The sequence below is a fragment of the Schistosoma haematobium genome, chromosome ZW (genome assembly GCF_000699445.3).
Source record: "Schistosoma haematobium chromosome ZW, whole genome shotgun sequence".
Taxonomy (NCBI): domain Eukaryota; kingdom Metazoa; phylum Platyhelminthes; class Trematoda; order Strigeidida; family Schistosomatidae; genus Schistosoma; species Schistosoma haematobium.
Genome location: NC_067195.1, coordinates 65,546,551 through 65,686,531, shown reverse-complemented (window position 1 = coordinate 65,686,531; position 139,981 = coordinate 65,546,551). Strand labels below are relative to the sequence as shown.

General features: G+C 35.6%; 2 protein-coding genes across 5 annotated transcripts; one reads left to right on the top strand and one right to left on the bottom strand.

The window, feature by feature from the left end:
* The first annotated feature begins 31,987 nt into the window (after positions 1-31,987).
* Positions 31,988-78,788, top strand: MS3_00004169 (uncharacterized protein). Of its 2 annotated transcripts, none has more exons than XM_051212068.1 (8): positions 31,988-32,189; positions 33,243-33,581; positions 38,352-38,470; positions 50,685-51,035; positions 52,355-52,534; positions 71,530-71,624; positions 75,776-76,177; positions 77,988-78,788. In XM_051212068.1, exons 2-8 carry the CDS (start codon positions 33,346-33,348, stop codon positions 78,486-78,488), a joined length of 1,884 nt encoding a protein of 627 aa, XP_051072207.1. In that variant the 5' UTR covers positions 31,988-32,189; positions 33,243-33,345; the 3' UTR covers positions 78,489-78,788. The 2 variants fall into 2 exon arrangements, with proteins under 2 accessions (XP_051072207.1, XP_051072208.1); XM_051212069.1 differs by having other exon boundaries at positions 75,938-76,177; positions 77,988-78,777.
* NXF1_3 (Nuclear RNA export factor) lies at positions 78,781-93,821 on the bottom strand. Of its 3 annotated transcripts, XM_051212067.1 has the most exons (10): positions 93,742-93,821; positions 90,826-90,965; positions 89,910-90,128; positions 89,059-89,388; positions 87,512-87,750; positions 86,823-86,859; positions 85,175-85,326; positions 84,251-84,614; positions 81,430-81,633; positions 78,781-79,758 (listed from the first exon to the last, which is right to left on the bottom strand). In XM_051212067.1, exons 1-10 carry the CDS (start codon positions 93,791-93,793, stop codon positions 79,498-79,500), a joined length of 1,998 nt encoding a protein of 665 aa, XP_051072204.1. In that variant the 5' UTR covers positions 93,794-93,821; the 3' UTR covers positions 78,781-79,497. The 3 variants fall into 3 exon arrangements, with proteins under 3 accessions (XP_051072204.1, XP_051072206.1, XP_051072205.1); XM_051212066.1 differs by having other exon boundaries at positions 86,823-87,750; positions 93,742-93,820; XM_051212065.1 differs by having other exon boundaries at positions 84,251-85,326; positions 87,512-90,128; positions 93,217-93,820.
* Positions 93,822-139,981: the final 46,160 nt, after the last annotated feature.

Genomic DNA, 139,981 nt, shown 5'->3' with positions numbered 1-139,981 from the left:
TTTAGATTTTGATGCTTTTGAGGATTATATGGAAGGTTCAAAATCTGGACTATGACCAAAGGAGTTGTTGAAGATGTTAATATTGCGGCTCATTTCCTCACATTCATCGGAAAAAAACCATACAGTTCATACATACAATTGATTGAGGAGTTGCGAAGTAGATCACGAAGATGGGCACAAATCTGATCAATGTTTGTCCTGTGTTAATTTTCACTCATTTAATTCATGTGTATTTTGTAATTCTAAATGCTTAACGTGTAGTCAGATTGGATGCATTCAGTCAATTTGTAATTTTACTGTTCATTTCGCTTCAACTATTACTGAACTTTGTAATCCTACTCCTATTAGGTTGAATGATTCTGATGATCATTTATTTTTATCCACGACTTCAAAAATTGGTATAAAGTCACATAGCAGTCCGGAATTAAATAAAACTCAGGATCATTGTGAGGCGAAATTTTCGAATCAAACAATTTCTTATCGGATTTCTCATGTTATTGTACTAGATGATGGTTTGGCCTAATGATTCACATATTTTTGATGGAACTTCCCACAGGTCTGAGGAAAATATGTTAAGTGAATAAGATTATGACCAAGAACCTGATGCAGTTTCGATGAATGCTGATTTTTCTAATGATCCATTATTCTCCAATGACATTCTTAATAAATTTGAAGAAAATATTTCGGAATCGAATTCTGATGTCATATCAAATGTCATTTGTCCTGACAGTAGATTAATCTCTAGAGATATCCTTAACAAATGTGACATGTGTTCTGAGTTAGCCGAATTCTAGTCACATTTCTGATGTCACTGCATCGGATGTTAGGTATTCTCATAACCAATGTATGTTGAGTAGAATCTATAGTTAGTGGTATGATGAATCAGAGGAAATAGCAAGTTCTAAAGTATTCAGAGAACCAGTTTCTCCAGATATGAAGTTTGCGCAGGCAGAAAATCTAAATCGAGTCCAAGATTGTCCTAATGAATATGAGGCAGATGTATATTTTCCACTTGATTTCTTTGCAAGTGAACCGAGCCTAGATGAATCACATGTGTTAATTACACATATCAATGCATATTTATCTGTGTATTCTAGTATGAAAAGCAAGATGATTATGTATCTTATTTTTTATGCAAGTCGAATTTATATGATGAAAGGCCTCAAGTTATATGTCAATGTGTATCCCCAAACACTCACATATGATAATCATTGCGTGAGATATGAGATAACGCAGATTGGAAATGTCAAATGTGTCATAACATTGCGACGTGAGGACCCTACATTATTTCGTGGGGAAGATAGTATCAGAAAGTCTATGATTCAAATTCTAGATATCAGTGTTTTCAGTACCCAACAGACTTGGTGACTGTGTACAATTCCAGGACCCAGGTGAGTCCGTTCCAGTTTCATTTGTTAGTGCTAATATTAATGAGTATATTGTAGATCATACAAAGTCTACATTCAACCTGAGGAGATGAGGTACAATCGGTTACAGAAATTTGGATTCTCGATATCGCAGCCCACACGCAAATAATGAACTCTCTATATCTATGGAAACTACTTTTCTCGCTTCGAATAACAATCAAATGATTATTATTGCTATTATTATTATTATTATTTTCCCCATTATTCACCCTCTTTTATACTTATACAGCGGCTCGTTTTTGGTGGAAATTCGACTGTATCTAAACGTTCTCGAGTCACTGTTCGGTTGAAAATTGTACGTTACCACTGAATATGAGTACTGAAGCAGTTTTTCTGAAACCACGTGCGCCATTCAAACTGGCTGCCTTCAACGTTCGCACACTTATGCAGGTTGGACAACAGATAGGGCTGGCTATGTCTTTGAAAAGTCTTGATATCGATGTCTGCTGTCCATCCGAGACCCGTATTCAAGACTCTGGTGAAGTACTACAAATCCGCTCTCCATCTGTCACTTCAAAAAGCTTGTCTTACCTGCGCTTATCCGGGGACCCTGTGGCATCTTCGTTTGGTCTTGCTAGCGTTGGTGTCGCACTAAGCGCTAGAGCTGAGGCACCACTAATCGATTGGATCTCCATTAACAGTCGGTTATGTGCTGTTAGATTAGAAAGTTCCATCAAAGTGAGAAGAAATCGGCGTGAGAAACGATGTCTTTTCGTCATCTCCGCCTATGCCCCGACAGATTGCAGCTCGGATGCAATCAAGGATGAGTTTTACCACCAGTTATCTGTTCTCCAGAAAGTGCGTTATTGTGCGATATTGTAGTAATAGCCGGAGACTTGAATGTTCAGGTCGGGCGTCTAGGCACAGAAGAGAGTCGTTTAGGTGGCCGATGGGGACTCGTTGGTCGCAGGTCAGATAACGGAGACCGTCTACTGCAACTGTGCACAGACCACAACCTGTTTCTGGCTAGCATTAACTTTCGGCACAGTCATCGCCGATGTGCCACCTGGCGTCCTCCCTCTGCATCCCAAGCCTGGACTCAGATTGATCACATCGCGATCAGCTACCGCTGGCATGGTTGTGTGCAAGACTGCCGCTCCTTTTGGAGTACCTATCTGGACTCTGATCATGCCATGGTCTTCGCTAATCTTACCTTACTTTTCAGTGGCCAACGAAGTGACCGCCACCAACGGATTGATGTTAGCAAGCTGGTTGCAACTTCTACTTCCGATTGCGTCCAAGCTATTGGCTCCCGTCATACTTCGTAGACTGTTCAAAACCCGAAAAAGATTGACTCGCGAGGAGCAGGCTGGGTTTCGTTCTATTCGAGGATGTATTGATCATATCTTCACCCTCCACCAAATGTTAGAACACCGTCATAGTTATCAAAGGCCAACAATCGTAGTGTTTCTTGACATCAGGGCTGCCTTCGATTCGTTGGATAGGACTGTTCTCTGGGATTGTCTATTGAAGAAGGGTGTGCCTAAGAAGTTTATTAACATCCTAAAAGCCCTATACACAAACACCTCAGGCAGAGTGAGGGCATACAACCACCTCTCTCCATTGTTCTATTCGAGCAGTGGGGTTAGACAGGGTTGCCCAATCTCACCATTCCTCTTCAACTTTGCCATCGATGACATTCTGGAAACAGCTGTGATGGATGTAAGTAGTGGCGGTGTAGATCTGTTGCCTGGAAAACAACTCGACCTTGAGCATGTTAGTTTTAGTAATGCAGAGGTTCGACATCGTGTGTTCGGGCACAGAGATGATAATGCAATTGATGTCACCATCTTGAAACACCGACTTCGGTGGTTTGGACATGTTCTACGAATGTTGTCCCAGAGAATTCCACGTCGTGCATTATTTGCCAACGCTGGGACTGGTTGGAAGAAGCGGAGAGGTGGTCAGTGTATGACGTGGTGTCGTGGTATGAAAGAAAGCTGCAAAGGACTGGCTTCTGTCGGTCTTTCACGATTTCCTGGTTGGGGTCCGAGAGATGGTGCAACACAGTGGCTAGAGACGTTATCATATATGGCTTAGAATATAAGCCAGTGGTGATCCTGCTGTAACCTTCTTTTACTTTCTTCACAAAAAAAGTGGTTGTATCTTCCTTAACTGAAAGATTTCTTCTGATTGTACCTTTCCGTTTCCTCATTATTACTATTGTTATTACTACACTACCTTCCACCAACCTCTTCGTTATTGTTCCTTTTTTTCACGCTCCTTATCTTTTTTTCCTTTCTCTTCAAATTCTCATTGTTTTGTGTAGCGCATATATATTGGCGCTCTCGTGTACCAATATTTATGTGTTCAAATAAATAAATAAAATATAAGCTGTGGCGGATGGGGTGTCTGTATGAACTAATGATTCCTTTGTGCTTCATGACTGATTGGTTTCGAGTTTTAAATACTATACGTTCACTCGTGCTCATTTAATACTTCTTCGTCAAATTGTATTGTTTCATGGATTCTTATTTTGCACTATAATTCAAATACTCATTACTATCACATGCTCCTAACAACTAGTATATCCCCAATGTATGAACGTCCTGGAACTGATTGCTCACACGTTTTTGTAGTGTTTACGCCACAACACACTTTAGGCCAAATGGCGTCCACAAGAAATTAAGTGGCTCAATGGCCTTGTAATAACTTTTTAAGGAATATATTCTTCGCTGTTATAAATATGGTCATGCATTGTAGACTGTTTACAAAGTGTTGGGTACATGGTTAAGAGAACATTTCAGCCGTCATTTGCTGCTCAGAAACTTCGTGATCTACTCACACCAGCCAGTCTCTGGCAATCTTCCGTGAGATCATAAGTAGAAGGGATCCATACTGTCTATCAGAGGGATGGATTATGACGAGATATAGAATGTAGTTGAATCCTGTTGTGGGGATTATACGTTTATCAGGAGCTAACATCCCTGATCTTTCAAATAAAGTAATATCTTTAGTTCTAAATTTATTCAATACAACTGGCTTATTTATGGTAGGCTTCACCTTATATTGTTACAAATTCGTATTAAAAATCCAACAAAATACCTAAAAAGCCTTCAATCGGTGTTTTATTTGGGGATTCAAGTGACAAAAACAGATCTTACTGACAACTGATTAAAGTGCAGTCATTTTTAATAGTAACCTTCTTTTCAATCGATGTTTTCTGACACACCTACATGTTTAAATGGATTTAGTGCATTAACATAAGTTCGTTGCAGCTGGTAAGAGTTTGTGTGGATTAGGTTTTGTTTGAAATAAGAGGGATTCTGAATTAAAGTATATGGTTAATAATTCTCGCACAAACTAGCTTCTCAGACTATAGTGGAAAAGTTATTTCTTTCAACTACAATGTTGAAGTCTGACTGTAATCCGAATGTTAATACTTTAGGGAACTGTAAGTGAAATCTATAAACAAATTGCTTTGTTCACAGCAATCATTCTTCTCAATAATATCGATTACTCAGGAAATTAGGGTTTTCTGGGAAGTTATTGGCAAAGGTTGGAAGTGTTCGGGAGAAAAGTAAATAACTCGTATGAAAATATGACGATTTGTTATGCAGTTGTGCTATGAAATGTTTATGCATAAAGTATACTACGTTGTGCAAAATGAGGTAAAAAGTAGACTATTTGGTGTCGATTTAGGCCAAGGTTAGGGCGTTCGTTTTGGGGGATTTCCCAACTGTTTAAATTCAGGACGAATTCTCACAATAATAAGATCTCTCTGGGGATGATCTTAGCCTACAAACTAAAGCAGTTTGCCTTCCTTTGGAGTGTGGTTGGCATCACAAACTCAGCACCAGAATATTGAATAAAAGATTGCAACAAATCCCATTAATAACCACGACCAGTATAGGTAGATACTTCATCCAATGACCGTATATTCGTTCAGATATATAGCTTTCAAGCTAAAGCCGATTGGATAAGGAGTAACTGCTGAAGTTAGATATGAGGCATATGTCATTGTCCAGTCGAAATCTAAAACAAAATGCTTAGGTAAAGAACGGTTCTAAAAAACATTACCACTCAGTTATCCGACATATGACTGGTCAATGAATAATCAAATCAAGCTGGAAAAATAAACAATCCTATTAATACAGGGATGCTATCTATCTTCTCTGGATAAATCACGTGCAGAATTTTCGAAAAGTAATAGTTAACTTACAACTCTGAGTATTTCCAATGATATAAATGAGCTTCAATTCATAGCCGAAAATGATTAATTCTGGCCAGTTCAAGAAATCTAATGAAAGGGGGAATGAATAAACATGGCAGCCACCATAAACTGACCTCAAGTAAAACAACGTAGATGTGACCTGTGAAAGGCATAGAAATCCAGTGGAGACATAAAAGACAAAAGCACCGCAAAACTTTCATATCGTCAAAACTATAAGCAAAACTCAAAAGGATGCGCAGCTGAAACGATCAATCAGAATAAATGAATAAATTGTGCATGTAGAGGAATTTTCATTATTAACCATAAAATACTCCCAAAAACGATCTCAAGCGAGTGCCATTTTTATAATTCAGTTGTTTGCATGACGTCTAATTTCTTCTGATTGGTAGCAACTGCTTTTAGATTACTAAATGTTTGCATGCTTAAAAGTCATGTTTGCTGTGCGAATTTGTTATGTTAAGCCTGTTTTGCTTCGAATATCAGGTTTTTCTCTGGTCCATCTCCTTATGTTGGCGGCCAAGTGCTGTAGCGCTGTGTGCTAGTCACCATTATTAATTTGTGCGCTGGGACTGGTTGAATTAAGGCGACTTAATCGCGTATCATCCTACGATTAATAAGTGGTAGTATTGGTCCTAGCAACACAATCTTTAAAGCTGAACCTGAAACAGCAGAGAAAATAGATATTCAACGTGTAACACGGAGAAAATACCAACAATAGTGAACGCCGGTAAATTCATCCGCGAACCAATCCGATGACATGGATCAGCCTTGCAGGCGTGGTTATTCTTGTGTAACTTATCCCTTTTATTCATAATAAATATATTGTTCTATCTCTAGCCTAATTATCTTCTTTTGAAACGCCAAATATATTGCTAATAGTTACGATACGAGTCGGTGGTGAAAATGATGGGATTTCCACGTAAGATCTGATAGATTAGGTAGTCACATCATGACATACCTACAATATTGCGATTAGGTTTATTATTATAACAGTAATAATAACGAACTAGACCATAATTCTACAAACATAGTCCCCCCACATCATCCCAAATACCAAGACATGATATAAGACCCGACACAATTACGAAAATGTTCAGTCTTAATATTAATTTGGAAGTATTATCATTTTTGTCTAGTCGTGTCCATTTAGATGCAATGTAAGTAGACGCTGATGTTACTACTGTTCAAGTTACTCAGTTCGAATACATGAATTGACATTCAGAAATATTTTTGTTCTATTTCGTGTTCAGTTCATTCATCATGAATCATCGAGTTAAAGGAAATGAGTTCAGTAGTTCCAAATATTCAAAGTTACTCTCACTCCATCTCTTAAGACTGAGGGTGATATTGTGATGACAGTTCATTTCTTTCAGGTTCTTTATGATTGAGGACGAAGCAATCATACAGTTTTACTGAGGTTGTTGTCCTACTCTGGCTACTCAGGCTTATATTTCCAGTTTTATATCGTGTTCGCTATTCTACTAAGATAGCCTATAAAATTCCCACCCAGGCTTTTGTGTAGTGACCTAACGACTGGGACTGAATGAAGAAAGTGAGGATAATAAAAAATGAAATGATAAAATAACATGGGTAATGGCGTTTATTTACTCTTAGCTATCTTTTGATGCGCCTTCGATTTTGCTGAACTGCCTCTCTGATTCTAATTTCTGCTCTCCCTTCATCATTTGAACTCAATCTACCTTTTTACATATCGCAACTCATTGTTCTTTATTACTTTATTCCCTTATCTGAAAACTCTTTAACCCCACTTCATTCAAGTAGTAGCAACTAGGGCGAGTTTTGTATACTAATTTACTATGTCTTCGTCTGTTCCAATACAATCCACTGAGCATCGCTGAGAGTTTATATTCAAATGCCTTCCTGTTCATTTGTCTCTCCATTCTTTTAGAATCACAGAAATCCGGCGATACGACTGTTGAGCTTGGACCTTTCGTGCGTTTCTGAAGGTCACAAGGTGAACGCTAGGCCATTTTTGAAACAGATCGCAAAGCCTGTGCTCACAGTGCAGTACTTACGTGTAAACCTAAATATTAGCATGCTGGTACATCTGCACAAATATATTGCTGCTTATTCTCTTTGATTTTATCTATTTAACAACCCCACTTGGGAAGCATCTTATATGTAAGCCAGTGTTGTAAATTATTTATCATGACCGTAAAAATGGCATCTGCTCTGTCAGAAATACACCATTATTACTAGTTCATAATGATTAAGGGCTAAATTAGTGTATCCACAACTTGTATTCTCATTCGTAGACACACGGAATAACTCAAAACAAATACACTAGCCAGTGAACGACCGAATGCATACAACAGGATGTTTTCATTCGTTCACAGTGCCCATAAGCAAATAAAGCAGGGAACTATTAGAATTTCAGAAATGATTATAGAAGCAAACAAACAACGCCACTACAACATGAACAAAACATCAATGCAAATAATCCCAATTTCATACGGCGATGTTTCGATTGTAGTCTTCGAATTAGCCGCATAGAAGATAGGTTCACTCAAATTGGATGGTGTTCAGGCAAACTCCTACTTTACATTAAAACCACATCTAGTGATTGTGATCTAACCTGAATAACCCTTCAATGAGAACTAGATAACGTGTCTAATTTGATAAATATATAGAAGATAGAGACTTTCCAAGGTAGTTTTACTCATAAAACTGAATAAATTAATAAACTGTACGGGCACACTGCTGCGTTGAACATATCACAGATTGCAGTTGACTATATCGTGTTTCACACCATGACAATGTAGCGGTAAATAAATCCCCAAAATAAATAGCACTAAGTTTTCGACATTGGATGCTGACCATATGTTTTAGTGGACTCATCTAGCTGAAGGCGCTCGGTCAGGCATCTGCACCAGATCACGTGTGGTAACGCCGTGCTCAACATCAGCCGCAATCGCTAGCCAGATTAGATCAGAGAATTCCGATATATTGGTCATCGCCAAATATACTCTTCCGATCTCCTCGACTCTGTCTTTTGATTTCTCTTGGTGGGAACGAAATATATTAGAAGGTGTTACTGGTAGAAGCGTTGTCAAACACTGAATACCTGTGACATCATCATTGGTGAACCCAACGTGATCTGGTACACCTAATTGTAACTGTGAGTCTGTTCCTTTTTGGGATTTTTTATATATCATTGCCTTATTTTTTATTTTTTTTTTAAACATTGTGATTTTTTTTCGTGTTTTTTCTTGGATATATATATTTTTTCCCCTCGTTCATTATCGTACTTCATACTTCATCATGACTGAACAGACACCTAAAGTACTCAAGCTTAAGACTTTGTCCCCACCTTCGTTTCAACTGATGCCTTTCTGGCCCGACAACATCGAAGCCTGGTTTTGCTACGCAGAAGCCGACTTCCACGAGCACGGCGTGATCGACACACGTGCACAATTCCTCGCAGTAGTCAAGGCACTACCGCGCGAATTCAACAGGTACGTAACACCTAGTATGTTTACTAGTGATGTTTCCGATCCTTACGAAATCTTAAAACGCTCGATTCTTAAACGAGGAGATCTAACCGATCGACAAAGGTTAGATCAACTCTTCAATAACATCGACCTGCAACACGGTTCTGCGACGGACATGTTGCAACGGATGAGAGAGGTTATAGGCCTAAGAACTTTCGACGAAGGTCTATTCAAACAACTCTTCTTGTCAAAACTTCCCCAACAGGTGCAAGCAGTTCTGGTCTCGTTCCAGAACAACGGCTTAGACGAGCTAGCTGCATCTGCCGACCGCATTCTAGAAATTACGAAACCTACTACCGAGGTATTTTCAGTCAAAGAAAAGCCTCACACGACTCAGAATGATATAGCCGACTTATGTCACACACTCACGCGTTATCTTAGTCTTCGTACCGACCGTAAGAGATCGCGCACACCACGTAGAAGCATTTCTCGTAAGCGATCTGTCTCTAGACCACGAGAGACAGATAACCCCGACTGGTGCTGGTATCATAACCAGTATGGAAAGCTTTTCAGAAATTGCAGAAAACCCTGCAATTTTCCCAACACGAAACCGACTGATTCGAAAAACAATTCGGGAAACTTCCAAGCCGGCACGCGTTAACGGCAACCGTAGCCGGCGAACAAAGCCGTCTGTTATTCGTCACAGATGTGACAACGAGAGTTCGCTACCTCGTCGACACTGGCGCAGAAGTTAGCGTTCTCCCAGCAAATCCTAACGACCGACTACACGAATCGACCCTAAACTTACAGGCGGCAAACGGAAAACCGATCGCTACATATGGCAAAAGGTACGTTTACCTTAACGTGGGTTTACGCAAACCCATACACTGGATTTTCGTTGTTGCAGATGTTTCTATGCCAATCATTGGTATGGACCTTCTACAACACCACAATCTGATCATCGATACGCGCAAACGGAGGCTAGTAGACGGGAACACTAATTTGTCCGTTTGCGTAACTTCTTTTACTGGTTGTAGAGTATCCCCAGTCACAGTTAAACATATGATAGACCCACTCTATCAACCACTACTCGATAAGTACCCTGGGATACAACAAACTCAACCGAAACTACCGTGTGTAACCAGCAACGTTACACATCACATCACGACTACAGGACCACCTGTATTCTCTAAAGCACGACGACTAGCTCCTGAAAAGCTAAGGTTAGCGAAAAACGAATTCGATCACATGATGGACTTAGGAATCATACGACCGTCAAGTAGCCCATATGCATCTCCGTTGCACATGGTCCCTAAAAAAGACAGCAACGATTGGCGTCCAACTGGTGACTATCGGCGATTGAATGCGAAAACCATTCCCGATCGTTACCCGTTGCCTCACATTCACGATTTGACAGCTACCTTGAAAGGTACAACTGTCTTTTCGAAAATCGACTTGGTTAAAGCGTATAACCAAATCCCTATGGCTACTGACGACATACCGAAAACAGCTATCATAACCCCTTTCGGACTCTATGAATTTTTGCGAATGCCTTTCGGTCTAAGGAATGCTGCTCAAACATTCCAAAGATTCATAGACGACGTTTTTCGAGGTCTCAACTTCGTACACGCGTATGTTGATGACTGTCTAATTGCAAGTCCGGACAGAGAAACACATCTCAAGCATCTGGATCTTGTTTTCGAACGACTTCAAAAACATGGCATTACTGTAAACGTTCAGAAATGCCAATTCGGAACCGACTCGTTAGACTTTCTGGGACACACTATCGATGCTCAAGGTATCCGACCCCTTAGAACCAAAGTGGCGGCCATTCTGGATTACCCAGAACCGACCACCGTCAAGCAATTACGCACGTTCAACGGCCTGGTAAGTTTCTATAGACGTTTCATACCCAAATGCGCATTACTTATGAAACCTCTGACCGACCAACTTCGTGGAAATGCGAAATCCATTAATTTGGACGACACCGCACGAAAAGCATTCTCCACAGTTAAGGAACTGATTGCTAAAGCAACAATGCTCGCACATCAGGACACCCGAGCACCCATTAGCATCGCAGTAGACGCATCCGACTCAGCAATCGGAGGAGTCTTACAACAATGGGTTAACAACTCCTGGCAACCCTTGGCATTTTTCTCTAGAAGGTTGCTAGACACCGAATCTAGGTACAGCACATTCGGTAGGGAACTCCTAGCTATGTATTGTGCTGTACGGCATTTCCAACACTATATCGAAGACCGTGAATTCACTCTTTTCACGGACCATAAACCGCTCACTTTCTCGTTAAGCTCTCCTTCTGACAAGTACTCTCCTCGTGAGTCTCGACAACTGGACTACATTTCGCAGTTTACTTCAGATATTCAACACATCTCTGGAGCAAACAATGTAGTTGCAGACGCTTTATCTCGTATAACTTCCTTGAACAGTTTCCAAGGAATTGACCTTCTTAAACTCGCCGAGCTTCAAAAAGAAGACAGTGATCTTCAGCACGAGTTATCGTCCACAACACTTAAACTACGCATCAAACAGATGGGAACAGGTAAAGAAACCTTACTTTGTGACACATCGACAGGTAGGGATCGCCCAATCGTGCCGAAACATTATCGACGCAATGTCTTCAACACATTGCACAAACTTTCGCATCCAGGTGTTCGTGCAACCATCAAGCTTATAGCAGAAAGGTTTTGCTGGCCTGGAATGAATAAAGACGTGAGGGAGTGGGCACGCTCCTGTGTAAGCTGCCAAAAATCTAAGGTTATCAGACACAATAAATGTCCCTTAGGCTCGTTTAAAACTCCCGATGCCCGTTTCGACCATGTTCATCTGGATTTGGTAGGACCTTTACCAGATTCAAATGGATATTCTTATCTCTTAACCTGCGTTGACCGTTTCACTCGATGGCCAGAAGCAGTACCTATTAAGGACATCACTGCTGAAACAGTGGCCCGCACCTTCGTCGAACGATGGGTAGCAAACTTCGGTTGCCCTTCAACCATCACTACAGACCGCGGACGTCAGTTTGAATCTGATCTTTTCCGACGTCTGACCACACTTTTAGGAATCACTCGCTTCCGAACGACCGCCTACCACCCACAAGCAAACGGGTTGGTAGAACGTTTTCACCGACAACTGAAAGCTTCGCTATCAGCTGCAAACGTTTCACAATGGACCGACGCTCTTCCACTCGTCTTACTAGGTATCCGCAATGCAGTGAAAGCTGACATTGGATACACTGCGTCTCAACTCGTTTATGGAACGACACTTCGACTTCCAGGAGAATTCGTGGATCCTTCATCCTCTTCAATGAACATGGATCTAACCTCCTACACGAACAGGCTTACAAACGCAATCCGTTCAGTTAAACCTGCTTTCACTCGACCTCAATCAACTGATGTTTTCGTTCAACCTGGCTTACGATATAGAACACACGTTTTCATTCGTCGAGACTCGCATCGACGACCATTCGAATCAGCATACGAAGGACCCTTCAAAGTTCTTCAACGTGAATCTAAGTACTATATAGTCGATAAGAACGGAACAAACGATAGCATCAGCATCGATCGCTTAAAAGCAGCGTATTTAGAAGGAAATCCTATCCACGTCGATTTTCCTTCGGTACAATCGAACGACACGACTCCGACACTTATAATACCTCATCTGACAACCAACACACACGATGATACTTCGACAGTATCCGAAAATAAACTTGAAAAGACGCGTTCTGGAAGAAGGGTGAGATTTCCAGAACATTTAAACGACTATTGCACGTAAGGCACTTCTCGAAATTATATATTTTTTTTTAAAAAAAAAACAATTTTAATATGCTTATATATTTTTATTTCTATTTAAAAAAAACAAAACAAAAAAAAACAATTTTTTTTAACGCTATTACGTGTTCATGAGTTTATTTTCCATTTTTTTTTTCCGCCGACATTGTTATTTTACGCACATACGAGTGTATTTTCGACATGCACTTACATTTTCTTTTTTCTTTTCCAGGACGGCTGGAAAAGAACGATGACGTTTATGAGGATCCGAAATTTTCATTGTACATTTTCTTTTTTTACTATGTTGTACCTCCGTCCCATATAGTAAGGAAAGACGACCAGACGCTGCTAAATTTAGTAAGCTATCAGAAGAGTGTTTACCAACGACAAACTCGTTGGGTTTAAACTTCTGGCTGGCCACGTCTTAGGGTCGTCACTGCCCCACTAGGGGGGGAGTGATCTGTAGCGGTAAATAAATCCCCAAAATAAATAGCACTAAGTTTTCGACATTGGATGCTGACCATATGTTTTAGTGGACTCATCTAGCTGAAGGCGCTCGGTCAGGCATCTGCACCAGATCACGTGTGGTAACGCCGTGCTCAACATCAGCCGCAATCGCTAGCCAGATTAGATCAGAGAATTCCGATATATTGGTCATCGCCAAATATACTCTTCCGATCTCCTCGACTCTGTCTTTTGATTTCTCTTGGTGGGAACGAAATATATTAGAAGGTGTTACTGGTAGAAGCGTTGTCAAACACTGAATACCTGTGACATCATCAACAATATTCAGCAAATATAGAACGCTTAAAGCCCTTTCGTCCGACGTAGAAGATACAAAAGTTCGATGAACAATTTTGCTAGAATTTAGAGACAGACTATGTCAGAAAATTCATTCAGTCACCAGCTAGTGTAATATTGCATTACGCCCTCATGAACTCGATTTCAGTGCACAACGAGTACGACCACATAAATCCAAAGGAGGTGGATTAGCCAGAAACAAGGCCCGATTTATCTCATACTGAGTCATCAAGTCACGATTATATTGCTCTTGGTCCTTATTTATGGAATGCATGCCATGTATAGAACGACGATTATTTTGATAATCAAATTCTAAAACAGTATAAAGTATAACGATCAGTCAGTATAAATCAAGTTCTGTAAACAAACTAATAATAACAGGCTTAGACTATGTGGGGAATCAATTGATTTATTACAGTTCAGTAATACCAACCAATTATCGAACGTAGTCGTTTTCAGAAATGTGGGGATTTATTCGGTGTCAATAGAACCTGTTGTAACAGGTCATTATCGCCAAAATAATTACAAGATAAATTATAAACTCTATGATGATCCATTACACCGTTTTTCGTAAACGTGAATAATTTGTATGTTGTTGAATATTTACAGAACTCAGCAAAAACTCCTTATGATGTAAACAAATTTCTTGACTGAAGCACACTTCCATGTGTTACACTACGTGACAAAGAAAATATTTGGGTAGTAGTATAATGTTCGTCAGCTTCATAATACTATGGTTTTCATAAGTACCCCTAAGGATGTAGCTGATTTTAAATAAATTTGTCATTACTCCAGAACTAGGTAGATAGATTAGCTAGTTAAAACGGCGTCATAACTGTCATTTTAAGCTGCAAACTTAAATTACTACTTATTAAATATTTCGCAACTGGCCGTTTTAAACACTTGAAGAATGTAATGATTGTATAAATAAATGTGGATTAGAGGAGAGCAGAGTAACAATTAACACTTCTAGCTCTACTTTTCAATGACGCTTATGGAGTTTCGTAAGTTCCCTACTCAAATTTCGCCATATAAAGGCTTAAATAGTACTGTGATTCAATCTAACTGGAAATTTCCTATATTTATAGGAATTCCATCAGTTTAAAGATGAAAAGATCATTCAGAATCAGTTGATAGGTATATTATTGTCGCGACTCAAAAGGTAGGTCGCTATCAATGTTTTAGAACAGATACTAACACATATGGAGAACTCCACTATTGATGTAATCAGTAAGAAAACCGATCGTCCGTCAGCTATAGAGTGTAGCCGTGAACTGTACTATTAAAAGATTTTTAAATAAGAGTAAAGGTGAACAACACACAAACACTGTGATTTTCGTCAACTGACGTCTGTTAAGTACATCCTATATATCACACAATGTGAAGTGGCAATCTTACGTTGATTATCATATGTAAATGCATGAGTAGCCATTATCCACATAAACGTGTAACATTTACTACAGTAAAAAACTTTTCGGAAAGACTATTATACATATCGAAGCACAATTACTAACAATAAGAATACTTTTTCAACCAATCAGTCAATACGAGATGTAACAAGATCTCTAAACTAGCTAAGTCAAAAACAATCATCAAATCTCACGAACATAACTAGTGTAAAGTTTTGCTGTGTATACTAATATTTTCGAACTTAAAACAAGTTGGGGATATGATCAAACATCTTCGTATATGGACCTTGATTTACTTGACCTTTTTGGGCTGTTGTCTCACAGGTTGTAGTCATGGGTTTCCTAAATACTACTGATTTTTGGAAGGTAGACATAATAACCACCACACCACCGTCACGGCAGTCAAGACGATGTAGAACAGTTTTGTGACAAACTGAAGTTCATCTCATAAAAATGTCCAGGAAAACACCTGATCATCCTGATGAGGGATCTACATACCAAGGTAAGGATAGATAACAGCGGGTACGGTCGTATAATGAGGCAACATGGACTGGGAGAAAGAAATGAGAATGGTGAGATTATATATCTATGTTTTTAACAGCATGATCATAGGTGGTATTATTCCAAACACACCCACAAAGTTGCAAGTTTCGCTGGACCACGCCACAAAGAACCAGATCGATAAAGTTTGCATAGGTAAAAGATTTAGGAAGTCTCTTGAACACGTCAGAACAAAGCAACTGATGTAGCTTTGGATCATCAACTTATGGTGGATAAACTTAAGCTGAGACTAAAGAAGCATTGGGTACAGACGTCCTTCAAGATCTTAGCAAGTCCGGTGAGTCCAAAATACTTTTCAGCAACAAGTCTTGCGAGATCTATCCAAGAGAGGAAACCGCTATTGAAAAATGGAAAAGGGTTGAAGACGCAATAGCCTCAACATACGAAGTGCTGAAACTCAAGAAGCACCACCATAAACAACGGATTTTTATTGATGCCCTGACCAAGATTCAAGAAGGCGAGAATAAAAAGACAGTAATCAACAATAGCCGAATAAAAGCAGAGGAAGGAAACAGACAGGTTCAATATACAGCGGCAAACAAAGGAGTGAAGAGCATTAGAGCTGACAAGAGGAAATATGTGGAAGACCTAGCAATCACAGCGGAAAAAGCTACAACAGAAGGAAATATGAAACAACTATGCGATACAATGAAGAAGATAGCAGGGAAATATAGCAGACCAAAGCATGTAGTTAGAAATAACCAGTAACAAAGAAAATCAAGAGAAGCGAGAGAATTATGAAGAGCTCGTGAGTAGGCCAGCCTCACTGATCCCACTGAAAATCCAAACAACGCACACAAATCTCTTTATAGATGTCACCCCACCAGCAATATAGATAAACAAGATAATCAGACAAATCAAGAATGGCAAGATAGTAGGACCATATGTCGAACCAGACGAAGCACTGAAGTCAGTTGTAGAGGTAACTGCCGAGACATTCCACATCCTCTCCAGAAAGATTTGGGAGGAAGGATAAGTACCAACAGAAGAGAAAGAAGAACACCTCATTAAGGTAACGAAGAAAAATCTTAGTAGCTGTGAGAACGGCATAAACATCACACTATTACTAATACCAGGAAAGGTTATTAACGGTGTTGTCAAACCGAATGAAGGATTCAGTAGAAGCCCAGCTCCGAGATCAACAGGCTGGATTCTATAAGGACCGATCGTGTGCCAAATACATCGCGACACTAAGGATCATTGTTGAACAATCGGCTAAATGGAACTCATTATCATAAATGAACTTCCCTGATTACAAGAAAGTATTTGACATCATGCATGGGAGAACTTTTTGGAATCTTCTTTGACACTACAGAGTACCTGAAATCACCATCATATGGAATTCCTATAAGGGACTGCATCGCAGCTCAACCGTTCATTTCACATGAAGGCTGATGTCAGACAAGGCTGCTTATTCTACTTCCACTGTTGACTTGATTGTGAAGATTCTCACATCATAGGAGAATCATGGAGTACGATCGTCAGCTTGGATACAGCTGGACGATTTGTACTTTTCAGATGACCTATTCATGTTATCACACACACAACAACAAATACAGGCGAAGACGACCAGTATAGCAGCTGCTTTGCAGGGGTAGGCCTCAACATTAGCCAGGAAAGACAAGATACTGAAGTAAAATCACAGTGAATACGGACCTGTGCGCACTTGGTTGTTAAGCCATCACCAAAGTCAGAACTTTCAACACGAACGTTATAACAATCATATTGTACCGAGATGAAACGTAAGGAACTACTAAAGCTCTAACGACCGAACTGCCAGTATTCGGTTTGAACGCAGGACTGACGAACCAAAATTTATTCGAATAGACCATACTACGTTCTTCTGTGTAGCGCACGAAGCGTTTTTGAGATACTCGTATTATATTATATCAAAACACAAACTGTGTGCTAAATTTAAACGGTTCTAGTTCAGGAAATAGAAAAAATTATATCAAAAATACAAAAACCTCAAACGGTACAGCCTGTGCTATACAGTCAGAAGTCTCTCTACCGTAAAGTGGCACGCTAGACAATAAAAGAAATAGCCAATACCTGAGAATCAATAAAAGTATTCCCTACAAGATGGGATAAAAATCCTATCTGCAGGGATTCCGGCAATCTTCCCAAGCAGACAGTCAAAAGTTTAACAGCCACACACTGAATCACGCCGTGATCTTGTGCTTAGTTTAAAACACGACCTTACTTTCAATGGTCCGGCTACGTGCAGTAGAAAACTAGGTTTCAAGGGATAAGTCTATAATAAAAATCACATAATAAAAGGTCAGACGAGGAAAACTGAAGAACAAAATGTGTGATTAAACGAGATCTGGTTAAAATATACGACAGGGAGAAGAAACAAATAAATGACAGTACTGTCTAAAAAAAGCTGGGGAAGGGTTTTCTTCGTCCTCTTTCCGTTACAAAAACCATGATAAAAAAATAGCAGGTATTTATAAACAATGGTCCATACAATATACCTCTGGTCTGTTGGCCGGATATCGTCAGCAACATCCCACTTTGACAGAGAACAAACGAACTTTCGGTTAAAGAGTGAATCCGGAAACGACGTTGGTATTGTATAAGTCACAGTTTGTGGAAATCACTGGACTGCATCATGAAGCAATCTTAAATCGGTATCCTGAAGAGAATTGAGTGGGATGATAACGAAAAAACACATTGATCAGGGAATTTGATGAAGAAATCACTGGGAATGATCAGCTTTTTGAAACAACTAAAACGAACATCTCAGTAAAAAGTTGGTTGCAGAATCAACAGTCCGTTCGACGAGAGGTAAAAGGCACGATTATGCTAGTAGTCCTTCAGTGAAACAGTGAACATTTGGAATTTGTGTGCATCTGTGATTTGAGTTGTTCCAGGGATAATCCAGGCATGCGCTCCTTAACACTAAACAAAAGCTTATTGACTAATCCTACTCACCAGTAGAAACCTGTTCAAGAGCTATTCGTCTCCACTATTCGGTGCTTTTTTATGTGTTTTTGATTCTATCTAGTTGATTTGGAATCAATATTATCAAGACTGTGTAGCTCTCTAGTTATTATGGAGTTCTCTGAGATCCTGAATTTTGGGGTCATAGTAGCATTGTTCCATTCCTATATCATGGTTTCATTTGGAGGCTAGAGTCAATGGGTAGCTGTCACCTGATTTCTCAACGAATGTGTACTTGCATTTGATAAGTATCAAGTAATCCTGTGAAACGAATTTTCCTTCCAGTTGATAGAGGAAGCACAGAACATAAATCTCTGTATTTATAACCCTCTAATTTAGTATAGTCACGATCAGAATAATGTTCTGGCTCTGCGAATCACTAAATTCTGAAGGTTTAGATTTCATTGTCACAACTGCGTTTACTTCTAAAGCATGTGACATGTATCTTTTTTCTTACACATCGTTATCAGTTTAATCCGAAATTAAGTGAGGTATATGAGATATCTTAAGGAGATTTTAATCAAAATCTGGTGATGACTGATATCTCACTGTTATTTTGTTCATATAAATAAATCTTCATCAAGAAGATTTTCAAATTTATAATAGACTAATATAAACATAAATGTGAATATTGACAGTTCTAGATCACTTTGGTATATAAAATATATCTTTTCATAAAATCTTGACATTAAAATTTATCCAGCGTTCAAGTTTTTGTTCTGTTTTACATTTGAACATATACTTACATACTACATCTATAGCACGATCTTCTTGGTATTTCCCAATCTTGCATTTTTCATCGTCATTAACGCTCGTAAAAGTCTCACACTTTTTTCAGACAAAGTTCCTTACTTCAGAATTACCTTGAGCCCTCTACTTTGAGTTTTCCACCTCTATTTTTGTCTCAACATTTTTTCTCAAATCGATCTGCTACTAATCACTTCACAATCATGAACTGGAAAAAATTTTAAAGATTCTGCCTCCAAAAGTACAGTCTGTTAGGATGTGCAGAAAAATATACCAATAATTATCATGTTAAGTCTAATGATGTCTTTGGACGTTAAACGAACATTACCTATTGGTTGATATTTATTCACTTGTTAAATATTGTACAAAATGTCGTTTTCTATTTTACGATACGATGTGGTTTGTTTGGTTGGTATATAAACAGAGTATGTCTGAAATACAGTGATTCACAACTCAGAGGCTGAGACTTGTGTTCTGGACTCAACTGGCTGGGCTAGACAGCGAAGCAGGGCCAATCGGACTCTAGGTCGTTCGTGCGTGTGTTTACGTGTCATTATTCCGATCGATAAGTCGCTGCTCCATAATCAGCAATTTACCCGTTACAACACAGTCAAATATAGGATAATGGCACGACCTAACACTACCACCTGCATGATAATCAACAGTTTTAACGACTTGTGATACTCAATGTGTTCACAAGGAGGCAAACTTATGGCAGTTCGCGCTGTTTCCAACATCCTGAAGGCTCTCAAAGTGAACAATGGTGATAATGGTCACCACAACCATACAGATGGTATGAGGAAGTTGCAAGTTGACATGGACTTTCTTAGTCCGCCGAAGTATTCTGTCAACCTCAGCCTCGCCGAAATTCTAAATAAGATGAGCAATACAATAAGCTTCGTGTATTGAATCTCTTTGGATCTCCTGAATCTCTTAAATCCAGAGGCAATTCCAATTTGAACGATATCCTTTCTTCTAGATATGTTGATTTAGGTTTGACTATAAACAAATGTGCTGATAATTAATCAGATAGTACAGTTAAAATCCCAATCAGTGCAACACCCATTTGTAGTAATTGTACAGTGTCCAACAGGAAAACTAGTTGTAATAATCATGTAACCGATCATGAAATAGCGATCGACATGTTTGAAACTTACAAGCCACCATAAGTATATTTAATTAACTCTTCTCAAATTGCAATGAAGCTGCAACAAAAAACCTTGGAAATAAGCTTCTGGAACGTGTTACACATAAACAAAATATATCATTATAGACGGCTTCTTAGTCTTATATATAGGCGTGACATTTTTGGTCCGGCTACGATGTGCACCATGCTTTCATCAGATGCTAAAGTCAACAATAACCATGATATATTTCCACGCTCCTACCTGCTTCTCTACTGGAAACGATAAATGTATTACCAATGACGACAAAATAATTGAATTTGCTCATACAATTCTGTGAGTACTCACGGAATTACTACTTATGATCTATCCTGTCTCTCGCTTATTTGTCATACCTCTCACTTTCTTATTCATCCATTCATTCAGTCTTCGCTCTCCCTCTAATAAAATCAGTGACTTTGAAAATCTTTTACCCCCGTAAATCCAGTCAGTGCACTTATGAAGGAGATATGGTGCAAATTATACATTTGTGATCACTCCTTTAACGCAGATAACTACGTTCCCTTTCGTTCGGATAGACAACTTGGAGTTGGATGTTGCAAAATCATCTATGTTTGTACGAGCACCCGAGCATGTAAATTCGAGAATGTTTTGATGCTACAGATAACTCTACTTGGGTTACAGTAAACTGTAAATCTCAAAATCATCGACTGATGGAATGCATTTACATGCCACCCCATTCGGACACTAACTTTGACAAGTTGTTAACAAATATATCTCTTAATGCTTTGCACCAAACGCATACATTTGCAATCATCGGAGGTTATTTTAATCTGCCGAAAATTACATGAAATTCGAATTCAGTACCGGGTAGATATAACAAGTTAGTTGAAACATTAGAACTTTGTAGGTGGGTCCAAGAAGTCTTAAAGCCAGCTAGGGAGAATAATATACTTGATTTAGTATTTACAATCAACATCGACTCTATTTCACTGCAGGTTAGTCATGAACCTTTTGAGTGATCATAAAGTTGTACTGAGTGTTGTTCATTCTCCAAACACTATATTATCGACCTCTAATGCTGTAACCATGTACCAGAGCGGAAAAACTGATCGACGAACCTGGAGGCGTACTAAAACTCTTATTCAGTGCTAACCATGGTAATCATACTCCACCAGCAATAACAGTGACACTGCGATTAAACGCATTGCTGTGACTTCATTGCTTCAAATATCGATCATGTCATTTGTAGTGCTAATGGGGGCCAAAATATTCTTAAAACTTTCAGTAGAAGTCCTAGAAAACCAGAAACACAACCGCAAGCACCGAGACTTGTATGTACTACGGAGCATACTTAACGTGATCAGTAGAATGATTAATCTCAACACAAATATTTTTCGACCATAGGGAATTAAACTTCAGGTGGCAAAAACCAAGGCTCACTAATAATCGGCCTTTCATATATCGTCTGAAATTGAGTTCCCTTAACACTGACAGATTCTTCAGAATTAAAGTCAACACTGTAGATGACCCTGATACTATTTGTGAACATTTCAACCACCATTTCTCCAGATCCTATAACACAAAAACTGAAGACTCTCATTATGTTTTCAGTGTCGGCATATATGCCTCTCTCCACCACTGACTTCACATCTACTAATATAAATCAAGCTATAATTCTCTAAAAAACCTATGATTGTGAATCTTATGGCCTTTGTGCATCATTCGCGAAGCACGGTGGTAGAGAGTTTTTATTATTTTGGACTACAGAGCCCATCTATCTGCATAGAAACTATCGCTTATCACCCCTAAATTCAATATTGCAATAATGCTAACCATAGATCCATTCACCTGATATCCATGCTATCAACAATCATGGAAAAATCGTTGACAAACAGCTATGATCATTTTTACTTTCGGTAAGCCTGATAAGCTCACCTCAAAACGGCTTTGTGACTAGACGCTCATACTCCACATCCCACATGAAAGTTTTTGATCAAATTACCCAGCGAAGAGATCTTGTTCAATCAGTAATAATCCCGCAGTTTGATTTGGGTAGGGCTTCTACATTGACTCACACAACCTCCTTCTCCTGAAGCCTTCACAATTTAACATACGGAGTCTCTTTGTATCCTTGTTCAGATCATTTTTAACATAACTTAAACAAATCATTCGCTTTGGATAATCGCTGTCCTCCTTTTCATTAATGAAGTGTGCTAACCCCTTTAATTATGTAAACCTTACCTTTTTGCTCAAGACCAAAAGTGGTTTGCTCGTTTTCGTCTTCTACCAAATAAAGTTACAACATAGCGGTAATCAACAAGGCATAAAGAAGTTATATCAATGGGTTATCTTGTAGAATCTGTCAATGAATAATTATGAAAATTAATTTATTTACATAAGCCTCAGCTCAAACCTAAACCTGGTTCTTTCGTGCTGATAGGTAACCCTCGTTCTATTGGTAGAAAAAACCAGGTCTTTATTTAGTCCGTGAGACAGTCTTCGTGAAGCTGGAGGTTAGCTGTTCAAACACACAGCTGTTCAACATTCAATATAATATAATAGGAAATATAATGCTTATACGAATTGAGGAAGTGAATGAATACTTGAGCTCTATAGTTTTGACATATACTTAGTTGTTTGACATCAACTCACAACTAATAAACCTAAGTCGTTGCAGTTCTACAAAAACAAGCTGAAACTTCTCAACACTGTTCGCGACAGAGGTTTAGAATATAGCAACACTTTGGACATTTCAGAGCACACTGCATCTTGAGTATCCGAATCAGGAATTTCGGATTCATAATGACAAACTTCAAATCAAGGTTACTATTGTATGAAAAATGTGTCGCACTATGATAAGTAAAAGTACTCATACTGATTTGCTAATCAAGAAATCTCGAAACAGTTCAGTTTAGGGCAGATAGAGCCAGAAGAGCAGACCTCGATGTATTATATTTCGAATCCGTACTAAACGCACAATCAATTACAAAGGAATCATCAGTTAGTAAAAATATAACACCTACCCGTCTTTGAACATGGTATTCAAGTTTCTAGTAATCACATGCATAATATTTCGAATAAAATTGAAAGTGCTCAAAGGAGACTCTCCAAGGTTGTTCTGAGGTATTCCAACTAATAGGAGACTGATGAGTCCTTCGTTCAAATCTCGCGAGGCGGGGTCGTGGATGCGCACTGCTGAGGAGTCTCGCAATAGGAAGAATCAGTCGTCTAGTGCTTCCAGGTTTTCTATTGTGGTGTAGCTTTAATTGACTCGTGATCTCAACTATTGCAATAGGATTCTCACCAACAATATCAACATCTCAAGTTAGTACTTTTCTGAACCATGTGCATTAAATAAAGCCCTGTCCCTAACTACATGCACATAAACGGTATTTCTCATTACTTGGCAATAACCCCATTGTACTCTCCCATATCATCCCAAAAACCCACCGACGAAAAGAATAATCTATCGATTCCGAGGACCTACACAAACTTACGTCAAAATTTCTTTCTTATTCTCTATTCAACTACGTGGAACAGACTTAATGGAAGCCCCCGTAGCAGTAAAACCATAACCCACATTGAAAGTCTCATTCGTGGCGTCCTCTTCGAAATCGGTCTTTATCGCCTGTTTAATATAAGAGTAATTAACAGTGATTTATAAAAACAAGATCTGACACCAATTTAATTGACCGTAAAGCAGAATATAACCTTTCCCATTTTGTTCGTTTGTTTAATTCTTTGGTGTATTATCCGCTTATGTTCATATTAATTATTGTTATTATGACTGATTCCCTGACAAATCAAATCTTCCGTTTTTTCTTTCTTCATTCTGCATTAATTCCATCCCCCACCTACTCAGAATTTCCATATTGAAAAACAGTATATTGTATCACAGTGAAATAAATTGACTATTCGGATTCATCTTATCTTAACTACGTAAGCATGGTCCATGCAAACTGATATTTGACGATTATTCTCCGCAATTAAGACTTTTATCACATTATTCCAAACTATTACTGCACCAACTCATATTCGATCATCAAATCTTAACGCACCAACGATTTATTTTTTGATTCGTTCTGTAATCCATATAATACTATTTATTCTTATTCTCTTCCACAAACATACGTATTAAGTTAATTCCATAGTTTTCCTTTTTATTTCCTTCGTTTCTTCTCCATATTCATCTCAAAATTCTTCAAAATTTCACGGGACTAGTCATGCAAACATTACTAAAACCTCCGTATAGTTGAATTTCTCGACAAACCCAGAATGGTTTCCTCACAACACTTGTGTATTAATAGTCTGTGCGTGGATAATAATATTAATAATAAATATCCTCACTGCAAGAGATTAGGACCTAGTGAAAGATAGTAATATTATGGTAGATGTAATTCTCTTAGATCCGAGTAAAGCCTTCGATAAAGAATTTCGCCTGGGTCTTCAGCCAGAACTGGAGAGTTCTGGAATCCACTATGAAATTAGAGGCTGGATAAGTAACTTTACTGATGACAGGAGACAAGAAGTACCGGTAAATGGGGCCAGTAGGGGACCAAATTCATCGATTTTAAAATTCTGAGGTATTACAAAAGGAGGTATTGGTAATCTATTGCTACTAGACATGGAAGCCCATTAAGCGAAAGCTTCTTCTTTTCCATCCACAATTGTTAATACACCGAGATGTGACTTATGCACAAAGAAAAATCTGAGACGTTACTTAAGTTGTCAGTAGGAGGCGTATTTGAGTCTGTCAGTCTTGTATCCCACAATCACAGTCAGTGGTTCCAAATATGACTGATATAATAATAATTGGGTATCCGGAGTAATCACCTCATGAGAGTATAAATATGCTTTGTAAACGTGGATAACTTTATAGTCCTATGGGCTATTAGCAAGTCACTTCATTACATGTATAAAGTAATATTTAGGGTATTACATCTGATGTTTGTGAAGCAGCACTTAAAATATGGGATCCAACTAACAAACTGTCGCTTCACTCATGGTGTGGACATGCTAGAACGACTTCAACAGTGAGGGGCCAAAGTGGTGGAAGATCTCACAGACTTGCCTTATGAAAGCAGACTGAGATGCGTCGACCTATTTCCATTATCTTACCTCAGTTTGTGAGGTGATTCAATCTTGGCTTAATGTATACTAAATGAAGATTTTGGTACTGGTATGTCTTGCCTTTACATTTTATCTATGACTGATCATTTGAGAGTAAAGTCTAAGAATAGAACAGGAGGCTAGGTGGCCTGTGTTATTTTTGTCGATGGTGGTCTCTCAGTTAATTCAAATTTCCTTTGAAAGAGACGACAGATGGAGCTTCAATCACGTATTGGAGTAATGAATTCCATCCGTCGATACTCAGCTGACAAGTAATTTGTCCTAGGCTTGTTAACATTTTTGGAGCGTCCTCATAAATTCTCTGTTTTGAACGACAAAAAAAGTGAGGACGTATCAGGTGGAAATTTACTATCAGGTAATTTGAAAACTGTGATCAGGTCGCCTCTGTCTCTTCGATATGACAATGGAAATGAGTTTAGTTTAAACAATCAACCACCACAAGGGAGCTTTGCTATACCGAAAATCAGCCTAATTGCAGTCCTTTGAATCTCTGCTAAAAGCCGACTGTCTCATTATAGGCAAGGGCTAGCCGCTTGTATGCAGTATTTAAGTTTAGGACGCACGAATACTGTATGAACGTCTTTAATGAACCAGTGTGAAGAGTTTCTCAACCCCTTGGTGCAGCCCATGGGATGCGCGGGCAGTGATCTTTAAGTATAGATTTCCAAATTCATCCCAAAGCCCTTTCGACGGCGGACTGATTCTATTGTCCAATCTACTGAGGATGCTGAGTGTATGATATCTTGTATATTTGCTTTCCAGACGTTAGGTCTGGATTGAACTGACGCGATTTCGTTTTTGACAATTATTTGGCAGTCAAAGTTTAGAACTGCGTGGTCACTTTCACCTAGGGGTGGCGTGTAATCGAGGTTCGTAACGTTGTCCTCGTAGTGGGTCAGTATAAGATCTATTAAGGATTGGAGATGGCACAGGTATTCAGTGTTTGACAACGCTTTTACCAGTAATATCTTCTATTATAACTCGTACCCACCAAGAGAAATCAAAAGACAGAATCGAGGAGATCAGAAGTTGTATTTGACGACTACCAATATATCGGAATTGTCTGATCTAATCTGGCTGGCGATCGCAGTAGCAGTTGAGCACGGCGTTCCCACACGTGGTTTGGTGCGGATGCATGACCGCGCGCCTTCAGCTAGGTGAGTCCACTAAAACTAATCTGGTCAGCATCCAATGTCGAAAACTTACAGATCTATTTATTTTGGGGATTTATTTACCGCTACAGATCACTTCTCTCTAGCGGGGTAGTGATGACTCTAAGGCGTGGCCAGCCAGAAGTTTAAACCCGACGAGTTTGTAGTTGGTAAACACTCTTCTAATAGCCTGCTAGGTTTAGCAGCGTCTGGTCGTCTTTCCTTACTATATAGGACCATGAAGTACAGTAGAGTAAAAAAAGAAAAAAAAGGTAAAATGAAAATTTCGGCTCCTCGTAAAGTTCGTCGTTCTTTTCCAGCCGTCCTGGAAAAGAAAGAAGAAAATGTAAGTGCATGTCGAAGTACACTCGTATGTACGTAAAAACACAATGCCGGCGAAAAATGTGGAAAATAAACTCATATACACGTAATATCGTTAAAAAAAGATTTTCATAACGTTTTTTTTAAAAATAAAAATAAAAATATATAAGCATATTAAAATTGTTTTTTTAAAAATATTACATATGGTAAAAAGAAAAATCGAGATAATATAAAATGTCAAATAGTGCCTTACGTGCAATAATCGTTTAAATGTTCTGGAAATCTTACTCTTCTTCCAGAACGCGTCGTCCTAAGTTTATTTTCTGATACTATTGAAGTATCATCGTGCGTGTTGCCTGTCGGTTGGGGTATTATAAGCGTAGGAGTCGTGTTGTGCGATTGTACCGAAGGGAAATCGACGTGAACAAGAGTTCCTCCTAAATACGCTGCTTTGAGGCGATCGATGCTGATGCTATCGTTTGTTCCGTTCTTATCGACTATATAGTACTTAGATTCACGTTGAAGAACTTTGAAAGGTCCCTCTTATGCTGATTCGAATGGTCGTCGATGCGAGTCTCGAAGAACGAAAACGTGTGTACTATATCGTAAGTCAGGTTGAACGAAAACATCGGCTGATTGTGGTCGAGTGGAAGCAGGTTTAACTGAACGCATTGCGTTTGTAAGCCTGTTCGTGTAGGAGGTTATATCCATGCTCATTGAAGAGGATGAAGGATCCACGAATTCTCCTGGAAGTCGAAGTGTCGTTCCATAAACGAGTTGAACCGCAGTGTATCCAATGTCAGATTTCACTGCATTGCGAATACCTAGTAAGACAAGTGGAAGAGTATCAGTCCACTGTGAAACGTTTGCAGCTGATAGTGAAGCTTTCAGTTGTCAGTGAAAACGTTCTACCAACCCGTTTGCTTGTGGGTGGTAGGCGGTCGTTCGGAAACGAGTGATTCCTAAAAGTGTGATCAGACAACGGAAAAGATCAGATTCAAACTGCCGTCCGCGGTCTGTAGTGATGGTTGAAGGGCAGCCAAAGTTTGCTACCCATCGTTCGACGAAGGTGCGGGCCACTGTTTCAGCAGTGATGTCCTTGATAGGTACTGCTTCTGGCCATCGAGTGAAACGGTCTACGCAGGTTAAGAGGTAAGAGTATCCATTTGAATCTGGTAAAGGTCCTACCAAATCCAAATGAACATGGTCGAAACGAGCATCGGGAGTCTTAAGTGAGCCTAAGGGGGATTTATTGTGTCTGATAACCTTAGATTTTTGGCAGCTTACACAGGAGCGTGCCCACTCCCTCACGTCTTTATTCATTCCAGGCCAGCAAAACCGCCCTTCTATAAGCTTAGTTGTTGCACAAACACCTGGATGAGAAAGTTTGTGGAATGTATTGAAGACGTTGCGTCGATAACGTTTTGGCATGATTGGGCGATCCCTACCTGTCGATGTGTCACAAAGTAAGGTTTCTTTACCTGTTCCCATCTGTTTGATGCGTAGTTTAAGTGTTGTGGACGATAACTCGTGCTGAAGATCACTGTCTTCTTTTTGAAGCTCGGCGAGTTTAAGAAGGTCGATTCCTTGGAAACTGTTCAAGGAAGTTATGCGAGACAAAGCGTCTGCGACTACATTGTTTGCTCCAGAGATGTGTTGAATATCTGAAGTAAACTGCGAAATGTATTCCAGTTGTCGAGACTCACGAGGTGAGTTTTTGTCTGAAGAGGAGCTTAACGAGAAAGCAAGAGGTTTATAGTCAGTGGAAAGGGTGAATTCACGGCCTTCGATATAATGTTGAAAATGCCGTGCAGCACAATACATAGTTAGGAGTTCCCTACCGAATGTGCTGTACCTCAATTCGGTGTCTAGCAGTCGTCTGGAGAACAATGCTAAAGGTTGTAAGACTTCATCGATTGTCGATTCGGATGCGTCTACTGCGGTGCTAATGGGTGCTTGAGTGTCCTGATGTGCAAGCATTGTTGCTTTAGCGATACGTTCCTTAATTGTGGGGAATGCTTTGCGTGCGGTGTCGTCCAAATTAATGGATTTCGCATTTCCACGAAGTTGGTCGGTAAGAAGTTTCATAAGTAATGCGCATTTCGGTATGTAACGTCTATAGAAACTTACCAGGCCGTTAAACGTACGCAATTGTTTGACGGTGGTCGGTTCTGGGTAATCCAGAATTGCCGCCACTTTGGTCCTAAGGGGTCGAATGCCTTGAGCATCGATAGTGTGTCCTAGGAAGTCTAATGAGTCGGTCCCGATTTGGCATTTCTGAACGTTTACAGTAATGCCATGTTTTTGAAGTCGTTCGAAAACAAGATCCAGATGCTTGAGATGTGTTTCTCTGTCCGGACTTGCAATTAGACAGTCATCAACATACGCGTGTACGAAGTTGAGACCTCGAAAAACGTCGTCTATGAACCTTTGGAATGTTTGGGCAGCGTTTCTTAGACCGAAGGGCATTCACGAAAAATCATAGAGTCCGAAGGGAGTAATGATGGCGGTTTTCGGTATGTCGTCTGTGGCCATGGAGATTTGGTTATACGCTTTAACCAAGTCGATTTTCGAAAAGACAGTTGTACCTTTCAAGGTAGCTGTCAAATCGTGAATGTGGGGCAACGGGTAACGATCGGGAATGGTTTTCGCATTCAATCGCCGATAGTCATCAGTTGGACGCCAATCGTTGCTGTCTTTTTTAGGGACCATGTGCAACGGAGATGCATATGGATTATCGGTCCGATATTGTCGGGCCAGAAGGACATGAGTTGGAACGAGGGTGGAGACATAGTCTTAATCTTAAATACCTTGGGGGTCTGTTCAGTCATAGGGGAAAATTGAGTACGAGAATACACGAGTGAAAAAGATATAGATGTCCAAAAACGCGGGAAAAAATATCACAATGTATAAAAAATTAAAATAAAGCAATGATATATAGAATCCCAAAATGGAACAGATTCACAGTTTACGATTTGGTGTACCAGATCACGTTAGGCTCACCAATGAAGATGGCACAGGTATTCAGTGTTTGGGGATTTGTTTACCGCTACAGAATGATTCGGGGTCTTGAGCGTATCTAGTTGCTTCTATAACATGTTGTACTAGGGCACATATGATAACCGCATCGATTAGTTCCTGTTCGAAGGGATTTTCTGACGGCCCTCAGACTTTTTCAGTCTACCCTATGTGTATTAAAGTTTTCTAGGATTAAACATCGACCACTTTTTGACTAAGGATTGAGACTGTCACGTCTCACTCTCATAGGTAACGTTATCAATAACGGTTAACGGGATAGTATTTCTGACAAATAAAGCTACTCCTCCTTTGCGTTTCTGGACCATATCGGCTCTTTAATCATAAACCCTTGAAAACCAAGTCCCATACTGTCTATAGACTGCTTCAACTAAGTTTCTGTGACTTTGATTGCAACCGTATTGATAGAGTTTATCTATACACCTAGGTCCAATCGGTTGTTAAGCTAGATTCCGACATTTTTATAACAGATCCCTAGTTTATTTAAATGACTTCGTGCTGCGCCCAGAGTGGCTTCGGCATCGCTATCTGTTGAAGCCTCACCACCCGAAAATCTGCATTTTGAGGTCCTTTTTGCAAGCATCTAACCTAAGTTGTAGTTCTTTTTCAGCTGCTCGTCTTTTTATACGGTTTGCAAATGGCAACTATTTACGGACAAAAACTCCTGAACCATTTAGTTCATGTCTATTCTGTAGTACTCCGTCCCTTTTATCGGGGGATTTAAATAATATCTTTAGCAGCCTGTGTTGATTCTGTTTCAAGTCTGCTTGGCTACCTAGTTTATAAAACTTTAGCAAGGTGACTCTAGAGATATCTTGAGTCATTAACTGGTTTAGTGGCTATTTTGTCAACTCACTGTCATGCTCAAAACCAGCTTTAGGCTCTGTGCTTTCACTCTCCTTGTCTCTATGAAAGTCAGCTGACCTGTCTCTATGATCAGTCTTCCATTTTTTAGCTGCTTTTGGGTGAACTGTCTTTTCATTGGTAACCTTATGTCATTTCGTATTCTCGATCTTTACCCATTCATCGTCTATCGTTGGAGTAGCAATCACAGTCACGTTACACACTGTGAGATCCTGGATGCTTGTCGATGACTTGAGTAGTCAGATATTTGTTTATCCTGCCAGAAACAGACCTAGTATTACGATTAGGTTTTTTAGACGTTCCCTGCTGACTGCCATTTGAAGGGCGTGGGACAGGATAAACTTCCTTTCTTGAGCTTTATTTCGGACAGACCTCTTTTAAGTCAGTCATTCCCCCTTAGCAGTGTTCATCATTGCAATGGCTTTGGGCAGCAAGCTCTTTGCGCCCGAGCGGCACTGCTGACACAAAAACACACAAATATGTTTACTAAACCGTTTAGAAGCAACAGGCGTTAGGTTCGTGTGAACTTCATGGTACCATCCTCTGCACTCACCTCACTGCATGACACTTTCCACAGGGTATCAGCAGCCTCGGAGATGGCAACTACTTTTTTGCACTGTCCAGCAGTCAATCAGAGGTTTTCTAAAGAAACCCATAGGCAAGAGAAACTGACAAACACAAAAAGTGGAAAACTGCAAAATGTTAGAACCGAAGTACAAACAAATACAAAGAACCAATGCACTTAAAGTTAACGATGACAAACTACTTTGGAAAAAAATCCTTCTGGAGAATACTTCAAATTAAATAAAGTCGGTTGAAGGGAAAAAAGTAGTTTTGATGCGTAATTTACTTTCAAAACGATAAAATTAACTCATCAAGAAAAAATGCCACTGCCAGAACACATAATATCAACAAATTCTACTGACACATCCAAAGCGAGATTGACTCTTGGTTGTACGACGAATTTCAAGGATTAACATTGGTCTTTGACCCCTATCCCACTACTAAAGTGTGAAGACTATTGCTGTTTAAGGTCTCTGTACAATTTAAATACAAAGCTTAACTTAATATCACCTGCGAACTTCTACTTGTGTCCACAAAATTATATTTGCCTAGAGCTTGTCTGTTAATTCCTCTTCTATGCAATGGAGGCAGGCTATGTTTGTTTTTTAGGGTCAAAGTGGGACCTTGAACAAATGTTGATCGGTTCGAACCGGAAGTTCTTGGCGTGATTTCGGCATATGTAGTATTTTGGGTAAGCAGGGTCGGATAGTTATTAGGTATCTAGAATTACATCTAGTATAGTGAATAGCATGGGTCTTGTGAAAAATTTTCACTCTGGCACAGTAGAAATTGCAAGGATATCATAGGTGACTGATTAATAAATATGGGTTCAAATGTTATGATCTGTGGGTGTGCATATAGAGATTAAACCACTAAATAACGTGGCAGATGATAGGCTCAACGGTCCTCGTTCTGTCGAAAAGTTCTGGAGTTTTTTACGAAAATTGGGAATCGTGCGTGCTGTTGTATCTTTTGAACCGTTTTAAATAATCTAAAGCCGGACAACATTTAGGGAATTGAGCACAAGTTTTATTTACAGTTAATATTACTGTAGCCACAGAATGCTTGTTATAATTTATCATATGTTTAATAAACAAGGTATGGGAGTGCGACTTCTATGCCTATCCTCTTTCTGAAGACTGCCAACGTGTGAACATTGTTTCTGACAAGTCTAACAACTTCCGGCCCGCAGTTACTCGGCCAGAGTACTAGCTAACTTCGGTATACGACTCGGAGTTCTCACCTGTGGTTGAGATAGTAGCCTATCCTTTTCTCAGCTTTTCTGATTGTTCGCTTGCTAGTTGTGTTTGTATACATTAGTATTTTGTACAATAGACTAGGTGGTGTCAAGTACTCTGTGTACATACTGACAGATGGATTTGCTTGTTTTTACTGGAATCTGCTGTTCAATCCTACTCCAACAACTAGTGTTTGGTTCTCGAAGAGCTTATAATCTGTAGGAATTGTGACTTAACCTTGAAAACTGGATATACATTGTCTCAAACATGTTCAGTCAAACCTGGATTATCAATACCCATACTCAATCCTTTTAGGTAAAACCTGGTCCCCGCTTGATTTCGACTGGCCCTTACTAAAGAGATTCTGTTTACGACTGCTCATTGCGATAACTATCGCTTTCATGTTCTCTGTTTGGGGTGGGGCGACTTTCTTGTTATTTTTATGCTCGTAGTTCATTCATAGTTCTTATTAGTGTTCTTACTTTTGAAAATGTTTTTTTCTACAGATTCCTGCTGCTTTCGTCTGAAAGTTTTCCTGGATTCTGTTCATTACTTTTGACCAGTTGACAAATTCATCTAGCTCTAGTAACGTTTTCGAAAAACCTTGTCATGCACAATGAACGTCGCAGTTTTAGATCAAATCTGGATTCTAATATAGCAGATACTATTCGAGTAGTAGCCTGCAAACAAAATCAAGACTTACGAATTACTTTCGCTAATGATTATGCGTGTTCAGACAGACCAAGACCTACCGGTAGCAAAGTGGCATATTCTGCTTCAGGCTCAGGATTAAGAGAAACTAGTGGTCACAAAATGCATCGTCAGGCAGTTACTTCAGCCCACAAGTGAGATGTCTCTTCTTTTAGATTGATTTATTATTTCAGTACAAGTTACTTGCTTTCAACATTGTATTTACTGGTAGGTTTTTGTAGGTGAATCGTAGCCTCTATACTGAATTGACATGAAACGTCACAAATATGTGATTGTTTCTACTAATTCACTTATGCAAAAACATCATTGAGCTAGAACACTTGTAGTTATGTTGTTAATTGTGGTTTTAAGCGAATGTCCGGCGCTTTAACCGGATCCCAAACCAATGGTGCACATGGGCTCCAGTATCCTGCGGGAACAAATGGCGTATGAACCAATCGTTGGTAACCGGCTACCATGGGATTGCATCTCCTTACGATGCCCCACTGCCTTGTGGGTTAGACCTTTAGGTCAAAGGCTCGGGGTGTGGCCCCCTAAGAAAGCCACCTGCTTCGGTCTGGGCACCCGGGCAGTATCACAGTCCACACGCAAATGATGAACTCTCTATATCTATGGAAACTACTTTTCTCGCTTCGAAAAACAATCAAATGATTCAAATTATTATCATTACTATTATTATTATTATTATTGTTGTTATTATTATTATTATTATTATTATTATCCACATTATTCACTCTCTTTTATACTTATACAGCGGCTCGTCTTTGGTGGAAATTCGACTGTATCTAAACGTTCTCGAGTCACTGTCCGGTTGAAAATTGTATGTTTCCACTGAATATGAGTACTGAAGCAGTTTTTCTGAAACCACGTGCGCCATTCAAACTCAGTCAGTCAGTCAGTCAGTAACAACGTACAACTTCGTACATACGTACATCAGTTCGAGTTGCCACACCACATTAGCATAGAGATGCAGCGGTCGATTCAAATCCCGTAGTGGTAGAGGTAATAAGAGTATAAGCAGTAATCGGGAAGATTAGTGTTTGGAGATGTTATTCAAGGAGTATAATACAGTGAACTAAATTTGAGAGAAGAAAAAAACGAGACAAGGAGAAATAAGGAGATCAAAATTTGGGAGAACACAAAGAGTGTATGCACCTGCGCCATTGCAAACGATTTTGAGCCATGTCATTCAGGGTCTCTAACCATCGGTTGCTATCATCTCGCGGTCCCCAACCATGTAGTCTACACCTACCAACATGACTCAGTCCACTTGTCAGTGACTTCATGGACTTGTGCCATGTTTTGGTCTGGCCGCCCCTTGCTTTCTTCCAACCTACTCCTATACCACTGAACATCGCACATCGAGACAGTCGGTCGTTGGGCATACGTAACATGTGTCCAAGCCATCTCAACTGATGAAGTTTCACTACGTCATCAATTGATTTGCCATCCTTACCTAGTACCCGTTTCCTAACAACTGCATTACTTACTCGATGGTCCCAGGATATACGAGCAATATTTCGAAGACACCTATGATCAAATACTAGTAACCTACGGATATCCTCTACTCTTACCGGCCATGTTTCACTGCCATAAAGTAGGACGGGACGAACTGCTGCGCAGTAAACCCGTCCTTTGGTTGATAGACGGATATCTCGCCTACGCCATAAATGACGCAAGTTGGTAAAAGCTAGTCGAGCCTTCTGTATCCGTGCTGAGATTTCGTCACACACCAGACCACAAGGGCTGATGAGACTTCCAAGATAAGTGAAGCGATCGACACGCTCAATTACTTCACTCCCTATTATTAGTTCGGGTGTCGATGCTACCCAATCCTGAAGCAACATTTTGCATTTCGAGGGGGAGAATCGCATCCCGAACATGCTTGCATTGTTGCTTAGAGTGGTCAGAAGACTCTGCATTTTGTCAGCGTCTTCGCCAAATAAAACTATGTCATCAGCATATTCTAAGTCAACAAGTGAACATCCCGGTAAAAGTTCAACCCCTATAAATTTAGATGAGAAGAGTGTTATCTCTAGAAGTACGTCGACCACAAAGTCGAACAAGAATGGCTGCTTTCAATGTTCGCACACTTATGCAGGTTGGACAACAGATAGGGCTGGCTATGTCTTTGAAAAGTCTTGATATCGATGTCTGCTGTCCATCCGAGACCCGTATTCAAGACTCTGGTGAAGTACTACAAATCCGCTCTCCATCTGTCACTTCAAAAAGCTTGTCTTACCTGCGCTTATCCGGGGACCCTGTGGCATCTTCGTTTGGTCTTGCTAGCGTTGGTGTCGCACTAAGCGCTAGAGCTGAGGCACCACTAATCGATTGGATCTCCATTAACAGTCGGTTATGTGCTGTTAGATTAGAAAGTTCCATCAAAGTGAGAAGAAATCGGCGTGAGAAACGATGTCTTTTCGTCATCTCCGCCTATGCCCCGACAGATTGCAGCTCGGATGCAATCAAGGATGAGTTTTACCACCAGTTATCTGTTCTCCAGAAAGTGCGTTATTGTGCGATATTGTAGTAATAGCCGGAGACTTGAATGTTCAGGTCGGGCGTCTAGGCACAGAAGAGAGTCGTTTAGGTGGCCGATGGGGACTCGTTGGTCGCAGGTCAGATAACGGAGACCGTCTACTGCAACTGTGCACAGACCACAACCTGTTTCTGGCTAGCATTAACTTTCGGCACAGTCATCGCCGATGTGCCACCTGGCGTCCTCCCTCTGCATCCCAAGCCTGGACTCAGATTGATCACATCGCGATCAGCTACCGCTGGCATGGTTGTGTGCAAGACTGCCGCTCCTTTTGGAGTACCTATCTGGACTCTGATCATGCCATGGTCTTCGCTAATCTTACCTTACTTTTCAGTGGCCAACGAAGTGACCGCCACCAACGGATTGATGTTAGCAAGCTGGTTGCAACTTCTACTTCCGATTGCGTCCAAGCTATTGGCTCCCGTCATACTTCGTAGACTGTTCAAAACCCGAAAAGATTGACTCGCGAGGAGCAGGCTGGGTTTCGTTCTATTCGAGGATGTATTGATCATATCTTCACCCTCCACCAAATGTTAGAACACCGTCATAGTTATCAAAGGCCAACAATCGTAGTGTTTCTTGACATCAGGGCTGCCTTCGATTCGTTGGATAGGACTGTTCTCTGGGATTGTCTATTGAAGAAGGGTGTGCCTAAGAAGTTTATTAACATCCTAAAAGCCCTATACACAAACACCTCAGGCAGAGTGAGGGCATACAACCACCTCTCTCCATTGTTCTATTCGAGCAGTGGGGTTAGACAGGGTTGCCCAATCTCACCATTCCTCTTCAACTTTGCCATCGATGACATTCTGGAAACAGCTGTGATGGATGTAAGTAGTGGCGGTGTAGATCTGTTGCCTGGAAAACAACTCGACCTTGAGCATGTTAGTTTTAGTAATGCAGAGGTTCGACATCGTGTGTTCGGGCACAGAGATGATAATGCAATTGATGTCACCATCTTGAAACACCGACTTCGGTGGTTTGGACATGTTCTACGAATGTTGTCCCAGAGAATTCCACGTCGTGCATTATTTGCCAACGCTGGGACTGGTTGGAAGAAGCGGAGAGGTGGTCAGTGTATGACGTGGTGTCGTGGTATGAAAGAAAGCTGCAAAGGACTGGCTTCTGTCGGTCTTTCACGATTTCCTGGTTGGGGTCCGAGAGATGGTGCAACACAGTGGCTAGAGACGTTATCATATATGGCTTAGAATATAAGCCAGTGGTGATCCTGCTGTAACCTTCTTTTACTTTCTTCACAAAAAAAGTGGTTGTATCTTCCTTAACTGAAAGATTTCTTCTGATTGTACCTTTCCGTTTCCCTCATTATTACTGTTGTTATTATAATATTATTATAACACTACCTTACACTAATCTGTTCGTTATTGTTCTTTTTTTACGCTCCTTACCTTCTTTTTTTCTGTTCGAATTCTGATTGTTTTGTGTGGCGCATATATATTTGGTGCCCTCTTGTACCAATATTTATATGCAAATAAATGAATAATTATAATACTTAAAGTAATTTGGGACACGCAATAAGTTAGTGGTTCAGGTATTTATTTATATTTATTTGAACATAAACATTGTTACGAGGGGGCACCAAATGCACACGTGCCACACAATAACAATAAGGCCATTAGCAGTTATTATTGGTATTTGTGAGGGCTGTGATACTACCCAGGTTCCCAGATCGAAGCAGGTAGTTTTCTTAGGCGGCCACACTCGGAGCCTTCAACCTAAAGGTCTGATCCACATGGCAATGGAGCAACGTCGGTAGATGCAGTTCCATGGTAGCCGGTGACCAATAATTGGTTCATACGCCGTTTGTTCCTTCAGGATCCTGGAGCCTTTGTGCACCATTGGTTCGGAATCAGGGTTTTCCAACTCCCCTAGGTGAACCCTCTGTTTCCACTAACTCGGTTAAAGCACCAGACATTTGCTTTTCGTCCTCTCGATTATGTAAACAACACCCTTGCCACGAGAAGGCAGTGAGTAATACTTCCATGATAGTGGCTTTATACGCGTAGCCATATGAGAGCATTTCGAGAGGGAGAGCGAACTCTCCTCTCCTTCGGCTGTACCAATGCATTTGGGTATATTGGTTCAGATAATTGGTGTTCTACCAGTAAGTCCTAGGTGAAAGCCCCTTATTGTATACGTTAGTTTGAACAGCCACGTGGTATCAGTTATCCTCAAATGGTGTGGTGGTTGAAACTGGGTGCCCATACTTATTAGACGGGTCACATGAGTCAATATTTAGCTTAAGTAAAGTTACATTTTAGTTTGTAAGTTGTTTGTATCAAATGATGGCTATATTTATTACTCAAGATAGCTAAACTAATAAAAGATTTTACTTCTTTTATAGAGGACCTCAGCTGAATAGAAACTATGGAAATGATGCCACTTTTGTCGCAACTCCCCTGGATTCTCATACTCAAGTCAGTTACGGATCTGCTAACAGGCGTCCACTAATTAATAAATCAGGTGGGTAATTGAGATCTATATGACTTCATGATATTAAATAGATTGATGTCAGGATAAAAAAGTGCAAGCTTTTAGAACCAGACATAATGTAAATCTCACAGACTGTTTAGAATCACTATTAATTACACACAAAATTGTTTTAGGTCTATAATTGTCATTCAGTGTATTTTTACCCAGTTTACTTTGTCACACAAATGGTTGTAATATCACAACTCATTAGTGTGATTGCCTAACTCCTTTATTAGGTGAGTCTAGAACTCAAGTAACCTTCTTTAGTCTATATAATTGTAGCATTTCCAATTGTCACAATATATATGTTCACTAAATAAGAACTTTCGTCTAAATTTGAACGAATAGTTTCACAATATTTGGGTGCCGAGTTAATCTGAGTCATTAAAGAGGACGAATATATATTTGTAGAATCTCAGCGAATGAATTCTAGGTAAATCCAACGTTTCTCCTGGCAATCTGGTCCAAGCTTTTTCAAGGAAAATATAATTAAACAACAAAATTATCGAATATAACTAGGTACATAGTTCTCTGGTTTACTGTATACTGAATAAGTTATCCAATCAACGTTAACAATGTTAAAGTATGTATTTACATTAGTGTGTAAGAGATATGTGGTGTGAAACGAAAAGTGTTAAGATAACAAACTGTGTGTATACGTAAGTGATGTGAGAAGAAATTTCATTCAACTATATATTGTCTTCGGTTTGTGTATATTCAGAACATATATCATTTTATATATGAAATGAATCAAAATGTCACAGCATGCATTAAATGAAGATAAATAAACAAGATAAAAGACCGAATTTAAAGAGGAATGTATTTGTAATTGAAAGTTAGTGTTATTTTAATGTTCCAGTCAATTGTTTAACATATTCAGATAAGATAACTGATTTGAAACTGTTGATTAGTTAATATGATAAAGACTGATCAAATGGAATAAGGAGTTCAGGTTTACTTATTAATTATTAGTTGCCATGGGACAGCTAGTTGTATTCCATCTCTCCTATTAATACTGTTTGAATTAGCCCATATATGTAGGGTTTCGGCTGTTAGTCGTTCTTTGTAAGAATTAAATCCTTTTTGAATGATTCTTGCGCCATTGAAATCAACTGTATGACCCAATTCAATCGAGGGTAATGCTATCGCTGATTTGTTCTCAAGCTTTTTTACATCATCTGAGGATTTAGGAATGTGCTTTAAGCACTGTTTGTGTCCCTTCACCCTTACATTCAGTTGCCTTGATGTTTCACCTACATACGTTGCATTATAGTCATTACATTTGATTTCATAAACACAATTCTGTTGTTCATCCTTGTGTATTGGATCTTTGATTCTTACTAGTTTTGATTTTAGAGTATTGTTTGTTCGAAAGAATACTCTTATATTTTGAAGAGTTAGAATCCTTCTGATCTCTTCTGAAATACCTTTACGGTATAGGATTACAATTGTGTTAATCCATTCTTTATGCTTGACTCTTTTTTTTAATAATATCATTTTGTTATTATTATATTATAAACCAACTTTGTCGTCTGTTTTACCACCCAGTCTTAACATAAATCGGTTCTCACTGTGGAAGCGGCTTTAACTTCATGCGTAATACTTGTCCAAGTCATAGAATTTAGTGTCTTAAGATGATAACATTTATTATAATGCTTTTCACTATCCTCAAACACGTTGTTCATTTCAGTATTTTCATGCACACAATTACCACAAATTAGTGGCGGCTTTCCAAAACCAGTGATAATCGGGTTTAGTTAGTCATTTGGTTCTCTTCATTTCTATGACAGTCGGAACACACTACATACGAACGGCGGTTGGTAACTAAATCCCTGTGTGATACTATCCAATATCAGAGGATGTCTTCTATATACTAAAGCTTGGGCACTTCAATTAGTAGATCATCGCCGTTACGTACTCCAACTCCTTCCCAGAAAGATGAAAAGTGTGGTGATTCTGGGCAAGCCTCACTACTAGTTTAGGACTGTAAAAAGTGGTAGATATATAATATCACTTCACTTGAACTGTTTTTTAGGGCTTTGAATTTGGTAATATATCCAAGTCTATCAAAGTGATTGTAATTATTCGTATGCTCCGCTGCTCACGATTTCCTTTTAAGAACAAACGATTGACTTTTACAATAAGTAACCAGTGACTACTGCTCTTTGTGTTTTTTTATAAACAGTCAACTTTTTAAAACATACTGGCTCTTGTTAAATTATGTTGTGAAGATATTACCATGCTTAAAAACATTATTACAAAGAGTTGAGGTCATTCTTTTTTATTATATCATCCAATTTTGTCAAACATATCTTTGCGATTACTGAAGGTGTTTGTCGGAACTTTTCATCATTTTTTCTGTTTTCTTTTTCCTGAGGTCTTGAGATTCATGTGGAATTTTCATGTGAATCTTTAACCCTAACCATATGGTCAGGTGACCCGATTTCTGGTTTCAAGGTAGATTTACAGAATTACTCTGGTAGTGAGTCAGTTTAAATCTACCCGAGCCTCATTCATTTAATTCTTTCTGTTTGTTGTGAGCTATTTACGTGTTTGTTTGTGTTTCTTTATGTACAGTTTCATTTGTTCAGAAAAAATGTCTGTTCAATCAAAACCCTTCACACATTAAACAAAAGCGCATTTCTATCTGCCCATGCTACTAACCTTGACCGTTGTAGCCTGCGGAGTTTTGCGTATATTCTATTTTTCTTTGTTCGATATTAGATGGAATTTAAACAGCAAATAAGTATTTCAGAAGCCAACGTATTTTGGCAGTTATTGTTGGTCCATTGAAATACTTGTTTGGGTTAAAATGTTAAGCGTTTTAGGTGTAGATACAATACTACATTACCTACCTATTAATCTTGAAAGTCACGTTTTTATTCATAAGACTCATTAAGGTAAAAAGTTCTAGTGGGAGGGGGGTAGCAGTCATAGTTGTTTCATATGTGTGTATACGTGTGTGTATACGTAAGTGATGTGAGAAGAAATTTCATTCAACTATATATTGTCTTCGGTTTGTGTATATTCAGAACATATATCATTTTATATATGAAATGAATCAAAATGTCACAGCATGCATTAAATGAAGATAAATAAACAAGATAAAAGACCGAATTTAAAGAGGAATGTATTTGTAATTGAAAGTTAGTGTTATTTTAATGTTCCAGTCAATTGTTTAACATATTCAGATAAGATAACTGATTTGAAACTGTTGATTAGTTAATATGATAAAGACTGATCAAATGGAATAAGGAGTTCAGGTTTACTTATTAATTATTAGTTGCCATGGGACAGCTAGTTGTATTCCATCTCTCCTATTAATACTGTTTGAATTAGCCCATATATGTAGGGTTTCGGCTGTTAGTCGTTCTTTGTAAGAATTAAATCCTTTTTGAATGATTCTTGCGCCATTGAAATCAACTGTATGACCCAATTCAATCGAGGGTAATGCTATCGCTGATTTGTTCTCAAGCTTTTTTACATCATCTGAGGATTTAGGAATGTGCTTTAAGCACTGTTTGTGTCCCTTCACCCTTACATTCAGTTGCCTTGATGTTTCACCTACATACGTTGCATTATAGTCATTACATTTGATTTCATAAACACAATTCTGTTGTTCATCCTTGTGTATTGGATCTTTGATTCTTACTAGTTTTGATTTTAGAGTATTGTTTGTTCGAAAGAATACTCTTATATTTTGAAGAGTTAGAATCCTTCTGATCTCTTCTGAAATACCTTTACGGTATGGGATTACAATTGTGTTAATCCATTCTTTATGCTTGACTCTTTTTTTTAATAATATCATTTTGTTATTATTATATTATAAACCAACTTTGTCGTCTGTTTTACCACCCAGTCTTAACATAAATCGGTTCTCACTGTGGAAGCGGCTTTAACTTCATGCGTAATACTTGTCCAAGTCATAGAATTTAGTGTCTTAAGATGATAACATTTATTATAATGCTTTTCACTATCCTCAAACACGTTGTTCATTTCAGTATTTTCATGCACACAATTACCACAAATTAGTGGCGGCTTTCCAAAACCAGTGATAATCGGGTTTAGTTAGTCATTTGGTTCTCTTCATTTCTATGACAGTCGGAACACACTACATACGAACGGCGGTTGGTAACTAAATCCCTGTGTGATACTATCCAATATCAGAGGATGTCTTCTATATACTAAAGCTTGGGCACTTCAATTAGTAGATCATCGCCGTTACGTACTCCAACTCCTTCCCAGAAAGATGAAAAGTGTGGTGATTCTGGGCAAGCCTCACTACTAGTTTAGGACTGTAAAAAGTGGTAGATATATAATATCACTTCACTTGAACTGTTTTTTAGGGCTTTGAATTTGGTAATATATCCAAGTCTATCAAAGTGATTGTAATTATTCGTATGCTCCGCTGCTCACGATTTCCTTTTAAGAACAAACGATTGACTTTTACAATAAGTAACCAGTGACTACTGCTCTTTGTGTTTTTTATAAACAGTCAACTTTTAAAACATACTGGCTCTTGTTAAATTATGTTGTGAAGATATTACCATGCTTAAAAACATTATTACAAAGAGTTGAGGTCATTCTTTTTTATTATATCATCCAATTTTGTCAAACATATCTTTGCGATTACTGAAGGTGTTTGTCGGAACTTTTCATCATTTTTTCTGTTTTCTTTTTCCTGAGGTCTTGAGATTCATGTGGAATTTTCATGTGAATCTTTAACCCTAACCATATGGTCAGGTGACCCGATTTCTGGTTTCAAGGTAGATTTACAGAATTACTCTGGTAGTGAGTCAGTTTAAATCTACCCGAGCCTCATTCATTTAATTCTTTCTGTTTGTTGTGAGCTATTTACGTGTTTGTTTGTGTTTCTTTATGTACAGTTTCATTTGTTCAGAAAAAATGTCTGTTCAATCAAAACCCTTCACACATTAAACAAAAGCGCATTTCTATCTGCCCATGCTACTAACCTTGACCGTTGTAGCCTGCGGAGTTTTGCGTATATTCTATTTTTCTTTGTTCGATATTAGATGGAATTTAAACAGCAAATAAGTATTTCAGAAGCCAACGTATTTTGGCAGTTATTGTTGGTCCATTGAAATACTTGTTTGGGTTAAAATGTTAAGCGTTTTAGGTGTAGATACAATACTACATTACCTACCTATTAATCTTGAAAGTCACGTTTTTATTCATAAGACTCATTAAGGTAAAAAGTTCTAGTGGGAGGGGGGTAGCAGTCATAGTTGTTTCATATGTTCCTATTGTCGATCCGCTCCCAGTATTGTATTATAATCCATCCCGTTATATCACCATACTTGCTTCATTTAGAAGCGAACTTTCTTATTATTCCAGATGCGATCATTACTGTTCTAATGATCTTGTGTATAAGTGATTGTCGTCTTAGGTTGTTACCTTCACTTGTTATTGTATTTCCACTTTGTCTTCGATTATCCTCTAACCATATAATTCCTTCACGCTTATCATACGGGTTAATAAAATAGATCTATTTCGATGTACATCGATCGAAAAATGACTTGAGTGTCACACTTGTAGAAGTTCGTTGATGTTTTTAAAATCTCATTCCGCAATATCGTCTATGTACGTTGATTTATTAGATAGTGGCATAACTTTATTATTATTATTCGAAACCCATGTAAGCGTTGGTAAGGCTGACACGTTTCTAATACGTTGTTCATTACAAGTAGTGGGACCTGTCTTGTAGGTGGATGGTGGCTAAAAGTGGTATCCAGGGCGCAATATTGAGGCGATCCGCATAGGATGCACATATGCCGATAAGGGACTGATCAATGAGAAGATTCAAACAACCAATACACAAGTGAACTATTTTATAGGTGTTGTTGCGTTTGTTTGTCTTCATTATTATACCTTTCAGTTTGTATTGAATCGAGTAGTGTTGGCTTTATGAGGAACTTTGGTTCTAAGAGATTTTAAAATCATCATACCGACTTACGAGATATTTTACATACCAGTTTATTTTTATTGTTCCAATGGGTAGGATAGTTCTTCCATGGTATGTCGACTTACTAGATAAATTTTGATGGTATTGTAGGGGGTAATCAAATTGACATAATAAGAACTATAATACCCGCTTAGCGAGGTTATTAAAACATTCTGATTAGCGTTTGCAAAATAATTAAGAAGCAGACTTCTACATAAAACAGGTTCAAACTATTTCGTCCTTAGCGACAGTGAGACTCAAAATTAACCCATCTAGTTCACAGAACACACCATATATTCTGAATATTCGTTTCAACTCTCTTTTCTTCCTAAAAATTTCGTGCATTTGGATGATACTTCGCAACGTCGGCTTCGGTATGGTGAATGAGACTACTTTATACTCTTCTTCCCTGTCTATAAACTAGAGTAAAAAGTTCAGTTTGTATGGAGGCTTTCTTGATAGCAATCGCAGAAGAATTGATTACATTCAAGTTAATTCAGTAATATATTAATTCAATAATTACTAATTACAGAATTTTACCAAACTGAGTAGTTTTCATTGAACTAAAAATCGGTGAATTGATCAATACAAGGGAAAATTCACTGAAAATCAAACAAATAGTAACAACTGAAAGTTGATAAATATAATTAACTCTGAATAAATTAATATGACGAAAATCCACTGAGAAGTTGGCTGGACAAAATTACCTCAGATTGATTTGCTATAAGCTGTATTTTGGAGATATAACATTCTCAACTCTCACACATCACATCACATTGGTTTAAGAGATCGAGGCTATTGTTTATGTTTGCTACACACCACAAAAAACCTCACAGAAGATCTGGGTAAGAGGAAATAATCTGTATTAATTTGTAGATGTCTTTTCGCCACTCTAAGTAATTAAATTACGTTTACTTGTTACTTTAATCTTTTATGAGGTGGTTGACGAAGTATTCATCATTTAAATTACCTTTTGAAAAATACATTATCAAGATTGGTTTTATTCGCATTTATTTGTTTGGTTGTTAAGTGTGAAGCTATAAATTTCTTGTATAATATTTGACATTTAATTGTAAACCATATAACTTCATAACCACGCGCATATAATGTTCAAAAGTAATTTTTCAAAGCGTCCTGTGTTTTTGTTCAGCCCAAAATCTCATGGTGTCTGTGAGATTTATATTTCATTTGACCGTGGGTAAATTAGTAAGTACCATCTGAGTTGAGATTAGATCAGTATTCTCCTCCACGCACATTTCGTAACCTTGCTCACCATGTTGTTTGACACAATTGAATTATTTATGTGAACCTCATTGTGTTTACGTAAACAACCTGATTATACTAGGAGTCACTATCTTAGCTAGGACAATAAATGCTTGAAATGTGATTTATTTCTCATATTTAAAATATTATTCACTTCGTGCTTATTTAATTATATGCCGAACCTTTTTAATGATTTTTTCAAACTTTGTAAAAACGAATAGTATACTTACTTTTGGTTTGTTACCAAGTTAATTATTGATTGATATTAAATCATTGATGTATATAGTCTTTCTAATTTTGGTTTGTTTAAAAGTATTATTAATATTATCATTTATGTTGTAATAGTCTATCGATCATAATTATATCGGTCATTTGATCTGTTTATGGGTTAAACGTTTCATGCTTCGATTTCACAATACTTCTATATATATTGCAATAGAATTAGGGTTAAATGACAACGGCCTGTATCGTCGTGATGCTAATAGCTAGGAGGTTTAACAATTTTGGCGTTGTTCTCAAGGCTCCACCGAAGGAACAGAAGTTTGGTAGCCAGTCTAGAAAATGTATCCGAAAAATCCTAAAAGCCCTAACAAGTATATACGTTTGCGAGGCAGTAAAGTCGGGAAACAAAATATCCACTGTGGTAATGTGGTACGGTAGCTTGAACCTATACATATGTGTCGGGTTCTACATTGCATATGTGTTAGTAGGATATAGATTGAATTAAAGCATGTTTCGTGAAGGACTGTTTTAGGGTACTCTGATTGACTATTTCCTAACCACTCCGTGCTAGCGGATATTATGATAATCTGGAATCTTATGTAAAAATTATAAGTGTACTAACACATCACTTATTGGGACTCCTACTTCCATCCACCCTTGTCATTTGAAATATAGTTACGTTCTCAGTCAGTCAGTCAGCTACAACTGACAACGTTCTTGTTCAACCGTGTTCTGATTTTGGGACTTGTTGAGTGAAGTGGTGTCAAAGAATACTAAGCAATAAGAGTAGCTGGGTCGTAATTAAGGAAACCATAAAAATATGGCTGACTAACAGACTGGAATACGACATAGTTATTTTATGACTGCTATAGTTGAAGAGATTACGAGTCCACCTAATCTGCGAATGAAGCAAAGACTCAGTGACACAATGACGAAATAAACTATTCCGATGTGTCCCAGCCCCGCTAGCTAGGGAGAGAAGTCCAGGTTCAGAAGAGGGAAATGTATTCCACAAGCAGCCAGAAGCACAAACGAACCACAAGTACAACTCAAGTGTATATTTACAACATAAAAATGTCATTGGGAAACTTTACAGAGTAGCATATTAAAAGCAACAACTAACCAATAACATTTAAGGTCCTCCAAAGTGGGAAATACGACACGAAGATGAATTATTAACATTGGCTTGTTCTAGTAGCCGTGGTTTTCTAAGTTTTAACTCCATACAATATGATTCTCTTAACGTTTGTGTTGAAGGTTCTGACTTTGGTGTTGGCTGAGGGTTACTCTGAGTTCCAGATGTTCTTCAACTTTGGGAATATTGCCTTTGCTTTACCAATCCATGTTTTCACCTCTGCACCAGGACCCGTCGTTTGTCAGTGGTGTTGCTCAACCACGTAAAGACTTCCATCTCTTTCAGAGCTTAGGAACCAAGTGCGCACAGGTCGGTATTCACTGTGATTTTACTTCAGTATCTTGTCTTTCCTGGCTAATGTTGAGGCCTACCCCTGCAAAGCAGCTGCTATACTGGTCGTCTTCGCCTGTATTTGTTGTTGTGTGTGTGATAACATGAATAGGTCATCTGAAAAGTACAAATCGTCCAGCTGTATCCAAGCTGACGATCGTACTCCATGATTCTCCTATGATGTGAGAATCTTCACAATCAAGTCAACAGTGGAAGTAGAATAAGCAGCCTTGTCTGACATCAGCCTTCATGTGAAATGAACGGTTGAGCTGCGATGCAGTCCCTTATAGGAATTCCATATGATGGTGATTTCAGGTACTCTGTAGTGTCAAAGAAGATTCCAAAAAGTTCTCCCATGCATGATGTCAAATACTTTCTTGTAATCAGGGAAGTTCATTTATGATAATGAGTTCCATTTAGCCGATTGTTCAACAATGATCCTTAGTGTCGCGATGTATTTGGCACACGATCGGTCCTTATAGAATCCAGCCTGTTGATCTCGGAGCTGGGCTTCTACTGAATCCTTCATTCGGTTTGACAACACCGTTAATAACCTTTCCTGGTATTAGTAATAGTGTGATGTTTATGCCGTTCTCACAGCTACTAAGATTTTTCTTCGTTACCTTAATGAGGTGTTCTTCTTTCTCTTCTGTTGGTACTTATCCTTCCTCCCAAATCTTTCTGGAGAGGATGTGGAATGTCTCGGCAGTTACCTCTACAACTGACTTCAGTGCTTCGTCTGGTTCGACATATGGTCCTACTATCTTGCCATTCTTGATTTGTCTGATTATCTTGTTTATCTATATTGCTGGTGGGGTGACATCTATAAAGAGATTTGTGTGCGTTGTTTGGATTTTCAGTGGGATCAGTGAGGCTGGCCTACTCACGAGCTCTTCATAATTCTCTCGCTTCTCTTGATTTTCTTTGTTACTGGTTATTTCTAACTACATGCTTTGGTCTGCTATATTTCCCTGCTATCTTCTTCATTGTATCGCATAGTTGTTTCATATTTCCTTCTGTTGTAGCTTTTTCCGCTGTGATTGCTAGGTCTTCCACATATTTCCTCTTGTCAGCTCTAATGCTCTTCACTCCTTTGTTTGCCGCTGTATATTGAACCTGTCTGTTTCCTTCCTCTGCTTTTATTCGGCTATTGTTGATTACTGTCTTTTTATTCTCGCCTTCTTGAATCTTGGTCAGGGCATCAATAAAAATCCGTTGTTTATGGTGGTGCTTCTTGAGTTTCAGCACTTCGTATGTTGAGGCTATTGCGTCTTCAACCCTTTTCCATTTTTCAATAGCGGTTTCCTCTCTTGGATAGATCTCGCAAGACTTGTTGCTGAAAAGTATTTTGGACTCACCGGACTTGCTAAGATCTTGAAGGACGTCTGTACCCAATGCTTCTTTAGTCTCAGCTTAAGTTTATCCACCATAAGTTGATGATCCAAAGCTACATCAGTTGCTTTGTTCTGACGTGTTCAAGAGACTTCCTAAATCTTTTACCTATGCAAACTTTATCGATCTGGTTCTTTGTGGTGTGGTCCAGAGAAACTTGCAACTTTGTGGGTGTGTTTGGAATAATACCACCTATGATCATGCTGTTAAAAACATAGATATATAATCTCACCATTCTCATTTCTTTCTCCCAGTCCATGTTGCCTCATTATACGACCGTACCCGCTGTTATCTATCCTTACCTTGGTATGTAGATCCCTCATCAGGATGATCAGGTGTTTTCCTGGACATTTTTATGAGATGAACTTCAGTTTGTCACAAAACTGTTCTACATCGTCTTGACTGCCGTGACGGTGGTGTGGTGGTTATTATGTCTACCTTCCAAAAATCAGTAGTATTTAGGAAACCCATGACTACAACCTGTGAGACAACAGCCCAAAAGGTCAAGTAAATCAAGGTCCATATACGAAGATGTTTGATCATATCCCCAACTTGTTTTAAGTTCGAAAATATTAGTATACACAGCAAAACTTTACACTAGTTATGTTCGTGAGATTTGATGATTGTTTTTGACTTAGCTAGTTTAGAGATCTTGTTACATCTCGTATTGACTGATTGGTTGAAAAAGTATTCTTATTGTTAGTAATTGTGCTTCGATATGTATAATAGTCTTTCCGAAAAGTTTTTTACTGTAGTAAATGTTACACGTTTATGTGGATAATGGCTACTCATGCATTTACATATGATAATCAACGTAAGATTGCCACTTCACATTGTGTGATATATAGGATGTACTTAACAGACGTCAGTTGACGAAAATCACAGTGTTTGTGTGTTGTTCACCTTTACTCTTATTTAAAAATCTTTTAATAGTACAGTTCACGGCTACACTCTATAGCTGACGGACGATCGGTTTTCTTACTGATTACATCAATAGTGGAGTTCTCCATATGTGTTAGTATCTGTTCTAAAACATTGATAGCGACCTACCTTTTGAGTCGCGACAATAATATACCTATCAACTGATTCTGAATGATCTTTTTCATCTTTAAACTGATGGAATTCCTATAAATATAGGAAATTTCCAGTTAGATTGAATCACAGTACTATTTAAGCCTTTATATGGCGAAATTTGAGTAGGGAACTTACGAAACTCCATAAGCGTCATTGAAAAGTAGAGCTAGAAGTGTTAATTGTTACTCTGCTCTCCTCTAATCCACATTTATTTATACAATCATTACATTCTTCAAGTGTTTAAAACGGCCAGTTGCGAAATATTTAATAAGTAGTAATTTAAGTTTGCAGCTTAAAATGACAGTTATGACGCCGTTTTAACTAGCTAATCTATCTACCTAGTTCTGGAGTAATGACAAATTTATTTAAAATCAGCTACATCCTTAGGGGTACTTATGAAAACCATAGTATTATGAAGCTGACGAACATTATACTACTACCCAAATATTTTCTTTGTCACGTAGTGTAACACATGGAAGTGTGCTTCAGTCAAGAAATTTGTTTACATCATAAGGAGTTTTTGCTGAGTTCTGTAAATATTCAACAACATACAAATTATTCACGTTTACGAAAAACGGTGTAATGGATCATCATAGAGTTTATAATTTATCTTGTAATTATTTTGGCGATAATGACCTGTTACAACAGGTTCTATTGACACCGAATAAATCCCCACATTTCTGAAAACGACTACGTTCGATAATTGGTTGGTATTACTGAACTGTAATAAATCAATTGATTCCCCACATAGTCTAAGCCTGTTATTATTAGTTTGTTTACAGAACTTGATTTATACTGACTGATCGTTATACTTTATACTGTTTTAGAATTTGATTATCAAAATAATCGTCGTTCTATACATGGCATGCATTCCATAAATAAGGACCAAGAGCAATATAATCGTGACTTGATGACTCAGTATGAAATAAATCGGGCCTTGTTTCTGGCTAATCCACCTCCATCCGTTTTAGGTAGTCGTAATCGTGGTCGCGGTAATAATAGTAATAAAGTAAATGATAGCCGTCGAATAGATATAGAAAAACATTCTTTAAATCAACCTTTACTAAATGGATCACGTATGGATCGTTCAACAGTTTTTCGGTCGACATTAGATCAGCAGCGTAGTGTTTTTCCCTCGAAATCAATCAAAGAGCGTGGATTTTACAATTTAGATTCTGGTATGTTCTTTTTGTATTTCGTAAGTGAATAACATTATAAATGTTCTTGTGATAATTCTTTCTCTGAATTAATGTATATGTAGACTTTATTTGTTTAAACTGGTATATTTGGATAAGTTAAATACGTGACAAGCGTTGAAAAATTAAATAATTTCAACAAAATCAGTTAAAAATAAACTTCGACGTCAAGCTTGTGTCTAGTGTAGGGTAATAATTGCTTTGGCGGCTCAGCTTGAGATGCCAATCATTTTAGTTGCGATAAGGGTTGACAGCGTTTTTTATCCAAGACCATCTTATCTCTAAATTCACTCTATTCTATAAATGGTCTCTCAGGGACTCACCTTATGGTCTGTATGTGCTCGTAATACAGAAAAAGTTTTGAAAATAACCCATTTGACTGCTATTTTTATCAGTTATATTCCTAGGGAAATCGTTAATTTGTAAGATATTTAGTATGTTATTTTTCTCCGGTTGCTTATCTTCTGAGGTTTTGATCTTGATGGCTTTTTTGTTTAATTTTCGAACCAGAGATATCTTGAAGTGGATGAATGTACAAAGTTGAAGTCCATGTACCCATTAAAATGTTCCAATATTCGTTAGTTGAATAAATTTTGATTTCCATTAAAGTTCCTTTTAACTAAAACGGTCTAAGAATTGTAGTTCACTATGGATTTGATGTGATCTGAGAACGTAATTATCTAAGAAAGGTCCTTCACATTGCAACTTTTACATTCCATTACATTGTCAATGTCAATAGGAGTCTACGCAATATAGACGCCAATGATGTCTCCTTGAATGACATTGATAAATTTTTGCTTTCTTTTAGACCTATCGCTAATTGGTCAGATGAATCTGACAATCAGGACTGGGGATTTGTGGAGATTGTAGTATTTTCACAGTTGAAATCACCAGTCGATGCAACCAATGGTTGCGCAAGGTCATGGATCATTTGAACCTAGACATTAACACCGCCGAATACCGTCTCGGTGGTCTAAAGGTTAAGCGTTCGCGCGCGAGACTGACGGTCCTGGGTTCGAGTCCTGCCTGCGGGATTGTGGATGCGCACTGCTGAGGAGTCCCATACTGAGGTGAAACGGCCACCCGGTGCTTCCAGGTTTTCAATTGCGGTCTAGCTCAGATCAACTTGTGATTTCAACTTTTTTTTTTTACACTGTTCGATAGCACAAGTAAATCTTATTTCTGTTATATAATACAGTATAGTTTATTGATTAGTTCCAACTGTTTGTAGACTTCGATTTCTGAATATCCAATCTAATATTTCATTTTATTTTCTAATTAATTGTGTTAATTTTTTGTAGAACATGACGGTCGGGAAGCCTTGTCCAAAAATTCTCGTGGCCTTACGCGACATTCGCGAGTTCATTTTCAAAATAATTTTCATCGTGGACAAGGTTTAAGACAGTACTGGGGTCATGATGATAGATTTGAAAATCACGAGAATACTCCAGGACTTCGTGTTCAAAATTCTTTTCACAATGGTAATATTCCACTAACTTTTTAAATTGTCCGATATATATATATATATATATATATATGTAGGATTCAGTATTCCTTACTTTTATATCCGGTTTTGATCTCATGAATCATACTGTTCAACCACACTATATAATATGAAGACGTTTCTTAGTGCAGATAAAGCTTTGCTAGTACTTTCGAGAGTAAAACATTTGTATGATTGGATTTGTGGAACATTATATTTATGGAGCTCATAGTCCACTAACAAGGTGACTATAAACAAAATAATCCAGAAATAGTGGAATACAAAGTGATTGTACCGTCGATACAAATAAATTTTAAAAGGTATCTCGTACGGGTTATTAAAGCATATACATTCACATAACCAGTCCTAAATTAGGAATAGACATCGCCTTTAAAGTTTCACTACCGGTCGGTAACGACTACAGTGTTATCCACAAAGACAAGAAGATCTTAACGAATAAAATAACTAATTCAGTGAAGACAACCAAAAAGCATAACATTTGATCATCTTCCAGTTTTCTCCCATCGATTAGTATGACTTGTTAAGTGATTCAATACATTGATTTTCTGCCTTTCTTAAATTATTCGTATAACCTGACCATAGTTGTTTAATTTAGTTAGAGGGTTATTGTATTCGGTACAATCCCATGCTGTTGTATGGTGTATCTAATATACAAGATTTCCTGTAATCGTACTTAACTGTAATACCCTATATTTATTTACAACAGAATATTTTCTGCCCAGCAAATGTAATGGACTAACATGGTTTCTGTGTAATATTCAATTTATTGAAATTCATTTTTTATGTAAATTATTTTGTTTCTTCTAATAATAACAAACCAGCGATCCTTGTAAAATGACTGGTAATAATATTGATCGATCGGAAAACATCACTTCTTGTTCCTGTATTACATAGAAAAGTAACAAATAATTCATCCGAATACACATCAAGAGCCTGACGTACAGTGCTTCAATCGTCTAAAATTCATTTGCTGTTAGACGATAAATAACATATATGGATTAAGTGTGAATATCAAAAGTTCTACTTCGTTTTGTCTTTATACTCATAATATCATTGTGAATAAACGATAATGATAATGATAAATAAGCAGTAGCTTTGAGTAACCCAACAAAATGCAGCATATTAATTTATCACTGAAGTATCTTCGATTTTCCCCCGAGAATGTGCGGTACGTTTTATGGGAAACTATGAAGCTACGATTAACATTGATCAAAAGACATACAAATACCTGACGAAAGTACAAAAATAGACAGACTGAAGGACTTTTGTTTAGAGTATTAAGAAATTGAATTGAATATGGTATGTTTTGAAAAGAAAAAGAGATTCGAGAGACTTACAATCGACTATTATTCGTGAAGATATAAACTAACCAATCATTGCGTCGGTATGAAGAACAATGATGTTTGGAGCTATCGACAACTTTCCTAACATATCCATACCTACTCTAAATTTATTCATTTCAGTTAATTCTTACTCAATTGAATTGACAAATTATGTTTCATGCTTGAATGGTTGATCACTGACTACTACGTTTATATTGGTTCCAAAAATTTGAATGAATTTCCTTGTAACACTGAGACGAGATGCCTGAACTGAGAGTTCTCTCACTAAACCGAGCACTAGATCTTAATTGCTATGGATCACAAAAAAGCAGAACTATCAGCCCACCATTTGAGTTTGTGATGGTTTATTTAAAAATCAAAGTTACTCTTTATGTCAGAAAATTTTGGTGGAGATAGTATGATTATGATTTACCTGTCAATTAATGGATCAAAGATGAACCGATGTCTACACGATTTAATCCTTGATAACGTATAAAGAGAACGAATATTGGCTCTTATGAGAGCCACTACATTGTGATTATTATTTGACAGTGTTTTATTTATTCCTTAAAAAAAATAATGAGTAGTGATTGGTGGCGATAAATTACCTATTGATAAAACGATATGAATTATGTTTCATACCTTAGCAAGTTAAGGGTTGAAACAAATATTAGTTTGTTGCGCGAGCGCCTAACTACTAGACCACTGAGACTGATAGGCCCTGGGTTCGAATCCCATGAGGAGGGGTCGTGGATGCGCACTGCTGAGGAGTCCCTCAATAGGACGAAATGGCCGTCCAGTGCTTCCAGGTATCAAGCAATTACTAAATTGTTTATGCCAGATCTACCAAAAGATTTAATGAGTAGTAGCTTTCGAAGTAAACAACACATTTACTCATTTCGGATAACCAAAGTAGATCATACCGGTATCCTGAAACATGTAGACAAATATTTTCGAATGAGTAAAGAGAGATTCAATTTGTAAGTGGGTTATGTAAGAATGAAACTAAGTGACTTATGTAATCCTGTCAAAAGTGATCTAGTGTAGGGTAAAAACAGTACTTTCATGATTATAGTTACTAACGATAATATCCAGTGATAATAAAAAGTAAACCGGTAAGTAGTAGATCTAAGTGCTAACGTATGGAAGTATGTATTTTCAAATTAACGTTCTTTCTCCACGTTAATCGGACATAAAATGGTTAACAATCATGTGTTTTTAAATACATAAGGTGATCTGTATACACGTGGTCATTGTGTTCTATATATTTGACAACTCAAAATCCTTTACATATCTGTAGTGAGTCGCATACATGCAGGTTAGTGTGCTGCTAAAAGTGTTTAGATTTGTAAGATGTAGATTCGTTCGAATTCGCTCAGAAACCTTCCTCTTATAATTACCTTTGATGTGTGCCTGTTTACCGGTTGATAAGCTCAGTATCGATGATCATTACAATCTTGTCGATTGTAAGACTTGTAGTTGGACAAGCAGTTTGGTACACTTATTTCCGTTTATGAATTTGAATAAAGCCAGAACTACAATTGCGATTGAATAATATGAAACTGTTAGGTATGCTGAGGAATATACCAATCATTATCATGTTAAGTCTAATGATGTCCTTGGACCTTAAATGGACATTTCCTGTTGGCCATTATTTATTTCACTCGTTAAATATTGTACAGATGTTGTTTTCTATTTTTTATGGTACGATGTGGTCTGTTTGGTTGTTATATAATCAGAGTATGTTTGAAATATAACGATTCATAACTCAGAGGCTGTGACTTGCGTTCTGGACTCAACTGGCTGGGCTAGACAGGGAAGCGGGACCAATCAGAACCCTAGGCCGTTCACTACGTGTTTTTCCGTGTCACTGAATCGATCGATAAAACGCTGCTCCATTTAACCTGCAGTCCACCCGTTACAACAGAAACCATTTTATTTCGTGGTTTCTGCTCAGCTGCTTACAACCGTATTTGTACTGAAATATATGTATGAATAACTACGTGTGAGGTCATTTTGTATGGATATCGAAAGCGTAGATGCTGTGAGGCAGTTATTATATTGAATTCGAAAATTGATAAGGTAAATTGTATAGAAATTATATAGAGTTTGAAGAGATTACACAAAATTAAGAATTAGGTGATTGAAAAGATATCATAAAGTGGGTAGAATAACATTTAGCTCAGTGGATATTGAGTAACAAAATACAAACATTAGTGTTGTATCTTTATGGCTCACTAGGATATAACAATTAATAATAACAGTTACTATTGCGCAACTCACCTTATCAATTTTCGAATTCAATATAATAACTGACTCACAGCATCTACGCTTTCGATATCCATACAAAATGACCTCACACGTAGTTATTCATACATATATTTCAGTACAAATACGGTTGTAAGCAGCTGAGCAGAAACCACGAAATAAAATGGTTTCATATTATTCTATCGCATTGTAGTTCTGGCTTCATTCTAAAGCAGTTTACTGTCAGGTAACTGCAATAAATCATACTTTCATCATGTGCAGATTCTCAGCATCATCAAAGCAACTTATGTATTTATGTGATGAACTCTCGTTTGGTAAAATTTCCTTTTCTTTCTGGTAATAATGTCCCTAATTAATTGACCCTCCTCTGTAAAAGTAGTTACGATCCATGGTAGTTTATTTGAGTTGTTTTGATTTACGGTATGATGGTGTAAATTCCGGACTGGTTTTCTACAATATGCATAAATTAGTAATACGACCTACACCGGTTAGCCTATTTGAAACACGACTTAAAATTCCCAATATTTAGAGCGATTAGACAAATAGTTCTTCTTTTCTGTTCCCTTCAGTTGTTCATCATCAGCTTATCAGTAAATGTTATTTATTAAAGCGGAAGGACTTCAGTTGTTAAAACAATCAAATCCAAGAAATCAATGTCGGGTCAGCTGTCGAATTCCCGACAACTGTTCAACAATTGCATTGTGCAGTAAGTTATATTTATTATAGGAGTCCATATAATCACGGACCATCTGAGGTGGATAGTTTCGAATGTTTGAAGAGATTACCACTAACGATTAACTCATCTCTTAACATTTTCCCCAGGACTTGTGCCTGTGTTTGCTTGATTCGCCTACTTATATCTTCTCGGGTAGATTCTTTAGAGAACTTATGTTCATGTGAAGGTATGGTAGATAATCTGTTGATGTAATAAATGCAATCCATAAGGATAATATTAGCGCCTTTGTTTGGACGAAGCAATGTTAAATCTTTGTTTTCAAAAATCATGTAGCCGAAATTTGACAGGAGTTACTTTCTAGCAGAATAGCATGGTATTTTTATTTCGTTGGTTCTCGTCAGCTGCTTACAACCTGTGATATTTAAAATCATGATTACATAATGGGTTTAAATTATTTACATGAGAGGGTTTAGTTGGAAGTTATATTGAAGACATATTAGTATAGTGTAGCAAGGGTGTAAATAAATTTAATAGACTGAATATTGTAAATATATACCTTATGTAGAAATAAAAATGAATTCATGCTGTTCTGCTAGAATGCTTGTTCTTGCTCTTTTCAAAATGATAAAGGGAACTATGTGTATGAGAAGTTACCTTGTTGGTTAACTCCCTATTCACGTCGTAGGAGATGCAGTTGGTAACAGTGATATCCACTCAAAGGGATACAAGTAGACAAATCAAGCAAACGCAGGCAAAGATCCTGGGAAAAAAGTTAAAAGGTGAGTTGATCGTTAGTGGTAATCTCTTTAATCATTCGAAACGATCCAGCTCAGATAGTCCATAATTGTATGAAATCCTATAACAAAATACGACTAACTTACTGCACAGTGCAATCGTTAAACAGTTGTCGCGATTTGGACAAGTGATCTGCAGTCAGATCAGCAGTTGATTACTTCGAAGTCCTTGATGAACTAATATTTTCTACTGGACCGCTGAGTCGGCATTCAATGATGTTAGTGTCTAACATCAACCGATCCACAAAATTGCGCGACCATCTTCCATTGTACTGAGGTAGATACCTGTCTCTACCCGACACGGGTTAGCTCCACTGGTCACGTCTTCTCACTAGAACTCCGAGAATTCCCTCACGAAGCTAGTCACTAGTGAGCACATGTTAATTATCAGTATAGAGGATTGGTTGATGTGAGACACTAACACTATTGGATGCCGGCTCAGTGGTCCAGTAGGTCAAGCGTTCGTACGCGAGACTGAAGGCCCTGGGTTCGAATCCTGCGAGCGGGATCGTGGATGCGCACTGCTGAGAAGTCCCACAATAGGACGAAACGGTCGTCCGGTGCGTCCAGGTTTCCAACGCTGGTCTAACATCAATCGGTTCATGATTTCAATCAAAAACTTAGTAATCTACACAACCCCCATGCTGATAATATTTTCTATACGAGAGAATAGTACAAATAAGAGGGAGGAAATAATTCAGTGGTTAATGTAAACGGTCCATTTACTGTCTCGTTTCTTACTTGTATTTTAGTAACTTCTCACTCATTGATTTCGAGTAACTCGCGATCTTATCCCTCAATAAAACTCCCTTCTTTAGATTACATTATATGCGTTCACACAACTATAATTATGATGTCATGAAGACATTTTTAACCATGATAATATGATGTGTCTTGCTCATGTAGTATAAGTTCTTACCTACATTTCAAAAATCCAAACACTGATTGTTGAAACACGCTAAAGCTTGTTGATATTACTGTAACAAACCAGATCCAAACAACTGTGAATCATACCATTTTATGATATTAGAGGATTTATATCTACTATGAGAAATAATGATTAATATTGAATTCAATGTTAAAGCGTTTTTAACTTGTCTGAATACCTTATACAACATTAGAAAAGAAAGTGAATCAGGGGCTAACTATATTTAACCTCATTAGCCAATTGAAAAATTTATTACCTTAATTAAATATACAAAAAATAATTCACTATCATGTTGGCGCGTCATAGGTGAGTCATTGCCTCTTTGTTTGACCATATTACTTTGATATTCTTGTTTTTTTGGAAATTATTTAGTAACACTGCCACTAATTTGATTATTGGCAAAATATATTAGTCATCGTCTAAATAATAATCCGTCTGTTCCATCAGATTTGAAGTGTCATAAATTTATTTATTTGAACACAAACATTAATACAAGGGGGCACCAAATACACATGTGCCACACAATAACAATGACGCCAGTAGCAGTTATTGGTTTGTGTGAGGGTTGTGATAATGCCCGGGTTACCAGATCGAAGCAGGTGGTTTTCTTAAGCGGCCACACTCAGAGCCTTTGGCCTAAAGGTCTGATCCACATGGCAATAGAGCAACGTCGGGAGATGCAGTTGTATGGTAGCCGGTGACCAATAATTGGTTCATACGCCGTTTGTTCCTTCAGGATCCTGGAGCCTTTGTGCACCATTGGTTCGGAATCAGGGTTTTCCAACTCCCCTAGGTGAACCCTCTGTTTCCACTAACTCGGTTAAAGCACCAGACATTTGCTTTTCGTCCTCTCGATTATGTAAACAACACCCTTGCCACGAGAAGGCAGTGAGCAGGACTTCCATGACAACGGCTTATACGCGTAGCTATATGAGAGCATTTCGAGAGGGAGAACGAAATCTCCTTCCCCTCGGGCGTACCAGGGCATTCGGGGGCGAATTTGCGAAAAAAGGTGTTTAAAATCCAAGGCCATATACATGATCATCTGAAAGACCGGTTTTTATGCGACTCATTCTGTGAGTTCATTTTCAACGAATAATCTCACTGTTATTGGTATCACAAACCGGCCTAAGTTAAATATGCACTTAAAACCAGAAGCACTCCAAAGCTCTTCTGTCCTAGTGTGAGACTACTTTGCATTACGCGCCTACGACCCAGCCACTGGGAATTGAACTCAGTGCTTTTGGTCTAATGCAAACACTTAATCTCTATACTCCTAATCTGGGTCCAGTGGTATATATGTCTAACTTCAAGTGGTTTACAATATTGTGTGACCAATTTTTCTTGTCTTAACTGGGTAGCTGCTTCAATCAATTCAGGTCGGTTTTTTATACCTATAACATTCACTAAACTTCAAAAACTATGCTGAGAATAATTTTATGTTTGTTGGAATTTGATTAGTGGTTATGTGAAATTTGAATACTTAAATTAATAGTGATAACGGTGAATTTCGTTAAGTTGAAATCTAAGAGATGTGTGAATGACAACCAATAAATTTGGGTAGAAACAATCTTTGTTGGCCTATAATCTATCAAATCTATATATGATTTTACGGCTTTGAAAATGAACTCTGAAAATGATTCATTCACCAATAAATTGTTTTATGATTTAATGAGTATGTTTAGATTATTTAATGACTAGCGATTTAAAGTCATATGTAGGATCAAAGGATAGTCTTATAAGAATAACGGAGAATATAGTTGGTAACGATTATATCCCAGTGATTAAAATAAACTAGTTTATACAATTTACCATTGTTGTTTGTTATCTGTTTGATTGGCAGTCTACTTCAGTCACCAATGTACACTTCTAACACTTAACTAAGCTAACTTTCATAGAAGACAATAAACTGTAAGGAGTTGTATTTACTGATTATTGAATAAATTCTACTTACATCTAGTATGTATTCATAAAAATACAATAATTCCTATGATTAATTACTTCATCAATTGGATTAAGGCATTAATTAATAATTCCAAAGTGTTATGCTGTAACTTTCCTTGGTCACTCACTGTCAACAATTAAGATACTGAAATTCGCTTAAGAACACTGATTTCCATTATGTTGGTGTGAATTAAGAAAAAACAATATGTCTTTTTAAAAGCTGTATTAAGTCGGGTTTATTTGTTAAATTCATAAAGCTGAAAATTATACAAAGTATTTAAGCAGATTGAACTCGTCAGAAGTATTTATTTAAAGGGAGAGGTCATGGAATCTTGGTTATCGTCTTTTGAATTATTAGTTATGTCTGCAAAGTATGAAACTTCAGTCTGAAGTTCTGTGAATGCTACCTACTTCTACTGAGCACTATGATGCCAAGTCAGCTATCCCAATGGATATACTACAAACGTGATCGATAGAATTCTGTTACTGTAATCACTTGTCAAAATACTGGTGCTGATACTCGTTATGACTACGGATACAATTGTTTGCTTGCTACTATATTACGAAACAAATAGTGATACTACTGGGTGCGAGGAAGAAAAGTAAGACTGTGATAAAAAAGTATTTCAGCTGTTCAAAGCCAAATCTAATTTGCGATTAGATATGTCATATAAGTATTTGACCACTAATGGAATTTTAATAAAATGAAGTAACTGATTTTGACTAATCAATAGTTCACATTATGTATCAGTAGATTGACTAATTCAACTAAATTACTGAAATATAGTTGTCTCTCCATGACAGTTACATATCAGTAAAGCATGGATACTGTGTAATTGAGTACCTTCTATTGACTGATTTAGTAACTTGGTGTAAGGATTCTACTCGTAAGATTTAACTTCTTACTCAAAAATTACGAAATAATTAAAGATGTATAAATTCTTTATAATTTCGCTAACTTCTTAGAGTTCATACCTATCGATCTACTTATTAGCTGTAAAATACATTCATTGTGATTTAAAATTTTTCAGTTTAATCATTTAAATCATCAGAGATATGAAAGTGGTCACTTGTTAACACCTATTTCTTTTTATTGTCTTTGTAACTTATTTTGTTATTTTATTTTACAATTTATAGAGGAAGTCGATCATAATCTAATGATTCTAGAAGTTTTTTTTGTTTTACTCAATTAGTTCCTTTGATAAGCTTTTTTTTAAGGGAGAAAACAACAACGTACATTGTGGGATAAAGTGAAATTATTTAATTTCGTATGCTGTAAATCTTCCATATACATAAATAAATAAAATGTTTCACTCATGTTATTTTGTGTGTAATTTGTATAAAGTCATTTAGTTCACTAGTGAAAAATAATTTCAAATACTTTCTCATATTCATACAAATTCAATTAATAAGTGAAGGGACTAAATGCTCTCGCTCCCTCTCGAAATGCTCTCACACGGCCACGCGTATATGGCCTCTGCCAGGGAAGTCCTACTCACTGCCTTTTCGTGGCGTGGGTGTTGTTTACGAAAATGAGAGGACGAAAAGCGAATGTCCGGCGCTTTAACCGGATTCCAAACCAATGGTGAACATGGGCTCCAGTATCCTGTGGGAACAAATGGCGTATGAACCAATTGTTGTTCACCGGCTTCCATGGGACTACATCTCCTTACGATGCCCCACTGCCTTGTGGATCAGACCTTTAGACCAAAAGCTCGATCTGTGGCCCCCTAAGAAAACCACCTGCTACGGTCTGGGAACCCAGACTGTATCACAGCCCTCACACATATCGAATGAGATTTGTGTGGCGCATATGTATTTGGTGCCTCTTTGTACCAATATCTATGTGTTGAAATAAAAAAAACAAGAAACATGTGCAAGTTGTTAGACAAAATGGTGGAAGTAATAGTAATTACCAAATAACAATGGTAAAGTTATTACAATAATAGTGATAATAATAGCAGTTGAAGAGAGTATGGGAAAACGGACATATTTAGATTTTTACATTGATAAGAGGTTAACAATTTTATGAAACACTCTCGAAGTAGTAAGGCTAATTAGTATAAAAGTGAATGAGATACAATTATTTGACTAAAATAAGCAATAAAAGTGTTATTGCTACTAAAAAACGTTGTGACCAAATATCCAAAACAGAATTTCAAATATTTTGAAAAATCGAGAAGAAATAAAAAAAGGATGGGTAGCATTGATTCGATCACCATGAAATTGTAGACACAAACGGGTTGAGACGATGAATAGCGCCTATTTCTGCTTAACGTAGATGTCTGTCACTATTTTGTTTATCTAACTGAATGACCTGTATATAATACATATTTTCCTATGACACCGCTAGGCAGTTTGAAGTCATTCAGGATTAAATTCTTGGATGTCTGTCTCACAATTCCTTTAGTTAAAAACATATTAGTTCATTCAGCATATATGCTACTGCAGATACAGGTGAAAAGATAGATGCTACTGGAGGGAACTAAAGGATTTCTTTTATATAAGTTAGTTTCTTTGAGTAGCTTTTTATTAGTTTCATATGTAATTATTAACTTGACAACTGGAATGGTCAGTATAATCCTGGCCCTTAGTCAATACCTACTCTGTACAATAAGATCATCCCCTTTGAATGGAAGTTTGACAAATACATCCTTTTTAGGGTAAGTGAATGTTTACGGCATCTCATTAGTAAAAGGAGTACTATGGTTCTATTCTAATTTAAATTTTATTATTTAAACTTGGAACTTGTTTCATTGTTCTAGTCCTGCATAATTGTAAAATGTTATTGAGATGGTGGAGAAGATTTGTATCTCAGGTGAGTGATTTTGATGGAGTTTTGTTCTCTGAGCTGGATGGTTTGATCGTGGAGCTTCCATCGTTCTTCTGAACGACATCATCAGCACAAACTTCAGGTAGAATTGAAGTGTTCGAATTTCTCCACATATGCTTCACAGCTTGTCCTGTACACTTTGATGTTGATTGGTTCTCGTTGACAGGCTTAAAGCTCCACGACCAAACCATCCAGTTCAGAGAACAAAACTCCATCAAAAGTAAAATGTTATATTTGGTTCTATGCAACTAAAAAGTTAATCTTATGAAAATATATATGAAAACTTTGATGTAAGGTTAATAATATTTCACATAACTAATCAATATTACCTTGTACCATCTTCAATTGAAATTTACTTGCCTTTTACAACATACATATTTCTAAGTAATTTTATTGTCATGATTTATTATACGCAATGTATTTTTCGTTCTTCTTAGTTGTTTATATTTATTAATAGATAACGAAATCTCTCAAAATATCATAAATAGATAGAAATGATAAACATTTTCTTAAAATCCTGTATATAAATAATAATTTGCTTAGTCGTAATTATTCATTTTGGAAATGAAATATTTCAGTTTGTAGAAGTTATTGGCAATTTAATTCTTTATGTGATAAAGGATGAAAATATATTTATTGAAGTATATTCAATTCATGTGATGTGAGCAATCAATACTGACATGAGGCATTTGGCTTAGTTACTGACAAACGTTTATTGATTTTTTTCGTTTCAAAGAATAGAATCCTGGCCATTAACGAGATAAGAAATGTTTGTGTATCCATTTACCTGATGGAATGTTTTTTCTCATATGATGAATAAATATGTTGTTTTATAGGGTTTATGTGCCGATTTTTTTTCGATCATGTATTTAAGTATTTAACATACTTCTATTATCAATATTTTGGACTGAATAAGAATAACAATGTTTGCAGAATGAAATTAATTTATTCTACTCTACGACCTCTTATTAGATACAGACTAAAATTACATAGGGTAATACAGTTGTAAATATGGGTTTAACATAATTTAGTTAATGAAGTTGAGATGGCCGCTCGTAGTAATAGAACCGAAAATCATAGTAAGAAAAACAGGATACGTGATTAAACATAGTTCAGAGTGAAGTCTATTTATACTCAGGAGAGGAATGATGTTATAAATACTAACCAAAATAAAAAAGGTTTAGCTAATCACAATGAAGGTTATAATCAAATCAATACGTGAGTGTCAATAATATTAGGTAGACGAGAAAAATTAAAAGGAATAGACGTTAAAAGATCATAAAGGTTATTTGTCAGAGAAAGGCTTAGCGCACTTCCCTTCTGCAAACATAGGTCAGAAATGAAACATTTGATAGCATTGGGCTCTAAAACATAGAGTAAAATTGATGTTGGTTGTTTGTTAATTTTTTTGAATGTTCTACTGATGCACATTTTATGTCCACTATACTTTGGGTATCTGGCGGATAAGCTTGTGAAGAATTTACTGGTTTTCAGATGTTGGTCTTTAGGGTGGTGTTTAGAAACCCTTTTCTCCGATCTTCCTACATACTTGCTACCACAAGTACATGTGGATTTATAGACCCAACTTCAATTGATGTTGGAAGGGTGAACCATCTTCAGAAGGTATTATAGAACCCTCATCCCCACTTGAGTTTCCATATGTTTAAATAAGCCGTTTAATTGAATCACTTAACAGACAGACAGTGTCATTTTTGTCAGTAATAATTTGTATTTCTTTACTCATATGTATTCCCAGCTTGTAAGAATATGCACGATTGATGATATTTTACAACCTAAACATATGCTTCTCTTGTTTAAACCTTAGTTGCTTAAACTGTTTGATGGTTCATTAGCGTCCCTGATATATGTGATTGTTTAGTTCTATTAACTTGGTCTGTTGAAATAATTAATTTATCAGCTCCTCTGTCGCGCCTTGTGCTTGTTGATCGTTTATTCTGTGTTATGATAAAATAAAGTGTTGCAACAACTTCGTATCGCCTTCTGAAAACTATACACCTTTGTGAATTGTAGTACTAACGACTATCTCGGTGACTGATGTATGAATTTTAGGAGTAGTTTTAATAATATTCCGCCACAGTATAACGAACATAAAGTTTTATAATGATGAGACCAGATGTATCCCTAGGAGGCTTCTTTCCAACACCACACTGATTCTTTCCGAAATTTCATCTCTCCTAAACAAAAGACAAGCTTCTTTTTTTACAGGCAATGGGTTATTTATAATCTTTGAGATGCCCTTTCTCATATTTTTCAATCAATTTCTTCAGGTGTTCAGTTTTCATAAGACTTTTGACTTTTTTTTGCATGAGCATAACATTCTATCTATGTTAATAAATGTTTAACTAGATACTATTTATAACTGACAGAACAGATGGTATCATAGTTTAAGTACTTTCTCATCCCCGTTTCTCTCCTATATACTCTTTGCTCAGTAGACTCATCATTTTTTCATCTTACACCGGGATAAAAAAAATTAGATTGTTTGTCTCCTTTATATTCCACTGTAAACTTTATACTTACATAGACATTTCTGAAGTAACAGAGTGAACGATAAGCATAATTAATATCATTAAAGAGGAAGAATGTATTTGTAAAATCTCAGCGAATGAATTTTGAAATAAATCCAACGTTTCGCTTAGCAATCCGGTCCAAGCTTTTTCAAGGAAATCTAATCAAACATTAACAAATACATTCTTCCTCTTTAATGTCTCACATTACCTCGGCGCCAAAATATTGTGAAACTACTCGATCGAATTTAGACGAAAGTTCTTATTTATAATTAATATCATCACAAATAATAAAGGTACTATCTAAATACCTGGGATAGAATGTTGTGTTCTGGACTTCATGTTTTTGTTTAATGTTTTTCTTAGTTAACCATGAAGTTATCTGGCGGGATAGGCTCTAGTAATTATTTCATAGTCATTTTAGCTGTATTACTGATGTTTAAATAATATCAGCTATAGCGGAAATGTATTCTCCTTAGCTTTTCATTTTGCTGATTTTCCTCCTAAATATATTGATCTGAATCATGGGAGCTTAGGCCGATATCCAATCGAAGCAGAACTTACAATGACTATGATTAACTGACTAATTAATTCTCGGGATGAGTGACAATTGGATTTTATTCATAAATTTTAAATTCGTCTTTTATTGACTGAAGTTATCTTCTGAAATAACGTCAACATTGCCGTTTATATTTGTTTCACATACTAAATTTTTATGGTGCTCGTTTTGTAGTTTAATGGACAGTTAGATGGTATTTTGTCATTTCAGGTAAAAAGGAATCACTTATCGAAACAGTGCCAAGCTAATGTACACACAAAGCCTTGTGGAAAAGTGGACTTTCTATTTTTCTGATTTCTAACTTCCTGTACATCCTTATGTGTAGCATAAAAATCATCCTAATAATTTATGACTATTCGCGAAACTAGCGAATTTGTTTTGTATATGTATTATAAAAGTGACACACATAAATATTACTAGTAGTATTGGTTATCAGCCATTGACGTATGTTGGTTAATTCATTAAGAAACGTGAAATTCTGTACACATGTTCAGTTAGAGCCTTTCATAGAAGTGGGAAGTTTCGACAGTTTGCTTTAGTTACAGTTTAAAAAGAGTTTAACCGGTGTGGAAAAAATGCGATCTCTATTAGGTAGGAGGGTTTTAAAGTAGTTCGAATATATTTAGTGACAGACCAATATTTCTGCTCTAAAAATATTTGGAAAATGTGTCACATTCGAATGAGAGTATATTACCGGTTTACTGATAGAAACACATCACTTTCATTTCTGTTTTTTAATTACAAAGACGATTTGTTTTAAAACTCTTTAACAAATTTATGAAGTAAGGATTTTGAAGTAACCTTCGTTACGTATTACAATAGTTTCACTGTTGCGTATAATAGAACCTTAGAATATAACTTAAACAACAGTACGATTTGTATGATTTAAAGATTGATTTTGACTTTAGACCATCTATTAGACCTGTATTACAAAAGTTGGATCAGGTTGGATTTATTGAGTAAATACAGTTGGTGATGAAGAAGCTGTTATTTATTTAAAATCAGGAATAACTGTGGTGTGTGTTACTGATGTCGACAGATATAAGTAGTATGTATCATCAATCGAATGTGAAATGCCCCGAGGTAGAAGGTTAAGAATAAGGAATGATTGGTGTAGAAATGAAGAGACAATGAAGTCTGAGACGACTGATTGACATTTTGCAAATAAAGTATTTGCTGTGTGGTTCTCAAATCTTACTAAGATATTCCGTAATTTTGTATTCACATATATTCGATTGTCCCCACTTATGTTCTCGTTCACTACGTAACTAAGTTTCTACTTCTTATGATTGTTTAACTAATATTCCATTGATAACTAAGAATTTCGATTTACGATTGTTTTCTAATGGTACTTTTGAATAATAATTTATTTTAGTAATTAATTTTCTTTAGAATATATCTCTTTAGAATGACTGTTCTTATTTGCAACCAAGTTACTTACACTCTTGTTCTCACTTCACCTGTTACTAATTACTGACAGTTATATATTGTTTATTACAATGACAATAAACTATTCCATTCATAAGTAATTGATGAAAAAAATGTACTCATGTATCATTACCATATGTTCAATTTTCATTGTTTCACTCAAATAGTTCACTTATTAGTCAATATTTAAATTTTTATTATACAATCAGTATAATGTTGTGTGTAGAATATGGGTTATAAGCACTTTAATAAAATGAGACTTTCATAAGTCATTAATATATTGTAAATCTTCTTACTCCAGATACGAATATAGTGAATTTGTATATGGCCTTTTTTTAAATTAATGCCCTTTTTTATTATCAAAATCTACCATAATGATTTATTGGGCTTTTAGTACTTGAATCTAGTCATGCTGTCAAAACAAAAAATTTTATTGATTGGTGAGTAAAATAAATTAGTTACAAGCTTATCAACCGTTAACTAAGGTTATATCTGGTTACGTTTGAAATTACTGGTTGTTTTTTTTTCAGTAAAAGTGGAACATAAGTCTAACGCGATAATTTCATTGTTTGTTGCATTTGAATTCCCGGATCTATGATATGTTTTGTTTTGATCCGATCTTTTAGCTTTCCAATTAAGTGAAAATATGCAACTATGGATAGTGTGCTGATATTCACTTTGTCAAGTGTTTGTGTTTTATTTTTTATGAAGTGATGTAAATAATAATTCACTTTTTATGAAATAGTTCATTTCACTAACTCATTTTGTATAGATTAAATATCAGGGTGAACATCAACACTGTGGTTCAGGTGAACAACGAAATCATAAGTGGGCAAAACTCTCATCGCGGATCTTATTGCTACCCATAATCCATCTATCTTGTATAGTTACATCACTCATTTTCTCAACCTAGTATCGTAGCGAATTTAACACGAAAACACAGTAGACTTAACTACTTACACCTGTTACCCCTCGTCGAGTAGCATAGGCTGTGTTATGACTTTAGGTTGCTGTCGATTTTTACCCTGTGCTAATTGTTGTGTCCTTGACTGGAAAATTAGAGAGCAGCGTACTTATCGATCGACTACAGTGATACGTAAACACGAACGAACGGCCTACAGTCCTGATTGGTCCTGCTTCCCTGTCCAGCCCAGCCAGTTGAGTCCAGAACACAAGCCACAGCCTCGGAGATATGAATCATTATATTTCAAACATACTTTGTTTATATACTAATCAAGCATACCACATCGTACCATAAAAATAGAAAACAACATTTTGTACAATACTCAACAAGTGAACATATATCGACCAATAGGGAATGTGCATTTAAAGTCCAAGGACACCATTGGACTTAACATGATAATTATTGGTCTATTCCTCCGCATCCACAACAGGCTGTCCACCAGCATTCTCCATAGAACTCTGTCCTGGACAATCCCTTCCCGTTGCTACTCATCCTTTTGATGTAGACTTCCAATTCTCTACACAGTGTGTTCTTCGGTCTTCCTCTTTTCTGTTTTCCTTCAGGATTGCTAGATAGTACTTGCTTCGTGATGCAGTTTGATGACTCCTGCAATGTATATCCTATCCACTTCTAACGTCTTTCCCCAATTTCCTCTTCGGATAGAAGTTGGTTTATTCTCTTCCACAGTAGGTTGTTGCTGATGGTATCCGACCAACGGACATTGAGTATGTTGTGTAGACAATTGTTTGTAAATACTTGTACGTCTTTGATGATGGTTGTGGTAGTTCTGGAAGATGAAGCTCTGAATAGTAGAACTGTCTTGACGTTCGTATTGAAGATTCCGACTTCGATGTTGGCTGATAGTTGTTTTGAGTTCCACATGTTATTCAACTGTATGAATGCTGTCCTTGTTTTGCCGATCGTTTCGTTTACATCTGAATCGGATCCTTCTTGTTCATCGACGATGCTGCTGACCAGTTACATGTAAGTTTCTACCTATTCCAGAGTCTCTCCATCAAGTGTGATTGGATTGGTGTTCTTCGAGTTGTACTTGAGGATGTTACTTTTTCCCTTGTGTATGTTGAGACCTACTGATGCAGAGGCTTCCATTACACTGGTTGTCTTGACCTTCATTTGTTTGTGTGTATGGGACAGAAGGACTATGTCATCTGTGAAGTCCGAATCGTCTAGTTGCATGCAAGCTGTCCATTGTATTCCGTGCTTATTTTGAGATGTGGAGGTCTTCATAATCCAGTCAATCACTAGTAGAATGAAGAAGGGGAGAGTAGGCAGTCTTGTCTGTCTCTGGTCCTCACTTGGAATAAGTCCGTCATCTGTTCTACATGCATGACTTTGCAGTGTCATCTGTCGTATGAATTTCGTATGGTGCTGACGATCTTCTCAGACAGACCATTGTGTAGGAGAAGGTTCCTAAAGGTCCTCCTCCCCACACTACCAAACTCCTTCTCTTAGTTAATGAAGTTGATGTATATTGATGAATGCCATTCATGTGGAATCCAGCCTGTTGATCTCGAAGATGGACGTCTACTGAATCTTTCATCCAGTTCAGCAGTACTTGAAAACTTTTCCCAGTAATGATAGCAGTGTGATGTCTCTGTAGATCTAACACTTGCTCAGATCTCCTTTTGGTGTGTTAATGAGGTATCTTTCTTTTCAGTCTTTCGGCACTTGTTCTTCCTCCCAAATCTTCTTGAATAGAACGTGGAGCATGTTTGCAGTTGCTTCTCTGTCTGATTGTAGTGCTGCAGGTAGTATTTTGTCATGTTCTACTGCTTTTCCACTCTTGATTTGTCTGATGGCCATTGTGATGTGTTCGGTTGTTGATGGAGTGATATCTATAGGTAAGTCTGTGTGTGCGTCTTCGATTTGCGGTGGGTCCGATGGAGCTGACTTATTTGAGAGTTCTTTACAGTGTTCTACCCATCTGTTCCTCTGTCCTTGAATCTCAGCGATTGACTTGCCTTCTTTGTCCTACACTGGTCTCTCTGGTTTACTATGTTTCCCTACCAGTTCCTCCGTTGCGTCATATAGTTGTTTGACATTTCCTTCTGTTGCAGTTTTTCCACTGTGACTGTTAGGTCTTCCGATGTTTGGGTCTCCCATCAGGATGGTCGAGTCCTTTGCTGAGCACTTCGCTATGATTTATTGCAGCCTGTCGTAAAACTAGTCTTCGTCGTTTTCATTGCCATCATTGATGAGTGCATAACATTGGAGAACATTCACTGTGATTTGATCCTTCTTTGTTTTGAAGGGTGCTTTGATGATCCTGGGTTCATGAGATTCCCATCCTATAAGTGCCTAACATGTTTGTTTGGACAGCATCAGAGCCACTTGCTGAGTGTGTGGATCATTTTCTTCTTCGTGACCAGAATACGAAAGCATATTCCCTGAATCTAATCTTTTCTGTCCAGTTTGTGTTCAATGGGTTTCACTTATTCCGAGAACTGACGAGTTGTATCTCTTCCTTTCCGTATCTAGTTGATTGGTTCTCACATTTACATAAATTGTCCGAACATTCCATGTTCCTATATAAATTGTTGCTGTGGTTGTTAGAAGGGGCATCGGCTTTGTGAATTTAGAAGGAGATACATGTAATGAAATTTAGTACATAAACTATTAAACCATAATTTAATCAATAAATAATTCCGCTGACTGACTGATGTGCACAATTTGCTTATTTTTCATTTTTTTTCTTTCCTTTTCTCAGGAGATTCTAAAATTCGTCATCATTCTGGTGATGAATATATTGATGATTTAACACCAGAGGATATTGCGAAGTACAAACTAGAAATCAATATGGATGTAAGTTAATGATATATATATATATATATATATATATATATATATATATATATATATAACTTTTAATCTCTACGCGGCTATCAGTTGACATGTTCAAGTTCATTTTAAAAACATTTATTCACACTATAAACATGTCAATTTATAAATTTTTGAATGAACTACTTTACAAAATGACTAATTTCATCTATCAAAGATTGTAGTTGTGACATTTTCAGTCACACTATATTTGATCATATTTCCATAAATTGTCTTAGTCATGTGTTTTTTAGAACTATAAGTAACCTATTTTCTTTGACATCACATAGTGTTTGTAAAAATGAGTGACTATCTGATTAAGAGTACAATGATGTTAATCATGATTTTATTTATAAAAATACAAGATGAATACAATGTTACAACTATTTACAGTTTTATTTTCATAATATTAATAAAGTATTTATCAAATCATATTACTTAGGTCGTCGACGGAAATTACTTGATAAAAGTTAAAACATCACTCTTATCAATCGATTAGTTATGAGTTGAACAACATCATAACAAAATAAGCGAAGCCTCTTCAGGATAATATGTTTACTTTTTACTTTATTGTAATATGATCAAACGAATTCAACGTAAAATAGTTAAAATATAAAAATCTAAATACAAAAATCTAGGTTTACATTTTTAAAGGAATATCATTTTCCTCAATTTACTAAATCAAGTTTACTAATAAGTTTCATGAGACATGAAACCTAGATTTTGAGTTTCGAGTAGTTTAGTTCGAAAAAAGTTCATCACTATATCGAATTACTTAACCTACCTTTCATGTTATGAAATTGACCCATAGAACTCGATCAAAATCAAGGACCAACCAACATTTTAATGCTTACTTTATAGTAACTGATTAGCGGAGAAAAATCAAGTCTTATACGAAACATTACTATGTTGGGTTTTAGTTGAAGGTGATACACAAGGTCACTTTTAGAATATTTTTCTCAACTACTCAGAAAACGAACTATTTTTAGGTGATATATTATAAAGTAATGGGGGAGTTGTTGTTATCTCAGTTAAATAGATCACCAAAATTCATAGAAACAATCTAGACAAATGGTTATTAACCTGTAAATTACTTCATATTTAACGGATTTTTTTTCTAAAATACTCAGTCGGTTGAGGCTTGATCACTTCACATTTAATACATATGGTCAACGTTTTGTATAACACCGGTTGGTATTCCACAAAGAAATATCATTTCCTATAAAATTGCAGATGTATCTTGTTGATTAGTGTTGCCGAGTACCTTTAACCATTTAACGTGAAAATGTTGTCAACCCTATACATCTAAACATCTGAAAGATAAATTTTTTTATGAGGATAGTTTCATTTTCCACTGACTCCCTTGCTCCCACGGTGTAAGACATTTCATTTCCATTCATGGATTACTTTCAATATTTATGGAAGAGAACGTTCTAGTGTTGTTTCTTCAAAATAAATTAAATGTTTAGAATAATTTAGACCAAATATTGACACAAATAGTCTACATACTAGCTATAATGTCGTTTTTAAACCTGAAAACCAATTAGATATGGCCAAATGTTTGACTTATTAGTGATTTTGGCATCACAATTGATTGATCACTGGGTGGTGATCAATGTCATGCTTGTCTAGTCCTTATTAATGTAGATCGAATGCTATCGATCATGTTGCAATGTGGCCACCAGTCTAGGTGACTCGACACTGCGGGCACTATATATTGAGATTTAGATGGTGGTTGGAGGTAGTCAACAGGAAACCCTGGACCCGGGTTTCGTGCTACTTGACACTCGTCAGCAAGGTGTACCTGTAATCTTGAGGGAACTGGTGCTCCACCACCCAGTGATCAATCAATTGTGATTACATCTCAGTCCTACAGGAGGTCAGTCGCGACTCGGATAGCTCAGTGGTAACGTCTCTGACTGTGAAGCTGGGTGATACGAGATCGAATCCGCCAGGGAGCACCAGTTCCCTCAAGATTACAGGTACACCTTGCTGACGAGTGTCAAGTAGCACGAAACCCGGGTCCAGGGTTTCCTGTTGACTACCTCCAACCACTATCTGATTTTAACATCCTTTCCTAGTTTAATTTTCTCGTATGTTTAATTTTTACTTTTTATTGTTTCGAATGTCAAATTATTAGATTATCAAAGAATCTTTAGTTTCTCTTGGGAACAAAGACACATTAATTTTAATTAAATTATTCACATCGTTTGATAAATTGTTCATTTAACCGTTCGTTAACTAAATATTTTCACTAAGGGATTTACGATTTTATCCAAACGTTTTACAACTATTGCCTCGTTCTGATTACGGGTAAATATCAGATAATTATACTATATCATTTTATACATAATAAGCTATTTTACTCATCTCCTATTATACCTTTCTTAATATAAAAAAATGAAACCAGTGAAGAATCATTTAGCATCTCATCTTACATGATATCTCTAGTTTATTTATGGATTCTTTGTTAACCTTTCAAAATGGTTATCTGTAAATATTATATTTGTATTATATTCAACACTTGAAATGTATTCATAGATTTTGTAATAAATCAAATTGTTTATTAGGGGATTTCTCGATAAAGTTGAAAATGCTTTTCGTTAAAAACTGACACGGCTCCAGAACGATCGAAAATAAACGAGCGTTGAACATCTGTTTCGTCTTTATTCAGAGCATAGCAACAACACTTTAATGAATATGGAATTTTAATTAATTATTACCGAATAGAGATTAAGTATTCGATGTCTTTGCGTAATTTAACTCCTATTTAATCTATTTCAACATTCTGAACGGTATCAATGTATGTCAATAGGCGTTCATTTGACTAGAACTTATATAATACCATACATTTAAGGGAAGTAATATTTATCATGTACATCATTCGACTATATTTTGCTCAGGATCCAGGTACTCAGAAAATATTACTTGTCGTTTTAAGTATATGAAAACTGGTCACTTAGAGATAAAGGAAATTCATCATGAACAATTTTAATTTTCATCAACAATCCGTCATTTTTCTGATATCAAAATACTAAACCTTTCCTATCTTTCAAGTAATAAAGATCGCGTAACTTTCTTGTGATTCCTTTACCCCAACTTAAAGAAGTGCTCAAAATTACTGTCACTTCAAATGACCTCTGAATATAATTTCTCCATGTCTAACTAGTTTGCTATAGAGGCATGATCTAGTGATTTATTTTATCCCACTTCGAAAATCAGCCTTAATTCTTTATGAGCTATCAACTGATGCTTGACAGTGACTTCCTTGTTGTAAATACGAATATGATCGATATAAGAAGTAAATAGCAAGGAATATCAAAGTACACTATCATCGACTATTCAGTGATATTTAATTCATAATGTTCATGACTAGCATCGCGGAACATGGGAAGTTTAAGCTGTTCGTAAAATAGTTCTCGAAAATACCTCGAATAATGATTGTGCATTTTAAACTAAAAGAACTTATGCATTTCTGAATCCAGTTTGTGTAAGTTTACTAAAAATTATAGTGTAGTCAGAGAAGCTCATCTATTATATTTCTATAAAGCTAAAACAAAACATCACATGAAAAATAAATCTAAATAGTTTAATCTATATTTACAACAACTGAGTTTGGTTCATTTCACTGATCTCAAGGCACACGTAATTTCATTTACTGAATAAAAAACTTGTGTCTTTTTTCCCTTTCTTTTAACAAATCCTTGTGCCGATGTTCACTCATATTCATCGTTTTGGACTCCATTTCTATATATGTATATACATATATAATGGGTAATATATTTCTGATCTTATGCATAAACGCAATATAATCTATGCATATTTGATTGTTCTGCTTGTATCCGATACACAATATGAATGAATCCATGCTATTATTCGTTGTTGCATTTGTTCTGTTATGGATGATTACTACTCTGTGTAATAATGATTCCATGCTCATTTATGTGCGCTTATCAAATTTTTTAAAATATTTTCCTGTTGTGGATTATATTCACTCAATGTATAAATTATGATTTAATTATGGTTTATTTCATAACACATTACTGACATCTCTCCTTCTTCTATTTCTTTTTTTATCAATCTCTTTCTACTTTAATCGTGATATCTTATACACCAATTGTATATGATATGCACAGAATTTCATTGTAGATCGGCCTATTCTACCTGATCCAATATTATCTGTACCATTATCTAAATGGCAATCAGATGATTTATTATTAGTTTCTGATTCGTCAAAAAAATATGATAAATTAAAAAAGATTCCTTTTAATTGTCGTTCTTTTATTAATGAATTTCAGAAACAACCACGCTCTCTACATCATCATTATCAACATCAACACCGACCAAATCATCATTACTACAATCCTCCCAATAATCGTTATTATCCACCTCATCATAAACAACCTCAAAAGAATTATTCGAATGCTCATTACACACAATTATATAATTCATCTAGGAAAGAGCCAGTTCGTTCAAATAATAAAATACGAGGTTCATACAGTAGCGGATACAATACTAAGCAATATCAAACTGACGAGGTAAGTATTCACATAACGAACTACCGAATATATTTTTCGAACTTATAGACATTTGTTGTACCCTCATCTATCTAGGCACTTCACTTTCAATCATGATTTTGTTAGTTCGAATCCCACATCATCTCCCATGGTAATAGAGTCCTTTATTTGAAAGTAATTGCTGCTGAATTCATGTTTGTTAAAATTTAGGTTATAATCATGTAGATTCTATCCATAAGAAAAAAGTTCCAGTGTTGTTCCGAAATACACCATAAACTGATTAACAAAAAATTATAGTTATCCAGGCTGGTTTTGTGTGGTAGCTGTAACTGTAAAATTTTAACGTGTCATTATTGAATGCAGTTTCAACATCCTGAAATATCTCTTGGGAAGGCGATAAAAATCACCACAGTAAATCGAACACATATGAGGTAGTAAAACCAATGAATATTTAGTTTGTATTGCAGGTGATAAAAAACTGAACGGAAACACTTATAATCGTTATTCTGAACAACTTAACATTTACACATAGAGCTAAAGATAAATACCGCAGTCAGTTAACATCTTACTTTGATTAGCATTCATAAATCTGTAATGAATTTGAACACTAAAATCTGTTGATGTAGGCTGTGACCCTGATAATCTAATCTAATCTGAGTAAATGGTTTATTAGCTAATTTTTTGTGGACTTATGTGGCAGGACTGAATATAGTTGTACTGGATAAGATATTAGATGAATATACAAAACCCTAATGAGTCATCCTAATTCTGTAGGCTACTTTTGTACTGACTAAAATGACTGACACTTAATAATTGCATACATGCACACTCCATTTACAAGTGGTCGATTGTGTTGAATGTCTGTAAAGTAGCGTACATAACCATGTCCGTTCGCAGAGCGGTGATATAATTCCTGTTGGGTTAGTTATCTCAATCGCGCTGTTTGGAACGTTCGTACACTGTACTGGTAATTCGCTACTGACTTCAGTACTGTGAACGAAACTATCTCCTTCCTTTTCCTACCTCATTAAATAGGGTAAAAACACGTTTGGCAGATGAGGCTCTTTGTTGACTCAATGTAATCAATCAGGCTTGTCGATTGCATATCAATAAAGACATTTACCCTGAGTGTTTACCGCCAACACAAACGATCGTGAGAAATGTATTGAAATCCGATGAACAGTGATCATACTGACTAATTCACGGTAACATAGTTCCGATTTTCGTAATTTTTATTCGGTGATTGGATATCCTCAACACTATCACAAATATTCAGTTTACATTCAACATTACATATAGCTGACAGTGGGATTTATACTTAATTGTTTGTAAGATGGCATCTCAGTTTAAATGGCATCCGGTTAACCTTTTTACAGACTGGACAAATCTTTCTTAATTGTCAGTGACAGTACGGTTTAATCATCATTCATGTAAGTTTAGGATCACTATCCTCACTAAGTTTTTATTTACTTCACAAACAATTTGGAACAACTGGACACCCAAAATAATCTGCATCACATACTGAGATTAAGTACCATATTTTTATACGAGATGTCACTAAATGCCATCGATAACAGCTTCGTTTCCTTAACCACCTCCACAAAAATAAACAGTGCTTGAGTAAAGTCAAAAAAGACCATGAATGGAAATGTAGACTCAGAGGTGTATTCGACCAAGTTCATATGTGTCCAGTTAGTTGACTACTAAGTGTAACAATTTTCAATCATATTCTATATAAACATGTATACGAAATATATTATTTTCCGATGTATATACTGTTTGTAGAGATAGGCAACTATCAATCTAAAATACTTTAATATTCTCATTACAGAAAAACAAGCCTAGGTGTTCCACAAACAATGATAAAATTCCAGTGAGTGGGATGAACATTAGTGAAGACAATCAAGTTGGTACTGATGAGCCGATTCAAACAAACGATCCTACTGGAGATTCCCCATATTTTGAGCTGGACTTTGCTAGCGGAATTTTCGACGTACAAATTCACGAGCGAGCTAGATCCTTTTTAACTCTAGGTATCGATGACAGTGAGCTTTCTCAAAGTGATTGCTACACAAATATATCTGAATTAAATACGCATGGAATGCATCGAAGTCACTCTCTTCCGTCACTTAGAGACTTGGAAAGAAATTACCAGCCACATTCATTTGAGGACTGTACAACACCGACGATCAGCCTTAATACTGAAGGAGTTGTAGATTTATCAACGGAAGTTAATGCAGTAACTACCTCAGTAGAAAAGACAAATATAAAATCTGACAATAACGTAAATATATCGAGTGAAAATGTTTGCGGTAGTGATGTAGCACAATAATGCAATAATATGGAGAACGAAAACCGACGATAACGCAATGATCTCCCAAAAATGTAATGTTTGGATCACTAACAGTCAAATGTATAGCCTTATTGTTTCTCTTTATCTCTTCTTAGATTTTTTACTTGTGTGACTTCGAACATGTTTTTACTCACTGGTTGTTATGACATCACCTTAACTGCAATGAGATACTTCACTCGCTCCTTTGTGATTATGGAATAACTTGATTAATGATATTGTTTATTATTTGCTAGTTTTCTATGACAAACTTATTGATAAATGAAAGGCCATATCAGTCATATAACATTTTTTCGATTTCTTTAACATTTAAAACATAAACTGTACAAAAAAGCTAGGGCGTTAAAACCAATAAGTTAAGAGTTAGTGTATAATGATGATGATACAAGTAGAAATTAACTAACATTTGAAGAATATAAATTACGAAATTCAATTTTTGAAATATCATGCACGCAAGTGTAATCTGATGCACATAAATATTCTAACAGTGTAGCAATCGGTCAACAGTTCGATTACGTTGGAACATTTAACCATCATATTTTTATTTTCACCAAGTAACTAGTACGTCAAAAGTTATTGTATGTTTGACTACAACAAAAAAGAACAAGCATTGCTCTAGTTCACCGTTTGACCCAGTTTTTAGAAATCTTAATCACTGCCGGGTAGACCGCTGTATTACAGCAGCATATTTTTTTAAACCTCATATTTTTTTCAATTATTTTAAAGCAAAAGATTATTTTTCCGACAGATTTTTTTCTTGGGCCTGGAGAACGAGCAAAACACACACATACATACAAACTCTTTTAGTCAAACAACGACTAACATTCTGACAGACAGTCACTCAGCTCAAATAAAAAACATGATAGGATATGCTCTACAAGTAACCTAGCTAATGACGAATCGTAACACGTCAGAATATATGAGTGCATCTAGATACACACAAACATACATACATTGCATAAGTTGAAATTTTATAATTTTAGTTCAAAGATTATACAGAAAACGCTTCAGGTGGAATTTTGCCAGCTAAATTCATAGTTTCGAAAGCAGTTAGTGCAGCATTAGCATTCCATTCATACTCTTCTAGACACTGTCTTGAAAAGGGAATGTTCATACCGGTGCGCCGACTAAATTCAATTACTATATTTTCTTTTACTTCAGGTGCAGAAGGGTCAGAGCTGAGAACATTTTGCTGTTGATTTGAGGCCTGACTGTCCTGTTTGCATCTTGTAGCCATTTCAGTAATGTATTTCTAAAATAAAGTTTTCAAGTTAGGAAGCAATTATTTGAAGTTTAAATTGACATCATTATTATTTTTATCTGATAGGGTTATTTAAGACTAAAGAACGAGATCGTTCATTTTCAAAACAGCTTAGTAGTGTTCAACATTTTCATAATCCAATTTTCGACTAAACTAGCTACAATAAAACAACAATTTATTATCACTGACGCTAGTTTTATAACATGCAGAATAATGATACTAATAATTATTCAGCACTACGCGATGTTCTTTCTTGTCCTGCTTCTTTACAAGTGCTGTAATTTTGCCTGCGGCAATATTTAGCACTATGAATTTAGTTAACTTCGTCAAGCAGAAAAGTTCAAAAGCTAGAGACTAGTGGAACTCTTATAGAAAACGATGGGACAATGATTCAAGTTATGACTAAGTGAGTGAGACGATGAGTGGAACGTTTTAAAGAACTCTTCAAATGGATTTTATCTACTTTGTGAATGCTTATGGTCTAAATGACTGGAATAAAACAGCAACTTTCAGCGAAGCAGAGAAAGGTATAACTAGGAGTTAGAAAATAACAAGTCGTAGAGGGTTAATTTGAGTTGTTTAGTTAGATTGATGGAGATGTTATATAGAGTTTAGGGGTTGAACGTCATTTCATCTGACAGCTCCTGACCTATGATCATTTCACTTGATAAGGAATGACTGGGAACAGTAAATCTAGAACAACCAATCAAGTTCCAGATCACGTTATTGGTGAACTGACCAGATGTTAACTCTACAACCATTCCTGAAACATATTCTTACTCATCAAAATCCGACTGAACCCATTTCCATTTAATTAGAGACGACTCTAGATTTAGATAATGTGGCATAACTAGGTACGTGAGCCTACGAAAAACACATTATTCAAAAACTATTTGAGAAAAAGACTACTGTAAGCAGTAATATGAGCCAAAGACATTTGGTGTCTGTCGACTATTTCTTTTTCTTTTTTTTTCATGGACATATCTCTAGGGTTAAGACTTTTTTGTTTATTTATGGAGGGATTTATGAATTTTAAGAATTGATTAAAATCTGGTCTGGACTCATATCTGAATTAACTATAGTGAGTGAAGCAGTTCAGAGTATTGACTATATCATTTACCTTGGGAATCCCTAGTAAGTTAATGCCTAACGAAATCTCGGCACGTCTATAAATAGCTCACTTAGCTTCCATTGATTCGTATAAATTCTGGTCCAGATGAGATTAACCTATCTATTGAAGAGGATATACTGATAATCAGTTTGCTTCATGTTTACTTATGGTTATGAAATATAAATCAGTCCTAGGTGTTTGATGATAAGTATGTTTTCAGAATTGCGTGAGTATAGTATAAAAATAGTATAAGGGTTGTAAACAGTTGTGTGAGTTGTGACGGGTTGAACACATATCACGCATTAGTCTGTAACTGATCGATTACTGCGTTAAAGTTGCAACCGATTTAGATAAGTAATTTCACTATAATACCTTATTGTGGTTTTAAACATTTTAATAATATATAATTTATTGGTATACATTTATCGAAACGTGCATCGAGCCAAAGGTTTTCACATAGTTTGGCTTATAAAGTGCTGCAAGTATATGCATAACATGGGAAATTTCTTCGTAGGAACAAATGCGACGATATTTAAATAAGCACTGTTTACCTTACACAAAGAGGTAGTTGGATTAGACACAATATAATCATCTTGCACTATATGACCACCTGGTGCGATCAGTATCATAGTTCTAGTAAAACACCGAAGGACTTTGCGAACAGATTTTTCGTGTGAGCTTGAGTTGGTGGAACTTGAACCCATAGAAGAAACCTCGTAAAAAACACCCCCCATTGTAAACAACATTTGAGTTCCCTGTGAATGATGCAAAAATAATATGGAATACAAATTAGTATCAAGGTATAAAATTCCGCATGTAACTTTCTAGAGTTACTGCAATAAAACCATTCAGTAGAAATCAATCTTGACAAAAAAAGCTGACCAGAATAAATAAATAAAATTAATTAAAACACTGCCCTGTCAGTTGAAGGATCTTCATTTAAAAGAAATAAAACGCCTTATGGTGACAGCCGTGATTGATCGGAAGTCACAAAGCCCATGCCCCTTCTAACAACCACAGCAACAATTTATATAGGAACATGGAATTTTCGGACAATTTATGTAAATGTGAGAACCGATCAACTAGATACGGAAAGGAAGAGATACAACTCGTCAGTTCTCGGAATAAGTGAAACCCATTGAACACAAACTGGACAGAAAAGATTAGATTCAGGGAATATGCTTTCGTATTCTGGTCACGAAGAAGAAAATGATCCACACACTCAGCAAGTGGCTCTGATGCTGTCCAAACAAACATGTTAGGCACTTATAGGATGGGAATCTCATGAACCCAGGATCATCAAAGCACCCTTCAAAACAAAGAAGGATCAAATCACAGTGAATGTTCTCCAATGTTATGCACTCATCAATGATGGCAATGAAAACGACGAAGACTAGTTTTACGACAGGCTGCAATAAATCATAGCGAAGTGCTCAGCAAAGGACTCGACCATCCTGATGGGAGACCCAAACATCGGAAGACCTAACAGTCACAGTGGAAAAAACTGCAACAGAAGGAAATGTCAAACAACTATATGACGCAACGGAGGAACTGGTAGGGAAACATAGTAAACCAGAGAGACCAGTGTAGGACAAAGAAGGCAAGTCAATCGCTGAGATTCAAGGACAGAGGAACAGATGGGTAGAACACTGTAAAGAACTCTCAAATAAGTCAGCTCCATCGGACCCACCGCAAATCGAAGACGCACACACAGACTTACCTATAGATATCACTCCATCAACAACCGAACACATCACAATGGCCATCAGACAAATCAAGAGTGGAAAAGCAGTAGAACATGACAAAATACTACCTGCAGCACTACAATCAGACAGAGAAGCAACTGCAAACATGCTCCACGTTCTATTCAAGAAGATTTGGGAGGAAGAACAAGTGCCGAAAGACTGAAAAGAAAGATACCTCATTAACACACCAAAAGGAGATCTGAGCAAGTGTTAGATCTACAGAGACATCACACTGCTATCATTACTGGGAAAAGTTTTCAAGTACTGCTGAACTGGATGAAAGATTCAGTAGACGTCCATCTTCGAGATCAACAGGCTGGATTCCACATGAATGGCATTCATCAATATACATCAACTTCATTAACTAAGAGAAGGAGTTTGGTAGTGTGGGGAGGAGGACCTTTAGGAACCTTCTCCTACACAATGGTCTGTCTGAGAAGATCGTCAGCACCATACGAAATTCATACGACAGATGACACTGCAAAGTCATGCATGTAGAACAGATGACGGACTTATTCCAAGTGAGGACCAGAGACAGACAAGACTGCCTACTCTCCCCTTCTTCATTCTACTAGTGATTGACTGGATTATGAAGACCTCCACATCTCAAAATAAGCACGGAATACAATGGACAGCTTGCATGCAACTAGACGATTCGGACTTCACAGATGACATAGTCCTTCTGTCCCATACACACAAACAAATGAAGGTCAAGACAACCAGTGTAATGGAAGCCTCTGCATCAGTAGGTCTCAACATACACAAGGGAAAAAGTAACATCCTCAAGTACAACTCGAAGAACACCAATCCAATCACACTTGATGGAGAGACTCTGGAATAGGTAGAAACTTACATGTAACTGGTCAGCAGCATCGTCGATGAACAAGAAGGATCCGATTCAGATGTAAACGAAACGATCGGCAAAACAAGGACAGCATTCATACAGTTGAATAACATGTGGAACTCAAAACAACTATCAGCCAACATCGAAGTCGGAATCTTCAATACGAACGTCAAGACAGTTCTACTATTCAGAGCTTCATCTTCCAGAACTACCACAACCATCATCAAAGACGTACAAGTATTTACAAACAATTGTCTACACAACATACTCAATGTCCGTTGGTCGGATACCATCAGCAACAACCTACTGTGGAAGAGAATAAACCAACTTCTATCCGAAGAGGAAATTGGGGAAAGACGTTAGAAGTGGATAGGATATACATTGCAGGAGTCATCAAACTGCATCACGAAGCAAGTACTATCTAGCAATCCTGAAGGAAAACAGAAAAGAGGAAGACCGAAGAACACACTGTGCAGAGAATTGGAAGTCTACATCAAAAGGATGAGTAGCAACGGGAAGGGATTGTCCAGGACAGAGTTTTATGGAGAATGCTGGTGGGCAGCCTATGCTACTCGACGAGGGGTAACAGGTGTGAAGAAAATCAATTATCAAGATATAAGTACTTAACTAATGAAAGAAGGTAAAACGGTCGCACACGTATCGATTGATTTGATTTATTGTGATATTGTGCACAATTAACTTGTGATTATCTAACATTTAGGAAACATCTATCGCACTATTCTCAATAGTAACTAAGACGAGATAGAAATAATTCATACTTACGGAATGAAAGGCGACGTCTACAGATAAAGACTCTAATTGATGTTCCGTGGTTGGTAGCTCATCCAAAAAATGGGCGATAGCCAAACTACCACGAACAACCATGTCGCGTCGTCTACTTTGGTCCCGGCAGCGAAGAAGATTACGACTTCGTAAAAAGTAAGCTTGATTTAATCGTGAAGTGGTAAGATATGCCGTAGTCGGTTGATCAGAACCATTTTGTATCTCTACGCGTGCTGTGAATGACACATTTTGTGAATTTGGAAAACGATTTTCAGGAGACACGGAAAAAACCAGTTGGGAAACAGTCGTGTAGTAAGGCAGCAAACTTTCACCTCGGGGCTTAGAATCATAGCGACTAAGGTATCTAGATCACAGAAATCACGAAAAAGGAGTATAATCAATAAAGGGAACAAAATATACAGACATACAGATTTTAAGGCACAGAAACTTTAATTACTTGTGAACAATGTTATCTGTGACAGTGGCTTTGTAAATGGCGAGACAAAAATATGTAACCGCTATCAAACTTTTAGCAACCAGGTACTTTCTTAAAATTAAATGGTTTTATGATGTAAGTATTAGATGTCACATATAAATGAAGTTTCATAGTCTTAAAAAGCGGCGCAAAATTACTTGGATGAATGGAATTAGTAAAACTAAATCCAGGTGTTCGTTGAGTATTAGAGCAAGTGAGTGGGAGCTTTTAAATACTACAGCCAAATGACACAATGGAGCCTGAAATCGTAGGTCGATAAAAACAAAACTTGGAGAATAATGCTGTCGGATATATCCAGCACAAGTGTCCATAAAATAAAACTGCTATCGACAAGACTGAGGATTGTGAGAATCTAAAGGAAAGGGTATACAGAAAGTAACTATTCTTGGATTTAAACAATCACAAAAGCAATCCTAAAAAGGACTTACAATTTCAAAAAACTCAGCAAAGCTATTTTTACTTCATCATTAGGAAAAAATCCCAGAATAGACTGCGGAAGCGGTTTCGTTGGAGGCCGTTTAGAAGAATCCGAACCCTGCTCAATTGCAAATTGTACAGTCTGCGGTAATTCTTGTCCATTCTGTAACAGAGTGTAATACATTATTCGTAAAATATGAACAATGAGTAGAAAGGTGTCTTTAATGTTGACTAAAATAAAATCAAGAAATCTAGAGATTCGGTCAAAGATGTATCCGTAAATAGCCAAGGAAAAATAGAAACCTGACATAAGACCAGTGGGGAAATTTGTTTCTTATTTTGAAAACACATGACAATCGTCCATATTCTCAGGCATGGTTCGGTGTAACAATTCCAATGTCTTCTACAAAGACAATAACTTTTCGCTGGCGGCTATGATCAAAATACTTAGAAATTAGTAATAGATACCGACTTACTACAATTTTAACTCTCGGTTGACAAACACATATAGTAAAATGAATAAATCATTTGTTAGACACTCGTATACTTGACTACCCAGCTACACTCTAATTGTGAGGTTTAGTGATACTACTCAGTTACTATTCAGAAATGAAGCTTTGGTAAATGGACTGGAATTATAATCGGTGATCCATCGTTTTTAAACAAACCCACTGGTCGTATTGTTGTTGCAAAGTGTGAAATTAGTGCGCCTTTATAAAATACATTATTTGCACATCTGCCTTCAGTTGTCCTGCATGTGCTTCATGATTTTTCCAAATCTGTTGCTATTACACTTGCTTTCTATTCTCTTCATGTTCTCTTCAATTCAATTTTCTGCTCCCAGTCATTCTACTTTCGATTAGTACTATATACTAACATCTGTCAGCATAAGTAGCATGCACCACAGTATCAGTAGCCGCGGTAAATTAAATTAAAATTGTTATTCAGTTAGTATTTGATGAAAATGTTTGGACTGTTAATAAGACAACTGAACAGCTGGTTTTGGTCGTCATAATTTGAGTTAGTACCATTATTTGATATGATAAAATCCTCTCTCTTTATATCTATCTATCTATCTATCTATCTATCTATCTATCTATCTATCTATCTATCTATCTATCTATCTATCTATCTATCTATCTATCTATCTATCTATCTATCTATCTATCTATCTATCTATCTATCTATCTATCTATCTATCTATCTATCTATCTATCTATCTATCTATCTATCTATCTATCTATCTATCTATCTATCTATCTATCTATCTATCTATCTATCTATCTATCTATCTATCTATCTATCTATCTATCTATCTATCTATCTATCTATCTATCTATCTATCTATCTATCTATCTATCTATCTATCTATCTATCTATCTATCTATCTATCTATCTATCTATCTATCTATCTATCTATCTATCTATCTATCTATCTATCTATCTATCTATCTATCTATCTATCTATCTATCTATCTATCTATCTATCTATCTATCTATCTATCTATCTATCTATCTATCTATCTATCTATCTATCTATCTATATATATATATATATATATATATATATATATATACGTGTGTTGAATGTACTATACATACTTTAGGTTAAATATAACACAATATAAAGTTAGGTAAATTTTATCTACAATCACTTACTAAACGTTTGATCGTTGGTAAGATTGTATGCAATTTACTGAGCCAGTGCAGTGATTCCAAAAAACCCCGAAATCGAGCAACAAAAGAAAATTGAAAACCATTTCTTCAAGAGGTCACAAAATGTGGGCAATCAGGTATATATCGAAATGCACATATATTACGTGTTTTAACGACCAGTAATACTTGGAAAACTGTAGAGCTTGTCCTACGTTTAATGATATGAAAAATGTTTCAATATCGTTTTGGCAAAAAACGATTGGAAGTTTTGTGTGTGCAGAAAAATCAACTGAAATCTACGGTATTTACCTTCTCGAGTAATTTATATTATAACTATCTCAAAACTGTTAGAAATCTCGAAGATCAGTAGTTGATTGATATCGTCGAAATTCTAAGTTGTGTTTGATTTTCGATGGGGGACTTTATTTTTACACGTGGTCATCAATTTTCATCGAACTTAAATCCTCATTTACATCCTAAGGATAGGACCCTATTTACTTGATTTTTTAACAGTCAAAACCAAATGCAATCGAAAATCAAAAATACTTAATAAAACAAAAATGGTGACAATTAACATCCTTGAAATTTTCGGAAGATGACACCACAGGCTGCGAAACTGACTAACCACCGAAGCGAAGGCCAATGGTCGCAGACAAGTGGACGAGACCATTAGGGCGAAGATGTACACTCACGCTGCAAAAGATTTGTCGTTTGGATTGAATTTTGACATCAAAGGAGTTTCTGTAAGGTCTAATTCAACCAAACCAACGATATCTCGAAGACCAGAAAGGACAGGTATGCTACTTAGAGGATTTGAGCTGAGATCTATACGTTCAATGGACACTGGAATAAATCCAGCACTCGTTGAAGATAACGGAGAAAAAGCATTCAAATGAGTTAGTCGGTTGTTTGATAGATTGAGAACAGCAAGCTTTAGAAATAAAATAAAGCAGAAAATTGTATTTAGTTTTAACGGTTTCAAAACAAATTGGATTTTTACACATTGTATATGGCGTGTTCTTCATAATTACTAATGCCCAAATCATTCACCTAAGAGCGTAAAAATGTGGACTAATTCTCATTTAACAGCTACTTTCGTTTATCACCCATTAAACAATGCACCTGAACTGAAGTGGTTTTCCTTGTTTATTGTTTCGCTACTTAACATATGTGAATTCTTCTAATCAATTTCTTTTTAATAAATGAGCAACATATGTTTAATCATAGAATACACAAACAACTAATTTTATATGTTTAAATAATCCGATCACATAAAAAAGCTGTTATGATCTCTTACTATGACCCAGCTACTTTTATTGTTTAGTATTCTTCGATATGTTCCAAAATCAAAACATGATTGAAAAGAAACGAAATTATATTTCAAATAAACAAGGCTGAGTGGGAATAGGAATAATAATAAGGAAAACGTTGATATATATATATAATTTTACACAAGATTCTAGAGTTTTCCCCAAGTATCGACCGGCGTTGATCGGCTAAGAAATGGCCAACCGGCGTGATCTGATACAATCCTGCACGGAACATACTTTGATCCAATCTATATCCTGCTAAAAAAGCAACGCATAATTTGGCATGGATTTGATTGACTCAAATATCCCTACCTCATTAACACAGTAAGAGAAATTATCAAGTACCAAAAGTAGTAGTAAAAAAGACTACATTCGTGGCGAAAGAACGAGTCATGAGAATAGATTGATATGTACAACTGTGACCGACTTTGAGTTATGCCAATCAATTTTTTCAACCATAAGTCACGTGCGAACCCCAATCAAGTAGGCTTTATCTGCCAATGAAGTCACGATTTTATTATCCAAGTCACAGAAACATTTCAGCGCTTTACAACCTTCCAAAGATAAAGAAAACGGTAGTCAGTTTTACTATTTTTCATGATTTAGGGTCCTTTCTTCTTAATTAGTGAACATGACAAACGGAAATCGGATGTAAAAAGTCTGACATTCGACCATCGTATGGAACGCCATACAATACCACAGAACTAAATCTAACAAGTGTGTTAAGTTAACAGATTGTGTAGTTGTAAGTGGATCTGAGGTGTGAAAATTTTCATTGACTACTTATCGCCATCGCTCTCTTACAACTATCGTTGGTCATTCGTGATTTTAGATGCTTTTTGAGAGTGGATATTTTAAGTGGTCTTAAATAGAAAATCTTTTTGTGAGGAAAACATACTTTGGAAGTTGTAAAACGATAAAACAGTTACCTGTGCTTGGTTTTGTTTCAGGATAGTAATCAAAGTATGAACCACCGCTTGTTTATTAAGAGGTAAATATAGTCCCTGACTTAAAAGAACTGGATCCGTGTGCAGAGAAGAGAGATCTAAACTACGCGTAGTAGGTTGATAACGCTGAACAAAGCACTGCTTTAATGCTTCAATCCAAGTTTCTGGCAGAGGAGAGGTATTCGGTGATTCATTTCTTTTATCAGACGAAGAAGGGACTCTGGGCTCAGGGACAATTGTTATGTCGGTAATTAATTGTGAACCCTGACTTGGATCGCGTAAATTTTGGAGTGATTTGCGGTAACTTTGAACCTAAAAAACACATAGTTGTTACTAATTTTTAATAAAAAGACGGAAAATATCACTTTGTTTAAATTCAGTAGTTGTATGATTAGGTATTTCGAAGATGTGAAACGAAATAATAGGTACAGACTTGTATTTTAAGCCTTAGACTATACTGGATATAAGTTGGGGACAAAGTGAGTACTCGATCGAAAGTAGAACAGGAGTTAAAATTGTGACTTAACGGTACGTAAAGCGACGTCAACACTAGGGAGACAACCTTAACTATCGTAATAACTAGTCAAGCAAGGTGGATGCAGATAATTAGATACATCAAAAGTTCGGGACGATTATCTGACATACAAGCAGTGACATTTGTTACCTTGGTCTGAAGATTAAAAACCTCAACTTATCCAAATGTACTAACTTTTCCATGACATCGGTTATTTTTACTGTTGGATGTAAAGACTTGAACAGGTGTATTTACTGAATGTGGTATAAAGATAACGAACCGATTTAATCTGAATTATGTAAATTACAAGAGTACTTACATCCTTTTGTCTGATTTTTGCATGCATTAGTGCATTTCTTCCTTCAACGCAAGTATTATAGAACCGTAGCTGTGTCCCAACAATGGTGGTGACCAACTGTTGAAGATCCATCATCGGATGATTAGCGCCATGGACAATAGTAATTCTCACCCAAACTTCGCCGGGAGCCAAGCCACTATTTTGGGCAGTGACAACAGAAGCTGCTGATCCACCGATAAGCTAAAAATAAGAACAAGCATTGCGTAACCCTATAATTAATTTTGCAAACAATATAGGATTGTTTTCGTTTTCAATGAGTAAATTAATAAGCGGCGGAGTTCCACCTATACATGTGTTTACTAGTCCGACTGTAGCTCTGTCAATTACATTGGATATACAACTAAGATACTGATCCGTTGCACTTTTAGACATCACCCTTCATGAGTGAGTAAAAAACAGAGGACATTATCCTAGAACACAACACTGGATACTAAAATTGGTGTTAAAGTAGCTTTTCAAGTCTTTTTAATCTTATCCAGCCTATCCTGTGATTGAAAACCTTGGTTTTTATATACAGTGGAAGCCAGAAAAATTCATGTAGATAAACATAACTTTTCGTTCAAAAGGTTTGTATAAACACTTTCTTCTCTTTTGACACTTGATCAACTTCCAGTCGCACTACTTTGTATTTTTACTTTTAAATCGTAAAGAAAGCACGTTTGCAGTTAGCTACTGTCCTAATGTAAAGTTAATCAAAAAATTAATTAAGACCATAAAATGTCAAATGTGTATTAGAATAGTTTTAGGGGGATGATAAAAATGTCAAGACAGGTACTATCTAGATTTGACTGCATAAACCAGCGTTGCTTGTTAACAAAGACCTCTTGAAATATTTTTTGTCGAAACCCATGTAGCGATACATACTTCTCAGACTTACATTCATATTCATAGCACGTTTTAACATATCCACATTGTTACCAGAAATTATTGACTTGCGACCACTACTGAACTTCCCTCCATGTTCGCGTCGTCGTAAATATTCGTCAGAGGTATCAATACGTCGATCATTTTCTCCATCTAAAAACCAAAAAAATATGTAACCACGAAATTAACACTATACATGAGTGTTCCATAATCACGGGTTTATCCTATGGAGCTGAGGAACTAAACTATTTTAAAATAACCCTCGGACAAAAAGTGATATTTAGAAGTCACTGACAGTCGATTGATTCAAAAACACATCCTGAACAAGGGTATTGTTACCTTGAGTAGTTAGAAGGCTGAGAGTTATTGATAATTAGAGCCACATCATCCAAGCACTTAGGTAGACCAAGGTTGAACAAATAAAATGATATTTAGTGGGACGCATCTACCAAAAATGACTAAGTACAAATGAGGAAACCAGAAGTTACTAGGGAGAAGTGACCATGCAGTCATCTTATTCAAATTCATGGCTGAGATTGCCTGTCAAACGGTCGCGCCGGCCCGTCCTAACATATGGAAGGAAGACATGGAGACAATCAACTCCGTAGCATCGGCTGAAAACTGGGAACTTGACTCTAAGGCATCAGTACAAGAGGCATGGACTCTTTTCAGGCAGTTATACAATCGGGTAACTCAACCATACATACCCTGGACAGTCCCAAAGAAGCACGGCCATCCCTGGATAGGCCGGGATATTCGACGTTTACTAAGACGAAAGAAGAAATGTTGGGACGTTGCTATCCGCCTTGGCACAGCAGGTACGATGGAACGCTACAGATCGGTAAGAAACGAATGTATAACAAAAATTCGGGAAGCTCAAAGAAAATATGAAATGCAGTTGGCACAATCTGCACTCAAACAGCCCAAGAGAATATTCTCGTACATAAACTACAGAACAAGGATGCATCATTGGATTCCTAACCTAATTAAAGAAGGAAGTGAATCTGAAATGATAGAGGAAGATCAGGAAAAAGCAGAGGCTATGGCTGACTATTTTGGGACAGTTTTCACACAGGAACCTCCTCTAGAAGAAGAACCAGACCAAAATAAACAGTCAACAAACCACCTGCTCACCGTGGACTTCGATCAAGATGATGTGCTTAAGGCTCTTAGCACATTAAACATGGAAAAGTCAACAGGACCGGATGAATTACACCCCAAAATATTGAGACATATTGCACAATATATCGCGGCCCCACTGACTGTGATATTCAACATGTCACTTGATCAAGGAGCGCTACCTATGGACTAGAAGGACGCGATCGTCACTCCCATACACAAAACAGGTCCACGACAAGTTCCATCGAACTACAGACCTGTAAGTCTCACCAGTGTTGTAGTTAAAATATTGGAAAGGATAGTCAAACGGACCATAATGGCATTTATGGAAACCAATAACCTACTAAACATAGAACATGGTTTTCGAAAGGGTCTATCTTGTACAACGAACATCCTTGTAGCAAGGGAGTTTTGGATAAAGGCGCTAGACAACGGAGACTCAGTGGATGTTGTCTACATAGATTTCAGTAAGGCTTTTGACAAGGTGCCACCTAATAGACTGCTATTGAAGTTGAAAAATCTTGGTATTGCCGGACCTCTTTTAAAATGGATTAAGGATTTCCTTGTAGGTTGTAGACAGAAAGTAAGAATAAATTCCAAGTGCTCCATCTGGAGACTAGTACTTAGTGGGGTACCTCAAGGTTCCGTTTTAAGTCCTTTACTTTTTATAATGTATTTTAATGATCTTCCAAGTATAGTACAGTCTCCAATGTTATTATACGCCGACGAGTAATAACTGAAGACAGACGCATGTGCTCTTCAGGCAGACTTAAATAACATGACAAACTGGTCTAAAGAGTGGCTGATGCCTATCAACGCGGAAAAGTGTGTCTCATGCACTTTGAGGATTCAAAGGTTAATAGTTATAACAGGGGATGTGCCATTACCAGTAGTCCGGTCTCATAAGGATCTAGGGGTGACAGTAAGTCATGATCTTAAGACGACGGCCCATTGCCGGGAGGTCGCAGCTAAGGGGTTTTGAACCCTCTGAACTTTAAAACAGACATTCACTAAGTTAGACACTACCATGTTCACCACAGTATACACATCCTTAGTGAGGACTAAACTAGAGAACTGCGTTCAGGCTGCAAGCCCCTGTTTAAAAGATGACTCGGATATCCTGGAAAAAGTACGGAGGGCAGCTACCCATGCAATTCCAGAACTCCGAGGTTTATCATACAAAGAGCGGCTTTAAAAGCTGGACCTCTTTACTCCGTCTCATCGCAGACTAAGGGGAGACCTAATTTTGATGTACAGAATACTCAGACATGATTTAGGACCTAACTTGTTCTCTCTTTTTCTTCCCACTAGATCGGGACGTCTCAGAGGACATAGCAGGCGAGTAGAAAAGCCAAGAACGAACAAAATACCCGCGGCATACAGGTCTTCACACCGAGTCATCAATACTTGGAACCTGCTGCCCAAAGCAGTGGTGTTCGCACCTTCAATTGACTCTTTCAAGAGAAGACTGGACACTCACAGAAGCATACTAGAAAAGGAATAAAATAGGCAGTAGGCCTTCTGTTCTTACTACACAAATCTGAATAGCACACCAGTCAATAAATTCGGACGGAAAACGAGCCTAATCAGTTTTATTGAGAATAACTCTACTGAATGTGTCTAGAATGTGATGCATCAGCGTTCAACAGAGTATAAACTCTGTAAGTTTTGAATAAATAACTCCAAAATTATGGAAATTCAGTCTCTTCTATAGGAGAGCATATATACAGCTGTCCATATACAAATAATCACACATAGACCAAACTATCGCGTAAGTTTGTAAAATATATGAGAAACTCCAAGTACTTACGACTTCTCCACCGATAGTGATTAGACTTATTGCGGTGATTCCCGTGAGGCATACTTGAAGGGAATATGTTGGCGCTCAATGACCTTAAGACTGGTTCAAACAAACACTCCCATCTGAAAAATAAACCAATGAGTCTCTCATTTATTAAAACCTTCTTTAAAATAATTTCAGCTTGGTACAATGATTTTTTTAATATATTGATGTCAAAGGGCTCAAAGTTTTCTCAATGAAGTTGATTGGACTAATAGTGATAACTGGACGCCCCAAAGCAACAGTTCTTAAATTTTTCGACATTTGGATTGATCCCATTAGTTATACTCAACACGCTTCAACTGGAGGAGCTCAGCCAAACAGTCGCATCATATCACTACTGGGTACGACGTACTACATAATCCTCGCAACACCTAGTCAGGATAGATAGTATGCTTCCCGACACATCTATAATCTACCTCATTTATGAAGTCTAGTTTCGCTGGGTTTTGGATCCTCCATTACAAATGTGCTTGCTTCCGGCCGGGTAGCATGAAATAAAAGAAAGCTTGTTCTAAATTCTTGGTTGCTATTAAACGCAACTCGATTTCGTAAACGTGGCAGTCTGCTCGGCGACTAATCAGAATGAAGAGGGAATTATCATATCCGCCATCTTTGTATGCAATGGCAGCCGGCTTTCTTCGTTCTGTGCGTTTTCCTCTATTCCTTCTGTGTAGCTACATAATTTAATGTTTCAGTGTGCTAAAATGCAGAAGTTAATGTAATGCTCTAAATAATGGAGCGAATTTTTTTCTGATTTAGCTTTGTTTTCTTGATTTTTGCTGCTGCTACTGAAGTCAATGTATTTCTTCAGCCGAGCTGGCTGGTCTTATGTTTTAAAATGATGATTGGTTTTGTTTTGACTTGTTTTTTAGATATCCAAAGATGAAGTTCGTTTTTTAAGCCAAAATATTTGTTCCTGCCGCCCGTGACTTTGACCATCCGCATTTTCGTTCCTAACTGTCATTTATGATGTCATCGGCAAAATGAAGGAGAAAGATCTCCGGTTTTTAATTTTCTTCAGTATTATGGACAACACTATCCTACCAACGAGTCAAACTAATACTGAGTGTCAAGCAGTAGGGTATATCAGTATTTTTTTCTGAAGGACCCAGATTTCCGACAACCATAGACGAAATCACAGATGCTACCAATCTATTGCAGAGGGTTTGTTATGAAAAATATGCCATATAGCAGTAATAGAGGGGTTGTACTCAGTACGTCGTGCGCTAAAGCAAGCTTACTTTGGCTATAAAGTTTATATTCGTGTCGTTCAATAATATTTCACGAACAATTATCTGAAAAACATTGCTTACGTAGTTCCAGTTCAAGATGCAGTTATTTTTGGCAATTTTTAAAATATATACTCCTATGACAGGGCATACTAAGGTGCTTTTTGATTAGACTGTAAGCATACTGCGCTCTGCTAAAATATTTAAGCATACAATAAACAACTTTGGGGAAGTGGGTTATCATGGTTGTGCAATGTTGGTTGTTATGTCAAGACCACATAGGTTATTCTAAATTCTGGACAGGCCAATTCATTCACTCTTCTTTTGTCACATTTTGACATTGTTAGTTATTCGCTAAGCAACCTTGACTATTTTTATGTGAGCGTACGCATGTGCATTTATTATCTAACTCATCATATATCTGTGGCTTACTTTTGTTTGACTATAAGTATCGGTTCACATTTGGTCAAATTAAGTTGGTTCACATGGTTTCTCCGGTTTGTTTCGCGTCGCCCTTTACTCTTTCTCTCTCTCACTGGTCTCCCACTGTGCTTGATTTTTGTGAGCTTATGGATTTATAATAATCATTAACAATAAATTAAATCTACAACTGGTGTTCTGGCTCTTGAGTAATCTCAAGTAAATTCATAAACCTGGTAAATTTAGCCTGCGTAAATACTCAATCAGCGGGATGATATTTATTGAAGTCAGATATAGATGAAATTAACCTCTAGAGTAGCACCTCATCTAAATTTCCGCCAAATTCACCATGTCCCGTTTAGGTACTCAGACTGTATTCAGAAAAGGGGTACAGGTAAAGCTAGGAGAGATTTTTATCGTAAATAACTCAAAAATACACCGAGGATCCTTCATCTGGTCCGACCAGATGAAGATCATCTCTGTACGATGTGAAGATACCTTATTTCTCCCTCGTCGTTTACTTTATGATTGCAGACGAAGATTTAGGACTTATATCTGAACCAACGTAAGCTGTGTATTTGAATTAAGTTGTATTGTCTGGGATAAGAATAGTCAAGTTACTCTTGAAAACAATCTTTAGGTCCCTCTACTACCTTCCTAAGTCTCATTACGAAGAAAATTTACTGATATAAGGTTCCTGACTTAGGAATTCAGACTTGATTCCATACCTCTCCCTTTTTTCTCATTTTAGGGACTTTTATAAGCATCTGTTTTCTTTACATACGATCAGACTCTTGTTGTGGAACACAGACAGTCTATTCGAGTGACCCCTGCAGATATCTACAAGACATCACATAATGAACTAAGTAAAATGGTAGGATAACTATAGTTTATATATGTACATAAATAAACTGTTTGGGTGACAGACAATCAATGGCGTGAAATATTCATTTTGTTTTAGTGATTTTTACTGTCCGACGGGGACTGTCAACTGAAATCCGTCATTGAATGTAATTATTCATTTATGAATTTGATCACTTAGTGTGCCCATGTCAAATATTTTCGAATCTAGTTGCATCAAGCACTGTTTCTGATGCTTACGTATATTATGTTGAAGAATAGCTGTCTAGGTGGGTTAGATACACTCTCTTACCCGGTTGAAACCAAACAAAGTGACTGGGTTAAATGAGGGTTCTGCAACTCGTCATAAATTTAAATGTACATCGTTACCACCCAGCTATCCAACCAATAATTAATCAAATCTAAATTACAGTAAATAAGAAAGTTGATAAAGGATGTGAGAAAACTACCAATCATAACAAATAAATGTTATGCTATCCTGTCTTGATAGACCACGCGCAGATTCGTTCAAAAGATAATATTTGGTTGCTTTATAGCAATTCCAATTCTGGAAGGGTGCTTCAATTCACAATAAAAAATGCACAATTCCAGTCAACAAAAGCAACACAATCAAAAGGAGGGACAAAGCAATATGGCTGCCGCCAAGACTAACTATCAAGTAAAACAACATAAATGCAGTTCAGGAAGAAACATGGAAACTTAGTGAAGGCGTAAGAAAAATAAAAACTATAATAAAACACGAATATTATCAACTCAAATTAAATCAAAAAGAGTAACAAAATGTACAACTAAAGGAATCAATAGGAACCAACTGAAAGTGTACACATGGAGGGATTTTCATACACAAAACATTCAAGATGGATCTTGAATGTGATTGGGGAGAATACCTAAAATAAGTACCAACTTTATCGATAATGATTGCAGACTTTATTGCTCAATTGTAACTGACAAGCAACTTTTATAGTCTGGAAGCTATCGGACCTCAGAATTTACATCAATATATTTTATCCTGAGCAAATGTTCATTCAGCTCCCTCGCTTTGTGAGTTAGTGGAAGCTCGAAAACATGTTTAGGTCACAAATGTGGATGATGGGTCTATTAGATTTAGACAACAATGGCACCACTTCGTAGGAACAACACTAAATTATCATCACAAGTCAGCCATCAAGATGGTCTGTTTCCGCGTTATCTGGATGAAGTTTGGACGCTGAAGTTGAGGTGACAAGGCTGACTCGGGAAGATTATCGACGCTACATAGCTTCGACATGCGAACGTTGTCAATGTGACTTTCTCCTCTTTATAGTGAGTACATATTTTTCCATAGGTAAACTTCAGCATGTTTTTTTAAAGGTTCCTATGAAAATTACCTCTGTATGTTAGTAAAGTGAGAGTCAGTATAGATAATGACCTGACCTGTCGAAAAATCAGTACACTGACATTCACAATAATAGCTTATAGTAATTTATACATTTCTAGCCTTCGCGTAACTTACCGCCTCAAAGCCTAACAGCTTCTTATTTTGCTTCGAAGTCACTAACTGATAAGTATCTATACTTAAACAACCTATCGTGTTGTTTATGTAGTGTGACATCTCGTAAGATCATACAAAATAAATGAAACCTTACCAAAGTAATCGTTCGTATTAATAAGAATAGGTTAGAAAGTACAAACCGTGAACAATACCTCATGGGATAGTCGGAATCGTAGCGAAATTAAAAGTTATGATGTAAAATGAAAATCGCGGTGAGATATTTGTTACGGATTGTGCTAGTATTAGATAATTCAAACTACGTCGGGCTTGACACTTTTTGGAATGTTATTTACCCTTGATTAGACAGTCCGTGAAGCGATTCTGAGAGATTTTTATTATTGGATCAGTGAAACAGTTAGAGCGTGAGGTCCCAATCTAAACACACAAACCTTTCAACATTTGCTATGAAATATTAGTGAACATAACTCACATACAAAATACGGATGTAAATGAATGCTGTAGCTGCAATGTTTTAGTCCCAGTAGAAGGTTCTCTGCTAAATATTAACCACCCAATTTCAGCTGTTGCACTGAACCCATAAAATTCTCCGTTAAACCAATACATCAAGGAGCGAATATCATATTTTGTGTTCCTGTGTTTATTGAGCAATGTATTGGAAACGGAAGACACAAAAGTAAAGCAAAACATATGCGTACGGTTCATGAGGAGTCAGTTGTGAGAAAAAGATACGATCGAAAGACTTGTCAGCATGTATTTGGATAGAAACAGTAGCTAACTGCTCACCTTGAGTGGTAACGCAAAAAGACGTTAGTCGCTGGAAAGCTAAATCCCTGTCAGGGAGGTTAACAGTGTATGCGATCTCCTTTGTTCTCACTGATGACGGCAGGCCTAGACTATTGTATATTTGAAATAGGCAATCAATATGTGTTAATTTTGTCAACAGGAAGTCATCACTGGAAGCTAACACACACAATGGTACACAGACTTATTGATTGTAGCGCACACATATCTGTCCACGCAGACATAAGGTATTTGGACATATTTAATTCACCGAATTTACATGTGAGGGGCAATTCTATCACTCACAGAATACCTGGATAGGTACCACTTGAATTGGTACTGCTCACGATATTGCAGGCAGCTAGTCTTCCAAGTAGCTCATAGCAATACTCTTGGTGAGGGCCACGGTTATACGGGGTTTTGAAACTATACTGTTCGAAATTTCCTCTTTCATAACGATCTCAAGGCCACCAAATCAAAAAAATATAAGAACGTATATGTTGGGTAGGAAACTAGTGATCCTAAGAAATGCTCAACACACACACGCAAACATGATCAAGTAAGGATGATTGACAGATAGCCTTTAGACAAGAGTGAGTCCCGTAAAACAAACAGGTCAACGATGATTCTGGAAGTTTATTTACTCCAAAGCATCTGTTTCAATAAAACCTTTCCCAGCCTGACCTTTAGATTCGGCTCATACCTAACTGTGAAACAACTGAGAGAATAATGAACCATTATTTGGTAGATTAATCAAGTTTATTGACATCTGAACTAAACCAGACGAAACTACCAGCCAAGAACTTACCGTCATGGGCTTTCAAACGAAAATAGTGTAAGGAGGATCGCTACTGACTGTGACAAAGCAAATGCCCTGAAAATTTCTAGAATGTATCTTATATGACATTTCTTGAACTTAATTTCGTATTAAATGAGTCAACTTTTATTGAATATTTGTGTGGGCATATTTTCATATTACTCATTCTTCCTTGACCAAAGCTTTATTATTTAACTTTGCGTAGAATACATCTTTATCACTTCATTTTATTGTCGGAAAGTGCCAGACCATCTACAACAAGGTCTTGTTTGACTGAAGTCAAGGTTACGGTATGGATTGGTTAATTGTAGTTGCTGCGGACGTTTTGTACTTGATTTGATTCTTGAAGATAGAAAGTTGATTCCATTTAGCTAGAAATGTTTTTATTAATTCTCAGCTGTTGAAAGGTAGCATTTATCTGCACAGTACGTTATTATGCGGCAACTAGAATTTTGACTGCATAGTGAGAGCCGTACTATCAAGGTGTTTCGTGGTCTTTGTTGTGATCTAACTGCATATTAAGACGGTATAAATTAAACCAAAAATTTGTTTGGACGTTATTGTTTCATGTGACCTGCTGATTGAAAGACATTATTATTATGTCTATTAGTGTGACTGCCCAATCTCCCAATTTTGGGGAAGCCGCTGATGATGTCACAGGTATTCAGTGTTTGACAACGCTTCTACCAGTAACACCTTCTAATATATTTCGTTCCCACCAAGAGAAATCAAAAGACAGAGTCGAGGAGACCGGAAGAGTATATTTGGCGATGACCAATATATCGGAATTCTCTGATCTAATCTGGCTAGCGATTGCGGTTGATGTTGAGCACGGCGTTACCACACGTGATCTGGTGCGGATGCCTGACCGAGCGCCTTCAGCTAGGTGAGTCCACTAAAACATATGGTCAGCATCCAATGTCGAAAACTTAGTGCTATTTATTTTGGGGATTTATTTACCGCTACACCGCCATAGTAAACTTTGGGGAAATGACACAAAAACCCCAAAACTCCCCCAGAATCTTATAACACTTTGGGGAAGTGGGCTTTTATTTATTATTAAAACCCCAAAATTTTACACAGTTTTGGGAAAATTTTGCGTTTTTCCCCAAAATTTCCCCTGATGCTGTATCCAGTTGCAATTGAATATGAACACCATTTACCATTAATTCCACATACCTTCTTTTATCTGCTATGGTTAGAGCCAATGAAGCATATATACTATTTATATCCTTGTTTTGATACTGGGGAGGACGCTTTGTTGGCTTCGATCTCGAGCTTTTTCTAATTCAGCAGACTGTTTCTTGATGACTGACTTTCTCGCATATAGTACATCTATGATCTCTAAACCGGCAGAATTTTGAGTAGTGCTATTCACCACAATACCAACATTTAGTTGAAGGTATAGGAATTTTCGAGTGATATCTATAACTTTTGGTACTATTTTGTCTTTGAACTGTCTCAACAGCAAGAATAGAACGATTAGATGGTACCACACTTTTGGTTTCCAACATAGCTGTATCCTGTTTCAAGTTTATTAATCGTTGGCATTCAGCGGTAAAAGTCTGTGACGTCATTTCCTCATCATGATCCATAAGGGGTAACAACTTCATGAGAAAGTCAGCATCAACAGGGAGTTCAGACCAGAAGTGAATAATAAGCATTTAAATTGATCACTGGTTAATAAATTTAATTTAAATCGTTCTGTTTGTAAATTTACTCTTCCGGCGTACGTAGTGTAGTTTTCATCAGCTTCTTTAATCATCTGTAGACAGTTATACCGGTTACGAAATAAGGACGTCTGTTCATAGAACATTTTATTTAGGATGTTGACAGTCTCATTGAAGTTAACATTTCATGGGTGTTTAGGCAGAATATGGTTTTTATACTTTTGATGCTCGTTAGGACCAAGCTTCTGTAAGAGCAGCCGGATTTACTTTGTGTCATCCATAGCAGCAAATTCCACTCGGGAAATATCTTCTACTCTGCCGAACCATGCTTCAAAAGTGTGACCACTGTCTGCATCAAAAATAAATTCTGGAATTGGATTGAGATATGATTATATACCTCTATATTCTGGGTTATCTTGCTGAATAGGTAGTTTACCCGAAAGTGCTTCTAAGAGTTGTTGTTGTGAAGCTAACATTTGATGCTGGTGCTGTAATAATAACTGCAACTGTTCTGAAGAAATCGCCGTTCTTTTTTTACTGTTAATAATAATATTAACTCCAAAATAACCGGCAATTATTATAGCTTATTTCTTTCCAAAATCTACGTCACAAATTGTTGTATTATTAATTTTTTTATTCGCCAAAATCACCGTCGCCAATTGTTGTGACTTTATGATCAGCTAGTTATCACGTAATCTATTCACCAATCAAAATACGACTTATTCGCTACTTTACTGTACTAAACCAATGACATCCGACCAGTCTGGTCAGCCTAGCGTCCTATTGGTCAAAATGTAGCTTATAATAAGATGAACACAAATATATACAATCTAATTACCGAGTAATTATACCATAGGAATAAATAGAAAATATTAGTCCATTAATAGGCCTCGGGAGTTACTCGTAATTTATTCTTCACTAGTATATAGCAGTGACGAGTTCCATTTATTTGATTGTTCGACAGTATTGCTATTTGACCCGTATAGGACCGATCTTGACAGAATTCAGTCTGTTGATCTCGAAGTTGAACGTTGACTGAATCTTTCATTCGGTTCAACAATATTGTCAAAAACATTTCCTGGAATTAGTAGTAGTGTGGTCTGTCTGTAGTTTCCATACTTACCAAGATATTTCTTCAATATCTTGATGAGGTATAATTTTTTCCAGTCTGTCTGCACATGTGCTTTCTCTTAAATCTTCCTGAATAGAACGTGGAGAATGTTTGCAGTTATCTCTGTGTCTGACATCAATGTTTCAGGTGATATTTTTCAGGTCCTACTGCTTTCTCACTCTTGATTCGTCTGATCGCCATGCTGGTTTCTTTGATCATTGTTGTAGTGATAGCTATGGGGAGGTCTGCAAGTGCTGTTTTGATATCTGGTTCACTATATTTCTGAAATGAATAGATTATTCATTCACGGTATACACTTACTCGTAGCTTTTCTTATTTCAAATTGTGTAAGACTAAGTACTTTTGTGGCTGTGAAATGTGGCATTTAATCCTAATGATTAATTTGTGGTTATTCGTATGATTGTGCACTTTTTCCCATAAACATATAAATATATGTATATCTGTTTATATTTCCGTCCATTGTCTCAAGTCGACTGACTCCACTAACTACGATTGGTTGTCGAATCACTATATACCATACACATACTTTATATGTGTACTCTGTCGAATCGGTTTATCTGAAATGTTTCTTTTCTCAACACACTCCGTATTAGACTTTTAGTATCTCACTGTCACTTGTATTCGTTGTATGTCGGAACCGGTCTGGAAATTGGACGAAATTAACTGGGAGTAAAGGACGATAGGATCGAAGCTTGTAATACGGTTTTATCGTTAGAATTAATAATGCTTGTTTATCGGTACAAAAGTTCGGCTTTTTGGCGCTTTTTGTCTATGTTGATTAATTTTTTCACATTGAGTTTCTTTGACGAGTTCATACGCAAGTCGTAGTTGGGACAAAGTACCACAGGAATATACTTATCAGAAATAACAATATTGTTTACCATTGTCACAATCCACAAACTTTTCCTACAAATAATCATTTCCGCTGACCATCGTTATTCTGTGAGATTAATTGTGATTCATAATTATTAATATTAAATTATATCCTTCATTATCTTTCGTTATTCTGGTTTCAACAATCAGAGGAAAAGTTCATGGACAGCTTTCCAAAGCCAATCGTTGCCCGACCGTAAATCAGCCTCGACACAATCCCATCGGTAGCCATCGTGTGTAGTAATAAGTGTCGATCCATAGTCGTCCAAGGTAGATCATTTACTGCTTGTTATTAAAATGTACATGTCTCCAATCCTCGTCTATAATCATTAACTTAAATCGCGTTGATGAATAACGGAGTTAAATAAGTCAAATACGAGAATGAATTTCGAATACGTTCATTTCATGCAATGGATGACCCAGACAAACGATTGGAGAAACGAGGCGAAGAAAGCAAAGAGAGCGAAACAAAATAACGCGCAGTGGAAAGGGTGTGTGAGCTAAGCGTGAATCGATATTTATAGTAAGACAAAAATAAGTCATAGACATGTGATGAGTTAGATAAATAGTCAAAAATAGTTAAGGTTTATAAGCGAATAATTGACGAGATCAAAATGTGACTTATAAAGAACGAGTAAATCAGTCAGTCCGAAAACTATCGTAAGTTATGAGGGCTCAACATAGTGTCAACCACTACAATGTCTTTTCTCTCTCTACATGTCAATCATTGTTGTCTTCTTGTGGCTCAATCAAGAGGTATTTTAAACCCATTTGTTCCGTAATTTAAGCACATGGTCTAATTCATCATCCTTAGCATTTCAGATACCAGACGTAGTTCGTTAGAGAACATAATGTTTCTTGTAACTATAATGTGAAGCATAGAATTACTGATTTTCCATAATATTTTATGGAGATTTGCTGACTGAAAGTATAAATCTATAATGGACTTGTCTCTAATTGTGCATGAACTGTAGCCGGAAGAAAAATGCAGTTCAAGCAGAATCTTCTATATATAAACTCCCTTCCTTTGTGTTATTTAAAACATTAGGGTATTTGAGCTAGTCCGTGCCCATTACAGGCATTCTAACCTGCTCTAGTATCAACCTTTGTTAGATAGGTAGATCTGAGTGAAATTGTATTCAAGTGGAAATAGCTTTATTTAAATTAGTTGTTAGTTTTTCATTAACTTTCTGATGATGTTGGGGCAAAACCACTTCTTGAAAACTATGGTTCATAATGTATTTATACTACTTTTATTTGACCGGTTTATTAAACTCAAAAGTAACACTATGGATGAACCAATCAGGTATAAGATAACAGGTCTTGGATTTTGGAGCGAAGTTCACTCATCTATTTGACTAAATAGATTCATGGAATTAAAGCTGATGTCAGTTCATGATCAAAACTCTAAATCTAATTCCTAAAGTTAACCATCAACTGTAGATCATGATTCTAATTTTTCACACTAGTTTATAACCCTTATTTGATCTTAGTTATTAGGTGGACACTCTCAAGGTCAATTTAGCGTCTCTCAAAAGTCTTCCATAAATTATAGTCTCACTAATAGAATTTCAACTTGATCATCTGTATGATAAAATAAATGTTTATTTCTCTAATTTAAAATTATAACATTTTGAAAAATCAATTTTTTTTTTGTTAAACATCAATGGGTTATATCAAGATAAATGTGAAGATAACAACTGAATTAACTTATATCAAGTTAGTAAGTATATGATTGAAATGAAGAAGAAAAAAGTCGATCCATTTATCTTTATTTCGTTAGATAATTAGTTATTGATGTAGTGATTTGTCACATCTATTTTATTTTATAATGTTTCAATGATTAGAAAAAAAATTCCTGTTAATCAACATAGATAGATGAAATGAATTAGCTACAATGTTGTAATATTCTCATCTGATTACATTATGTCAGAAAATTAAATAAAAGGACATTTGTTTGCTGATTATATATATATATCAGACATACTCAACAAATTGTTACAATACCAAACAATTCATAGATTGATAATAGATGTTTTTCAATATGTTTGATACGTTCTTGTGAAGTATAGATTGGTACATTTCATTATAATGTATCCATTTGTTTTATATTTCTGTGAACCTCATTGAATATTGGTTGACTATAAATTTCAAATAAAGACTTACTTAATACCATCTTGAATCTTCAAAAGAACTTATGTTTTGAACCTTTATCTAGTTGATAGGGATGTTTTATATTAATTTATGATATTGAGTTTGAGAAAGTCTCCTGAAGGAATTTCTTAATTTAAAAAACCAATCAATTTGATTTAAATGGCTTCTAGTCATCAAGGCTCAAAGTTTTTTTGAAAAAAGAATTTGTTTGATATATGGATGATTTATTATGGTGAATTTCGGATTCATCGATAAATCAAACTATTCTACTCCTCTATTTGATTAAACAGTCACATCAGCTTCTAAAATTTTGCGGACACTGTATGATAAAACTTGGGAGTTTGATCAAATTTTCAGTTTTATTACATCTGGAAAACTTTATGAATGCTAATGTATGACATAATGTACTTTTGTGCTCTCCATTATATAAGATATTTCTATAATTTTGAATGAATTCTGCTCCGTTTAAGACTGTCCTTATCACGAAAATATACAGGCTTAACAACTATTTAAACGCTTAGAGGGATTAAACACCCAAGACATTAGTGTATAGGATTGAGCAGAACATTGTTCAGTCACTGATTAAATAGTTCTAGTGTGAAGTTTTAAAATTTAAACGTCATACGTCCCAGTGGAATCATTATTCATTATTATTTAGTGATATATACTCTCTGAAAAACAACATAGATTGTACAAATGCACATAATGATCATACTAAACTTTTATTTATCTTTTTATGTTACTTGCGACTTTGATAGTAGCTAAAATATATGTGTGAAAATAACATCATTTTGAAGCAGTTCACTGAAAGTAATGCAGTCGTAATTTTAGTGACTAAATTGACCTAAGTTATAAATATATGATAAAATCAAAGTAACAAAAAGAAACAAAAACACGAGGTCATTCCACATATATATTTTTGTTAAGTTCATTAGGATTTCAGTCCCCAAATGTACTTTTCAAGAAATTAAAGATCTCTATACAGTTTAAAATCAGTTATCTGGTTCAGTTCATTAATTTTTAAAAGTTTAACAAAAATAGGTTTCAGTTTGCTTTCGTAAAAATATAAAAGATCAAAATAACGTTTTTGTACTAACCTATATAAATCTTCAGAAATTACAGGTAACAAAAACGTTCACAAAAAAATAAACTTAGATTTTTTTAGTATAGTATTGATAAACTAGAGCTAGGAGTGGAACTCATCAGCTGGATGTACCTACATCCCAGAGTTGATTTTCATCCCGAAATTTGAACCAAGTGCCTTTCACTTCAAAAACCATCCTATTATCTACTTGACTACTAAGTCCAAACAGCTACTCAGTTGTGCAAAGGGTGTGAATTTTAATTCTATTTAAAATGGATTTGATTATTCGTTGTTGATATTTTTATTGAAATCTAATCAGTCTTAGTTGGCATATCTATATCCTGTGAGGAATGCTACAGCATAGTAATTATGACCTATGTTAGTATACAAAAGGTGGAATGTGCGTAACAGCTTATGAGTCCTAAATAGGATGAATTGCACGTCGTGAATTCCACTGCTTGCTACATTCTATCTATTCTGGATTAACTTGTGTCATATTGACTATGCTGGGATATTCCATACAGGGTGTAGATATGCCAACTAAAACTGATCAGATTTTAATCAAAATATCAACAATGGGATAATCCAATCCATTTCAAATAAAATTGTCTGTTTCATTTTTCTGTTATAGTTTATTTGAATGTTTTGAGTCTAAGATGGATAAAAACAAAGAATTTTGCCATAGTGTAAGCCATTCAGTAGTACAATAATCTAACATTCGTTGATTTGCCAATTATATTGTTCAATAGGAAAATGCTTAGTTACTTTTTGATCTCCCTCTTTTTCATCAATGAACCTCAATGAATATTAAACATGAATTCGGAGGAGACTAAATACCAAATAATATGTTATCATGTAGATAAACAAAAATCATTTCTTTTGAATATATAAACACAAAGCTTTGAATGTCATTTTAAATTTTTTTCCCATTTCACTTTCAATTATTGAAAACAAGTAAAATAACGTTGACATTTAAAATGATGACAGTTAGAGAATCCAAAATTTAGAACAAGATTGGCTGTTGGTTGAATTCATCTTGAAAGAAAACAATTGTTTATATTTACTTTAACTTAATCACAGTTGTTCAATGTATTTCTAACAGTGTTTTAATTATGGGAACAGATAATTGACCTGACCAAGTAGTTAATGATAGGTTCAAAGTTCCGATGTACAACTGTTGGTTTGCGATGTAGGTGGTAGTATTTAAACATCTCTTGAAAGATGTAAACGTGGTTATGACTCTATTAACTTAAGGAAGCCCGTCATCTTTCTAGGAAGTCCTTATTTAGACTTTGCGTCGTCTGCACAGTAAGACGAAACTCAATATTCTGAATATGACGTTTAATGCACTTATAATTCGATGAAGTTTATGTACACTATGAAGGTCAGGTTTCAAGATACACGGAAACTTTTTTATTCCAAAGTATAGAGACGTTAAGATTTTTATGCGTTCTTAGTTTACTTGACTCCAAATGTCACTTTATTTTTAAAAGACCAGAATACATAACCTGAGTTTCTTGTGATCTTTTGTTAATTTGTGGTAATTCTTAGGCTCTCCCTATTTAGCTGGGTTAGAAGTCACCAGTCGTTAATTAGGGTATAGTTTATTTCAAAGTATTTGGGAATGGGGTTAACTGGCTTGGGTTTTAAGGAAGCTTTTTCATTGTCTTAAGTTTCTTAAAAGTTAGACATTAACACTGTTGGATTCTGGCTCAGTGGTCCAGAGGCCAGGCGTTTGCGCGCGAGACCCAAGGTCCTGGGTTCGAACCCTACGTGCGGGGCCGCGGGTGCTCACTGCTGAGGGGTCCCATACTATGATGTAACGGCCGTCCACTGCTTCCGGGTTTTCAATAGTGGTCTGACATTAATCGATTCAGGATCTTAATCATGGCTTATTGATGTTGGTAAATCGAATTATCTAGAATAGCATATGGTACATACAATTAATGTGCCCAACTCAGTGGCTTCTTTTTTACTGTCAGCAGTCTGTAATCATCTGTTTGAAAAAAAAGATCACAACATTAATTTTGCAAACCACCATGACCGATCGCATGGTGTCCGTAAAGTTTGATGAACCTACTAGAACTCAGTTTTTTGTATCTTTAAGAAACTATATTGGTCATATTCATAATAATTTGTTACCACCCTGGAATTTTGGTTATTTTACTGCCAACATGAAATCTAGATGAATCTTATATTTGGCTTGAAAGCTAGATGTATCCAATTTGTTTGTGTTATAACAACTCACATGCATTTGAGTTTGTTCTCATTTAACTCAGTTAAGCCCTTTTGTTAACTTATTTAGCGGACAAAGTTATCCGTATTATAACAACTTATTGTACCTTTATTATTGTTGTGCTCGTATGAAATATGTATGCTTGAACATTGTTTACTGCCTACGCATTTATTCATTCTGCTAGCTTCATTATTAGCTACTTAATTGATTCGATGATCCATTCATCTCCCTATATATATACATGAACATTTACACTCTACACCCTCGGTTTGCTGACTCATTCATTTGCATCTCTGCTTTGTGGTCTGAGTTATCTGCTAATAAAACTGTAGTCGCTGCTTCTCTTCGCCTTCTGATTTCAAACACCGTTGAGGATTATATGATAACGGTTACGAGGGTGATTGGTTAACGAGGCACAGCCACAACAGTGTAACGCAATTCAAATAAAGAATATGATCACCGAGTAAAGCCCATGGATGTTGAGTACAAAGGAGAGACGGTGGTCATTGAAATAAGGGTCAAACAACAATCTTCATTACCCAAATCATAAAAATCGCATGGAAATAAAGAAAAGTAAGGGATAAGATGAAAGAGGGAAACATTGCTAATAAAAATATTTTCAAACCTTGTAAGTTTAAGCATGTAGAACAAGTGATATTGTAAATGAATATCGACGTCTAATTAATCTTCAGCGTAACAATACAATGGTTAATTGTAGTGGTTACGATCGCTCAAAAGTTCATGTAGGCCAACAGCTATACAAACCGGCCAAACTTGAGCCTGTTATTCCTAGCTCATCTTACATGAGCTCAGTTCAACGAACAAATACTAGTTCTCTGACTCCCTACTGGCATTGCGGTGCGTAGCAATTCGCACGGACCTATCTGTTCAAACAACATCGCTACAGGAAATGTAAATCTATTGGTCACAAAGATGGATTCTGTCATAAGAGGAAACCAAACCGATCACTAAATCGGTTCAGAATTATTGGGAAGCCTGTGTTCGGATCCTACACAAATTTATTGAGCCTATTAGCGTCCTCTGAGAGGACAACCCCGGGTGAGAGAAAGTTCATTTAGGGTGCAAATAGATACAGCATCAGATCATAAAGGTTAAGTGCAAAAACCTATTTCTCCCTGTTGCATCGTGTTGCATATTACTTATACTTGAAAACGAGGAATCATTACAATTAGCACGACGTAAAGTAACAATTCGGAAGATTGGTACAAGTAAAGATTTATTCACCCCAAAAACCATGCCGACGATTCTAGTTGAAAATACACTCATTTGATTATCAATTATTAGAAGTATCATTTGTGAAAAAAGTTACTGATTAATAACAAATCACATGCTGCCTATCATATTGAACATAGTTCATGTTAATTTAGTAGAAGGATAAATTGTAATTTCAATAAACATCTCACTGAAATAAAACGTTTTTTTTATTTGGTCAAATGAGTCACATAATTCAATATTTTGTTATAGGACATAATTTGTTAATAGGAAATATACTTCATACACATAATTTCCTTTATTATCTTAAAGCGAGCAGTTCACTTCTTTTCAGTTCCAAGAATTCTGCAGATGGCTTGTCATCAAACAGTCCCGATCTTCTTCTAACCACCCACAGTCAGATATTCAAGTAGAAAAGTTTAAGAGAGCTCTACTTGAGTCAAAAGGGGAGATGACGCCAGACGAGTTACTACAGAGCTTCTTATTTGTTTATCGAACGACACCAAATGATGCGTATCCAGAGCAGAAGTCCCGAGAAGAGATCCTCATGAGAAGGAGACTGAGGATGATTGACAACCTGATGCTATCAGACTAAGTCCCAGGAGCTGTCAACGTGTGCGGTTGAGTGTTCGGTATTCGCTCGAGACTACAGACTAAACCAGGACCCCTAGATTGAGGCAAGTGTGGGTAGACGTCCAGACCAAGTCATGTATGAATTAAAAATGGGAAGAGATATGTGGACTCAGCGCAGGAAGCAGGTATGGGAACGGTTATCCCCAGATCGCCCATTGAGAAACAGAAATCATCCGCTCAAAGTCTTATTGGATACCCTCAACATGCCCACGGTTCCTACGCAAGAGGAAGTAAAATAACAAATCGATCTACGTTCCACGTGATCACTTCGACAACGGCGTCAAGCGGTCAATATGCAAGCGAACTCCAAGAACATATAATATAAAATAAGGGAAATGTTGGGGATGCTACACTCCCAAAAATCATTTGACAAAAGCCAGAAATTTGATTTGAATATTTTCGCGCCGAAAGCACCCACTTTTACCTTCAGTTTGAACTATCCACTCCAAAGGATCTTAAATGTCATTGTTTTGTTTGCTCTTTTAGTACGCTATCTTGTGAAATTTTCCAAGGACATTTTTATACTGTATATATACCTGTGAGTTGTGTGCTGTTTAATTATGGAGCTCAATAAGGTCATCTTATGATGTTCAAAATGAAATTCCAAACTTGGCTCTGCGAAATGTAGATGGATTTTATTTGATGACACTTTCCCAAATGTGGCTTCGTCATAAATGGAAAGGTGTTGTCATGGTATACAACAATAACATCTTACGCCACGAGTGAAATCATGGGAACACCATGTGTTTGTCACTGTTGTCACTGGGTATAATTATTACGATTTTCGTTCTCACAGGGATTTTACTTTCACACTAGTCCCGGTTAATTTCATCAACCAAATGAAATCTGTTCAAATTTGTATGTCATAAAATAATCAAAAAACATATAGGGTGGCAGACCTTTCAAACCAATTTTTACTGCTGTTATTCTGTGCTTTCTGCTTTCTTTTTTATTCTCTCTGATTGTAGATTTTTGTGAGTACCCTGTTATGGTATGAGAAGTTGCTCTTTGATAAACTGTTTATACTTAGAAACGATCCCTTATCCCTCCTATCAAGAATGGTTCCCAACTGATGCTTCACACTATTATAATACAAGTGACAAATATTCTTTCAAAACAACTTATGAAGCATATCTTTTTAGATAAACTAACCTTATATCTCTGCTCTCTGCATGAAACACTCTCTATCAATCTGATTATGCCTGTAATGTGGGATCCCTTCTATCATTATTTCCAGACTATAATTTATTTGATGAGTTACTTTTCATCAATTTTCTGTTTTTCTACACGTTTCTATTAATATTTAAGCAATTTTAACAAGTCACACGGTATACTTATTATCAAAAGCGTACTGTATTGTAAAGTTATTCACCTTCGGAGTGAAATGGTAACTGTTACTTATAAATACCATCTTATTTATTGTATTGTATGTGAGATTAAAACTTTGAATGAAATATGAATTTAATTAATCTTTAGAAGTAAATATTTCAATAGTTGAGATCATGAGTCAATCGAAGCTAGACCATCATAGAAAACCTGGAAGCACTGGAAGATCATTTCGTCCTATTACAGGACTCCTCAGCAGTACGCATCCAAAGTCCTGCCTCGCGAGATTAGAACCCAGGACCTATCGATCTCGCGCGCGAGCGCTTAACCTCTAGACCACTGATAATAATAATTTTCTTCAATATATTAACTCAATCTTTTTGTTACTTTGAATTTTCCAAACCAATTGTTGAAATTATTTGAATAGCCGTAATTATGATCATACAGAATAGTATTGAATATTAAATATGTTAAAACCTACAATGCATTTATTCACGATTTGTTTTATAATGTAATCGTATGAGTTGGTAATATTCAAGTGATTACTGTGCATTCTATTATTCTTTAGTTGCTATTTGCAATCTTTTATTAATAATAAGATAATTTACAATATCCAATATATCTAAGATAATATAAATGAAAATAGACAAATTGTCAGTATAAACTATTTTAAATAAGTGATATCATTATTTTGTAGATATAAATTTGTCATACAGAACCATTATGGTATAACTTTCAAATATTTATATAGACCTTCTTTAGTATACGTTCTATAATATTAGACTGAATAGCTGATAAACTTAAAACTTCTTTATTTCTTAATTGTCATATTTCCATTTGGATTACTTATCTGAAGTTATTTCATTCCCAAGAAATTCATGAAAATTGTTCTTGACTTTATGTTATTGAACTTTTATTAAAACTATGTATGATAAAAGTATGAGAGTCTGTTTTATATATTAATGAGACAGTAAACAGTTTCTGTGAAGTTGTCCCCAGTACCATCAGTCAGTCAGTCAGCTACAACGTAGGACTAGGCACATATATGCATCGGTCCAAGTTGCCATACCTCATTAACACAACAAGATGGACACCGGATTCATAAAAGTAGTTAATTCAGAGGTGGTAATATATGAAAGAAAGATTACATATAGAGATATAGTACAAGAAGAAAGAATTAGTTCGTAGAAAGAAAGATATGAAGCGATTTTAATCTCTTAGTTTAAGGGAAGACAGAGAGTGTATACATCGACACCATTGTGATCGATTCTGAGCCATGTCACCAAGAGTCTTCAACCATTGGTTACAATAGTCACGCGGACCCCAACCAAGTAGTCTGCATCTATCAACATGGCTCAGACTAGAAGTTAGTGACTTCAAGCATTGATGCCACGTTCTGGTTTGGCCGCCCCTAACTTTCTCCCAACCATCCCCAACACTATTCAGCATTGTGCATCGTGGTAAACGGTGTTCGGGCATACGTAACACGTGGCCCAACCATCTCAGTCGATGAAGATTCGTAAGGTGTTAGTTTATTATCTTTAATCATATTAATAAGCACAAATAGTAGAACAGAAGAAAAAGATTCTTAATTGTGGTTTTAATTACTTTTATTAGAAATTAAAGTTAAAAGATCAGCTCATATTTAACGCTAATTGTTTATCACATACTTCACAGCATCAGTGACAGTAGTATCTCAAAATTGATCAAAATAACCAATAAATAGAAGGACTCGATTTAGTACAGGATTAGCCATCAAACGAGTGTTAATCAAATTTACATATCTGAAAGGATACCGTTATTAATTTTACACTACTCTCGTGACCATGTAAACTAATATTCAATTGTGCGATATCCTGTTATTTGGGATACACTGAAAAATTTTCTTTTATTTTCTAACGTATTTCTAATCTCGATAATGTAATTAGAAGACGAAGATTATCAGAACTATGTGGTATATTAGATGAACTTGTCAACCTTAAATGTATTTCTAATCGTTCTGCCATATCACTTGATCTAATCCAATCTATGACTCTGAAATGCTTGCTTTAAGAAAGCCATTATCTCTATAATCTTCTTAGCTTCCTTTTCCAGAAGGCGCATACACTTGTAAATATTGTCCGCATTATAAAGAACTGTGACTAGTTTTTATTATCATCTATTGAGTTTTATTGTTCTATGCTTGTTATATCTTCTATTTAATCAATTTTACCTTTGTAAACATAATAAAAGGTTTGTACACTAACATTTTTAAATGGCTAATTGACTTGTTTAAGATTGTAGGTAGCTGGAGAAGATTTGGGATATGAGCCATTACATTGAAATCATTAGTATTACTGTATTAAAATTTACAAATGGTAAAATTAAGTGAAACCGTCTAATCTGTGCTTATTCATTATTATTTGCTTCTGAATAATTTACACTAGACTTGTATAGGATGAAAAAACGTAACCAAATAAAGAACGAAAGTATTATTAATATACTAAAAATATTATATTAGAATCCTGAAGGGAAACGGAAAAGAGGAAGGTTAAAGGACACAATGCATCGAGAATTGGAAGCAGACATGAATAGGATGAACTAGAAAGAATTGCCGAGGACAGAGTTCAATGGAGAATGCTGATGGGTGGCCTATGCTCCTCTATGACGGGTAATAGGAGTAAGTAATTAAGTAAAAATATTATATAGTGGCAAGTAAGTAAGAACTTAAAAAGTTATAATTCATAAGTAATGACCATCTAGAAGTAAATATTATTGAATAACATAAAGTAAAATACTTTCTTAGTTGATTTATCAAAATTAAAGTCTTAAAAGAGATAGATTTTCATTGGATTTTTATGAATTTAATATATTTATTTACTTTCCTTTAGAACGATGTCTATGAAATACGACACTTAATATTAAATATAATTTTAGTAAGCATATTATAGAATATAACGAATAGTTTGCATATAAGTCAAAGTGTATTATTACTATTATTAGTCTTAAGACAACAAGTTAGTTTCATTATCCAAAGTAATTTGATATAACTTGCTTTGGATATATTATCTAAACAATTTGTTGATAACTATGTTATTTTCATCGCTTAAAGTTTGGTTCCTGTATGTATATATATTATTTAGATAAGTTTGATGATAGATCTTCCACTAATTAATTTTAAAAACCAAGATAAGTAGTTTATAAACTATGAATGATTCTATTTTGTTTCTTGCTGGTAAAATAACAGGATGAAATCTTCACTCATTATTATTAACAAATGAATCAATATACCATAAAATTTAAGTGCAAAAATCTATTTGTCACTGTCTCATTCAGTCAATAACAGCGTAGAACTTCGTACGCATGTACATCAGTTCAATTTGCCATACCACATTAGCACAGAGGTGCAGTGGTCGATTCAAATACCGTAGTGGTAGAGGTAGCAAAAGTATAAGCAGTAATAGGAAAGATTAGGGTTTGGAGATGTTATTTGAAGAGTATAATACAGTGAAATAAATTTGGAAAGAGAAAAAGAAAGGGACATGAAGAATTCAGAAGATTAGAATTTGGGAGAACACAAAGAGTGGATGCACCTGCGCCATTGCAAACGATTTTGAACCATGTCATTTAGGGTCTCTAACCATCGGTTGCTATCGTCTCGCGGATCCCAACCAGGTAGTCTACACTTATCAATATGGCTCAGTCCACTTGTCAGTGACTTTATGGACTTGTGCCATGTTTTGGTCTGGCCGCCTCTAGCTTTCTTCCAACCTACACCAATACCACTGAACATCGCACGTCGGGGCAGTCGGTTGTTGGACATACGTAACACGTGTCCCAGCCATCTCAACTGATGAAGTTTCACTGCCATAAAGTAGGACGGAACGAACTACTGCGCAGTAAACCCGATCTTTGGTTGGTAGATGGATATCTTGCCTACGTCACAAATGACGCAAGTTGGCAAAAGCTAGTCGAGCCTTCTGTATCCGTGCTGAGATTTCGTCACACACCAGACCACAAGGGCTGATGAAACTCCCAAGATAAGTGAAGCGATCGATGCAGCCCAATCGTGTAGCAACATTTTACATTTCGAGGGGGAGAATCGCATCACGAACATGCTTGCGTTGTTGCTTACAGTGGTCAGAAGACTGCATTTTGTCAGCGTCTTCACCAAATAGAACTATGTCATCGGCATATTCTGGGTCAGAAAGTGTATCTCCCAGTGGGATTTCAACCCCTGTAAATTTAGATGAGGAAAGTGTTACCTCTAAAAGCACGTTAACGACAAAGTTGAACAAGAATGGAGAAAGTGGGCAGCCCTGACGAACACCACATGAGGTGATCAATTCTGATGACAGTTCACCATAAGCTCTCACTCGACCAGTTGTGTTCGAGTAGAGAGCCTTTACAAGGTTTATGTACTTGTTTGGTACTCCTTTCAATGACAAACACTGGAATAGAACCTCACGATCAAGAGAATCGAATGCCGCCTTAAGGTCGAGAAATACTACGATTGTGGGGCGTCTGATGTGTGTCTGTGTTCTAGAACCTAACATTGCATTCATGTTGCATATTACTTATACTTGAAAACGAGGAATCATTACAATTAGCACGACGTAAAGTAACAATTCGGAAGATTGGTACAAGTAAAGATTTATTCACCCCAAAAACCATGCCGACGATTCTAGTTGAAAATACACTCATTTGATTATCAATTATTAGAAGTATCATTTGTGAAAAAAGTTACTGATTAATAACAAATCACATGCTGCCTATCATATTGAACATAGTTCATGTTAATTTAGTAGAAGGATAAATTGTAATTTCAATAAACATCTCACTGAAATAAAACGTTTTTTTTATTTGGTCAAATGAGTCACATAATTCAATATTTTGTTATAGGACATAATTTGTTAATAGAAAATATACTTCATTTACACAGTTTCATTTATTATTTCAAAGAGGGTAAGAACGAAGATTGGTGCATAATAATGTGAATTCATTTTATTTCGTTAGGTTCTCGTTAGCTGCTTACAAGCTAAAATATTTGAAAATAAACGTTATTACAGATATTGAAATACATATACATATAAGAGTGATTAGAGATGAATAGGTGTATCATGATGTAGTGAAGATTCCGATAGAATTAATAAGGTTATAAAAATCGTTTGTTTCCGATAAAGAAAGTTTTGAAGTCAAAGTGTATTATTACTATTATTAGTCTTAAGACAACAAGTTAGTTTCATTATCCAAAGTAATTTGATATAACTTGCTTTGGATATATTATCTAAACAATTTGTTGATAACTATGTTATTTTCATCGCTTAAAGTTTGGTTCCTGTATGTATATATATTATTTAGATAAGTTTGATGATAGATCTTCCACTAATTAATTTTAAAAACCAAGATAAGTAGTTTATAAACTATGAATGATTCTATTTTGTTTCTTGCTGGTAAAATAACAGGATGAAATCTTCACTCATTATTATTAACAAATGAATCAATATACCATAAAATTTAAGTGCAAAAATCTATTTGTCACTGTCTCATTCAGTCAATAACAGCGTAGAACTTCGTACGCATGTACATCAGTTCAATTTGCCATACCACATTAGCACAGAGGTGCAGTGGTCGATTCAAATACCGTAGTGGTAGAGGTAGCAAAAGTATAAGCAGTAATAGGAAAGATTAGGGTTTGGAGATGTTATTTGAAGAGTATAATACAGTGAAATAAATTTGGAAAGAGAAAAAGAAAGGGACATGAAGAATTCAGAAGATTAGAATTTGGGAGAACACAAAGAGTGGATGCACCTGCGCCATTGCAAACGATTTTGAACCATGTCATTTAGGGTCTCTAACCATCGGTTGCTATCGTCTCGCGGATCCCAACCAGGTAGTCTACACTTATCAATATGGCTCAGTCCACTTGTCAGTGACTTTATGGACTTGTGCCATGTTTTGGTCTGGCCGCCTCTAGCTTTCTTCCAACCTACACCAATACCACTGAACATCGCACGTCGGGGCAGTCGGTTGTTGGACATACGTAACACGTGTCCCAGCCATCTCAACTGATGAAGTTTCACTGCCATAAAGTAGGACGGAACGAACTACTGCGCAGTAAACCCGATCTTTGGTTGGTAGATGGATATCTTGCCTACGTCACAAATGACGCAAGTTGGCAAAAGCTAGTCGAGCCTTCTGTATCCGTGCTGAGATTTCGTCACACACCAGACCACAAGGGCTGATGAAACTCCCAAGATAAGTGAAGCGATCGATGCAGCCCAATCGTGTAGCAACATTTTACATTTCGAGGGGGAGAATCGCATCACGAACATGCTTGCATTGTTGCTTACAGTGGTCAGAAGACTGCATTTTGTCAGCGTCTTCACCAAATAGAACTATGTCATCGGCATATTCTGGGTCAGAAAGTGTATCTCCCAGTGGGATTTCAACCCCTGTAAATTTAGATGAGGAAAGTGTTACCTCTAAAAGCACGTTAACGACAAAGTTGAACAAGAATGGAGAAAGTGGGCAGCCCTGACGAACACCACATGAGGTGATCAATTCTGATGACAGTTCACCATAAGCTCTCACTCGACCAGTTGTGTTCGAGTAGAGAGCCTTTACAAGGTTTATGTACTTGTTTGGTACTCCTTTCAATGACAAACACTGGAATAGAACCTCACGATCAAGAGAATCGAATGCCGCCTTAAGGTCGAGAAATACTACGATTGTGGGGCGTCTGATGTGTGTCTGTGTTCTAGAACCTAACATTGCATTCATGTTGCATATTACTTATACTTGAAAACGAGGAATCATTACAATTAGCACGACGTAAAGTAACAATTCGGAAGATTGGTACAAGTAAAGATTTATTCACCCCAAAAACCATGCCGACGATTCTAGTTGAAAATACACTCATTTGATTATCAATTATTAGAAGTATCATTTGTGAAAAAAGTTACTGATTAATAACAAATCACATGCTGCCTATCATATTGAACATAGTTCATGTTAATTTAGTAGAAGGATAAATTGTAATTTCAATAAACATCTCACTGAAATAAAACGTTTTTTTTATTTGGTCAAATGAGTCACATAATTCAATATTTTGTTATAGGACATAATTTGTTAATAGAAAATATACTTCATTTACACAGTTTCATTTATTATTTCAAAGAGGGTAAGAACGAAGATTGGTGCATAATAATGTGAATTCATTTTATTTCGTTAGGTTCTCGTTAGCTGCTTACAAGCTAAAATATTTGAAAATAAACGTTATTACAGATATTGAAATACATATACATATAAGAGTGATTAGAGATGAATAGGTGTATCATGATGTAGTGAAGATTCCGATAGAATTAATAAGGTTATAAAAATCGTTTGTTTCCGATAAAGAAAGTTTTGAAGGAAAAGTTCCAGAACATCGAACTAGTAACTGGAAATCATTAAATTGTGTAATGAAGCAACTGAAAACAGATTAATGGTAATAAACAGAGAGGTGAATTGAAACCAGTCAGTTATGAATTAAAGGAAAGTGACAATGATATGATTAAACTTCAGGATGGGTTGAAATAATGAATGACGTAATAAATAAAAAGGGGTTTAATGTTTTCAGGTCAGAGAAAGATTTATTACAGCTTCTTTTTACGTGTATAGATCTGGTTTTAGACTTTTATCGCTATCGATTCGGCAAATTTCAAAACGTTGGAATTTGATTGTTTGTTAGTCACATTGAAATTCTTCATTTTATTCACTTGATGTCTTCTGTCAGAGAGATAAATTGAGATGTCACTGCTGAATGCTTCTAATTCACTTGGCCTTGAACTTTTTGGAATATGTTCTTCGAATCTGACGTAGGCTTTGTTTTCTGTTCTACGAATGTGACTGCTTTAGCAGATATATGTGAATTTGTATACACACTTGGTGGTAACATGGAAGGAATTCTTATTGATCTTTGATTGTGTTGAAGATCATGTTTTTTGGACAAGACAATTAGTTTAGCTGCAAGATAAGTTTTGGTCAATGCAACTTTTAATCTCACGCTGATTGACCCTGTCACATTTTTATAACGTTTGGTGTCCAGAATCTGATACTGATACACTGTGTGCTACGTGTTAACCCTCCAACCGACTCCTTGAGCGAGACCACAAAAGTGAGCGCGAAAGTGTATTTCAATATGAAATGAAATACACAAATACCTATTCATATATACACTAGTCTGTCCTTAGGAACCTGCCCCACTGACCTTAAAGAAATGCATTTGATCTTAAGTTCACTTCTGATTGACATTTATTGACCCTTCTTCTTCTGATTGGCTCTCCATACCACACATCATCGCCTTTGGATTTAAGTTGAATAAAAACAGGTTTATTGTTTACTGTAGCTTCCTTGGGTTTTTTATATTCACGTTCTGCATATTTCTCAATAAATTCCAGTGGGTATCCGATGTTCTTTAAACATCTCTTCACATTCATTAGTTCCTCTTCTAGTGTATCAACAGTAAATCTACTTTCTCTTCTGTAAAATAATGTTTTAACAAGTGCTTTTAGTAACTGAGTGGACAAATGCTATTGAAATGGAGATAAATCCCATTCCATGTGTCTTTCTCATAGCTGAACTTTGAACTGTGACATCCTTCCTTTGTTTTATTGTCGTGTCGAGAAAATGGTACTTGTTTTCATTTCTATGTTCCATAGTAAACTGAATATTTTTATGGGCTTAGTTGAAAAATTCCAGTCCGTCAAAGATTCGCCACGTTTACATTAATAGATTCATTTGAATTTGCCAACAGTGTGAACCACATTAATACTGCTGGTAATTTTATGGTTTCCTTTGATGTGGCATCATTGTTTACAAAAATAACACTTCTTGGAGCCATCGACATAAATTGCCTTTTTACTGCATCAGTCTGAATTAATGAAACCTAAATTAGGACTTTTCGTGGTTAAGTCTAACTGTAGAACATATCAATAAATAATTTTCTTAAAATCTGTACTGAGCCTTATTTGATTGACAAAACACTAAGGTAAAGTGATTCTTTTGAAGAGTTGAAGTTAATCAATAAATTAGCTTTTAATGCCAAACCAATTGTTGATAGAATTATCCAACTTCATGTTTATAATGAGAGAAAAAGGTTAATGTGCCTATATATGATTAATATAACATTATCTTAGATCAAGTTTATATGATCAATAATCGATAGACTTCTCTGTTTTCTTTAAATTTAGCTTGAAAAAGGTATAGTTTGACTAAGAATTATTTCCTGTAAGTAACAGCTGTACAATTACACATAGTAGATATTAAGTAATGTTCCAAATTAGCTGCTATAATCATGAGGTACTTTATACACATTTCTATTATTTTATTTAGAACCAGAAAATGAAGTACATTGTTACATAACAGTAGTGAAATCATCATTGTATGAGATGGTGGAGAAGATTTGTAGCTCAGGTGGATGATTTTGGTGGAGTTTTGTTCTCTGAGCTGGATGGTTTGGTCGTGGAGCTTTCATCGTTCTTCTGAACGACATCATCAGCACAAACTTCAGGTAGAACTGAAGTGTTAGAATTTCTCCATATGTGTTTCACAGCTTGTTCTGTGCACCTCGATGTTGATTGGTTCTTATTGACCTTAAATTTGTCATTGTTTACTTCTTTCTTTTGGTTGTCTTCCACTTTGCTCAACCAAAAGAAAGAAGTAAACAATGACAAATTTAAGGTCAATAAGAACCAATCAACATCGAGGTGCACAGAACAAGCTGTGAAACACATATGGAGAAATTCTAACACTTCAGTTCTACCTGAAGTTTGTGCTGATGATGTCGTTCAGAAGAACGATGAAAGCTCCACGACCAAACCATCCAGCTCAGAGAACAAAACTCTAAAATCATCATTGTATAGAATAATATTTTGACATATTTCATATCATGTGAATTGTAAAATTTAGTGATTTAATGCTAAGCAGTCAAATTGTAAAGAAACGAAGCTCTTTTTATCACAAATAATGAAAAACATGAACATTATTGTATTGATTTTGTAAATGTAACAAAGATAACCTTTTTATGAAAACATTATGATAAATCACGTAAACATTTGAATTGTCAATGGATATGTAGAAGAATTTGAATGTGTATCAAACGACAAGATATTTAGAATGTGAATCAGTCATTTACTATGCGTATAGAGATTAATAAATGACCATAGCTATTAATTAGATAATAGATTCAGATAGAATAAATCACTTTATAAAATATTCATCGAGGTCAGTGATTATCGTCAGAGACAGTCATTCAATAGGCGAACGATATATTTTGAAGTGGAGTCTAGATTGAAAAACGGCAGTATTCACTGTTTTCGACCCTCTATTTTGTTATATGTAAATCAAACACAGGAAGAAGCTTATTCGAGGTTCTAAAAACAAAACTTTACGGTAGAATTTATTCTCAAAGCACAATGGAGAATGAGAAATTTAGATTTGTTTTCGTTGTAGTTTAACATCTTAACTGACTGAACTGTTTTTTAGCCCAAAATTTCATTACAAAGTTTAGAGATTTAGTGAAAAGTAAGAATTTATTCTATGAATCATTTTTTATGTAGAGAAGAGAAGAGGGTTAGAATGATCAGTCATTCAACTTTTTAGGTATATTAATGAACATTAATCCGTTATTGTCAACTGCTTAATTTATAATCTGAGTATCGTTTCAATGTCTTAATTATATTTGCAAGGTTTCAGAACTCTAATCTTAGGTCATAACCTCAAGAATTAAAACATTAGACAGAAAGAAAGTAGACTGAAATCAGTGTATAATTTGTGCAATAATACGAAGTTGACATTAAGTTATTTAGATTTAAAGGTTTGAACAAAAATCATCAAGATAGGTCAATTACAATGATATCTTCTATATACAGATAAGTCTTGATGCTTATCAGTGGATTATGCATTATGCAAATCTTTAGTTTGTCTTTTGAAAGTCATTGTTGACCAAACAATTTGAGTTTTTGCTATCGTTTTATATCATCGTGATATCAGTCAGTAGAGTTTCGGAAAATTCTATTTTATACATTAATATCATTACAGAAAGCATAGTTCTAGATTAATTCCATATAAAATAATTAAATATAAGCTTAAAAATAATAATTAGAAGTTCTGATGATCAGGTTTTCGATATATATTTCTAGTTACTGTATAAATAACATTGTTCCATGATTATTATAAAATGATGTTTATTCAATTAATCAAAAGATTAAAATATAACGAAAATAATACATGCAGAAACAAATAGAATCGAATGACCTGATAAGAGTAGAGGATAAACATCCATCATCTTCTATGGCCAAACATATAGTTGAAACAGGTCATAAGATTGATCTTAACTCGGCTTTTGTGGTGTTGTACAAAAGTGTAAAAGGGTGTACTAATAAGGTTTTATTGAAGTCTTAGCCATACAAAAATTCAAACCCCCTCTGTGTATTCAAAAACGTTTGTTTTCACCTTAAACCTACCCTAGTAATATTAGCTTTTTATCGAGAGTGATGAGGTTTCTAATTGTTTTCATATTATTTGCTTTATTATCCTTGTCTGCTCCTACCCTCCATTTCCAGTCTATTTGACCTTTTATGCTTTTATATATAAATGTTCTTGACAAGTATATGTGTGATCAGATTGTTTGAAATGTATTACGCTAATATATCCCATAGTTCTGATAATCTTCGTCTTCTTATTACATTATCGAAAGATTTTTACCCCAACAATTCCAGTAACGTGAAAACAAGAACAAAAAAGACATGTGAATGTATGGCTTGATTTTAAGTAAACAATAAGACATAATGAGAAATTGTTCTATATAGTTAAGAATTTCATAAGATGAAATATGGATATTTGTTTGAGCAATTAAAAACTTAACTTGTTGTTATATTGATCATATAAAAATATATTTTTCAATCAAAAGCCATGTCACTGATCTATTGTTATACAAAGGAAACGTCTGTTACTCATTTGACAATGTTTATTGTTGATGAAGATAAGACTTTGATATGTAAACATGAAATTTTATGGTATAGCATGAATTACAGAAGCTGTCTGTTTAATATTTCATTTTTCTCGAAGTAACTGGTTTAGTCTGCAATTCATTTCATGCAGTAGTTTGACTTGCAGATAATATGTCACTTGTGTTATGCGTGAGTAATCGTTTTATATTATTTGGTGATCACGGTGAGAAATTTCTTTTAAAAAGTCGTTAAAATTTCAGAGGATTAATGGCAACTGTTGAATAAGTCATGTGACAAGATTAAAGGAGAACACTGTAATTTTTAATAAAGGATATGCAAAGCTCTGGATATCAATATTAGTTTTTCTTTTGGAGGTAGATTTTCGAACAATTACTGCTAAACTTTATGACTTTACCTTGGTTTCAATCGACCAGAAAGAATATAATTAATGAAATAGAACACATAGTATAGGATCATTTACTGTTGGGTAATAACATTTTAAAATATAGGGGCCAAAAGTTAAATGTAAGATCATTCTTGTCAGATAAAGAGTAATGAAAAAAAATGCCATAGAAAACCTCATTAGTTTTATATTTACTTAATGTGCACCACGAGCTTTTTATGAATAATCTTATTGTTTGCTAAATGTTATTAAAAATGTATTACCATCATAGGTATATACATTTATTTATTAATCTATTCCTATTTACATAACATTACGTCCGAATTTAAACTTGTTTTGATGGGTATGACAGTGAGATTAATATTTTTCTCTTAAGCATGATTTAAACTATATCTGACATAGACAACTCAAATTGGTAATACGTGAGAATATCAAACTTCAATAACAAGAAATTTTCTTTTTTTTTCAACCCATAGACAAAATATAAGAGTACTCCTGTCAAATATGAGCTTATAAATACAACATTTCATGACATTAATAGTAGATTGGATTTATTTACTATTAGTGATTAGTATACCAAAGGATTTTTGTTTTACAGTTGATTGATCACTGGGTGGTGATCAATGTCATGTATGTCAGGTCCTACTTAGTGCAGATCGAATCCTATCGACCAAGTTGCAATGTGGCCACCAGTCTAGGTAACTCGACATTGCGTGCACTATGTTGAGATAAGATGATTGTAAATACATCTCAGTCCTACAGAAGGTCAGTTGCAGACCGTATAGTCTAGTGGTAACGTCTCTGACTGTGAAGCTGGGTAACAAGGGATCGAATCCGTCGGGGAGCATCAGTTCCCTCAGGATTACAAGTACACCTTACTGACGAGTGTGAAGTAGCGTGAAACCTAGGTTCAGGATTTCCTGTTGACTACCTCTAATCACCATCTTATATCAAACGATCTCAGTTATGATGTACACACACTCATGAGATTAACCATGAATAGCGTTAAAAGCTATTATATTGAGATGCATAAAAACTGTCGATACATTTTGAATATTATAACAGGTATTGTAAAACAAACTGTACTGAAATACGATTTAAAAAACTAACTTTAGCAAGTTGTATCATTTATGGAATACTTACACGAATCTCTTTTTAAACACATTAAATATCTAATAAATATTGTAAATAATCGGTGAGCCGATAGTATATGGACAACTTTTGAGCGACGTTAAAGTGACCTTGAGAGTGTCCACCTGATAACTAGGACCAAATGAGGGTTATAAACTAGTGTAAGGAATTCGAATTATGAATTACAGTTGATGGTTATGGTTAGGAATTAGATTTAGAGTTTTCATCACGATATGACATCATCTATAATACCAAGACGCTATTTAGCCAAATGGATGGGTGAATTTCGCGCTAAAATCCAAAACCTATTATCTTATACCTGATTGGTTTATCCATGAATTATAGTCTCACCAAAAAATTTCAATCGTTTAAATTGCTCTATCTAGATTTTTATAAATTACCAGTTTTAGAAGGAAAGAAAAGGTATGTAAAAAAGCAGTAAATCTTTGACAAAAATCAAGAAAACACTTACAAAACAGTTATTATTGAAGTAATTTAAATAAAGAATATTCAGATTGATATTATTATTAATAATTTATCAGTAATGCTTGATCATAAAGACATGTATAAAACATGTTTGTTTTGGGTAGTAGATTTCTATCTAGTATAGCAAGAAAAGAAAACTATAACAAAGAAATACACTTGTTTACGCATAATATAGAATTCCAATATGGATCTTTTCTTATATTGTTTATTCAGTTATTCATAAATTTTAATATCAGAATTGTCCACAGTTTTTACGTACGATAAGACTTCATGTGTTTGTTACTCCTTATATAGAAGAATAAACTTCTGAAAAAAAGATAATAATAATCATCAGTATGGGGTTGTAGAGATTATAGAGTTTTTGATTGAGATCATGAACTGATCAATGTTGGACCACCATTGAAAACCTGGAGGCACTGGAAGGTCATTTTGTCCTCAACAGTGAGCATCCATGATCCCGTAAACGGGATTCAAACCCGGCGCCCTCAGTCTCGCGTGTGAACTACTGAACCGGTATCTAACAGTGTTAATGTCTGACAACAACCAATCCCGCCAGTGGGATCATGGACATGCACTACTGAAGAGTTCCACGATGGGACGAAACGGCCGTTCAGAGCTTTGAGGTTTCCAATGGTAGTCTAACATCAATCGGTTCATGATGTTAATCAAAAATATAATAGTCTCCACAACCCCATACTGACAAAAAATGTAAAACACTGAGGAATAATAATCGTAAATAAAACTAAGATTATTATTTAAAAAAATCGAATACAAACATTTTAAATTTAAGAAACAGGATGTATTCTTATATTTGTGATGTATGTAAACTTAATATAGTAATCGTGCACGAACGCTTAACCTGTAGACCACTGAGACGGTTTCCAACGGTGTTAATGTCCAACCTCAACCAATCCACGAAATTGCGCGATCACCTTTCATCGTATTGAGGTAGATACCTGTCTCTATCTGACATGGATTAGCTCCACTGGTAACGGCTTTCCACTAAAATTCCGAGAATTCCCTCATGAAGCCAGTCACCAGTGAGCACTGATGACATTTTAAACTTAGAAGGGTTTAATAATGAACATGCTTTTATTTTTATCAGTAGGACTAACGCTGATAAAATTCAAACTAGAATTACATTGAATTTAGAATAACAAAAAATTGAATAAGGTTGCGGAGTGTAAATGAAATTGTAAAATTAATTTAGATGACCACTTGGAATGAAATGACTGCAAAGATTTTCTCTGAATATAAAAATTAGTCTGATTTGTGTGCATTCCTATGGTTTATACTATACGTAATGAAAGAAATCTGGAAGAATGGGTCGCGGAAGGTATTCTGTAGATATTTATAAAAGATAAATTTATGCAAATTAGAAGAGCATGATTGACTAAGTGCTCTAACATAGAGCTTCTTATAATTCTATTATGTCATCTGATTGACCTTGTATTGTTTTGATTAGAATATATTTTATGTTTGAATGAAGATATTTAATTTGACTAGAGGATGAAGTTAATTTCATTTGTATATTCGGTAACTGAATAAACAATACACTGATTACTGAATTTCTATGTAATAAAATAACATTTCATTGGTATATTAAAATTAGACACTTCAGGGTAAAGAGAGAAGTAAACACTATTCTTAAATACCTTCAAATTTTAACAATTTTAAATATAATCAGATGAATTCTTATGCATAGTTGATCAGCAATATTCCATACAGCAATCTATAAGTGTTACAAACGTTTGACTGATTTCTACCAGTGAATTCACCTTGATTTCTTAGTAGCTTCGTGTAGGTCTTCGAAACAAACATTTAATTTACTACAATCTGATTGTGTAATGTATCGAAGATCACTTGATAAAAAACCATAATACTTGACAATGTATAAAGCATATCTCTCGATTCATCAAAGCTCAACTATTTCTTTCGAATTTTAATACTAAGGATTGATAAATATCTTTGGGAAATTATTGGTTGTTTTGGATCAAATATATCTATTAATTGATCATCTTTAATAATTATATGTAACATATTCATAATAAACATATTTTTGTTATATCACAATGAGTAGAAAAATTGTATTTTTAACATTTCGTGACTTAATGTAGCCTACTTCTTCAAAGTAAACAAAACTGTCTGACAAATGCTCAATTTATTTGAAACTATCCAATCCAATCATGGCAATAACACCGATAAACTTATGTAACATATTCGTTCTGTTAGTTTGGTGTTCATTTAATCTACCTCTTATAATTAATATCATTTTAAGGAAGATTGAAAATTAACATTCCTTACAAATTATAAGTAGATTTTTGTACTGTAACAAATTGCATTCAGTCAATATGCGTACTATAAAAGTAACTCAATATTCTTTTGTTTTCATAATCTTTTATTTAAAACAACATACTTCTTAAATGAAACTACTAAACATAGTCCTATAAACTCACAAATTAGTTTACTTATAATGAATTAACGTTCATTTCTATCTAATTAAGATTGAAATTAAAGTACATATTTGTTGTCCTTTGTTAAACTATTCGAATATTATTGAATTTTCAACTCTAACTTTAATATTCAACCTTCAAAAAACAAAAAAAAAAACAACAAAAAAACGAAAATAAAACTTATCGTTACATCAAGATTTTCATTGATCCACCTTTCACTATGTTTGTAACCTAGTTTTTTTCTTTTTTTCTTTCTTTCTTTCATATGCCTGTGTATATTAAGGTGATCAAAATGAAAAGAATGAAAATAGAGTGTGTTCTTTTTTTTTATCTTCAGTCTTATTATCTTCCTTCTTGTTCTCTATAAGAAATATCATATTCAACTTTTCAAAAGTTTTAGTTTGTTTGAGAAAAAAATGAGTTTTTTTTTTCTTCACATATCCACTTTCATTAATCATGCAATCGATGGAACTAAAAGACAACTACAATAAATCAAACATAGAAGACAAATTATCCATAAATACTGTACAACAAGCTTCATCTAACATTTTGTAATGGTATTGTCCTTTTTTTATTATTTTAAAGTCACTGATGAATAAGATGATGATAATAATAGTAATTATGATAAATTATCATATTATAATACAAAACGTATGTATATACTTGAATATGTATAAGATTTCAATACATTACAAGAATAAAACATGACGAAAATACAATTGATTGTTAGCGATCAGTTACTTAGTATACAACTGATCACTTTTAATACTTATTGCATAACAATGTATTTTAATACTTTATGATAGTACTGATATTTATCTTGTCATTGATTGGTCTTCATTAAAAACAAGTATATCGTGATATAATTTTAAATTTTTTTGACTAATGTATGAAAAATACTGTTGTACATTTTGGATAATGCTATAAATCATTGGGTGGTGATCAATCAATTATAAATACATCTCAGTCCTACAGAAGGTCAGTCGTGGCTCGAATTGCTCAGTGGTAACGTCTTTGATTGTGAATCTGGGTGACACGGGAACGAATCCGTCAGAGAGTATTAGTTCCCTCTAGATTATAGGCACATCTTACTGACGAGTGTGAAGTAGCGTGAAACCTGGGTTCAGGGTTTCCTGTTGACTACCTCCAACCACTATTTTAGAAGTAAATTCCATTTAGTTAACTACCATTCATAGTTACGGATAAAAGTAATTAATATTTTGATAAGGATACTATTTTAAAATTGATTAGTTTACTGGCATTCTGTAAGTGTTATAAATGTAGAATCATTATTTTATGATCTTTACTCTCATCATTTACAGTTAATTTATGCACTCAACAAGCCAACTAATAAACAATAACCTAATCTTTGCTTTAACAGAATTAATGGTACTTGGCTTCTTTACTGAGTTTTTTTAACGGTCATAAAAGTTGACAGTCACTGATTATTATTGTACAAGCAAATAGTTGTGCCTAAATGTATGTTTTTGACTGAAAACTTTGAAGGGAAGACTTTTTGTGAGATATAAATTATTGTCTATGTTAAATTTCTGTGTTTAAAGTTTTATTGCTTGAAATTCACTTGTAAAGTTCACTTTCAAGTACCACATGGAGTTATGTCTGAAAACATTAGTAGACAAATCAAGACATTCAAATTAATTGATCTTTAAATAGTCTTCGATATAGATTGGGTGAGTTTGGAATAAGAAGTATGTCCCCCTTCGGGTTTTATACGGGACAATAAATATCTAATTACTATAGTCAGTAACTATAAAGCATTTAACAAGCTAACAGTGGTAAATGATGATCGATAGTAACTTTTTTCCTGGTTGTTTCCTAGCAGAAATATTCTAACCCAATTAATAATAGTTAATTTCAATCAAAATTAAATTTGTTGTTAATTGAATTCAAAAGTAAGTCTTTTCACTTATTTCATTATAATTAAATACTGTTGATTGACTACTCTAAAGGTGAAAATGACCTGAAAATTTTTCACTGTAGGCAGTAGGCAATATAATAATCATACGAGAAATTATTAGATTCAGGAGACTAATTTTAAGTGATAGAACTAAAAAGCTATAGAAATTTCTGTTTACATTTATGATTGATCTGTTTTTCTAGGGTAGATGCCTAATATAGTCCGTGGGTATCAAAAAGGAACAAGTTTAGCGGAACTGCTTTGAGAGTGTAATATAGTTTAACAAGAAGAAAACTAAGGATTTATTGGACAGTTTGATAATTAATTCAGTTGTAAATGCTTTCCTAATATCATTAACAAACGTAATAGAGATTTATGACACAGATAGCTGTTGTATTTGGTGAAATATAATCAAAAGTTTGCTTATGTTTTAATGAACTTCACGTAAGAATTGATCTAAACCAGCAAGCTATCAGTATCGGTATAAAACAATTAACACTCTAAGTACAGTAGAACAATTTATTAAAAGAGATTTTACCAGAAATAGTGTCATTATATGTAGTAATTAACTCAAGAGGTTGTATAATGTTAACAGATAACTATACATATGTTGCATTAAGTAGCAAACTATAATAAAAAAAATTACCTAATTTAATTTTTCCCAAAAGGAATCTCTAATATCTTATTAAATGTGTGAATATCAGCAGACACATTCTGAGTTTCGTTTATCCGATTAATGACCCTGTGTCTTTGTGTTGTACTTGAGATAAAATGCATTGTACTGGTATCCAGTACACAGACTGCAGTTCAGTCTATTTACCAGATTTATTTAGGAATCAATACAAACAAAACGAAAGATTCTAGTACACAGTATTCAGTCTAGACAATTTTAATGAACTATGGTTTTTATATTTTTGAGTAGATAACAGTGAGCATTAAATAAGTTGTTTTTGAAGTGTAACAATGTTGTGATAAACGAAATGGGACTTAACGGCATCGTAAAATTTTCATGCCTTTGATTCCATGCACATGTAAACAAATTAAGAGAAGTAATGCTTTAACAACAGGATAAATTCATAGTTCTTTGTTACTTAACTTTTAGCTGTTTATGATTGAATAAGTCAAGCCAGTTCAGAATATAAATATACTGAATAAATATTCATTTGAGAGGAGTAAATTGTTTCAAAGATGAACTAAATCTTTAGATTTTGATCTTTAATTGGGATTCGGTCAGCTATTGAATCAACAGTTTTACAATAATAATGGTAATTTTATCTTGTACGAAGACAAAATAATGTTTGGTATGCAGGAGATAGCATAAAAAGAGATTCTGAGTCGATTTCACTGTAGTGTAGCTATAAATAAAGTGACTACAAGATCAGATTGAACTTTATATGATCTATTTTCATTACCAAAATAGTTAATTATTTCATGTTTTATACTGTGATCCCAGTTAGCTCACTTAGTTTAAACCAACTAGCGTACATTATCAGTAAACTATTCTTTAAATGCCGCCACGTTGTTGATCACTTGATGAAAGTGAGTGCTCTCTGAATAATACAGAAACCGTAAGTATGCAAATCCATATCAATTAACCTAAGCTCCTTATCGAAATGAAAAGAATAGAACATCTTTCACAGTAATTATCTAAAACACGAAGGTTCGACTATTAGAGCATTGTGATTTGACAGTGAGCGAGTAATGAATTCTACCTAAACTCATATTTTAGCCATATTTACAATTATACTTTCTTCGTTTGGTTGTTACGATCATCAGTTTTACTAAATCTTCACTTCATTTACTTAATTTAAAAAAATATGTTACTGTCTTCGTAAAAATGCTTAATATGTCTTCAGTGTTAGTTAACAGTTAGCGACAAAGATTGAAATCATTTATCATTGAGATAAAATTCATTCCATAGTTGTCAGTTAACAGAATGTTTTTTGGAAATACCTCATTATCGACATTTAAAAAAACCCATCATATCAACTGATTTAATTTGTATTAACTTTGTAGTGAACTTCCATGTGTCTTTTCTCAAGTCATTTAATAAAATTAAATCTATCAAATCTGCATATAGGTTTGTTATGAATTGAGTGTTGGTAGATAACGAATGAAAACCAAATAGTTCTAAACTTCTCTTTCATATCAGCATTAAACTTTTCAATATTATGTACTCACGATCCATGGCAAGACCTTCATTACATAGAACAATATTGGCGTATGAATACAAATAAAAATATCTTATATAGTGTATGTTTCGTTTTTTGTTGAAAGAATTAAAATCTTGAAATAGGTAACAATAAAAAACTGTACCTTATTGAACAACATTTACATATGTTATTTCACTGGTTGAAATCATGAGTCAATTGAAGCTAGACCAACATGGAAAACCTGGAAGCATTGGACGGCCGTTTCGTCCTATTATGGGACTCCTCAGCAGTGTTATTGCTTTTTTTATTTTATAGAACAGTCTTTACTTCAACTCAAGTATATAATAGACTAAACAATATGTAGAAAAATCAGAATAAATTATAAATTACCATATAATTAAACATTGTTTCCATTATAATGATGTAATTCTGAAATCACTCGAAAATAACTATCTGAAGAAAACTGGGTATTAGATATATTTATTACAAAATACTTTTGTATATATTACTCTTAAATTAGATATTAGTAGAATGTGATCTTCATTAACAATAAATTGACTTATGAGAGAATATTCAATTACACAAGAATTATTTACAAATATTTCTTTGAAATCAGAAGGGAGTTTTGTGGAGATTTTAGTAATTTAATAGTTGAATTCATGAATCGATTAAAGCTACACTACCATAGGATGCCTGGAAGCACTGAACAGCCATTTTGCCATAGTGTGGGACTCTTAAGTAGTGAGCATGCAGGGCCCCAACCGCGGGATTCGAACACGGGGCTTATTGTGGATTACTTGAAATTAGACATTAACACTGTTGGATGCCGGCCGGCTCAGTGGTCTAGAGGTTAAGCGTTCCCGAGCGAGATCGATAGGTCCTAGGTTTGAGTCTTGCGAGGGGGATTCGTGGATGCACACTGCTGAGGAGTCCAACACTAGGACAAAACGGTCTTCTAGTACTTTTAGGTCTTCCATGGTTTTCTAGCTTCAATCGACTTATGAATTCAACTATTAAATTTCCTTGAAAGGTGAAAGCATGGCAACAGTTTTTCAAAAAAATAGCTGATGCTTCTCGATAATCTCCATCAGTCAGCAGTGTAGTAAAGAAAGTTGAGTCATTTTCAAAATTATTAATCGAATAAAAACATAAAATGATGTGCTGAAATAATCGCCATATACTGTATAAAATGTAGTTTGTCACAAAAGTTGGTTTTTATATCTAACTAAGACATCTAGTTTAGTCGATTATCCTTATTTATTATTCATATTTATTTAACCAGATTTATTTGATCCGTTCTACCTATCATAGAAAAATCAATTTTTTGATCTTAAAGATACGTCAATGAATGGAACTTTCTGATTGACCATGATAATTTCAGAGTGTACTTAAGCAGAAGAGTAAAGAAATACTATCAGAACAATCATTATAGTTCAACAAAGACTTTGTATACAACTTCCTGAAATCTGTAAAACATGTTTTTTGATGAAATCTGACTTTAACTTTTTTATTATCCATTAATACTAAGAAACCTTGAATAGAAACTACAAAGAATTGTAATATTTTCATCGAATTCATTCATATTTTAAGCAAAATTATGTAGCATATACTTTAAAATAAAGACTCATAGTTCAAGTAGGTGTTTTCTAAGCTGAGTAGTTTAACTAAGAAACTTTTATTTTGTTATCGAAAATATTATCAACGCCTACTTTAAACAAAAGTTTAAAAATATGAATTTTAAACTTTAAAATCAGTAGGATGAATCATTCATTTTGTTTCTCTTCTATTTATAACTAAACAAATAAACAAAAATGTTATTCCAACTAGGTGAATTACTGTTGGTTCTAGTTTAATTACAGCATTACTGTGATTGCTTTAACGTGAAAGTAAGAGGTGCAACTTTTATTATACTGGATAGAACAATAAATGAAATATCAGGCAGGGATAAATCTACTTTGTATATTGATTATTTAAACTATAAAACATGGATTTAACATTTAGCTTTAGGCTGCATTATCTTACTTTATAACTGTTTACTTGTTTACTACTTCAATGAAGTATAACGTTATTTGGACGAATATTCACCAATATTTGAACGGAGGATTTGACAAAAATTGGTCATCGAGTATAGAGAAGACATTATTTTTAAAAAAAATTAAGCTTCAAATAATCTCAGCGACTGAAATTTAAATAATTCCAATGTTTCATTGAGCAAACGTGTTCGAACATCTTCACAGTAAAAATCTTTGATAATTTTGATTTTGATTCTTACCTTGAAGTAGTCCAGACAAGTTTGCTGGATGAAATGTTGAAAATATTTTTATTCCATTCACCGAGATTATTTCAAATGTAAGTTGTGTAAGAAATATTTATAACTGTGTTCTTACTGTTGATTGTCTCATTTTTTTAAAAACAGCTGTTCTTATTTAATGTATTTCTTCTAGGTGCAGTAAGAGTAGTTATATGTACGTTAAACGTCCGTTAAATATTATAAGCTCAGTTTGTATGAGATCTATCTGGAATGAAAGTTAGCGTTTTTTTAGCGAGTTAGTTTTCTACGGAATGGGGTGGTTAATCCCATGCCCAACTCTTTTCCTTTATCTGGGCTTGGGTCTGGCAGTAGTTTAAATGTAATAAAAAATGTTTTTAAAGGGGTATCAATTACTGATTTTTTTATTAGAAATTTTAATAAACTCAATTACGACTGAAACAAGTATACGAGTTGATTTCCTACATCACTTTGAAAAAAACCCAGCCATGATACCTAAATGTTGGAGGAAATATTTAATAGTGTTGATCTCTCTAAACTAGATGGCCTAATTGGGGAGTTCTTAATGTCATTTTGGAGGATATCTTGAACGTCTATTTCTACACGAAGTAAGAGTTAACGATGATATCCAGATTGACAATGAAAGCTCCTCAAACAAATCGTCCAGCTTGGATAACTCAATATATTCATAAATGATACGTAATTCTCTCAATTCTCATACTGATGCGCCTTGATACCTAGTTTTAACTTGAACAATACACATACAAAGTGAATGATTTATCATTTCAGGGCAATAAACTGTTTGAAAATAAAACTAAATATAGAAATTAGACGTTACTTTATTAAGTATTACGCACTTATCCGAGAAATAGTTCATTTTTTGTTAACAAGAAATACATAACATTTTGTATTATCATATACCATAAGAATACATATATATAGCAAAAGTAGTTTTAATACATTAGGCAACAATATATATATATGCCCTGGTACTGCCGAGAGTGGGGAGAGTCCGCTCCCCCTCTCGAAATGCTCTCACATGGCCACGCGTATATAGCCTCAGTCAGGGAAGTCCTACTCACTGTCTTCTTGTGGCGGGGTTGTTAACGAAATCGAAAGGACAAAAGGCGGACGTCCGGCGCTTTAACCGGGTTGGTGGACATAGAGGGTCCACCTAGAGGAGTTGGAAAACCCTGATTCCGAACCAATGGTGCACATATGCTTCAGCATCTTGAAGGAACAAATGGCGTATGAACCTATTGTTGGTCACCGGCTACTATGGGACTGCATCTCTTCAGGGTATTCCACTGCCTTGTGGATTAGACCTTTAGGTCAAAGGCTCCGAGTGTGGCCCCCTAAGAACACCACCTGCTTCGGTCTGGGCACCCAGGCAGTATCACAGCCCTCACTCAAATCAAATGAGATTTGTGTGGCGCATATATATTTGGTGCCTCCTTGTACCAATATCTATGTGTTAAAATAAAATAAAATAAATGATCAAATGTAGTGTATGTAAGCTTTAATTCTAACTGGATCTAGTCGTTATTGATCTAATAAGTGATCTACTTTTCATGGTATGCAATGTGTGTTAAAAGTTTCACTTGAACTTTATATCTAGTATATTTCATCATTTGTTCATTCAACCAAAAAGATAATAAAATAACTAAAATTACTCAAATAATTATAAAATATTTTTTAAGAAAATATAGATCAAGATGAGAAAAAAACACACACAGAAATAAACATATGTGTTTACAGATTTAACGGAAATTTCATATGATTATTCATTGAATTTAGTAAAACACTGACAAGTAAATAGTTGTTTTTCTTCAAGAAGTTGAGATTCATAATGAATAAATTAGTTAGAATAGGAGTTTGTGAAGTTTGTGATTGATTTGAATAGATGAATTCATGAGTCAATATAAGTTAAACCATCATTAAAAACTTGAAATCACTAGACGGCTGTTTCATTCTAGTAAAGGACTCTTCAGCTTTCAAGTTTTCATTGGTGATCTAGCTTAAATCGACTAATAAATTGGTTGTCAAATGAACTATGATTTATGAAACAACATCAAATTCCAATATAACCAATATGAATTTTAAATTCATAATATAGTATTGAAGTCAAATTTTCATATTTTTCTTTACCATTTATGGGTTATCTTTCCAAATCAGCTGAAATATTTCATTAACATTGTTGATTTTTCAAAGCTTCATAGTTATAATTGACCTTCACCTTACATTTAATCAAATGAATTCATCATTAGACTGAATATAGTAAGGAAATAAACATAATGAAAAGACATTTTTACATTAGAGTTACTCATAGTTACTATCTGTTACTATCCATTACTATCCATGTATCTGTAATCTTTATTGGATTAAATAATAATAATAATAAACTGTTTGTAGATTATCCGTTTGTATTTCTTTTTGTGTGTCTTTTATTTTGTATTAATAAATAATTAAATCAGACAATAATAATGACAAATTTGTAATTTTAAAACAAATTCTTTTTGACAAAATAAGGTTGGTTACATTAAAATGGAAAGAACAAATCAAATTATGAGTAAATAATGATAATCTAAACATGCATAATATTTTGTTTATACTAATAGAATTACATGAATACTTAAAGATATGGGTTCACAAAAGAACGTTTGTGACCGTTTAGAAATATAGTTTTTTAAACACACTTGGTAACAAGGTGAAAGAAAGTCAACATAACGTTTTACTATCAGATAGTGTTATAATTAAATCAATTGAGTCGTTTTAGCTGTAAATGTTAAACTAGAAGCTTTAAAATCGATAAATTAAGCTTTTTTCTAAGAAACTACATGAAAAACGTATACGTGATATGTATATAGTTTATTTATTATATACTCTAGTTTGTTGTTATTCACTCTTGAATGTTTGACTATAAATCAAATGTATTTTCATGTCAGATATTTGATTTATTATTAGTCTAACGTTTTCTTTATAGCTAGAAAAAGAACAATTATGTAACCAGAAAAGATTTAGAGACAAATGCCTTCAATTAAAAATAGATTCATATTTTCAGTAACGGATATACATAACTGATAAAGCACTTTTTAGTTCAATCTATCAATAACAATGAATATGTTATTTGTACAATGTATGATAATGTGACAGTTATTTATGAAGTATAGCCAAAACATTCACGTCTACGGAGAATCTATTGTACTCTTTTATATTAGTCAGTTTCGATACAATGATGAACCACTGAAGATAAGTGGTAGATTGATAGAACAAAGCAAATTCCTTATATACGTATTCGAAAAAAAAGAAATTCGACGGTCGACAGATTTAATCTAAAGAAAGTATATTGAAATATAGTACATTATCTAGTTTATATACGTTTCATTACAGAAATTCATTAAAGGGGCTAATTGTTTTAAGTACTACAAAAAATTAAAATTGATTGTGTTACCTGAACTGATTAACAAAAGTGATAAGGATGTAAGCTTCCAAAATTAAATGTCATATTATATGTTACTATAGAAACACTGTATAAATTTTATGTTCTATCATAGAACACCAGTAAGTTTAGAGAGTGTATCAACTCAGTAAGATTTATTGTTTGTTATTCTATTGTTTTCCAGCTCTTTTTTTTTACCTTAATTATTATTATTATTATTATTATTATTAGTGAATTCATTTTCCCTATCACTTTACAGAAAGTGATTAATTTCTTTCTGAATATAGGATTATAGAAAATTAAAGATAGTTTGATGAAATAATTCATTCTGTTTACTTTCATTTAGAACCTTCATCATCATCTGACTTGGATAGTATAATCGTTTTGAACAATATTTTGTGTAACAGACTTAATAATTTAACCAAAAAAAGAACGAAATGTTATTTCGATACAGAAAGTAGTTGGATTGTTGAGATAAAGAATGAAATATTAATAATAATAATTTATATATTCCGAAAATAATAATTACAGAATTCACGCCAGTTTACAGGCATGATCAATTTGATATAAATAGAAACATTAGATGTACAGAACAAACATGTGATGGAAGAAACTTTTAAGCATACTAGTTCAGTAATTGTTCAGGTAGTACATGTATTACAGCGATCCGATGCATCAACCGGGAATTTTTAATATTTCTTAAATGGACAGCCTGTTGATTTATGAACGGAGTAATTAAGGTCATTTCGTGTGCCAGATCGAAATAATGATAATTATCTACAACTAGAGAAATTAAAACGAAAACAGAGAGCACGGAACAACAAAAAAGTAATTACCAAAATATGTCAATCAGGTCTACCAAAATGCATACGTCATATGACAAATTGATATACTGTTGATGTTAGATGTTATTTAAATTAGTTAAAGTTGCTAGGGACGGTGTTAACATAAAGTGACAGCAAGTAGGTGGTTTTACTTAGGGAATGCACTGGTAAAAATGGCTGAAAATTTAAAGTTCCTATAATATCACTTGTGGAATGTGATACACTTACAGGTGCTAGAACATTCAATGCATTTTCAGAGGAGCGGTATGCATCAATGCAGCGAACAAATAATGGGAGTGATTTTATCGTGCGGATAGATTGTGGTAGGTTATTCCAGAGTCTAGAAAATTTACAGGTGAAGTAATTCATTTAAAGAGATGATTTAGAATGAGTTTGTTTCACTAGTGCCAAGGAATTACGGATGTCATAATGAGAGGTTTCTGCATATTGAATCGCGTGATCGGATGTAAACGATAGTTTATGAAGTAGTTTGAAGAAAAAGATAAGATTTAGTTTGAGTCTCCTCCTCCATAAAGGGTCTAACCCAAATTTGTTACATCTAGAATTATAAGTTAAGGTACAATCAGCTCCAAGAACATGAAATGTAAATCGTCTCTGTACTGATTCCAGCCTTAATTTATCCTTTATGCACGCACTGCTAAGAATAAACGTGCAATATTCTAGAAGAGGTCGAGCACAAACTTTGTACATTAGAATACGTGACTCATTGTTACAAAGGTTTCGAGTTATGTAACCTATTAGACGTTGAGACTTAGAGGTCTGTTTCAATATCTGTTCTGTAAACGACAAGTCTTGGGAGTATTTAAGTCCTAAGTCTACTACTGTATGTAACCTAGATAACACTTCTCCATTTATGATAATGTCTAGGTTGAGTGATGTATCGCCGAAGCATATCCATCCACATTTAACCGTATTAAGCCCCAGTTGCCATTTTAAGCACCACCTTGTTAAGCTCCATGCTGATACAATTTTGCATATTTTTCAGCTCATGTGGAGAAAATGAATATACTACTTTAAGATCATCTGCATACAGAAGGGGCTTGCCCACACAAAAACTTTAACAAATATCATTGATAGCACTAAGACTAGATATTCTTGGCTACGTAGAGAATAGACTAAATTAAAGAAGTCAAAATGGCATGTCATACAGGAACGATTTTTAAGAAATTCATGTTGAGTATCATTGATACATTTTCCA

What these genes read in the sequence shown, in the direction of transcription:
- MS3_00004169 (XM_051212068.1), top strand. Translation starts at nt 33,346, where the DNA reads ATGCACAATGAACGTCGCAGTTTTAGATCAAATCTGGATTCTAATATA. An exon ending in GCAGTTACTTCAGCCCACAA is followed by an intron (nt 33,582 to 38,351) that starts GTGAGATGTCTC and finishes CTTCTTTTATAG; the next exon opens with AGGACCTCAGCTGAATAGAA. An exon ending in AGCAATATCAAACTGACGAG is followed by an intron (nt 76,178 to 77,987) that starts GTAAGTATTCAC and finishes TTCTCATTACAG; the next exon opens with AAAAACAAGCCTAGGTGTTC.
- NXF1_3 (XM_051212067.1), bottom strand. Translation starts at nt 93,793, where the DNA reads ATGCCTCACGGGAATCACCGCAATAAGTCTAATCACTATCGGTGGAGA. An exon ending in TCACTATCGGTGGAGAAGTC is followed by an intron (nt 90,966 to 93,741) that starts GTAAGTACTTGG and finishes TTTGGTTTTTAG; the next exon opens with ATGGAGAAAATGATCGACGT. An exon ending in TGAAACAAAACCAAGCACAG is followed by an intron (nt 87,751 to 89,058) that starts GTAACTGTTTTA and finishes TTATTTCTAAAG; the next exon opens with CTTGCTGTTCTCAATCTATC.